This window comes from Polyodon spathula, chromosome 26 (assembly GCF_017654505.1).
Source record: "Polyodon spathula isolate WHYD16114869_AA chromosome 26, ASM1765450v1, whole genome shotgun sequence".
NCBI classification, from domain to species: Eukaryota; Metazoa; Chordata; class Actinopteri; order Acipenseriformes; family Polyodontidae; genus Polyodon; species Polyodon spathula.
In genome coordinates this window covers 89,171-221,090 of record NC_054559.1, presented here as the reverse complement: position 1 = coordinate 221,090, position 131,920 = coordinate 89,171, and the positions used below count along the sequence as shown (strand labels likewise).

The window sequence follows — 131,920 nt, the reverse complement described above, 5'->3', positions numbered from 1 at the left end:
CAGCAGCCGCAGGGGGTCCCCAGGACAGAGTTTGAGAAGCCTTGAGATAGACCCCTAGGTAAAGCAATCATGCGTTTCAGCTGGCACCTACATCACATTGCCCCCTTTTAAAATGAACTCAGTGTATGAACTTATACCGGGCTTTATGACTGAGAGAAATACTAGTAAACCCTGGGATATGATTGTGAGGGTTTGGAATACTAGAATGTGTTAAAACAAGCATTTAAAGAACCACCACATACACATCTATAATACTTTCATATGACATTAATGTATCTGAAAACACTTATCCCCTCGTGTACGGCACACACATCGTATTCGTACGATTTACAAAAATATATATACTATTTCAATAACACTTTTAAGACTTGTCTTCGTCCAATGACAAATGTATTTAAATTAAAGCAACACTGGGCATTTAATTCTCAGCAGTGTGTAGTGTAGCCTATATTCTGTTTTTATAGAAGCTGGCGCATCGAGAGCTCTCTAATAAGTAATCTTTGAAACACGAGTAGCCTACTCTAGCGTTTTTTGAACAGTGCTTTTTTGGCACTTTCTCTCCCTCGGTTGATCGCTTCAAACCTTGCTCGGCTTCAAACGACACATAATTACACTAATGAGGTCAGATGAGACAGCGACCCAGGCACGCTGGAAGCTGGGAGCGAGCCAGATAAATTGAAGCGGAAACAACTCGAAAGACAGGGAGTGGGGCGGCACAACAGACGCATGGACGAAAGGCTAAAAATGTAGCAAACGTTCTTTTTTCATTGTTGACAATTCAAAAGAAAAGCCGGGGCAACTGTATTGTAATTCTCTGTCGGTTTGTGGCAGGAGCAGCGTGTTTTTTTTAAAGAGCATTAGCTTGCCTTCAGTATCCAGAGTTAATTTGCCTTTAGAATAAAATAAAACTCTCGTGTATAGTTCGTGGAGGGGGGAGGGGAGGGGGGGGTGCTCTGTAAATTAAACGGGATCAAAAACTCCCCGCTTGAAGTCTCGCAGGACGCAGAAATTGTCTCTTCAGACTTTTAATATCCAAAACGCGTTGGAATTAAAACAAAACAAAAAACTGCTTCGCAAGCCTTTTTAGGATTCAATTGCCACTGGCTGCTCAAAGTCCCTGCTACAGCAGTAACGCAGATAAACAATAATATGCAATTTAAAAAGTATGACAGCAGTTTCGTTAGTTTTTTCATACCGGATTACAAACGGGGTAATTATTGCCAGTCTGCCTCGTACTAGTACTGTCAGATGGTAACCATCGGTGTATGACATTATTAGTTAAGATGAATATTAATAAAGGAATGTTCAATCTTTTTTGTAGTTTTTGGAGACTTCAAATAAAAGCATAACGCAGTCCTCATAATCACAATCACACAGTCCCGGAACCGTTTTAATATGTGCATATCATTAAGAACTGATTATAGCCAAATGCAATCCGAAATAGGAGGGTAGACGTGTATGATCAAAGGTTGGTGCAAAGCCAAGGCAGCTCTGGTGTTCTCCATGCAGAGAGTGTACACGCGATCGCCACTTAACGGCCGACATGTTTTGAATGAGGACCATAAAAGCAAGCAATGAACCATAAACAGGGGCCCAAACTGGGGGCCTTACAGGGGGGCAGTAGCATATACAAAAACATTGAAGCCAAATGACCCAGACAAAGCAATGTTCCCCAGCCCAAAACAATCGATTTTAAAACCTTATCAGCATACCTTGAACAGCAGGCTAGTCCTGTTTCTCAGTTGGTATGTCTCAGTTTTGGGAAGGGTGTGTGGGATTTAGAGGGACTCATGTCTACCCTTCCCTGGGTGTCTCACAGCAGTCTTCTCTGCACCAGCCCTGCCCTCTGTATACTCTCCAGTGGGTTCCTAGAATGGCCTTACTGTGGGCGTACAGTATTGCTGCCTGTATTGTAGTGTTAGTGTGCGGGTCTATACTGCTTCAATAGCCCCTTCCCCAGGCAAAACCATGAAGCCCTTAATAGCTAGAGCCCAGGGTGTAATTACCTGCCACAGAGCCTGCTCAACAGCAGATGCAATCTTCACCGCAAAGCTGGCATCTTGACCATTTTCTTTGAACTGTCACCTCGCCTGCCTTGCTGTCATGGTTAATTGTGGACAGAGAAGCCAGACAGCCTAGCAGTGTGTGGGTGGACACTGTGCTGCAGAGGCACAGCGAGAGAAGTGGACAGAGCCACGAGGAGACAGACATTTGCTGTTGTTTCAAGGTGTGCGAACGGAGGAGGGGGTGCGTCACAGTTCAGAATCTGGTACGCTTTTCCATCCCCAGGTTTAGGCTCTTTTGATTTCTGGTAATAGATGAAGCTCTGTGCTCAGAGTGATAATCTAACCCAAGCTGGCATTCGGTGCTGATGGAGGTCTCTCGAGTATAGACATCAGATCCACACACAATCACAGTGAAAACATTACAAATTCACATCCGGGCTCCACATTGAATTCTTGAGAAGGGAACTGAAGTAGATTTAAAGTTGGTTTTTGGTTTCTAGTTGCCTGCCATAAATATATGTATATAGGCTAGAGCAGCCAACATGTCTTTTATTTAAGTCAAAACCAGCGCCATCTAGTGACCTGCCTCTGTGGAACATGTTTTCTTTGGTTTATTTTGGCATTACACTACTGTGCACTAGATGGCGCTAGTGCTTACTAATTGGCTGATCCAGCCTGCTCACAGTATATTTACTGCAGGCAACTAGAAATGAAGAGCAGCTTCTGAATTCATCGCCAGAGCACCATCACACAGATTCTCAAAAGATTTAAAAAAGTAAAACTTTATATCTGAGTATTAATAAGAACAACTCTGAAAAAAGCATCATAAAAAGGAAAGGTTCCCTTGAGGAAAACAATTGTACAAACGTTCCACTTCATCCACGAGAATACATATTTTAATAAAGATTCTTTTCACTGACAAACATTCCAGGCAACCTTGCTAAAGGCTGTGCAGTGTTCAGTCTAGACACAGTGTGACACCTGACAGAGGGAAACAAGAAAGGCTAATCTTCAACACTTCCAATTCACAAGCAATGTTTCTCAATGTATCACAATGCTAGTGTTAGTACCTGAAAATTGATGTTGTGAACTCAGAGGCTTGCATATGGGGAATTCAGAGAAAGAGGGGGAGATGGGACGCACAGTAATAAATGTAGTTAACCCTTTGTATACTGTACTAGTCTTGTTGTCTTTAACAAGGCTCTGAAGGCTATACAAGATCTTCTTTTCTGACAGCACAAAAAACATTTTTTATAATCTTATGGGAATTTTAATATGATTGACAGCTTTGAGTTACTGTAAAACAGGATTTTTTTGCAACTAACCCTAACCCTAACCCTAACCCTAACTTAATTTCGCCAATGGCCTCGAGGTACATTTTTGCTGTAAGAAATGTTTGCGCTTCTTTTTCTTTTAATGTATGGCACATGTATGAATAATATTTCATGGCACATTAATTTTGTGGATTTTTAATAAATGCAAAATTAGCAAACATTTCTTGCTCACGAAATGTTCTTGCCCAAGTCAGAAACACCCGCCATGACACTGACAATAAGTTGTAGGGCTAGGAAAAACTCAGGTTAGAGCTTTGGAGTGGAAAGTTTATTTTCTAGAATGGCTTAATCCCTCCAATCTGCTGTCTTCCTGTCTTAACTTTCGTGACTGAAACTGAATTGCAAAAGGGAGATGCAACTTGTATATACTGCAGAATGTCAGTAATGAATCTGCATCATTAATAAAGACAGCCGTCAGGTTATTCTTTATTTCTAGTATTTACCGAAGTGAATTGTCTTGTCCACTCATTGAATAAGCACAGTGATAATCAGATCAGGATAAAAGCTGCTTTACATTTTCTGCTCGATTGCATCATCATTATTTTTTTTCAAAAAATTTGTACAGAGGTTATATTGACTGTGCTAAATTATCAATTCAAACCACTAAGTAACCACTTACCCTGGACAAGCCTGCTGCTGACTCCGTTCTTTCTTCTGTAACTTTACTATAGATTTGTGCGACTTTAACCTGGAGTAGTAACTCCTCTAAACAAGTACTTAAGTACTTACTTTTGTCAAGAGCTTTCCATCAAGACTTCAAACCGAAACTATTCAGTAGAGCTTTAAAACTTAGTTGCCATAATTCCAGGCTTGTGAAATGTCTTGGCATTTCAGCCTATTGAGTTGAATGTCGCTCCTAATTTTAAGCATGAGACAAAGACTTTGTGTTTGTTTGGTAACACTTTACATTGTGTCTCTAATTACTATGTAGTTACATAGTAGTTACATAGTAAATACATGTGTACTTAAACATAATTACAATGTTATTATGCATGGTTACAATGTACTTAACTAAATCTTTTTGCAAGATGTATGTAAGTACACAATTGTATCAGAAAAGGGTTAGGGTTAGTGATGTAACTAAAAATTAAGTAGATTTTAGAAAATGCACAAAGTAATTTTCTTCAATAAATGTTAGGCTTATTTTAATATAGGCAGGGAATCAAATTTCCAGGCACAGAACAAACAGATTCAATGAACAAAAGGCACATTACATTTTTATAGCAAAGCCCAGATTGGGTTTCCCCTCCCCTGTCCTGGCCATGGGCCAATCACCCAAGACTACACCCAGCTGATTATTGCCCATTTCAGGATCCGTGTGAGTAGTGTCATGTGTATAAAATCTAGTGTTGTGTGCAAGCAATCCAGCCAGTTAAAACCAGACCCTTATCTTATGGCCCATTCTGACTACATCTCTCCTTAGGGTCCTGGGCCCCCTTGTAGCTTCACAGTTCTGTTATTTATTATCTCCTAATGTGCTTGAGATCCTCCTGGTCCACCGTGCTTTGCATTCTAAAGATCCCCTTAGAGCCGCCGCACCTCCCAGCCCATAGTGCTGTTATTTATTGCCTGCTTGTCAATGCTGGGCAAGTCAGCTGTAGGCTGAGACTCTGGCCCTCATCAATTGTCAGCAGTACGTGCATTTTGGAACTAGCAGTCTGCTATCTCCAGTGTCAGTCGCTTTTCAGAAAAGCCAGTCCACATGCTTAGCAAACAGCTACGCAATTCTTGTTCCATGTTTTCCAACAGTTAGGGCTGTTAATTGCCAAAAAATGTACACATTAAGTACATTGTAACTATGCATAATATTAGAGATTATGTAGCGTTATCATTAGTTTTGTCAATAATAAAATTACACAGAAGAATTTAAACACATCTTTCTCACTGTCTAACCCTGCTGGTTGTTTCTTTACAGGAACATTCTCCCTCCGCCTTCAATTCTGCTTGTTAATATCCGTTCATAGTTGAATGGCTGCACTTGCACGAAAGGCAGCCATTGTGAGTCGACTCAGTCTAAAAGTAGAAAGCGTTCCAGGGTGTTCATGAATACTGCGCTGGATTTGTAGACACAACGCAGAACAAAATCAAAGTTGGCAACTCTGGTAATGTCGTCATTGTAAAGTCAAGGATAAGCAGTTCTGCAGCAGAGCCATTCTCATATAACATAAAAATGCAATTACAGATAAAAGAGAAATAGCACAGTTCGTGCTGAGAATAACATTTCGTTTTTTAAGGACGAGAGAGTTTTACACACATGAATAACAGTTTTCATTTTTCAGATTCAGAGGTTTTTTCCCACCACTCCTAATTTCATTTTTCAGATTCATTGTCGTTGTCGTCCCCCGCCCGCCCCCCAATATTTTGTGTTTCGTTTTGTGTTTATTTGGCAAAACTGAATCCTACTTTTAAATGCCTTTCCAGTTTTTTTTCAATAAGGAGCAAATGGAAAACTGAGTTATTCTAAGGCATTCCCTATGTTTAACTGACAATAAGCTGAGTTAAGTTTATCAGCAGTTCACCAATAACCTGGTAAACACAGTAAAGCCAGTGTTGACTCAATATGACTGTTTTTCTGTGGAATTGGAAGCCCAGTTTGATTACAAAGGCATTGATTACAATAGTGTTCATGAATGAAATGTCTCTTGAATGTACAGTGTACAGCACAAGAATGCTACACACACTCCCCCCTCTCTCTCTCTCTCTCTCTCGTACTGTATGTTATAGTGTGCTATTTTATATGTCAGAGCATGGCAATACTGTACAGTAACGCAGGGCTGTAGTTCTGCGGGGTCAGCAGGGAGCGCCTAGAGTAGTTCTTATTTTTAGACCCATATATCAGAAATCAAGTAGATAAAACAAGTAAACATTTATTTAAAAAATAAAAGTCAATCTTAAGCGGCTGCAATTGGAGGACAGTGACACGAGCTGATTCTGGACGAAACCATTCCATATACGGGGGTGGGGTGTTAATAATAGTAATAACAATACTTTCAAGATTTAATCTTTCTTTTTTATGTTTAAGTTAATAAGTTGTATGAAGGTCTTGTATAATTGATGTTATTTTGCTTCGTAGTCCCCCTCTCAATCAGTGTGCTGTTACTGTGCATTTCTTACTATAGCTAAAGTTAGAGGTGGAACCCATTATACATTCACCGTAGGGAGTGTGAATTCTGTAGAGGAATGCGGTTCTGTTGAGAGGAAACGGGGCGGGCAGGGGGGTGTAAATATAGCACTACACCCCTGCAGTAACGGTAACACTTTACATTTTTACTTAGTAAATACATGTGTACTTACAATGTTATTACACAGTTACAATGTACTTAATGTGTACAATTTTTGTCACGATATAATAACCTTAGAGTTAATTGTTAACATCCTGATAACGTTTTACACTTACAAAGTTACACCTTCGAAGCTCTTTTCAGAGTGTCCGCTCTAGTGCACTGGGGTTTGAGATCTGTCCTCTAAATCAAGCTGAATGAAGCTGTGCTCTGTCTTTTCGATTCCGTACCACATCATGTATCGTTATTGCTGTGTTACCAGTTTGACAATGTGGGCAGAGATCCTCACACTATCAGTGCACTAGAGCAGCCATTTTGAAAATAGCTTTGAAACAGACTGTAATTGTAACTATGCATAATAACATTGTGATTGTGAGTAAGCATACATGTGTTTACTATCTCAATATAATTAGCGACACTTAATGAAATGTGTCACCACAGTAACTTTCTTATATGCAAACCTACTAATCTTCTGCTTTTATTTCTCAAAGTGATATTAAGTGGGTGCAAATGAAAAAATAAAAATGATTGATATACATGGTGATAAAAAACAGAGTGATATTAACCCTGTTGACTCTGATTATATTTGTTCATTTCAGTGTGGTGATAGTAAGGGGAGGGGGGATATTAATAGGGGTGATTGTACCAGGATAATAATAACTAATAAGACGGCAGTTGTGTACTTTATAGAACCACATTTCAATGCCAGTCCCATGGAAGTCCCTTCTGGTTGCTGCAGCTCCTGTGGTGTAGCCATTCTTTTTAAATGTTGTCGCAGTATAGATCAGTGCATGACTGCATTCAATTAGGATCTGTGTATTTCCCATTACCGCAGTCATATACTGTAATGGTTTTTAAATTTCTGTTTAATAATGATAATTAAGCAAAGGTCAACCTGCAATTAAGGCTTCTTTGCCGTTAACAAGCTGCTCATTCCTACTGGGAGTACCTTTTGTAATTGTGATGAATCAGGCTGATCTCTAGCCAAGATTCTCAACACTTATAGAGACAACACCGTCTGGACACTTTATTAGGAACATGCAGGTTTGAATTGGCCCCTCCCACCGTTCGCATATTATCCACACCGGGTGTACATGACCATTGCTGCTGATCAACACCATTGTCTGGGATTCGCATCATGAGAAAGACTTCAGTCATCTTTCTTGGCCAGCGCACAATCCTTTTATTGAGTGTCTCTGGAATGAGCTTGAATGCCTACCTCATTGCCCCAGTGGCAGGTGCCAAGACACCTTTAGACATCTAGTGGAGTCTATACCAGGCGGACTCGAGACCGTCATCGTGGGGGGCAAACCAACCCTAATGTTATTACTTATGGTATTACACCTTTTATTCAAACCCTAAACCTTATTCTAACCTTAAATAAGTCATAACCAAGGACGTTACACAACCATTTTGTATAATTACTATTTAAAAAAACCTGCAGTGACTGTATCCCTGATATTTCCCTGAGAGTATTTGACAGCCTCCTAACTGGGGCTAACCTTGTTCCAACTCCAATAGGGTTGCTCTGGATCTGTTTGTCTGCTGTCAATGGAAACAAATAGGACTGAATTAAAATCACTTTCAACTTGATTTCCATTTCAACTGGGACCCTGTCAGCCCCAGTTAGGACTGTGGGTTGGAAGGACTCGATCTCTCCTCACTGATAGTGGAAGTTGCCTAATGAGGGTCCAGTGCTAAGGACACTAGAGGCAGGTTTTGAATCCCTGTCTGCAGATTTAAAAAAAAAAATGTTAGCCGAAAAGGAGTGCTGTGTATATACTGTCCTGGAAACATTGCAGATTGGTGAATTCAGTTGCAAGTAGGAATGTTACAAAAATGTGCCAGTGATCTTTGACTTTTGTGCACTGTCCGATTGCAGACTTGATTTAGGCTGCAGATGGAACTGGCTGCAGCCCCAGTTTGATACTGGGAACGAGAGTCCAGGTGGCAGATGTCAAGAGAATCATTTAGAAGCTGTGGAAACGACACAGGTCTGGGAATGAGAGGCTCCTGATTACCCCTCCCCCTTACCCACAACCCATGTCTTTGAAACAATGCCCACTGTGGTTTTCTGTCACAAACTCCAGTAAATAAGGATAGCTGCTTACTTCAAAGGACATCCTGTCATTGCTTAACTGCAGCTGCATGTGAAAGAAAATTGGGGGAATTAATGGTTATAATTTCATTGTGCTGGATAAAAGCAGAGGGCACCTTCATTCGATTATTCAAAAAGACACCGGATGACCGCATGCATGCCGTTGTTTCAGGCATACCAAAAACATGTGCAGTTTTTTTAGGGTCTTTTATATGCTAGAAGTCTACAACAAACAGATGCGGATTGAATAGTATTCCAACTTAATAAGCATCTTTACAGTGGAGTGCTTTGGATCTCTGCAGGATGCTGATAGTCACCCGGTATGTGAATTCACACACCGCTCATGATAAAATATACAGTTCTACACCTACCTGACTGCACAGTCTTCCTCACTGAATTCAATGTGTCCGATATCTCTGGTTGATTTTACTGTACTCCTTTTGCGATCACTCTGGGTTTTGTTGCTCCAATATCGAGCTATTGACATTTTCTCTAAATCTATTACGTGCCTTTGAGTGTGTCTGGAGAAGTGACAGCCCCACTTACAGCTATGGCCAAAACTTTTGCATCACCTAGGATTTTAGGAATGAGACATCATTAAAAAAAAGGCTTAATTTAGATATTTTATTTAACTTCATGTAGTTAAAGAAACTACTAAATGATATTGCAAATGTCTACCGGAAGCCATAATAGTAGTACAGTATTTCAGGTTGGATTTCAAAATGTCACATTTTTCCATTTTTGGCAGTGTTCCGGTTAAGTATATGGAAAACTACAAAGCGGTGTGTAATTCAATATGTTAACGTTTAAATGGCATGAGGAAGGCTGTTCCCTGCAGGTACTTAGGAGTCTCCAGACAAGCTCAAAACTTGATCAAGACTGATCTCGAGAAACGTGCGAATAGTTCAATACTAGAGAACCCGGAACCAGTTAGAATGATTGCAAACAGCTGACAATAGCAAGGGCAATGGAAAAAAGCGAATGACGTCTAACCTGGCTGTTTGGGTTGATTAGTGTATCTTTGGCTAGTGCTCTCATTTAGAAGCTCTACCTCATTATAAAAACATATTTGTATAGAAGGTTTTAACATAGCAGCTACTGGTGGGAGTGGAGCCGAGCAGAGTAATACAAGTTAATGCTTGGCGGGAAGCTGGTTTAAATGCTAATTCTCGCTTGTCGAAAAAACAACCCCCCACCAACAGTGCTAACTACTTAGGAAACACAAAGCCGTAGATCTTATAATACTAACCCTCATCTGAGCAGGAAAGCATGTTGATGTCCTGACTTATAAGCAATGAGCATGAAAATAAGCAATAGGCACGTGGTTTGGAATGGAAATCAAATATATTTTTTTTAAAATAAAGCATTGTGTTTTCGCTCGAAGTTTCGATTTCTGTGACAGTTCTGCTCAAAAGCTTTTTTTTGATTATGCAGGGACATTAGCCTCCTGACACAGGCTCGTGTCCGGACTCAATTTGAATCTCCTTTCCCAGTCTCTAATGCTGTTTATTTACCAGACCCCCTGCTGGTGTTTACAGATCATTAGGTTGGCATCTGATGCGTAAATAATAACCTCTCTCGCTGAACCTCCTTACCTATTAATTGGACATCTTGTGCTTCCAATTTACCATAATTGGCTCCTCTTTTGGGCAACAACAACAACAAAAAGCAGGGCATTTTTATGTAAAACATCTAGCTCGCTAACGTACCAGATACATGCCAGGGAAATTTTTGTTGAAGTCCCTTAGCAAAGAGTCACACTGCCAAGTCATCAATCATATTGTCCACATGCATGCATTGTTTCTGCATGTTAATACGTGTGGAAATGGCTGGCAATCAGGTAAGGACATGGGTATGCGCGGATTGTTTGAAAGTAGAGCTCTACTCTGCTCAAACCACGTAGCAGATGCTAAATTAGATGCTAGCAGTTCCAATTTATTTCTGAGGTGCGCACAGTTTAAAAGCCCCAAGAGTGCTAGTTTTATAAGGGACTGGCCACCAATCTCATTCCATGTGTGACCTGAGCCAGATTGAACACGGGCCTACGCTGTCCTCCAGGGAGGATGACAGCAGAAGAGGCTGGCGAGTGACCTGCTGCACTTCTGAGAGAAGGCTTGCTGCTGTCCTTGGGACTGACCTGTTTCAATCAGGTCCTCTGCCACCCCTAGTCCTTTTCATTCAAGCAGTTTCTTATAGCAGCAAGTGTCTCTGGTTCCAATGTTACTGTCTGTTAGTAATTATGTGATGTATAGTCATCTGCCAGTGCCACACTAGTGGAGAGAGATGATGTCATCCCATTGTAGGACTCTTGGGGTACATTACACAATAGCACAGAGGATTTCTGGGAACAAGCTGAATGTTTTTTTTTTTTTCCCAGTGGATAATCTTAGGTAGGCCTCTTATGTATGATCAATTCTAGACCATAATCCCTTTTTCATAGTAAATAATAAAAACTGAAAACTGTGCAATTAATGACAATTCTGCATGTTATCTTTATCACAGTTTGTTTTGTGAGTGGTCGCTTATAAACGCTTCCCATAGTAAAGTGTAATGAAGCATAGTAAAAGCACGGGTATTGTAAGAATATTAAATAAACATAGCAAGCCATAGTATATAAATGCATTGTATAACAGGGATGGAAATAAGGCTCCCTTTGCATAGTACTTTGACCCATTCCTGGTTTTACTAAGAGTTTAGCAAGACACATCTGAGCTTGCTACCTGTACACTGTAGCAAATCAAGCTTCTATTAAAACCTGGAATGGGTGAAACTGCTAAGCAATAGGAACCTTATTTCCATCCCTGTATAACCATAGGCAAAGAATAGCATGGGAAAACTGCAAACTTCTTATGCAAATTACTGTAGTAAACTTTTATGAGGGTACTACATTCTTCCGTAGTCGGTGGTTGGAAAGAGCATGGCAAACCTGCAAAATTACTGTGCAAATGTGTTGTGGTAAATGTTTATAAGTGGTGTCCCACAATTTCAGATTCATCTTATTTTGCTAACTATTATCATCAAAAACTGTGTTCTTGGTGGTGGAATGAGGACTCCTGAATGGGTGAGTAAAGCAAACATGTATTACAAGTACAAAGGCAAGCATGTTTAAACCTGAATTTAATGAATCACTTTCTGTATATCAAGCTTCGCATCTGCTTAGCAACACACTGTAATCTGGAACAGGGCTCGGCCATTCTCTCGCTGCAGTTCAACAAATACAATAAAGGGCCCGATTCAAAAATCTTTATAGTGTTTATAAGCAGTCTCAGTGGTTTGTAAAATGAGAATAAACTAATAAACCCGCTTGAAACAATTGAAAAAGGTTTCCTGAACTGCAAGCATGATTTGTTTCATTGGAATCCTGTCTGAATGCAGGGTTCATGCAGGCGCCTGTACTGTATGCCTGCAGCTATACTAACTTCAAGAAATTGGGAAAGCCACATTTTCCTGTTTTTCAAAGTGATTACAAGACTCTCTGTTTATTTTGCAATATTTTATACTTTAATAAAGGATGACTATTGGGGTCTTCGAGCAGTTCATCTGCTATGGGGTGTGCAGGGTGAGTCGCACATTCGGAGGAACGCAGGGTCCTGACTATGCAATGTTGCTTGGCACCTGTAACACGAAAGACGTTTAACTATCTGAGATTTATTTTTCATACAATTACTGGTGCTAAATATCTTATCATAAAACCGTATTTAAGTAACGGATGAAATCACTTGTCTCCCTTGAGATGGAATGACCCTGAAGGTAGCTCTTTTCTTTCAGCTCTATAAACTCTAAAAATAACTCCGGCATCTGGGTCTATTTTTTCTCTCTCTCTCTCTCTATCTCTCTCTCTCTCTCTCTCTCTCTCTCCCTCTCTCTCTCTCTCTGTGTTTCTCTCTTGTCGACAATAACATTCAACACACTTTCTAATCATCGGATCGGATTAGTGCCTTGGATCACTTCCAGGAAAATAGATCCGACCCAGATCAGTGGTGTCAGGCTCTGTCTGTGTGCCTAACTCTGACAAATGGGGGAATTAAAAAGCCAAATGGGAGAGAGTGTTGGCCCTTAGGTAAATGAGAAAGCAGGCGAGAGGGTGTGTGTGTGTGTGTGTGTGTGTGTGTGTGTGTGTGTGTGTGTGTGTGTGTGTGTGTGTGTGTGTGTGTGTGTGTGTGTGTGTGTGTGTGTGTGTGTGTGTGTGTGTGTGAGTGAGTGAGTGTGTGTGTTCTCAATGCATTGATGCCACGGGTGTGTGAGTGTTGTTTGTGTGCAACTCTTGAATAATTCCTTTTATAAAGAACTTAAAGTACAATACATAGCTTTTCTTTATGGCTATTAACAATATAGTTTACTGTTATAGTTTAACCATCTCTGTGCTACAGACCCAGTGCACACGTCCACCTGCCAGGATTGTGCATGAATGGCTTGAAGATCAAGACAGAGACTGTGGTCATTTTCCAGGCCCTCCACAATCCACTCATCTCGATCCAATCGAGCATGTTTGGGATGATCTTGAACAAGACCTGAAGGAACAGCTTCCACAGCCTACCAAGCTGTCTGTTCTGAATGTGAAACGTATTTCAACAAAGGAACAAATTCACCTGATTGAGTGATGCAGACAGTCAGCTATTCAAATTCAATATGGTAAACTTGCACACTATTACACACAGCCACACACACACACACGCACACTGTTACACACAGATGCATGCACACACATATACACTGTTACACACAGCCACATCTCTGTCAGTTTTCAGCAGATTAAATCTCAAGGCTAAACTAGAAATGCAGCAGAGGTATTGAGCCCCTCAAATTCGGTCGAGCTGACAATGATACTCATTACTTAGTTGCCTCTGGCAGTTGTTCCTCTGGTAGCTATTGAGCGTGGCCCTGCAGTCAACGCTGCTTAATCTAATGGTGTAACAATTGTGCTGAACCTGAGCCGTGGAGAGGCAGACTAATGCAATTGTTTGAGCTCCTGGAATGAATATAATTCGATTGTTCTGTCCTGGATCATACCACTCCTCAGAATTAAACTGCACCAAACTGGGTGGCTTTAACCCTTGAGTTGAACCTTTGGGGAATGTAATCAAACTGGACTGTCAACAAAAAAAAAAAAAAAAGAATGGAAAATGTTTTGACTGGAAATCTTTTTCAATGCCTTGGATGAAGTGGACTCAGTAGATAAAGTGGGAAGGATCTCTTAATGGTCTCATTAAGATGAATGTGCTGGTTTTCAATCAGACATTGGGGAATGACGCGGGGTACAGCAGATCACATAGGCAAGGAAAAAGTCAAAAATGGAAAAATAAAACTTAAAAAAGATGAGAGGACATGGAAGAGCTGTAGATATCTTAATTGGAAAATGTTTTCTGCAGTAGTGGAGTTATTTTGTTAATTTTTAATATCTGTTGTATGGTTTAGATAAAGTGGAAACCACAGACCAGACTGCTGATGGATGTAATAAACAAACACAGCCAGGATTTATATTTAGGGTAAAATTGAACCTGATTAAACACTCATTTTCTGTTACCATTTAGTGCATATATTACCTTTGAGGAATGAGCATGACTGTACTGTCAGCAAACACTGAGTCTTAACCAGGCTACCTTGTGGGTGAATGTAATAAACAAAGCCACAGGGAATTGTATTTAATGAATAACTGAACATGATTGAACAGGAATCTTCAGTTAGTAAGTACAGCTGGTTTCATAGGACTCAATTAGCACGAATCTTGAGTAACTTGCTGTGATTTTCAATCACTAGTTTATGGTGCCGTTCTGAGTGGTTCTGCTGGGTCCTGTTGCTCCCATATTGTGGCATCGTCATTTTTCTCTACATGGCTTTGACAGCCTTCGTCATTTCATTCAAATCATGTGACAGTATGACCTCTCAGCTCTGTCTCTATACATGGAATGAGGAAGCTGAGAGATCCTGGTACTTAGGATTCTCCACACAAGCTCAAAGTGGCTCAAAGTCAGATATACAGAAAACGTATCATGTATTGGAGCAACATAACCCAGCACCACTCACATAGTATGGGAAATATACTGAACATGTGACCTCCAAGAAGAAATGAATTGTAACAATGTGTATATATTATATATATATATATATATATATATATATATATATATATAGTACGTTGTGCGTGTGTGGACATGTGTGGACACATATATATATATATATATATATATATATATATATATATATATATATATATATATACAGTAATCCATCGTGTATCTGCCGGTCACATATCCCACTAACCCTTTATCCTCCATGATCAGTCTCTTCAGCAACGTTAGTTCATTGTTGAACTGAGAAGATTAGTTCAGCTATTGTAGATCCTACTAAAGTTCCCGTGCACTGTATCTTTCTAATCAAGGGATTTAGGGGAACTCCCTATTAAAAGCGGAATCTCAAAACAATAATTCTGTGAATATAGCCATTGTTACAGCTGTGTCTAATGATATAAAAAACAGTATCCGTCCATATCCGGTCCCACCGCAGTCTGATATGCGACGGATTGTATTGTATGACTGCTCTGTAAAAAGCAGATCGTCTTATATATAAATGTAATGCACCCCATGCACACTAGGGGGAAGCATGACTTTATAACCTTTATATGACAGGTATATTGCACGTGTGGTGTGTGAGTTTGACCGTGTCTTTCGAAGTGGGTTTAGTCACAGCGCATTTACAAAGCATGGAGGAAAAAAGGCAACTCTTACTCTTTATATTGTATTGTTGCATGACAGTGCAATGCAATTACATGGACTGTATATACTGCATCACAGAAAGAAACAAAACCAAACCCTAACCCAAAACGCGACTTTTGAAGAAGTGGAATCAATATAAAACACAAACAACTTTTACAATCACTTGTTAAATTATTGAATTAAATGCTTTTTATCATTTCCATCAGAACACTGCCAGGAACTGTGAAAGTAACGGCATTGAGTGGATAACCGTGTTTTTTTGGGGGGGCGGGTTGCACAAAATATGATCTTTAAAATTGCTACAGCCTAGTGTATTCGACCAAAATACATTATAATTTGATGTCTGTGTGTGTGTGTGTGTGTGTGTGTGTGTGTGTGTTTGTTTCAATTCTAGTTCAAATTTTGTAGCATGAGAAATGTTTGATACATTTTGGAGGTGATGAATGCATATGCCTTAGACTAAAATGCAGTTGCCTATTTTTGTTTCAGGGACCATCTCAACTTTACATCACTCCGCAGCCCCGACCGTTTTTTACGTGGTAAAGTTGGTTTGAAGTTTGATATTCATTCAATAATCGCAACCATATCACCCACCTTTCTCATACCAACTTTAATGTGAAGCTGGCCGTTGTGGAGTTTTCTAAAACCTTTGCTTTACCTGTAAATCATTTGTGAAAATCAACAGAATAATATGCGCGTTTATCAAAGTGGGATGAATGAGCAAGATGGATATGCACGTCCATATTTCAATTCAATTTTAATATGATCAGTTATAAATATTTTCACAACCTTTGCTTTATCTATGAATCGTTTTCTATATGTAAATAAACACCGCTGATTTTCTACAGTACGCTCAGCCGCCTGCATTGCTCATTATACAAAACCCTTGATTAAAAGTAAGCTAGAAAACTGTATTTTTCTTTTAAAACACATTTTAATTGTATTACATGTAAATACGTTCCTGTATAGCAATCTTGATCTACGCAGGCGTCAAATGTAAGGCGATACAGAAATCCACGTAACACCGACTTCACTTTAATTGTGTTGATGTTCAAAAAAGCATTCAGACTTAGAGCTTATGGGATGCCATGTGTAAAAAAAAAACGTTAATATTTTAACGTCTTTTTTTCCAGATTTAACTTAAATCTTGTATTTTTTCGACAAATTTATAAATGTTGTGAATTTTTTTTTAATGTGTACATTCAGATATAATTTATCAATCTAGTTACAAGATTTGACATTTATCTAAATATTTAACTAAATCTTAAATCTCTTAACAAGATTTAACATGTAGCTATCTATTTAACTGGCCAGTTAAATCTGGTGTTTGTATGCAAATGAGCTCCACCGGCGTTGTGCTTTCACGATTTGATTGGCTCTTGTAATACTTAAATTTGCATATTTTTAATTAGTATTATACATACGCCAATCAAATCCCGTGAAAGCCCAAAGTGGGCGGAGCTCATTTGCATATAATCTCTAGGTTTAAATTAAATCTGGTAAAAAAAAAAAAAAAAAAAAAAAAGACATGTTAAAATATTACCTTTTTTTTTACACATGGCACCCCATAATAGCCACTATTTGGTTATATGCCTTTGCGAGTGAAAGCCGGGTGAAAGCCGGGTGATGCCTTCACTCAGTATGCATCTCTGTTTATTGCAGTGCTCTTGCTAAACACAACATCCATGATCAGAACTTCACATATTGTTAATCCTGCAATTTGGAGGACTCTTTACACTTGCTCTGTAATCCTCTCATCTGTAATCCGCTCGAAATTGCTGGAGCTACTGGTCAGCCTTTCACAATTAGAATCTGCTTAAAACTGAAGGCAATGTACTAACAACTGGCCAGCTTCACATTCAAGTTGTTTTGAGAAAGGTGATGGTTTCGTATCCGATGAAAGTCGAACTTCAAACCAACTTTACCACGGTCTGATTACAGCGCTTGTGTATAATCTTTTTATAGAGCACCGTTTATCTGCTTAGCGAAGCTCGATGAATCCAGGCAACCCTTTCCTCCTGTCACTTTTTCTTGTGTTGTTTTTTAGACAGTCATAACAGAGGCAGAGGACACGGGCACCAGTTTATACACGGAACATAAGCAGACATAATAATGAGCACGGCTTCTCTGTCACCACGCATTACTGCACATGTATGTTTCACGTGTAACAACGTGAAACAAGCAACCCGGCTGAGTGCCGAGATGTGCCCTACCTGCTCTAGCTCTTCAAACACTTCGTCTGATTCAGAACAAAGCACCGCAACCCCCCTCTTAGCTGAGCACAAAGTCAAAGCTTCGTTTGATTGAAAAGCTGTGTGTTTGCTATTGTTTCAGACGCTGTAGTGTTAATGCTCCCTAACAGATGGCAGTTCATTGTATGAATTATAAAGCAATTGTGGTTCCTTCAGGCTTTCTCTTATTTTGTTAAGGTTGCCAGTCTTTTGCTGAGAGACACAGGTTCAATACTCTTAATGCAGCAGTGACTCCGCAGTGGTGTATACTGGTCAGAGCTGGTGGTCTGCTGGTTCTCAACTGGTCCGACTGGTTCAGGAGACTTGATGCGGATTGTGAAGCTGGTTAAGTTGATCTAAGACCAAATATGCCAATTTAAAATCTTTTTAAAGTTCTGGTTTGATGTATGCTCACCTGAGTTAATCTGTTTGCTGTAAACCATGTGGGGGTAATACATTGGGAGTATCAGATTACAGGGATACAGTATATGAGGATCCCTGTGTCTGTAAATTCCACAGACTGTACATTTTAATATACCATGATACAAACACCTAACTTGCTTATCTTATTAAATGTAGATACTACTCCCACAGTTTTCATTGTCACATCTTATTCTATACGTCATATTCCATAGATGTATTTCGCCCTCTTTCTCATACTGACAGATCTAGTTGTGAATTTACAGTCATGTTCCTTTTTAATTCTGTTCTAATGGTAAAAATTAAGAATTGTCATTGTGAGTTATCTCACTGAAATGTAATTAAGTTTCAATGGGTTTTTAACATATAATAAATGTTACCTTATATTTTATTATTTTATTTATATAGCCATTGAGGAAGGCACTGACCAAAAACATTTGTAACTTAGTTTAGTTTTTCATACTTTTACCTTAAGAATTCTGATTGAAGATAGGGGTGTTAATATAATACACCAGATTATTTTTTATGTTATTCGCCATTCATACCTCTGTCAACAGGGGGTGCTGCAGTTGTTGGTTTACATAACGTCTGTGGATGATTGGCAGGACAAGTGAACTGCAGGCTTATATCTGAACAAGCCTGACTGTGAATGATTTACCCTGCAGGTCCCTCCAGGAGACCTGGTGTAATTAGTCTCATAAAACCTTCAACCCCTGGGAGAGTCTGTCTGCTGAAACAGGACCTGGTGTGTAGAGAGGGCTGCCCCCCGAGGTGGTGCTGGGAACAGGCCCTCCAGCTGTCCCAGACTGGGGTCTGAGGGTTCTAAAGCAGTACTCAAAGTAAGCAGTGCTAATAAAATACTGTCAGTAAATTTCACTTACTGTGTATTGCCATCATTTTATAGTTTGCGCATTTTTCTATGTGAAAAATGCACACATTATGGTAAAGGTCTGTCTAATGGTAATTTTTTTTTAACATTGGCAACACATCACAGAAAATAAGTGATTGATAGTCCAATGTGTTTAGCTTGTGGGAGTTTGAGATCATTTAAATAAAATACATGGCAAATATTGTGAATGCTTTTTTTTCTGGAGAAATATATACTGGTTATATTGTTAAAATACACTCAGGAATAATCATTGTCCGCTTGCACAAGAGGTCAATTTTGTTGTTCATAAATACATTGAAAAAATAATTTGTGACAGTAATACATGTTAGGAGCTAAAATTAGGAGTCTCATTTTGAGTTGGACACTGTAATAATAATGTGCAGTTATTTCTATACCAATACACTGCAAAGCTTGTGTTACACAGTCTGTATTGCATGGTTTGTATTACACAGTCTGTATTACACAGTGTATTGCAAAGCTTGTATTAAACAGTCTGTGTTACACAGTCTGTATGGCACAGCTTGTATTGCACAGTCTGTATTACACAGCTTGTATTACACAGTCTGTATTGCAAAGCTTGTATTACAAAGCTTGTGTTACACAGTCTATATTACACGGCTTGTATTACCCAGTCTGTATTACAAAGCTTGTATTACACAGTCTGTATTGCAAAGCTTGTATTACACAGTCTGTATTGCATGGCTTGTTACAGAAAAGCTAATTAAGTCAAACCAATGCAAATAAGCCATTAGACTGTAACCTGTGACATAAAAATACTGTCAACCCTCCAAAAAAAAAAAAGTACAGGGGACAGTTGAGAAGCGTCAGTCTCAAATTACATAAATGAGGAACAAAGAAACGCTGACAGGCAAAAAAAGCGCAAACATAAACACTCTGACGCACTTTAAAAACGCACTGAAGGAAAAGTAATCGTACTTTCAAATTAATGTTTTGGATAGTAAATCTTGGTTGCTCCAACAGTAAACACTTTAAAGACTGCTAGGCTGCATTTAGAGCTGGCAGCTCTGTCACGACCCCCTTTTTTTCTGTCTATACTTGCACTGATTTTTTTAACTATAACATGGTATGCTAAACAATGCTTCCAAGTACCTAATCAGTTCCTGTGCTGTAGGACAGATTTACTCCAAAGGTCTGGCTGCAACTAAACTGGGTCACCTACAGCACAGGAAGTGCTGAAGTACCAGCTGGGAGCCATTTAAGCATTTATAGTGTTGTATTTACAAGATATATACAAATCTACACAAAGATGACAAGCAAAAAATGGAAAGATTTTCAGCAAAGCATAAGGGGACCCAGCGACAATGTTGCTAGTACGAAAACGAGTTAAGAAAGTTTATTTTAAAATCTCGGGAGACCAGTGATAACTGCTAATAAGAGGTAAGCAAATGCATTTTAAAACCTTGCTCAGAACTCTTTTAAACTGTAACTCTAATGCTGTTGATAATGGATGCCAAGCCTTTGTTAGCACTGTTTAACAGAAAGTTTCCTGCCTCGCCATGTTCCCTTATGGACGAGAAGGGAGTTGTATTTACTGCCCATGCACAGTGAGGGGTTTGACACAGAATCTGAACCAGACAGCACAACACTGGAGGAGACCTTGTGAGTTACACTGGGGCAGAGCTGGGTAGTGTGGGTGTGAGTGAGTGACAGCGCACACACTAGGAACGGTAGTTACTGCTGCAGGGTAGATGTCTAATTACATCTGTTATCAGTGACTCCTCTCTCCATTCATTGACTTTAGAGGTTATCATTAAAGTGACATCAGCTCAATTGCAGCCCAGCTCGAGTGTATTGCATTGTGATTAAGAAGCTGGTTTTCAAAGCTTGTCAAAGGCAAAGGCAAAGGGTCATGATATGGGTCTGTTTCCTACAAGTGATGATGGAAAATGGAACATTCATAATTTGGTCATGTGACAATTCACCTGGAGAGTGAAATTTCCCCCACCCCTTGCCTGTCATAAACTAACCAGTGGCTTCCCCTGTGGACTGACATGCTTTACAGCCAGTAGCATGCTTTAAAGGCACTGTACAGGTGACCTAGGAAGTGAAACAGTAACAGACATCCTGAAGTAAGGTAAGCAAACTGAGCACTTTCTTTAATTCAAGGTAACGTGTATTTCTTTCAAAAGGAGCACATTCGAAGCCTGCACAGTTGATTTAAATGCAAAGCAGGTAAACTTTATTTAATTATGTTGTGAGCGAGAAGCAAGTTAACAACAGAAAAGTTTTTCTGAATATGAGATATGATTTGATTCATCAAATCAGGAAAAATATCCTGAGTTAAGACTGAATAATTAAATATGTGTTAGTGGAGTGCTGCCTGTGTGTTTCCCATTAGTGCCACCTGTCACTAGATAATGAATATTATACCTTTGCCACAGCACTTCTCTGCAACAATATAGTGAATGCATTTATGCATGTACCTTATGAATGTTTAATAACTGTATACCATTAATCTGTGTGTCATTTTAAAGGTTGGATACAATTTTCATTTGTATTTTTTTCCCCAGTCAAGGTTAAATATTTATCAATATTGAATCAAGTCTCTCTCTCTCCCTCTCTCTCTCTCTCTCTCTCTCTCTGTCTATTCTGATCCAGTCTTCCATGCATACTGGCAAGAGGTTGATCTAAATATTTGCATTATGCCTCTTCAGGAATGTTCAAAAAAAAAAATAGGACTGATCTGTCGCTTCCTGCTACTACTTGCTATGGTAATAAGCAGAACAATAACAGTTTTAAGAAATTAACTGAAAACATCCGGAAAAAAGTTGTTGATGCCTGTCAGTCTGGAAAGGGTTACAAAGCCATTTCTAAGGCTCCTGGGTTCTACTAAACCACAGTCAGAGCAATATTGTCCAAATGGAGAAAGTTTGGGACAGTAGTGAATCTTCCCAGGAGTGGCTGTCCTGCCAAAATCTCTCCAAGAACAAGGTGTAAAATCACCCAGGAAGTCGCAAAGAACCCTAGAACAACATCCAGGGATCTACAGGCCCCTCTCGCCTCGGCTAAGGCCAGTGTTCATGACTCCACCATCAGAAAGACACTGGGTAAAAATGGGATTCATGGCAGATTAGCAAGGCTGAAGCACTGCTCACTAAGAAGAACATGAATGCTTATCTCAAGTTTGCAAAAAAGTCCCCTGGATGATCATCAAGAGTTCTGGAACAATGTTCTATGGACAGATGAGTCAAAAGTTGAACATTTTGGCCAACATGGGCCCCATTATGTCTGGCGAAAACCAAACACTGCATTCCACAGTAAGAACCTCATACCAAAGGTCAAGCATGGTGGTGGTAGTGTCATGATTTGGGGATGCTCTGCTGCATCAGGACCTGGATGACTTGCCATCATTGAAAGAACCATGAATTCTGCTCTGTATCAGATAATTCTACAGGAGAATTCTCGACAGGCTAATCCGTCAGTGAGCTGAAGCTGAAGCACAGCTGGGTCATGCAGCAAGACAACGATGCGAAACACACAAGCAAGTCTACAACGGAATGGTTGAAGAACAAGAAATTTAAAGTTTTGGAATAGCCTAGTCAAAGTCCAGACCTAAACCCCATTGAGATGTTGTGGCAGGACCTGAAACAAGCAGTTTATGCTTGAAAAACCCACAAATATCACTGAGTTGAAGCAGTTCTGCTTGAACGAGTGGGCCAAAATTCCTCGATGGTGCTGTGAGAGACTGATCAATAACTACAGGAAGCGTTTGGTTGCAGTTATTGTTGCTAAAGGTGGCATAACCAGTTATTGAGTCTAAGGGGGGGGCGATTACTTTTTCACACTGGGGCATTGGGTGCATAACTTTCTTTAATAAATAAATGAAATAATTACTTAAATTGTGTGTTATTTGTTCACTCAGGGTTCATTTTATCTAATATTCGATTTTGGTTGAAGATCTGATAACATTCAGTGTCAAAAATATGCAAAAATGCACAATATCAGACAGGGGGCAAATACTTTTTCACAGCACTATATAATAAATATAACATACATGGAATATCTTTCATCTCCACTCTTCACAAGAGAAAATGGCTGAACACTGATTCTGTGACTTAACAGAAAATAATTTATAAAACATACTACAAAAGAAAGGTGCTGCAAACACTAAAATGGCACTGTCACTGTTTCCTGACTATGAAATTCAAACAAATTCAATTCCACAAAAACAGAATGACAGGTGGGATATAAACTGGACTCCAGGGAATCCATTCATTCATTGATATTTCACACAACTGCTCCAGAGAGGCAAGCAGATAATCATGATGACGAGTCGCTCAAGCTCATTCCAGACATGCTCAGTTGAGATCAGGGAATTGTGGTGGCAATGAAAGATGCCAGCCATGCTTCCCAAAGTATTCAACTCTGGCACATTATTGTGCTGAAAGTAACCATCACCATCAGAGTACAACTGCACCATTTTTGGGTGATGCTTAGGTAAAAAGTACAGCATTTGTTCTGCCTTTCAGAGTAATCAAGGGGAAATCAGAAGAACCTGGCCCACACCAAGGCAATGCCAAATCCAATCTGGTTGACAAGTTCTAATGAAGTGGCCAGTGCATTGAAGCACAATAATAGAATAATACATTTCCCAACTTCAGCCTTGAGATAAGAAATGTAATTGATAACACTGAAAATGGTTTACTGAATCCACATAGTGGACGGGCACTGTGTTAGCACTGGTATTTCCACCATGGGCTTGCAGGACAGTAACCTTTTTAAATATGTAAAAATTAGTTTTAAAACCAGTTGGTACTCTATCAAGATCCCTTTACCCCAGTGAAGATCATGTTCTGGGTTATAGATTAAATGTCAGGTTTTACATATTTTTGTTTTCCTAAAACATGGTAAATGGGGGGGTGGGGGGGGGGGGGGAAGGGACTAAACTCAGATGAAGAAATAGTATCTGCCACTGGGGTGGAAAAATCAATAGTGTTTTTTTTAGTGCTGAAGCTATTCAGGGCCACTGTGCTAACTAACTGGATCTTCACATTTGTTAAAACAGCAACTGCCCTGTCTTTAATGCAAAGGCAAAATACTGCAATAATGTAATAGTATAGAGCTAGTGTAAGAATTGTTATGGGAAATGTTTGGGGTATTGGTTCAGAGATGTTTGACTTGTCATGCCTGTGTGATTGACTCAGGGACTGTTTAACTAAGACGGGAGAGACAGAGTAAAGAAAATAGGGACTGTTCTTGTTGCTGAGTTATGTGTACAGAAATGATTTAAATAAACCAGCAACGTGTTTCAAGGACCAAACAGCTTCGTCTGGTTCTTTATTAAACAACCACATACAACGCTGGCTATACTGGCAAGAAACTACTCAGAAGCCCAATCTAACCACTGCATCTAAATTCTGAAAATGTGCAGAAAATGGGGTTCTATATATCTTATACCGTACACACCATATGAGACTAAAATGATTAAATTCGAACCAGAGCTATAATCAGCAGTGTTTACATTATTGAATGTTTCCATAACTCCAGGAAGATTATAGCTGTGCTGTAATTTAAGCCAAATCATATAAAGGTGGTTGAGCTATTAGGAAGGTGCTCTCCCATTGTCCTTCATGGATCTCTTCCTTTGTCTATCTCCCTGTGCTCTACTTGGAATGCAGTCAATTTTTGAGGTTTGGACTTCTTTCATGTCAGAATCTTCTGCAGCTGTCATCTTCCCCATATCAGTCACCATTCACATACAGCTGGCTGATCAGCAGTGGTATTCTTGCCCATACTTACAGACGGTGGCACACTGGCCTTTTGATTGCAGATACAGTCAGGATATAGGTGATGAAGAGCATAAGAAATGTTATGAAGGAGAGGAGGAGCCCATGAGTGCTTGTCTGATTCCTAGCTGCTGATTAATCCCAAAATGTTGTCATGTCTTCCAGGATCCCAGTGATCCAGCATCAACAAAGTGGCTTGCTAACCCATTCCTTACACTCCCCTCAAGGCCAGCTAACTCCTCTGGGCCTTATACACTGCACGGTTCATCAAAGGACATGTGGCTCATTGTCTCAAGCTGTGCTTAGACGTCCCTAATGAAGTGGTCACACCTTGCCCATCATGGTGTTTACTGCAGTCCTCGATTACCTTTTAAAATTACCTTTTTAAAATGAGAAAAGTACCTGAGAGTTTTCCTCTCATTTTGTAACGTGTTAGTAGCCTATACATAATTACATTTGAATTGCTGTCACTTATTATAAAGTATACACAATTTTGCTAAAAGGAATGTGTTTTTATCTTATATTAGTTGATGCATTAGTGTAACATTGTTTACTCCAGGCTGATCAATTGAGATGCAACCACTCTATCCAGAGGCACTTGCATTAGTCGGCAGCAGTCATTTTTCTAAGACAGTAACACGCAGCCAGGGAGGTTAACAAATGAACAGCCAGCAGCTGTGCCACTGTGGAGAACTGTGCTGTTCACTCTCTGATGCTAAAGCAGACCTGTGTCTGGTCAGTATGTGGATGGGAGACTTCTAGGGTGATGTGTGGTTTATGGAGCCCCTTCACTGCAACTCTTATGCTGTTTCAAGTTAGGTCTATTCTACATTCCCTGACTGGCATCTGTCACAATGCAATATTTGACATACAGTAGAGATGTTGAAGGCTGTGTTTTGGGTGATGCTCTTCACAGCATTGTGAAATTATTTCATGCTCTGTGAAAGTAGGTCATGACAACCTACTTTTTCATTGTGCTGATTGGCTAAGGTGTTAAGGGCTGTTTTTGGAGATAATTTGATAATATATGTTGTAATAGGTAAAAGCGGGATCTTCCTGTAAGTTTCCGTCAAGAGGCAAAATAGTATATTTTTTAAATTCTGGAACCTCTACGGAATACAGTAGTGCCTTCTCTGTAGAATTAAAGGGGCTGCATGAATCTTAGTAATGAATGCCATTTTGAGTTGATACAATTCAAGAGTTCATGGTCTATTGTACCCCGTGCACTGTGCACAGCAACAGAAACAAGTATTTTGTGTTATATTGTTTATAACGCTCCAGCAAGTAATATAAATAAAATACACAGACCATACAAATATCTATTTACACGTGCAGTTCAAACTCAATTACTGATACAAGTTGTTTCAGTTAAAACCACATTTGTAACAAAATAAAGAGCGCTCGCCTGTCTCGCATATCCTCTTCCAGTGATAGCCGACGACTGAAGAAGACGAAGTGACATCGATTCCGAAGAGACCGAGGTAGTCTGCAAGTACCTCGCAGCCCCGCCCCGAGGAGACGCGGGGAGTGAATGAAGACAGGAGTGGAATCAGTGAGAGAGTGTCGAGGAAGAGCCATAGGGCTGTGTTGCACACATATACGCTGTGGTAAAAACAACGGAGAAGCGCGGCGTCAGGCAGGGGGCGAAACTTGCCTTTTCTTCGCAGCAACTTTGGAACTAACTAAAGCAGCTGCTCCTGGCTTTAGTACTGGCCAAGAGCATAATGCTGAGGTTTTAAAAACATCAACTTTTCAAAAAAGCAAGGGACTCCTCGCTAGACTTGTACTGCTGCCCGTCTGCGGGAAGGAGACGCCGGGGAAAGAACAGGTCTAAGGATTTCCAGAGGGGGTCGGATGTCATTTGCAGTTTGAACGTACTGTTCGTGGATTGCAGTCTGCAAAGATGCATGAAAGGCAAAGCGGCGCTTTTAAAAGGAGCTAGCAACCAGTTTTAATGTTCCTTTTGTTCGAAATGAGAAGTTGTTGTTTTCTTTAAGAAAACTTGCCGTATTTTTAAAAGACTTGAAATTTGCATGGGAATACAAAGCAGAAAAAGGTCTGGATGCATTGTTTTGTTTCAGTAGCTGTTTTCGCTTGCTTGCTTGCCTGTGAGCTGCTGCACCGACGGACCCGTGTGTTGTTACTGGATGCTTGCAATACTGTGTTTGCAAGATGAGGCGAAAGTTTTAGCAAGTTATGCGATACACGGGGATGGATTTAAAAGGGAAATGTATGAATAATATTTCGGATTTGTGACATTTTCTGGAAGATTTTTTTTAAATAACAGATAGTGTGAAAAGGTGGTTATATAGTGGTGCTTTTGAGAAGGCGTGATGGAAACATACCATGCTTGAATACCACTAGACTGATCATCGTTGTCAGAAATAATTTACAGCGCAGTACTTCTAAGAGTCGAAATAAAAGACAGATCGGAAACCCTTTGGGTATTTGGGAGAAACCTGAAAAAAGACATATTCGACAATAAACTAAAACGCTTGCTGTAAAATCACTGATCCCTGTGTTGATACATTCCAATGACACTGTCACAAGGCGCAAACGGGGTTCGATAGCCGACCTGTTCTGTTTGATACGGATTGGAAAGTGAAAATTCTTCATGTGATATTTAGATGTGGAGTTGACTTATTATTATTATTATTACTTTTCACATTTATCACATTGACGAGACTAGCCATAATGTTCCAGCTGGAGTTGACCCTGCTGGTCTTATCCCTTCTGTCTTGGGTCTCTCTCTGGGCGGACGACTCGGGAAAAGTCATCACAGACCGGTACGCAGTCTACTGGAACAGCACGAACTACAGGTAAGCGACAACAACAACAACAACAACAAATATTATCTAAACTAACAAACACCACTCCTGCATCAGACTGAAGCCCATCCAAACAAGCAGTCTTAACGTTAATTACTACAACTTTTTTTTATGGCGTTTCCAAACCTTTTAGACGCTAATGTATTATTCTTTAATCATCTATTTTATTTCTAAACTGTGTTTCTTATTACTTGTAAGTGGATACGGGCATTATGTTAATAAAACAGTCTGGCGGTTTTGGGTGAAGCTGTGGTATCCGTGGCGTTGCTGTCTAATCCACTCCAGGTATTTTGCTGCGGGGCACGCGGTAACAAATCTATCCTTCATGAACTCCTCGTCTGGAACTTTCTCGTAGCGGCGCGGACTGGAAGAACGAGACTCGAATAGCAAACCCAGTACGTCGATTTTCGTCCAGGGAGAGTTTTTTTTTTTTTTTTTTTTTTTTTTTTTTTTATAAATGCCATCTGATTTACCACCATTTGCTATCAATTAATGATCAAGCTTTGTCTCTGGAGTCAGCCGCCCCCCTCCCCACCCACATGGCGTCACTACTGCAAACCTGACTGCTTGGGAATATTCAATTTTGATTTTATTTTTTTGTCTTTCTTCTGTAGGGACAGTCGTGGTTTTGCTGAGAAAAAGACCACATTTCTTGTTACGCAAATTTTTTTTTTAACTCCATCCTTCACTAAAATACAGGTGTACTAGTTTCACAAAATAATACCAAGCAGACTAATATATATATATATATATATATATATATATATATATAGTGGCACTGGAAAGATTTTTGAAGTGGGGGTGCTGAAAGCAAAAATGTACAAGACTGTAACCCCTTGTATATGATGGAAGCCATGCAAAGCCAAGGGGTGCTGCCGCACCCCCTAGTTCCAATGCCCGTGTGTGTGTATATATATATATATATATAACAAACTAAGCGGCTCTTGCAGTGTACGCTACATACATCAGCAGGCGCCGCGCGAAAGTAAATCGATTTTGTGATTTATCTTAGTTAAACACGATAGTTTGTTTGCTGCTCAGAACTTGAATATGTGTTGTCTCACATATATACATTCTAAGTTCCAAATATAAATCTGCTGTTTGAGTTTCATCATATGCGGACACTATGTCAATGAATGGGGTGACTGTTTTGCTTTGGGGTATGTGGATACGACTGAAAAGATGTACATCAGATATATTTAGGGTGCATCTCTCTAGGTTGTGGTTCCAGTGTAACGGCGGTGGATGGTGCCCGCTCCATCAAGCGTGCTGTAAGGGTAGGGGGAGAACACGCTTTGGGGAGACGTTTTTAAAACTCCGAAGAGCAGGATGTTTTTGCAGAACCTGAAGTCTGATACGTATATATATATATATATATATATATATAGCTATATATATATATATATATCATAAGGTATTTTGGAACCATAGGGGTGGTTTTCCCCGTTATAGCAGATACACCCTTTACTGTTTAAAACATATTTATAGTTTTTAATATTTGGAAATACTCAAATGTGCTAATTCATATATTGTAGTACCTTGTACTTTATATCACCTGTGTGCAAATTATAGCCAAGACTTGAACTTTTAAACAATATTTCTTCAGAATAGCGCTTCATAGCACTTGTGAGTAGTCCTAATATTTTCTAGTGGTATTGATTAAACCCATTGTCATTCCTAGTGAGGCCCAGCGCACTGTAGCAGTTCTAGCTACCAGCATTCCTTTGGAAGTCGATGGTGGCCATCATTTCAGAGAGCAAGTTCTGCTGGATTTCTGAGATGTATGCACTTGTTTCAGTTACTCTGTATGCAAGGTAGTGGCGTGACTGGAATTGAACACCCAGATCCTTTATACTGGCCTTTCTCTGAATATGTTTGACAAATGATTGCAGGAGAAACAGAAATAAATTAAGAAAAAAGCAATGGGATGGAGCGCATTTCGTAAGAGAAAAGGAGGCTTGATCAGAGCTTTGTGTTTGGACGCTTGTGATGGATATTTAGCACTGCGATTTGAAGGTTTGGCAAAGCACAGTGTGAGTTGCATAGGGGCTGCCTACAGTGTTATGTGGGATAAGCCACAACAACTTCAGAGACACGGCTTTGAAGCGCATTGAGTTGCAGTGGTAAAAGTTAGCTTGGGTTTAAGCATACTGTACATTTATACATTTAGATTAATTTCACTAATAAACATTCAATGGTGTTGAATTTAGAAATACTAAAAGGGTTTGGCTAAAAGTCATCACAGTCATATTTTAGTAGCCGGAGAGCAATCAGGGTTGTGAACGTTTCTGTGTTTTGTAGTCATTTTAAAAACATATTTAGCAGGTGACTGAAAATACAGCAAGTGACTAAGATTATTTAGCGTTCCCTCAGCGAAAGATGGTTGGAAAAAATTGGGAACATCAGTCAAATTATGTTCTCTTCAGTCACACAGCACAAAATTAACAAATATCTTATTTCTGTACAGGCAAACTTGGTTTGGGTTTGAAAAGTTCACAATTAAAATTATAAGATGCTGATCTTTTTTTGAATTACCAAAAAAAAAAAAAAAAATCTTTGTGTTCTCAGATGATACAATTACATTATATTTCAAGGAATTCTGTGCCGTGCCAATGCTGCATAATAACACCTTGTTTAAATTGACTTTCTCATGAGAAGCTACAGTAGTCTCTTTCTGACATACAGTGGCTCCCTAAAATCCATAAGAATAGATTTTTATATATTACTGAATAGATTTTTATATATTACTGTACTTTTAAATTCAGTTATTAAAATTTAAAAAAAAAAACAAGTTTGCAAAAACTTGTGCATCAAGTCTTGTTACAAACTTGCAGTAACTTTTCTTCTAAAAAAATTAAAATACTTATAATTTCCTCTGATGTTCGATTAGGCAATGCGTGCTGTAACTGTACAGACTCTCTCTCATTTTAAACAGAAGTGGTCTGGGGTCTTGCAGGATTCTTAGAGTCCTGGAAAGGGCGAGCGATGACCGGAGCCTTATTGTGGGAGAACTTGCATTCTTTTGTAAAGTGGGGATGCTGGAAAATGAATCAAAGACGTAGAAAACAACTGTTAAACTGAATCTGGCAGTGCGGAGTGTAATTATATTAGATTAGGAAACTACATTTAAGGAGTAAAAAAAAAAATGATTAGCTTATTATCCCATGTCTTATTCTAACTGGGTTTGACTGATTGATTGATTTTACAAAATTATACAATACAGCACACCCTCGCTGTAACGAACCTGCTGGGGTCCAAGCCTTCTGTTCATTATATCACAGGGTTTACTATAGCGAAAGGACAATCAAAATGTACTATAAACTGTGGGAGTAAATTAATGAGATGAGATTGTGAATACAAGTAGAGTTACATGTACCTGTTCGTCTCATGTATGCAGTATTCTTCCTTTGCTTAACGAATTACACGCAGAAATTCCAAATTGAAGCTGAGCTTTTATTTAAAATCAATGTCATGAATTGTTTCAAAGTGCACCGAATCTTAATCCAACACCCAAGAATCCCAAACTGAGCTTTTACTTCAAATCAAACCGACATGAAAAGTTAATCAGATCCTACAGTTTTATTTTTTTATTTCTTTAATCAATTTTGGTTTGCCGCATGGTTGCTGAACAAGCCAAAATTCAGAGTGCTTTTTGACAAACGATCAATATAGTTTCCAGCTTTGTTGCAGCATGCAATGATTTTAGTTTCAGGGGCATAGTTACACAACGCACGCTTTTATTAATAGAAAAAGAGTTGACTTCACTGCAGAGGTGTCATCCTGTGCGTACAGACTGGATGTTGACAGTGTGTGTGTATATGATTTATTTTTTTTATTTGGGGCCCAGGGGCCAGGTTCATTACAGTCAAGGGCGTTATAGTGAGGGGGTGCTTTATAATTATCCTCCTTATTTTTAGATTATTTTAATACTTGTAATTTGTTATAGATAAATAGTGAAGGGTAATGTTAGTATAGTAGATTAAGATGCAGCTATAAATGCATAGATTTCCGCATGTTTCTATAACCTATACAATATATAGATTTGTGTATCATGTAAGCAGGTTTGATTGAATAATATTGTAATATCATTCCTTTTAATGTCACCTCTGCTTATTATCACCACATTCAAATGTCCCGGACAGAATCTCATGGTCCTGATAATATCACTTCATATAAAGCTCAGATTAATATGACATGTGTAGTACACCTGATTTTCAGCCTGCTTAATATCTCTTTGGGAAATTAAAAAAAATGGGTTTGATTAGAAAGATTACATTCAAGCAAGTGTTTGTACATTATTGAAATGTCAAGATCTCCAGAGTAGCACAATATAGCTTTGAGAGAACTGCAATTTGTATGTTTTAAGTTTTCTTCTTCTTATTATTTTTTTAAATTATTACAGTGTGTTTAATAGTAGATGGTACTGGTTGAAAATATATTTTATTAATGAAGACTTTTGTTATCAAAGCAATACCAAGTAGGCCTACTATATTTTGGGGTTCCACTGCAAACCTATATATCTGTTGCATGAACACTTAGGCATGTTTTGCCAGGTTAACACCTGGTCTGCTCCCATGGTTTGAACATGCTTCCGTATGATATAGTATGGGTGTATGTTGCATAGTATGGGTCATATGGTCTGATTTGACTCATGTGTGGCGAGATACAATCCAATCTCAAGTATCTAAACTAGAAAAGGCATTTAAGCCACATTTTGTGCTGTACTAGTCATGTCGTTTGGCACACACAGCCGTCTTTATAGATAAAGAGAAAAAGTATGGGGTGCAGCTGGGGGAGCAGGGGATAGCAAACAAGAAAGTGAGAGGCATGCCAAAGCGAGAACTCAGAAGAACAGCAGGTTGAAAAGCTTGTCGGAAAGGCCTTCTCAGTACAGCGGCAAAGCCAGAAAAACTGCTTCATTTTTAAAAATCTTTGTCTCTTTTTTTAAATTTATTTATTTAATTTTTTTTATTCAAAATGAGATTTTGTGATTGTGTCCAAAGATTTTGTAAATGTTTTATGTGTAAAATAAAATGCACAGCTTTTTAAATAATAGTTTTTAGTAATTTGCGTACCTTGTTTCGGAGTTCCATTTTTTTAATGTGCAGCGGTCCAGTAGCAAAGTTAGTAACGCATTCTTCACAGTATCGAAATTATATAAATGAACATGTGAACAATTTACCACAATATTTCATTTTTCATGTAGCACATTTAATAAACTGTAAAGAATTTCAACAGGAAATATATAGCTATGTCTTTCTATCTGAAAATGTTATAATAACTGCATTATATTGAATTGATTTTAATAAAGTTTTAGTTGGGTTGTCCCATTTGGAATATTACATTTAGAAAGTAAAAAACAGTAGTAAGCTGTGTACAGCAATGGTTAAAAGCTTTCCATCCCCCTCTAGAATGAACTCATGTTGATCATAAAGTCGAATGAAAACTGCTGAATAATGTTACGCTAACATATTGAATTACATACTGCTTTGTAAATGAAAAAAAAAACAACAGAGAAATTAAAAAAAGAATATTTTCAAATCTAACATGAAATACGGTGCTACTATTATGGCTTCCGACAGACTTTTTGCGATATCATTTGATTTTGCGACATGATGTTAAATAAAATATGTTCATATAGTTGTTACTTTTTTTAAAATTATGTCTCAACCCTAAAATTCTAGGTGATGCAAAACTTTTGGCCAGAGCTGTGTACCTATTTTTAGCATATATTCTGTTAGGTACTTAAAACATATTTCAGTTGGCCTTTTTGTAGCTGGCAGGTTTGAGATCTTTTAATTTGTTTTGCACAGTACCTTGGTTTGCTTGTACATGACCGCCAAACAAATTATGAAATGAGTATAGAACTTTGTCTTTTGTTTTTGCTGGTAAATATAGATGCTTTATATACTATAGAGTAACAAAACCACAATGCATGGCCTTCTCCTACCTAGTGAAATATAAACCAATTTATTTTGCACCAGCGAAATCCTTGCCTCCACACAAAGAAAGGACTGTCTAGTTCACAGCAGAACGCTCTATGCTTATTTTCTCTGTCACTCATGATAAATTAATGTTGATCAAGGCTTTAATACAATCCGTGCAACATGTCCAGACTAACACTTCATACGAATTTGCCCTGAAATGAGGCATTCGTTCACACATAATACTTTTTGAATACCAACGATTTACACTAATTCTGTTTACAGCAAGGATTAAAAACTACAATAAATATTGTACCGTTTGTGTGTAGTCTATATCATATGTCGACCTGTAATCTCTTTTTCAAAGTTCAGCAACAATGCTACCTCAATTAGTGAAACATTTGCTGTCTCAATGGAAAATGTAGACTTTAAGTGCTGCTTGATAAATGGCGTTTGTATCTAAGTGGTCACCTGGCAGGAATAACATTATAATTATAAACTGCAGTAATACGTAGAAAAAAAAAAAATAAAGAAAATATCCCCCCCCCCCCCCAAGTCTTTTTTAGTATTCATTTTTTTACATTTACTTTTCTTTGTGTGATTTGCAAACCTGAAACATTTTCTTGAGACCGGCTAGTCCCTTCTATCAAACCCGCAACTGATGTGAAAAGGATGCATGCAGTCCTTCATCAATTTTGCAATCATTGTGTTTGTTACCAGACATGTCCCCCTTCCTTAAAATTTATATTTATATGAATATTCACATTTGTTGCTAAGTTCAATTTTATTTTATTTTTTGGGGAGTGTAAGCTTTTCGCTGTGGGTTAAGTAAGCCACAGAGTCTAAGTACGATGCGGTTAGCTGCCATGTTTAATGATCGATATTTCTTCATACTTGTTTTTTGGGCCGTCTTTGTATTCCGCGCAACATTATGGAATTAATCAATTTTCCAAACTAAAATTCTGTTTTTAAATCTCTAACTTAATCTCAATTTATATTTAGTAGTAATTCAGGTTTGAATTAGATCATTAAGTATGGTTGTGTGCTCTTGTAACTTGTGTTCGGACATGCAGTGTGGAAGGTATTATAACATTGTTCTTACTTTGTGCTGCCTGGTCTTGCAGCTTGACCGCACTACAACCTGCTTCCAGGATTGCTTTATAGCAGAGCAGTGAATCCTTACGGATTTTGAACACTGAAGGCTCACTCGTTTTCACTACCTTTTGCTATTTGTTTAAAACACAAGCTTTCAAGATCCCAAGGTACACGTAGTGGAACTGGATTTCATGGTGTGGAAAAAATATTTACACTGTTATTTGCAAAAGTCTTTCACATGATAGAATTATGCAGTTTTAATATGTTTTAAACTTGGCTTAATGAATATCTAAATAATTTTACAAAATTTTGTTTTTTAAATAATTGGCATACCCCTCTCGGTCACAGTTCTTTATATATATGGACGTTTTTTAAATGTTTATGTGAACTCCTCTAAGTGAACTCCTCTATGATATTGCCCTGCCCAGTCTGTACAGGTAGATGCACCTCGATTAACCTAACATGGTACAATTACACATGCAGTGACCAACTGGGATATCAAAATTGATTTTTAATTTGAAAAATGTTTTGCGGAAGGATAATTCCCTGCAATGAAGTGAGCATGGCACAGTATTGATTGGAATTCAATTAGTACCTCATCATACCGTAGTGTGAATGCAGTCTAAGGAACATGGCTCCCCATTCACACGGTTCATTACAGGAATGTATTTTGAAAAACATTTTCCCAGGTGAAAAGTTAATTGGTGTGCAAAGACATTGTACAGTAAAAAAAAAAAAAAAAAAAAAAGAGCAGAAAATGAATTGAAAAGCCGTACGGTGAAGAGTTATTATATTTAAATCCTCCCTGAGGTTCGGTCCGCTCTGCATGGTTGGGCAACTATTTCCAAATGAGCAGGGATTTTTAAGAATGAACCGTAAATTTACACTAATGCCCCTTTCTCCAATTTGAAATGTTGCAATATCCAAATATTTTAAGCTGTCACATCCAAAGAGAATCACGGCAATGCTTGAGAGCACAAAACCTAACCCTGCGTCAGGCTGTGTTCCTGCATTCCAAAACAACCTCATTTATAACGTGTTCTATGCGTTTGGACAACCCAAGAAGTTGTTTGCTTACTGCATTTAAAAATACTAAAAGGAAATTTAGTTCAATGTCACCCTGAAGACACTGAGAAAGACTTCCCGTCGAAAAAACTGTCACCAAACTCGATACGTTTTAGTATTTCAAGATGTAACACTATTGTTAATAGTTCTGGGTGATTATTATGTGTGTGTGTGAAGGGCACCCAAAACATTTTTCTTGCTATTATACAGTACTGCACACCTGAATGCTGGTCAATAACGACAGAGCCAGCTCTTGTTTTGTAGATTTTCAACACGGGAATCTCTCCGGCTGCACGTTGTTAATTAATTTTTCAGCACTTTGGGGTTCATCGACCTCTTTGTGTACGAATAGCCCTTCTCCACACGCTAGTAATTACATTTTGGTATCATGAGACGCGACTTTAACTTTCCTGTCCCGTGTCTGAGTGACCCAGGGTGCACATACAGGTCAGCACTGTCATTCATTTCTTTCTGCCGCCTTTGGTTAAGGCCCTTGTGTAAGGTATTGTTGTGTTAATGCTCTGTTCGGTGTTTCGGTGGACTTTAAAGCCAGGTGATGCAAATTGACGCTTAATTTGTAGCAATGCATCATTTTAATGGTGTTTTTATTAATATGCAGCCTTCCCTCTTTATTTCGCTATCTGACTTATTCATCAAAAAAAATGTACAAATACTGGCCAATGAATTTGTGATGGGCCCTTATGCAGGAAAGTATACCTTTTAAAATGATCTGTTAACATAGACCATTGGCGAATTAACCAAACGAGTTAATTATTGAATGGTGAATGATCGAGGGAGCGCTGTACTATAGGTGTATTAGAAATTACAATTAAAAAATCAATTTCTCCATTTGGATTGCTCTCTTTAGGGTTGCCCTGTAAAATCAAATCAAGTGCTCTTTTTTTATTACAGACAGAGGGGGGGGGGGGGCAATTTTGTAAAACAAAAAAAAATATTTTTGTTATTAAATTGCATTTGCCTGCTGTTTTTAATTTGAAATTTATTTTGGAGAGGGTAAACAATGAATTAAACTCAAGCTTAGAATAGAGGAGAACATACAATCACGTATATACCATGTACTGTTCTGTACTGTGTGTAAAATAAAAATTGAAGGAAATGTCAGTCTTCAGTATATATGTATAAAAATCAGATTTTAGTTGCCGATACTGTTTAAAATATATATATAACATTAGAATTTTTTGTGGCAAACAGATGGCAGTTAAAGAAGCTTTGAAAATGCAATACATTTTTTTCATTTCATTCAGTGAAAATCATTGGGGGGGGGGCTTTTAAAGATGAATTTCCTCAATTAAAAGGACAGGAACACAGTAGTTTTAAACTATGTTAACATCTAATTAAACATTAAAGCTAGCTCGTTATAGCTGAAAAAGCAGCTGGTCTAAGGAGAAGAATCTGTTAATCTGGAATGTAGGTTCAAAGCTTCATTATATACAATGACCTGGAGTGTGGCAGAGCCCCTGAGCCAATTGTAGATGCCAGGGCAGCAGCACATTTCATCCTCAATGTTCACCAAGGGTAGCTAATCCACAGTCAATAAACCCGAGTTCATTCAGAGCTGAAAGTCTCTCCGTAGCCTTTTCAAAATAAAACGTGCCACATGTCACACTGTGTGTGGAGCACTGATTTAACTTGTACCTTTTTGGATTTTAATTTAAGATTTTTCTTTTTTTTTTAAGCGCTGTATTTTGATTCTTTTGATGCTTTTTAAAGAAGGCCTGAAAACTTGAAATCCAAGGCTGGTCTCCGAAGGCATGTTTTGTATTTGAGAAGTTCTGGCTGTGCTGTGGATAGACACAGAATGCATCATTTTAGTAAAAAAAGAAATAAAAGAAAATACAAAAATCCAAACTGTCATTCGTACTAGCCAGTCCATGCACATACAGAGATTCCTCATAATCATGTGATAATTGTAGAGTACATGTATTTGTATTGAGAGCTTGTCAGATTATAACAAAATGCAATCCAGAACGTCTAGACCCGTGGTTCTCAACCCTGGTCCTGGGGACCCCCTATGGCTGCTGGTTTTCATTCCAAATGAGCTCTCAGTTACTTAACTCAACCCTTAATTGAACTGATGATTTGCTTAATTATACCTTTTTAATTGTTTTTAGCTTGTAAAGAGTTGCATATTTCAAGTTAGCTGTAACATTTTAAAGGTAGCTTGAACTCTGCAACTGTTTAAGAGCTGAAAACAAAAAGGTCTAATTAAGCACATTTCAGTTCAATTAAGGATCTAGTTAAGTAGTTGAGAGCTCGGTTGGCATGAAAACGAGAAGCCACAGTGGGTCGGAAGATTGATGATGATGATGGAAGATTGGTGCAAAATCTATTCTGAGCGGGAGATTGTGGCAAACCTTTTATGGTGGTACTGTTTTGTAATAGCGCCACGTACAGACAAAAACCCGTGGTAACACCCTGCTACTCAATTGTTGGAGGGGCGGGATTTTACTTTTATAAAAAGTTCTGAAGTAGGTACAAGAATTTCAAAGTCTAACCAGGTAGGCTTCAATCTGAAAGTTTTACTGGTTCCGCAAACCCCAACAAGATGTCTTATAAAAATCCACAATTAAATGTTCTTTAGAGCTGTTGTTGTTCTTAAAAACAAAAAAGTGTTTGTTGCCAATACCCCATCTCATCTATATCTATAAATCACAACTGGATTTTGTTTCGAACATTTTACCGTCCTAGAATCCCAGAATGACCACGGCTTTCATTAGGAGGCCCTGGGAGTATATTAAGGGAGCAACGCAGCGATAGCTTCTCCTGTTCCTGAGGTGCAAAGAGGAAGCGATGCTTGGTGTTTTTAAGATTGAAAAAGAAGGGTTAGGTTTAGAGTTATATCATGCAAAGAAAAATTCCACATTAAGTACATGGAAACTATGCATGTAACTATGGTAATAACATTGTAGGGCTTGTGTTAGAAGGTTCGAAGGTTTGTTCGCTAGCCAGGAATTCGATGGTAGTTTTAAATCTTCGAATGTTCGTCAAGTTGCATTCACCCACTGTATTTTTTTTTCTGTTAACAGAAAGTGTTTGACAATGTGTGAACACTATAAAATCACACATTAAATGTCACGCGCATGCAAAATTTGATCTTTTGATTTGTGTAATGCATGTTACTTAAACAAAAGTTGTTGTATTAAAATCCACTACCATTGTACTAAAGTGTTGTATGTGCGATAGCAACTGTGCATGGAGCCACTGCCGTGTACGGAGCAGGGTATGGTATCCAAAGCACTTGGGGATATCTTTAGCTGCTGTACTGAATACCTAGTGTACAAGACAGTGTAAGAGAAGTGATATGGTAGAATATGTTTGTAACATACAAAATATACATTCATCATTTTAATTTCGAAAACTGAGCACCGTCCTCCCTCCAGCTCGTGTGATCCAGAGGCAAACCTTCAATTTCTTCGTTCTCCATCTCGACAGCAAAGCATTGTAGCGTAAGCTGTATTGAAAGAAGTGTCTCGAAACCCCTCTGCTGTTTATGATTTTTTTGTTAAATGCCCAGACGACCAAAAAAAAAGTTGAATGCAAACTATGCAAGCAACTCGTATCATGGAGGTATAACCAATCTCTGGTGTCACTTGCCAAGCATACGTTATTATTATTATTATTATTATTATTTATTATTATTATTATTATTATTATTATTATTATTTTTAGTAGTAGTAAAATATGACTGACCGATATCCCTCTTGGAACGATGACTGTTTAAATAAAGCTTTGTTTTGTCCAAGTAAGCTGCAGTTGGTGCTGGTGCATTGCAAGTTTACTGTATATATCACAAGCAGCATCAATTACATGGAAATAAAACCATGTGTATTTTTTATTTAAATTATAAAAACATGATTACTGTTCTATATAACATATTTTTACATATATGTGGATGTTTTATTCCACTTGTATTCATACCTGTAAAATAATCAGATTTTTAATCAAATATAAACTAGTAGCTATGGTGACGTCACCAGTAAATTATGCAAATGAGTGCCATCGAAGGTTCGAGCCTTCCTTCGGTAATGTGTTCCGAACCTTCGAAGGTCAAAATGTACCCTCTGTTGCAGCCCTGTAACATTGTGATTGTGCAAGTGCTGTATGAGTTTACTAAGTAGAGTAGTAATTGGCGACACTCAAATGTAAAGGGTTACCAGAGTGTTCCCTTCAGAGAGTCCTGCATGGAAAATGCCCAACACAAGCAGACTGTCAACCTCACTTACCTTTTTCTTAATTTGAAACTTTTCTACAAAGCTCTGCAACAACTCAGCCACTGAAAATTGCTTAACCAAGAAAGATGCCATTGCAAGAGCTTCCCAGCTCTGAACTCTCCACGCATGTATTTGGTATTTCCTGTGGCAGTTTCATTTTTGGTTCACTGTTTGTGGTATTGCCCACGACTTTCTTGCAGAAAATACAGTTTTGTACGTTATTAAAAATAGTTTAGATGGCTTCGATTTTGAAAGCTTGGAAATTTTAGATGGAGTTTGCATTCTGAAAAAATTAAGGAAATAGTTTTTGTGCAAACACTCTTATTCAACTGAGCAGAGCACAAGTTAAATGAAAACACACACACTCGCATTCGCCAACTACAGCCAGCTCAAACAATGAGTGCAAATGCACTTGCGGATTCTTTTAAACATGGCTGCAGTCGATGCCGTCTCCGAGATCTTTAGGCTTCAGTGAGGTGACCGCTTTATTTCTGGATGTATTCAAGTAAATGTCCAAAATAATATCTTGATTCTTGTTCTGTTGTGGTTCTCACCTCATAAAGGTACACACAATGAGCCCTCTACTGCAAAAGTGTTTTTATTGAAGCCCTTTCTGATTAATTAAATCAAGTTATAACTATTAAAGAGGATTTTTAGTTTTGTTTGAAATCTAGATTCATGAAATAAAATGACTTGGAGTGCTCTTGAGCCCTTGAAGACATTTAGGAAGACTTCTAGACAGCACATTTGCCACTCAGTTTGTTACATTTCTTTTAGTATTTCTAAATTGAGCACTGCTGAGTTTCTTATGAAGATGATCATTTTTTAAAGCCTGGATTAACCTAGGAGAAGGTGTTTGTAAACTCTCTTAAACATTCCTTTAAAACAGTCCCTACAGTCTTGTGAGTAACTTGTAATTGTATTGCTGTAAACTACATATGAAATACACACACACACACACACACACAGAGAATATGTTATCACACAATAATGTTTCAAATTGGTTTTGGGCAGGCCATTCTATGCCTCTTAAAGCATGCAAAAGCGAACAAAACATAAAGCATTTCTTTATTTATTGTTTGTTGGTTTTTCATCTGTAACAATGTTTCATTTCTTTATTCACACACTGTTGAAATATAATGTATATTGGTAAAGTATAAAAAGAAATGTTACCCCCAGCCCCCAGTGTGTGCACGGGAGATGCTGAGCAACATGAAGGATATCATTATTACATGAAGGATATCTTTTTTTCCCACATTCTGTTTATATGTCAACACTGAATAAATAAACAGAATAGAGAAAATAGATATGCAGTCTGTTTAGGGTCTGTGTTGCCAGAAATGTAACAAAATAAAATCTGTATGAGAGACAGGTATAGCATTATATAAAAGAATACAGAGTCACCTCTCAGGCAGAAGCAAGAAAAAAGTAAATGAACCAATAGTCCAACGCTTTACAAAAAATGAACTCAACACGAAGGACCTACAATTTGATAGTTTTAGAAGAAATAAAATTAGATAATGAAGAATAAAGGAAAACAAATGGATACATAGACTCAATACCGTGATGCCTGAAGGTTTAACTAGAAAGGAGTAGTAGCTCGTTAACCATGTAGTGAACGACAACACAAACACATAGGCTTAAATAGAAATAAATCAATGTGGTTACCACGGCATCAAAAGCCTTCAAGTACCTCCACTGTTTGCTTTCAAACATACTTTCCCTTGACAAAGGCACATGAAACATACCGAAATGTAAACTCCAAATAATAGAACGGAAATGTCTGCTCTCAGGAACCAGAGCAATTATTATAGTTACGAGCAAACAGAGGTGATGCTGAGTTAAAGAAGCCGACTTCAGGAGACGCTGCATTCCAACTGTATCATTACACATGATGGGCGGGGGGTGTGTGTGTAGTTGAACAGAAAATATAAAAGCATAAAATATATCTAAAATGTGCTTGGCAAACTGTAAACCGGACCATCAAGATTTATAAGTGTTTTGTTCACTTTCTATATGGTATGTCCCAAAAAGATCGCAGTGAAGCATCATTTTAATGTCAAACCCCATTCAGCAGGTCACTGCGCTTGCTCTCTATACTGTGGAGCTCAGTAAACTTTGGAGTGCAATGCGCTGGAAAGCCCTCCTGTAGTTGTGTTATGCATGCAATTGTCAAAACTTTTAAAACAGAAAACAAAAAAATATTTCTGATGAGATCCCAAGAAACCTCATCTCCCAGCTCCCAAAATGATTACAGGGTCCGCTGGCCCCCGTGACACGAAGGAGATAAAAATCATTCAACTGCAAAATGCAAGCAGGACGCATCGAATCTCAAAGGCCTGTTTTAAAGCCACGGTTTCATGACGCCAGGCTCGCCGTGAACGTGTCCCGGAGCTCCCTGAAGCAGCCTGGACTTTCCACCGATGTCTCCTTCCTAGGAGATAACCATCCTTCTCTTTCATTCGTGGAATTCACAGCTTGAGATCCAGTATTAGTCTGTTAAATGTTTAAAAATATTTTCTAGTTGTGCTGCAATTAGTCACACATTGCATTCCAAATTATTATTATTATTATTATTATTATTATTATTATTATTATTATTATAATTCTTAATAATAATAATCCTAATTGTTTTTGACCAATGCGTGTGATTTGGCATTCCAAAACCTTCATTCCTAAACAGAACTATAAAATGATTTATCTTTATACGAGTATACATTTACTATATTGCTTAAACTGATAAAATAAATACAAAAGTAACACATTCTCTTCAAGCACATTTTATGTTTTTTTTTTTTTTTTCTTTCCCCAATCCTAAAAATTATGAAACGTAACACGCCTGTCCTCAAGTAAATGGACTTTCGTGTGTTCGGTCTCCCTGCACGATTGCTGTAGCTGTTGATTCTGCATCATAGTGAATTTACCAGTCTCTGAGCACCTAAAATAAAACTCACGCTTTCATTTTACTTTTGGAAATTGACAGAACTGGAGGCTTATTCACAAAATATTACTTAAGATTTACTGTCATTTCACACATAGAAGACATTTCAAGAATTGTACACGCTTTATATATTTTCATTTATAATACGTAGATATTGATTGTAGTAATAAATAGCTTTTTTTCTCCAAGTACAAGAACGTGAAACACACACACACACACACACACACACACACACACACACACACACACATATATATATTTAATTTTGCATGTTACATATGGAAACATTTTTTTTTCCGTGGATTTCACTTAAGCTACAATCTTTGACAAGATTTGTATTTAGATTTACATGGACAGAATTTTTTTTTAAAAAATCTGCCAGTTTTCAGTAAAAGATGAGGGAAATAAAATGTTTCTGAAGACATTTTGACAATGCTTTTAAGTAATTATTATTTAAATATTATAACAGCTAATAGATAAGCAAACCAATTTAAAATGACAAGATTATTATTATTATTATTATTATTATTATTATTATTATTATTGCAAAACTTTTTTTATGTTTTAAATATTACTTTAAATGAAGTACCAGTATCTTAATAAACATACTCAACATAAATATGGAATATGAGCGCAACATTTCTATAGCAGTGTAATGGTGGTTACACACAAGCACCCCTGACTGTGTATTAACATGGAGCTGAACTTCAATAAATGTGTAATTGCATATCAATTAAATACTTATTTCCACCACACACAATAAAGTGTTCTGGTAATTTGTACTTTGTACTAGATTGCATTACTCTGGTTAGTTTACAGGGGAATACACTGTGCGGTTGTTCTGCTGGGGAACCCAATGCGCCGAAAACGGCATGAGAAGAAAAAACTGAAACGGCAACATTTTACAAGTGCAGACTCACACCATCCAGATTGTATTATCTATTCCAATAACAGCTTTCGGATGTCAAAGCCCTTCATCCGGCAAAATGCCATGTATTCTTATATTATAATATCCTGTGAACTCACGGTGGTAGATAGACTGAAAGTGCTGTTTGAAGATAGTCTCTAACTTAGGGCATAGAGAATTTTCAGAAATCTGCAAGCTTCTTTTGATGCACACAGTTCAAGGTAAGAGAGCTTTGTTGAAAGAATGAAAATAAATGAGTTTAGTACGAAAACAGCTCCTGCAGTGTCCTCTAGCACCCTTATGTAGGTTTCCAGTTGGTATTTTGGAGCACATCTCCCCAAGTCTCTTCTTCAGGACAGATCCCAGGTCTTGTTTGATGGCATTCTCCGGTTCTGCCTGTTAGCCAAGTCAGTCATCGGCTCGACAATCCTAAAGAAATGGAAATAGGTGCACGGCAGCAGTTGCTCTTTATACCGGCTCACAGTTTGCCTCTGCGTACAGAAATACATCCCTAGCGCTTAATTTAAACAGGAAGGAAAATAATGCACTCTGACCTTTTTTTTTTTTTTTTTTTTTTTTATGTTCTTTTTTAAAGAGAATAATATCAATATATCTCTGTCCACGGCTTTGAGCAAAAGTCAAGTTTTAACCAGAAAGTTGTGCTGCAAACTGTGGGGTATGTTTTAAACACAGTGCCGTCCTTTAACCCTACACTAATCACATCTGGGTCGCTTCTAGAATCCCTGTTATTAACGTCACCTAGTGCAATAAATAGACAGACAGTGCAAAGATGTTCAAAGACTGTTTATTTCCATTGCTAAATAAATCATTATAACCCTAACTGTAATGGATTCTGCTATTTATTAATAATAATGCTTTAGCTACCTAGTCTGCAAAAAGTTTAATGGAGAGACAGTAATGTATAGGCAGGCAGTATTGTATATATATCGTAACATAGCATTCTATATTCTAGTCACTATATAGTTATTTTTATATCACTGCATGATATTATATATATATATATATATATATATATATATATATATATATATATATATATATATATTTATATATAAACACAGTATTTGAAGGTCCATTAATAACATTGTCATTATATAATAGCTTTTTTATTTTTGTGTTAATCTTTGTTAGATTATTTACCTAGCTTTGAAGGGTGTAAGTGGAAATTTAAAGAAATGCTGAATATAAAGCAATACGTGATTCCATATTGATGCCTGAATTGACCACAACAGGGACATTGTTCTAGTGAACAGCTAATATGATTGTTGAATATAGCATTAACCCTTTCTTTCCCAGTGTCTTCATTAACTGCAGTAATTGAATTAACAGATGCAGACCCCATCATTGTTTTTAGATCACTGCGTTTTATATTGTGGGATTCTAAAAGTCCAGAACAAACCACTGTTAACAGTAAATCTCACCGAAAATAGATTCCAGTATACTCTGTGGGGGTAGTGTCCTGTTTTAGAAGAGATGTCATCTGGTGCATTTTGTGCAAAGTGAATTCTGTTAAAATAAGAGACCCCTCCTCACAATGTATTATAAATCATTAAATCTGATCTGGCACACACAAATACTATATAGCATAAAGACGTGTTGTATGCTGTTTGCATGGGGGATGACATCTGCACACAGGATGAGATTTACTGGTGTTTTAACAAAACCTTAACAATCATTAGTCGACTCATCATTGGTGATTTTATAATGAAAAATATATCATACTAATTATACCTCTGACCAACAAAATCCTATTTTTTTTTCTTTTTGGTAATTTGAAGTCAATGGTCTAATTAGTGATGTATTCAATGTTAATTAAAGAACAGGCAATAATGTGAGCATGTGTGGAATTACACAAAATGAAAATAAAATAGGAAAGAAAATGGACTTGATGGGGGAGGGAAAGGACTGGAAGTTGTTGACGCAACACAGATTCTCTCCATAGCGAGTCACATTCTTGCTGTTTTTCAGTTGAATTAGGGTTCCTGTGTATGTCTGGTACTGAACACAAAACAGCTCTGCACTTTGTGTATAATAAATATTATTTTGTGTTTATCGTGGAAGTTCCAGATACAGGCAAGATAGATAATCCAAACAGTGAAACTCAGATACGCAGGTACAGAGAAGCATGCAATGGGCCTGGGAGAAAAAACATTGACCCTTCATTAGCCAAAAGTTGATTCAGGAGGGTGAGGTTTCCACGGCAGATTTTGATCTATAAGAATGCGTTGGCGTACTTTGCTGTGTTAAATATACACCCTTTCAAATAAAATACATGGGGAGATCTTGTGAATAATTATGTTACATTCCCAAGGACAGAATGACCAGCCGTGAACAAGTGATTTTGCTGAACAGAGGCTTGCTCTTCAGTAATTGTCTGAATTCAGCTTTTTAGTTTAGATTTAAACACACTTTCTTTTCCACACCCTTGACTTACAAACAGAATACTCCAATGCTGGATTAATTTAACTCAGGAGGAGAGTTGTACTCACTCACTTCGGCTATATTATTATTCCTTGTATAAAAATCCAAGCACGATGGCTCCACCACCATATTGACATATTTAATTTGACCAGCTATTAGATAAATGAATAAATAAGATGCTACTGATACATTTTAATTGGAATAAAACCCAGCATGTCTACACCAAAGTGCACCATGTTCTGTGAAATTTAACTGTTCATGTAACAAAACAAACATCAAGCCTAGAAGATTAATTTAAGCACTCACGTGTGTCTGTGCTTTTTATTACTAGTTGGGTAACATTTCACAAATTTTGGAGCAAACTGTAGTTTGGCATGAAGATCTTGTTGGCCCAGTTAGTGGGGAAAAGTATGTTCTTTAAACCCTCAGTGATGCTGAATTCAGAAATACTGAAAGATGCTTCATAGAGTCAATGACAAAAGTTTAGACTGGAAGGCTTTTTCAGTGTCTTTATTTAGTATTTCTGAAATATGTCCTTTGTCTCACCTTTAACTGTCAAACAAAAAAGTGAACAAAGTTGGATAATACACCTGCATAAAAAAATTTATTCAAAAGAAATGAGAATTGCATCTTGTTTAATAAGAATATACAGCTCCTTTATATTATCCAATTATTAAAGTTCAATGTTATAGCCGCCAATAGAGAAGCAAACGTAACCATATTAAAATGACAACATTATTATTATTTCAAAACTTTTTATGCTTTAAATATTACTTTAAACTAACTACCACTATCTTAATAAATGTACTCAACATAAATATGGAATATGAGCGCAACATTTCTATAGCAGTGTAATGGTGGTTACACACAAGCACCCCTGACTGTGTATTAACATGGAGCTGAACTTCAATAAATGTGTAATTGCATATCAATTAAATACTTATTTCCACCACACACAATAAAGTGTTCTGGTAATTTGTACTTTGTACTGGATTGCATTAGTCCAGTTAGCTTTTAGGGGAATATACTGTAGGTTCGTTCTGCTGGGGAACCCAATGGGTCGAATCCACATAAGAAGAAACTGAACTGGCAACATTTTACAAGTGCAAAGACTCTCACCATCCAGATTGTATGTCTATTCCATTGGAACACTGGCTTCTGCTGTCTGCTCCCCAGGCTGCACTGTGGTTTCTGCTGTCCAGGTAGCTCTGCTCCCCAGCCTGCACTGTGGTTTCTGCTGTCCAGGGAGCTCTGCTCCCCAGCCTGCACTGTGGTTTCTGCTGTCCAGGGAACCCTGCTCCCCAGCCTGCACTGTGGTTTCTGCTGTACAGGTAGCTCTGCTCCCCAGCCTGCACTGTGGTTTCTGCTGTCCAGGTAGCTCTGCTCCCCAGCCTGCACTGTGGTTTCTGCTGTCCAGGGAACCCTGCTCCCCAGCCTGCACTGTGGTTTCTGCTGTCCAGGGAACCCTGCTCCCCAGCCTGCACTGTGGTTTCTGCTGTCCAGGGAGTTCTGCTCCCCAGCCTGCACTGTGGTTTCTGCTGTCCAAGGAACCCTGCTCCCCAGCCTGCACTGTGGTTTCTGCTGTCCAGGGAACCCTGCTACCCAGACTGCATTGTGGTTTCTGCTGTCCAGGGAACCCTGCTCCCCAGCCTGCACTGTGGTTTCTGCTGTCCAGGGAACCCTGCTGCCCAACCTGCACCCGGGTTTCTGCTGTTCCCTATCAAATAGTTTATTTTTTTCTCTTTTCTAATTTGGGCATTATGCAGTATGAGTTTTAAACGGCAATCACAAATAACAGATTTAGGCAAGGCGTGAAATTGACAGAAATTGATCCCTTTACCTTGCACAAACAAATATGTAAATAATTATTAATTATTTTAATTTATGTATTTATTCATGCAAATTGTTTGCGCTGGGAATAATGGACAAATTGCTGCAACTTAAAACTGGTGTGCAAATTTATTTATTTAAGTATGTATGTTTTTATTTTATTACATTTATTAATCCTTTAAGAGGATTTTGCACATCACAGTAAATGTGTGAACTGGGATCCTATGTATAGCATTGGTCTGCTGCTACAGTCTATAATGCCTGTGGACTATATTTACAACAACTTTAAACCGAAAACCATCAATGAAAGATTCATCATCTTATTGACAGAAATGCACACCACTGATGTTCTGTAATCATGTTGTAAAGGATGCTTTAAGAAACGTGACTGGAATGAAACTGACCAATCCTGAAGTAAGTTTAACACCCATGACACACACCTAAAAACTTTTTTTATGAGGCGCAGCAGTATCCATATGATTGCAGATTGAACGACTGCAAAGACATCCAGAAGACAATGCCTGGGTAGCTTGCAGGGGGTGCATTGAGCAGCACCAAGACCTTTTTTTCTGATTTTATGCAACTTGCGTAAAAATAGGTTTATTAATAAGCAAAAATAAACCAGGCCATACATGCAGTCTGTATATCCAGCATTTAAATGAAAAATGTGCACCTTTGCTGGTTTTTAAAAATGACATAAAAAAGGTCTTGCATTCACACAACTTGAGCATGTGAACTAATTTTAAACTATGGCTTTTTTTTTGTTTGTTTTTGTGATAAATAATGTGTTGTTCATTAAATTGTTCTGTGGCACAAATCCGTGACAAGAAGGTGGTTTTTACATACACACAACATTAGGTTTTGTGGAGATTCACCAAACAAACAAATATTAGTGAGGTCCTACTATTCTATATGTTGTAAAACAAAGCCAGCAACACGTTTGTATTCTATGTGATGCATCCCAACATTACCAAGCTGATACATAGCTTTGAAGATTATGAGCCAGATTTATAAAGCATGTGCTGTCAAGTTCACTGGACTGTTTTAAAAGGAAAAACTAAATAAAAGTAAATAACACAAGGTAAGTGGTGACCTGCACATAATAACATGGATAATAATAATAATAATAATAATAATAATAATAATAATAATAATAATAATAATAATGTTGCACTTTAAAATACTTTTAAAAAGTTAATGAACAAAAAGGATCAAGAATTTGTAAAGAAACACAACTGAGGTTGCAGGGAGTTGTATATATAAATGTATAACAATAAAATAATTTTGTTGAAAATATCAGTTCAACTATACTACTATTGTCCAATTGTCTGCTGACAGCTGCAGATGTACCGGGCTTCAAATCAAACTACAGTACTACTGGTACCACGAAAAAAAAATACTACAACTGTACAATTACTGTTAATAATAATTATAACAATAAAACTGTTGGATAGGGATGTTCAGTAACTCTGAACTATAGATTTTACAAGTACAACCTTTATTTTACAGTGGCTTTGCCGGAGGTCAGGATGGTAACCTTTTATCAAAACAAGCCCTGTTTTGTAATGGGACAGCCCATCTCTAGTATGTCCATAGGAATGCACGGGCGGGGTCGTGTATTTGTTTCCAGTCTTTTGGATTGTTCTGAAGTTGTGTCTGGTGTGGACTGACATTCTGAGACTTGGCTCGCGTTGCTCTGTCTATTGTGGATGCTGCCTAAGAGTGAATGATGAAAATTTGGTGAAGACAGGAGCAAAGTCAAGGCCAGTATTGGGTTCACAGACACATTGGCACAAGCTGTGCATAAGGGTTTCTTGTTTTGTCTGTGTGTGTGTGTGTGTGTGTGTATATATAGCATTTAAATCAACATAGATAAACATTCCAGTTCCAAATACATATGTACATCGGTAGCACACTATCAGCAGTCCTTGTACAAAATAAGACAACAGTTATGATTTTTACACAACTTTAACCCCTTTTTATGCAAGCTTAAAACCAGTATCTCTCTCTCTCTCTCTCTCTCTCTCTCTCTCTCTCTCTCTCTCTCTCTCTCTCTCTCTCTCTCTCTCTCTCTCTATATATATATATATATATATATATATAGAGAGAGAGCGCGCAGAGATGAGGAGAAAGAGAGACGAGAGGTAGAGAGGGATATATAAATAGATCAGTGATAGGAGAGAGAGAGAGAAAGAGAGAGAGAGAGATACAGCACACGAAATGTCACATCAGAGTATTTTCCAAAAGTCAGTGTGTTACTTTTTTTCACAAAGCAGTCAGCTTTGACCTCCGAACAACTTGAGACCAAAAAGAAAAAGTGAGATCTGGAGCCTCTCTCTCACAGTCAATCGGGGGCTTGCTAGCTTTCTCTCTGAGTTGCAGACATGTCAAAAATCTGTCACTCTGCAGAAAAACTATTTTATCTTTGGGGGTGGGAATAGGGAAGCTGCAGAGGTGTTCCTAATGAAGTGACCATGATCTCAGAAATGGGGTGAATTAATCCTGTGTAACTTGCAGTGTTCTGGTCTATAGAGCCTTCTCATTACCTGCATTCAGCTTATTGATGGACGACTTTTTAGATGTCAGAGTCCTCTGCGGCCGTCGTCTTACACTGATACCATCTGCTTTAGCCTGTCAATCAATATAATATTAGTATTTATTTATTTATTTATTTATTTATAATGGTGTTACAATGTGCCAACTGTAATACGGTGAAAACCTCGTCTTAAATTTGGAAATGACAGTTGTCTTGTATTATAATCGTGCTGTCTGTCTGCCGGCTTGTATTGACTTATCAGAAGCTCCTTGTGAGTGAGCCAGAACACTACTCAACAAGGCCCACTCACACGCTCTCATTAGAGGTGTCTTATATTCAGCCTGGCTCCCTCGGCTCTCTATTCTGGCGTTAGCCTGTTTGTGTATTCCGTCCTCCATTTTCACGCCACGCTCTGAGTTATTTATATTCTGTGCACTGCACCCCCAGTCCAGGGCTCTGTGCTTAAGCAAGTCCCTGATAGAAGACTGCCATGCACGTCGCCTTCATTTAGAAAGCTCTGCCCTGATTCTGTCTCCTATGCAAGGCTGGCCTCCACCCTCCCTAGGATCTAATTAGCCTTGATGTCATTCCAGAGCTCATGGAACACCTGCTAGCCACTTGCTTGTGGTGATCTTTTAATGTTGCTTTCCACCCCGTCCCGTCCACTCCACTGCACTGCGTAGCCCCTACACATTTCAAGTGTAAACCGGTGTTGTCCAGCCTTGAAGCATTATGATTTGTGCCGCTCCAGCACGTTTGTTTCGTGCTCGTTGATGGTGCCTTCTGTTGGCGGTGACCCACTATCATGCTCCTTGTGAAGTCACTGTGATCGTCTGATTTAGTCTGAATAAGTGCACGCACTTCTCACATGGTTTATACATGTACTTAATCGCGTGACGCGTCGTGTGGTCTCATAAATTGCAGATTTGGGGATATGCTGATTTTTTTATGCAAGTAAAAAAATCAGTAAACTGTCTCGCATACATTGGTCAGTGCCTGTCACGTGCCCCCACCTACAGCCAATCATATCAGAGCTGCTATGTCACTTCTAGCAAACAACACAAACAGACGGTCTTGAATCTCAACCAGTTCTATCCAGGGGTGAGATTCTCAACAAGAAAGTGCAGGTACTCATATGTGCAGCTAGGTGTAAGCATTAAAAATAACTGAGACAATCTGAGTGACAACGATTTAATACTTTTAAAATGTATACATATTGGTACACTAAACATTTATCAATACAGAATAAGCCTTAAAAAGTAACTGATACAATATAACCCATCCACCATAAACAAAGAAGCTGAAAATCCTGAAAAATCTTGCATGTATCACTCAGTCATGTACTGCAATAGAACACAAAGTTAAACCTTAAATGAAAAGTATTAAGAAATATTACACTGCAGTGACTGCTGTAGAGAGGGATTCAAGAAAATCTTAAAAATGAAATGTTCTTATAAACAAATTTATATTAAAAAAAAAAAACAGTGCTATAAAAAAATGATACAGAAAGGCCTAAGTCAAACAATGCACAACTGGGGTTAAAATACCCCTGTCGTTTTTAATGGACCAGGCACTAGTCTTAATTTAAAAAAAAAAAAGGTAAAAGAATAAAATAAATAAATATAAAATGGATGTACTTGACTTGGCTATTGTAATGTCCAGAGTACTCTCTGAAATCATCCCCATACTTTCCAGACTCATGGGTACTCTCTTACAACAGGACCTGGCCATGCTGCAATGATAGCCTTGGATTAGAACATATGTCCCTGTTATTTTCTTTTCTTTACTACTTATCCCTCAGTAATGTATTCTGTGTGCTTCTCTGTTGAGTTTGTGTGGATTAATTACCATGATCTATTCCAGAAAAAGATGAGTGCATTTCAGGCACAAACAGTATAAAAGTAGAGATGCTGTTTGTTTGTTTTTTTAATCCCTTGCATTATGGTTTCTACACAATAAGCAAAGTGACAAAAGACACATTTTCATAAAGTAATATCATTACTAAGCAAAACACTTTCATTTCTTTAGTGACAGTGCATGCAATTCGCACTCACTTTACATGCTCAATAAAATCAATACTTTGTCATTTAGAGAGGTGAGTTGGGAAACCTGAACTGTCTCAAAGTGTTTGGAAAGCGTGACGCACATCTGCTTCTGTATCACAGACTCGCCAAACCTGAAGAAGCACTTTGATAATCTTGTTTGTTTTTAATGTTAATCCTTACTGTCCTGCCATACATCACCTGCATTTTAGAAACTTTCACGGCAATTCTGGCAAGGAGAGCTGTGCAAGGCAAAACGCGTTGTGATAATTTTCTAATGTTTAATTTATGATGTGGATTTTTGCCTTCAAATTCATGTGCAACAATGTATGTTCCAAGGTCTCTGCCCTTAAGAAAATAATTACTCCATGCTGCTGTTTTCACGTTCTACTGCTAAAGTGTTCTCTCGTTGATCAGCCAAACGAAACGGGCGGAGATTTGTAACGCCTGCCAAAATGAAATCTGATCAGAATGAAAGCTCAGCCAATCAACATGCAATGATTATATCGACGCTAATGGTAGCCAATAGCAGCTAACTGAAACAGAAGCAGTATGAGGAAACAGAATGCAAGCAGCACTAACTGTGCTTCAATAAGGCGCATTTGAGAAACGTTGCGCTATGGACTGTGTGAGTGGATGAAATGCATCTGCGTTGGATGAAAAGCAGATTTTTAAATAAGTCCCAGTACCAAGTACCAGCATCAAAATAAGTCCCGGTACTGAGTACCGGCAGAACTTCACCGCTGGTTCTATCTGCTCATCAGATTGAAAAGCCAAATTAACTGATGCTTGGAAAGCTTAATCGAGAGACCAGCCATACATTGCTGCTTACAGGAAGCACAAGGTATTTTTCCTCGTTTTGATAAACATTGAGACCCCATGACTGTCTCTTGATTATGGAGTCTATTTTAATGATCTGAACAGTGCAGCTCTTAACAGTGCTGTGAACTATATATTTGTGATGTATCCTGCCCTGGGGATACATCACTTACCATTTTATGAGCACGAATAAAGAGGTCTGTTTTTAGCAGGGAACCTGGTCAGCTGTACCAGAATGGTGAAGAAAGCACGGTATAAACTCAATGTTGTACGGTCGCTGTCATAAAATGTGTTTAAACATGCTGTGACAGGCTGGTGAGTGGATAGAGGCCCAGAGACAGACTGCAGTTCAAAAAATCCTAATTTTATTATAAATAAACACCAAAAATAAAGTGCACAAGGGCAAAATAAAGATCTTTAAACACAAATAGAAAGATAACAAAACAAAACTTACAAAAATAAGGTTTCCAGGCTGGGCAATGCCTTCACTGGATTTAACAAAATTTCAACCACAAACAACCCACCAACCTGCTTCCTCAGCTCCCTCCTCCCTAATGAGACGCAGAGGCCTCCTTTTATGTCAGGTGGCTGGGCGCTGATTGATCGTTAATTAAACTAATCATCTAATCAACCCCAGCCACCTGAGCACAATGAACCCAGGCAGGTAGGGGAATTTAACCCCATCCCTGCCAATTTCTAAAGGGCAGAGCTGTGCTCTGCCACACATGCATTCTCTGATAGGCTGAAAGATGTTCTGCAGTCTAACTGTAGAGATTCACTCAAGCGTTGAAAATAAACAGCGGCGTTGGCATTGCTTATATCATCTTTCATCCTGCGTTAAGGATAATAGGTGATCTGATATCAGCATACCTGCAAGCAGAGCCCCTGCTATGTATTTGGGTCGGGTTGGTCCCCAGCCAGTTGTGTGATAGACAGTTGACTTTCACCCCGGTGCTGTGGCAAGGTGAGAAGAGCAGACAGGAGAGTGGAGATTACAGCGCTGTCTGCGAGTTAGAGCAGGATTAGAGATGAGCAGGTGTTGCTGTAATAGGATTAGGGACTTCCTTTTTCTCGCCCTTTTTAAGCAGTGTTACAGTGTTACTCGCAGGAGCTCCGTCTCTCTCTGGGGAGCTCCCAGTACAGCAGCGCACTGGTTTCGGTTTGTTCCAACAGGTTTTGAATGTGCGTGTTGTAGTAATTATTTGTATTTATTGTTAATGAAAGATACCAAGTAAAGTATACAACCATCAAGGTAGGGCAAGCACTGACCAAAACACCTGTCTACCGTAATTTAGATTTGGCTATTTTCTATTGAGTATTTTGGAGTCACTGATAAAGGGTTCACCATGAGTATTCATGAAGTACTGCCATTAATGCAATAGCGAGAAACGCCCTGGAGAATGCATTGAGGTCTTATTGTGGACTGTATGCTTATGAGAGCATCTAATATATTGATATTCATTTTCCAGAAGCCTTTTATATGATTCTGCTTCATTTTTATGAATAATGTCGTGTTCCACCATCATATAAACTGTATGCTTTTTACAATAACATGAATATTTGAATTGCATTTGCATCTGCATGAATATACTGCAGAAATCTGATGTATTGGTTAATCTAATCCAGCAGTTTAATGTACTGTTATTGCAGTCTCTCTGTCTGTACAGTAGTTTCTCTAAGCGATTTAAATAAATATAAATATTGGCTGCTAAAATCCTGCAGTATGTATTCCTTTGCGTTATTGTGAAGCAGGTTATTTAAGTACATTTTCCATGGCTTACTAGCTAGTACACACTGCTGAGGCACGTTGAGCCCCACCACAGAGTGTTTGACTTTTTTTCATTGCATGCTGTTTCTATGTGAATTTGGCTCAATCAGCAAGTGACTTAGTTTAGTTTACAGTTAGTCTTATCCCACACTAATTCCAACAAAACCATAAATCGTAGCCACAGACAAAAGGAATAGTTTTACTAACATCTCTTGATATTGGTGCTGAGCCAGGGGATTGTGTGTTTTTGTATCTTTCTGAGGTTTGAAAGACTGGGCTGAGGTGAATGCTACAGAGTTCAAAACTCTAGTGGCTGGCTTCAGGCCCGCAGTAATGTCTAGCTGTCAAGCCCAGGGCGATCCAGCCTAATCCCAGGTTTATCAGTGAAAAGCCGGCGTCCTCTGCAGAGCTTTGCACTTTCTCACAGGGCTTTTCAGTCTCCAGTCTGCCTGCACAAGTGTCGCAGCTAGTTTCATCTTATATATCTTGAAATATTGTAAGCAACAAACTGAAATGAAAGAAAGTATCCAGAAATGTTTGCCTACTTAATTCGGTTTCAGAAGTGTGGTTTTACATAATTGGCACTAATCTTGGATTAGCTAATGAAGAGTTGAAAGTCGGTGCTAACTGGGCTGTGAAAAACCCTCTGAATTGTTTTAGTTGAAACTATGGGTGGATTCTCTGTGTATAAAATAGGGATGGTAATAGATGTTAAATGTTTAAACATTTCCAAATCTTCAGTGGTGAGATTTTTTTAACAAACATTTGTCAAAGATATGCATGTCAAATACAGACTTGGTGACGTCTGTGCTAATTGATCAGCCTGGGCAATCAAATAAGAAAGAGAAAGAAATAGATAAACTAACAAAGAAGTATCTTGTTCCTGAAAGATAAAGGCTTCCAACCCCAGTTACAAAATCCCAGGTGAACCCTGGAAAATATCCCCAAAATAAAGGCATCTCCCACTTCCAAAGCATTGATCCGCAACCCAACACACATCACAGCTTATCAAGAAACAACATCTGTGCCTCCTAACCACATTCAGCATCATTATTAAAGATTTCTAATTGATAATAGAACAGTAATATTTCCTTCATATCTAACGTACTGATTGTAGTACTACCGAGCTGTTTGAATCCTAGTAGGACGAAGCTTCTTTGCACTGCGCTACTCTGAGCCAGACTCCTGGTTGCAGAACACCTGCCACTGTGCCAAGATACATTTCTTTGTTTTTTGTTTTTTCTGTGTTGCATGTTTTGTTTCTGCTTATTGAGATAATGGCGTTTGCGGTGAGCCGGCTGTGCGATGGCTCTGTCTCGCAGAGTCCAGGTCACTGCTGGAAGCTAGCTGGCACCTCCACTGTCAACCTGGAGGAACAAACTAATAAACCAGTGCAGATAGACCCCCACCAAGAACCAAACACACTCCCAGACGACCTGGAAAAGCCAGGGCCAGGCTGAACCCATTTGAAAACCCCTTACCCAAGTGTAAGACAAGCCTGCTAGTCGACTTTTGTAATCTCATTCATCAGCGTTTATTATTTTGCTGTAACTCTCGCACATGGAAAACAACCAGACCATTTTTCTGAAAACGGGTAAAAGTAATTTTCTTCTCAAATGATATTTGAGGTAGTTTGATAAGGAAATGCAGACCTCTTTGACCTCACTGCCTCTCTTTCAAAAGCATGGTGAGTTTCCTTCCAGAATGGCCTGTTGTGTGGGTGTAGTCTCTATGGTCCCTATTGTATTTACTCTTTCTTCAGAATTGATCAAAGCGTCTTTGGAAACTCATACGTTCTTACTTCTGTTGACAGTTTGGCTGCCCTGGAAATGCACGGCTGTGCACGAAAAATAAGAAAAACTAAGAAAATGTATATGCTCATTAATATTTATTTATTTTATTTTTATTTATTTTATTTTTGAGTGAATGCTAAATTGTGTGTCGTCTGTGCAAAATAATCTCAAATTGAACTGCTCTGGAAGGAAGTCCTGATGGAAGCGTTAATATAGACGGTAGGGACTGGGAGTCGAATCCGGACACTGTACACACAGAGGGGATATCCACATGCGTTTGTTTTTCTTTTTCTTTTTCTATTTTCACAGCCTGGTTTTAATCCCACTCTTTTTCTTTGACACGCACAGCGTAGGCTAGATGAAAGGTATTTTAATAAACTGCACATCCGTTGAAGTGTGTGAATATGTATATGTATAATGTGTGTGTATAATTTTAATATATAGCATATGCCAAGCGATGTGTTGCTTTTGGAATAGATCAGGTAACTATTGAATAGCGTTAAGTCTTTTCCAGCTAACAAGCCATTTTACTTTTCATTCGTCTAGATCTCTCTTAAGGGGCGCTCACACTGCTATTGTTGTCAATTAAGGCGTTCACATCGAAGGCGATGTGCAAGAAAGAAAACATTTTCAACTTTCCCTGCATTGCTTCATGACGTATCCTACCAGCAGCCAATCAGATAAAAGTAGGAGGCTCCTTTCCCCAAGAGAAGACCGCCCTGACAGATCAAACAAACAAGATGGAGGAAGAAAAGTTGAGACTGTATGTGTCCGAACACCCAGAGCTGTTCAAATTAAACTTTTATTTTAGTTTTTCAAACAAAAGGTTAATGACTAACAGAACCGTTGAATACCCCAAAAATGAACTAACCCAGTTAAAAAATATATTATTTTATTTAAATAGTAAAAAAGAAAATCAGTTTTCTAATGCATGTAATTACATAGTACATGTTACCACAGCGATTCACCATAGCATCCCTTTAGGGGTCGTTTAGTCCAGCAGTATTCCCTGAGTGAGGAGGAGTATAACCAGCAAGCCAATCTTGTCAGTCACGTGGCTTCAACGCATATTATTTAGTTAGTGTGGATAGGCAGTTAGTTAACATTGAATTATTATGAGTTTTATTCCATAACAATGGTGCCTGTTCTAGAAGTGTCAGTTAATTGTTTTTCATGCTCCACTACACCCTTATTATAATGAGCCAGATACTGTTACAACTGCATATGAAGAGATTTCATTGGCTCAGTAGGAGGTGGTGAATGAGGATAATTAAGCAGATTTTTTGCGGGGCTGAAAAATCCACTTGCCCTGCTCACTGTTCTTTAAGAGATTTCTTACTTGATTGATCCTGCGCCAGCTTCAGAGCTTCCGAACCCAGTTAAATCTGCCCAGAACCAATAACACTTTTATACGTCTCACCTGTAGATCTGGAAGTAATCATAGGCTTCCTCCCACTTTGACACCTGCTCGCACTACCATCACATGGTCTGTTATTCCCTACAGCGTTAGGAAGCTGCCATATCCAAGCCCTATCAAAGTGAGGAAGCGAAGGAGAACCGAAGAAGAGCAGGGGCTGTCTGGCCCATTTTGCTTCTTGCCGTCATTTACCCTGTCTAGTAGAATCTAACTCAGTCCAGGTTAAAACTGGGATTTAGATCTTCCTAGTGATTTTAAAATGCTCAGAGTAATCTTCCACTTTATATAGCGCCTTTCACAGTCCAAGCATGAAGTAAAGAACACCTGGAACAAAAAAGAAAGACAATTCAGTAAACCATTACAGGTGACAGAAAGGATATCTCCGCCCTACTCAATCACAACGTGCCATCGGCTCAGCTCGTCAGAAACGTACTGTAAAACAGTATTTTGTGAGCCCCTGAAAAATACACTTTGAAATGGAGCAGGCCTAATTATAAGTCTCATAATTATAAGTGTGTTTCTAGGTTGAAGAGTATTTGTTCTTCAAAGTCCTAGCTGGTGATCGGGATCAGTGGAACTTGGTTTCAGGCCACTACATGGCACACCAGGGGAGACTTGGGGTTTGATACAGCAAGGTTGTCTCAAACTAGGTTTCTTGGAACCAGATTTCAAGCCACTGTTCCTGAAAGAGGCTTTTTGTTCCCTCAGCTTTAGTCAGAAGACTGTATTCTAAATGGCTGGGAACTTGCTATATTATTTTTTTTAATCAGGAACACCACATAGCTGATATTTTCAACATGTGTTTAAAGATTTTGATCATTGGGTGCTAGTAATACGCTAGGTGTTAAAAGTCTTGCCACATTCGCAGTGTAATTGAATCCCGATGGGGAGAAGCATTTACTCACACCATGAAACAAAAGAGCTAAATGGATTCCATATGGCGCCATATTTTAAAGCTGGAAAATGTGATTACTGTCAAATCGGATTTAAAGTACTGTTGTGCTGTTGTGCTGAATTTTTTTTTTTTTTTAAAGAAAACTTTGGGGGGAAAAAAGTATTTTGTTTTATGGTTCCTTTGAAACCTGGATCTGTGATTTGTGTGTGTGTGTGTATGTGTGTGTGTGTGTGTGTATATATATATATATATATATATACACACACACTGTATTACTTCAATTTGGAGCAGCAGAGAAATTACAAACAAGGAAGTTAAAGTGAGAAAAAAAAAATAACCGAGTAGGTTATATTGTAGTTTTTACAGAAATCAAGCTGATATTCTGAGGTCATTTTTAGTGCAGAAAAACATCTATATCACACTCTTGGATTTAACTGCCACACCAGCATTGTCCCGCCCCTTAACAACCAATACACACTTCTGATTCGCTGGTACAGCACTCCCCCTGAACCTTCCAACTCCCACTTAATAGGCTCTCAGTAACTGTCACTGGTAAATGTACTGTAGTCAAAGTAGGTTAGCCACACACGCTGTTACATACAGGTAGGCTACCGTATTACAGAAAATAAGCAACCGCGATACTTCTGAAATGTCATCATTCACGTAATAAAATATTGCAGCGTTTGAAAATCCTAGTATTATTAATAAAGGTCGCCCTCGTATAAAGGTCGGCCTCTTTTAAGTGCCGCAGTCATTTTGATCAATTTAAAATAAACGCTTCGGAGCCAAATTGAAGTAATACTGTGTGTGTGTGTGTGTGTGTGTGTGTGTGTGTGTATTTTTTTATTGCAGTCCTGAAACCATTACAACACCCAGTTTTCATTATTGTTACTGAAATGTGTCATTACCGAAACTTCTCATAAAATGGAATATATGACAAAACAATTCCATCAGTGCGGGCTGATGAAGATGAATAGGGCATTGCACCAACAGAATAACCGATAAGAGAAAAAATATTGGAATATACAGATGTTTCCTATTTTTTTGTTTTGTTTTATATAGAATTTTGAATGTGCTGGAAAACAAAAGTATAAATCATAACACTTCACAGCAAAAAAAAAATAAAAAATCTCTCTAGTGCCCCATCAAATTACAACTAGAATTGAGTCAGTCAGTTTTAAGCTGTGTTATAGGAACAAATATATGCTTGGTATTTTTGGACACATTTCAAGCAGTGTTTGATATTTAATACTACAATAAATACCATGCTTTCACTATGGTTTGTGTACAGCAGTAAACTCTGTTTAATCCAATTCTAAAATCTATTTATTTTTTATGTAACAGAAATATGAAGTAGACCAAATGTGCCGCAACGCTTGAGATTAAACAAGAGGCAGAAAGAGTAGATTAGAATCGCACGACGGGGTCCCAGTCATTTGGTAACTGCTTGTAAATGGAAATCAATAACTGCTGCATCGGTGTAGTGGGAAGGATTTCAATTGTGGCAGTGCTGTGTCGTGAACCTTTTCTTCTGGGGTTATCAACACAGGGGATTAAATCAGTGAGTTGCGACTCCAATCTCACAGTCTTTTCTGCCACATTAGTTTTAAAATGTTGAGAAAAAAAAATACCCAGTCGCTATTAACTGGTAACCCGGTAGAAAGTGATCTGGAAAGGGTTGGCCGACTGTATTTTTCCTCCAGCCCACACCCAGCGCTGGTTTAATTAGCCAGGAGCCAGGAGGTCTGTTGTTTGACTTAGGAGGAAATGAAGGAATTGCCTGAGTAACGATGAAGCTTGGTTGATCACCTTGAACGGTGGAATTGCCTTTTAGAGACACTACTGTTGTCATGCAGACATCAGCAGCTGACCTAACAGACTGTGTCCAGTAGATCATTGATGCAACAGATAGTTCTAGTACTTGATAGGTCCTTTTTTTGAAACCCAGAAAATGTGATGGTTTCAGGTTGACTGGTTCTTACTCGAGGTACTATAGATATTTGTACTAAAAACTTTTGTCATGGCGCTTGTGTGATTTTTATTTATAATGCGGGCGCTGTTAAATTACTTGAGCTGTTAAGGATCTCCTGTGTGTTGATGAAAGTAAAGTCCTGTTGTATGTTTCAAATTATGAAGCACGGGGGCAGCGTGAATTGGAGCAGGTTGATCCCTAGATAGCAAGTTACATTCAACTGCACTTTACTGACGTTTAACCCACTTACTTCAAAGATGGATTTTAACACTGATACAACAGCAGAGAACAAAATACAAATACAATCCTGGAAGAACACTAGAGCTGACTCATTTGTCCAGGCTGTGTTGGTGGCACAGGCTACATGAGCACCATGCACTGTGAATTCCACCTGCGAGCTGGTGCCGCAACACAAAAGCCAGGACGTTTCAACAACTTCGGCTGTAATCTTCTTGAAAAGGTGGATTCTTTTCTTTGGCATGCCTCCCTGTATCAGTAATCTGGTTTGGGATCCTTCTTCGAAAAGCTGCAGGTAAAATGTAATATGTGAGCACGGGGAATTACACATAATTAGCTCACGTGCAGTTGTACCACGACTCCAATTGAATGATTGATTAGCAATCGAGTCTCGGTACAGCTGCATGTAAACAGCATTTTTTCACTCACTCGGGGTTGTGTGTTCGTGAGTGGAGAACGGGTGAGAGAGAGGAGTTTTTTGGTATTTTGAAATAACAATTGCTACAGCGTGCTGGAAGTGCCAGTACGGTACTTGTTTGTCTGTCCGTCCACTGTCGTTCCCTGTTTGCCGCGGGGGCCGCAGTGCAGTGTGTTGTTGTATTGGTCTCGCAAGAACCCTGTTGTTTGTTTTCTCAGTGACACAAACTGTTTGGCTTGTTAATGCTGCCCTAATCCAGAGATCTCTGGAGGAATCTAGGCCTGCTGATAATCACTCTGCAGCCCCAGCCTTCCAACGCGGGGCGCGGGAAGCAGCTGCCTGGAACCCTGGAGAGGGTAGAAGGGATATGCAGTTTGAACTCTTGAAGTGCTGTGTTTGATTGCTTGACTTCTCTTTCCTGTACTACTCCAGCACTCTGCAGTTTTTACATTGTTATTTTATCTCCACTAGGAGAGCCGTCTGTAGTTCTGACTTGAGTGATGTGTCCTAGCTCCAGATGTAGGTCAATGCAGTGGTACAATCTGTCATTCTAAAAGTAACATACAGGAAATCTGTTGTAATTGAGACCAGGGGATATTGTCAGGACAACATTTCTTTGACAGGGCCCTCAAGTGGCTCACCTGGTAAAGGTGTGGTGTGCAGGGTGAGTTCAGCAGTGAAGGGAGCACAGCTTGCCAATCTTTGCTGAGGATTAGACCGGGAATTGCATTGCATTGGCTCAGGTACTCCAGCAGATTAGGGAGGAAAAATCTGCAGGGGCTGTTACAGTTATTTTCTTTATAAAATGGAAGTACAGCTATGGCCAAACGTTTTTTGCATCTCCTAGAATTTTAGGATTGAAATATAAATTTAAAAAATGAATAAATAAATAAATAAACTATACAAACAGAATTCAAATCTTTTATTTAACATCATGTAATCGAAGAAACTAAAATAAAATAAATATTGCAAAAGTCTACCAGAAAAGCAATAATTGTAGTACAGTATTTCATGTTAGGTTTCGAAGTGTCACATTTTTTAATTTGTCCGTTTTTCATTAACTATTTGGAAAACTACAAAGCGGTATGTAATTCACTGTGTTAATGTGGCATTATTCAGCAGGTTTCATTCCACTTTATGAAGCAAAATTTGTTAATTCTATAGGGTGATGGAAAACCTTTCAGGCCCCCATGTGGTTACAGGTGCAAGGCTCGGGTAGAGTTCCATTCCACAGGCTATGGTAGATTAAATGGGCTTCACCTGAGTCAAAGGAAACCAACAGTTTTGTGACATTACATGCTTCCTAGAGAGTAGTGTCTATGGCCATATAAGTAGCATTTCTCTGCTTCGTGTCGGGTAGGTACTGTATGTAATTCTTTGTGTTTCTGTAATGCAGCACGGGTTCCCAGCCGAGACTTTATTGAGAACAGCTTTGCTCAATAAAACCTTAACAGATTGCTTATTGATCCGTGCTGCAATGCCAACAGTAAAACGTACCTCCTTCGTTGTCTGTGAGTAGCTGAAATGTGCCACAATCTACCCCCTGAACACTGTTCCTTTCCTCTGTGATCGCTCACTAGCATCGCTGCTAACCGCTCATTACCATTTTGCGTAGCAATCTAATGTCCTTTTTCTTCATGCCTCCATGGCTAGTGTTGCTTTCTTGTGTTGTGTCGCTCTGCTCATATAGAGCTTGCTTGTGGTAGTCATACCCTCCCCTGCTGTTGAGATAGTAGCAGGGGAGTGCAGTTATAACTTCCGTAAACTTAATCAGTAGTATTCAGTGCACGTTTAGCTCAAACATTTTTATTTTTTACTTTGCCCTGTCACACTAATTACACACAGGACTCTCATCTGCCCTGCCACAATACCCTATAGTAAATATTGCACTGTTTGGACGTCCCTTGTTCTAAAGTACCCTTTAGACGGTAACCCTCTAACTCAACTACATTGATCAGGTGGGGAGGGTAAAAGGCACTAAAGCAATTCAAGACAAGGAAAGGGATTGTAAGGCTGGTAACCCATTACAACAACCTCCAGTCTGCTCATTGTGAGCAGAATTACTGAACACTTAGCAAGGAAATATCATCTTTCTTTTCCTTTTTCTTCTCCAAGTTTCAGACAGACAAATATCCCACACCTAGTGATTTTTGTTTTGTTTTGTTCTTTGACTGTGGATCCGTCTCCCCCAGGATTTTATGAGTGCGGAGCAAAGGCTTGTAGGAAAAGCAAAGCAATAACTGGAGAGGTAATGGGATTATGCAAATGGTAGCACTCTTAAAGCGCCCATTTGAAGTGGTTAATGGAGATTATGGAAATCTTCAGTGAGGCTGAGCCAGGCAGAGTGGAAATGAAAGGCGGAAAAAAAATAAAATGGGTAAACTTGTCAGCAATTGAGAGAAGAGTAATGGAGGGGCTGTCAGGTGCTGGGAGAGGGGGGGTCTGATGAATCTGGTGCATTCCATCTACACTGCTCCAGACAGTTAGAGCACATTATATTAAACACATGTATACAGACACTCCCTTCCAGTGTGTTATGCATGTTACAATCATTTTTCATTCTCTATGTTGGAGCATCCTATCTCATGGAGTGCTCTGGGGCAGGCCAGATGCCAGGGCCGCATTGGTGTCTGTGTGATCACAAAACATATATTGGAGAACGGTCAATTCCCAGAGTAGACGTTAAGATATTTGCATATTACCTGTTACCAGAACCTGACTACCCACTAGGCAAGACGTGAATTTTTCGGGGCTTTTTTTTACCTTCAGCTTAAAACAACTGTCAGCAATGATTTTTAAAGCGACCTTTTGTAAGATCGTAAAGGACACTTTATAAAGTGATGCTTTTATAAGGGGAGCAGGAGTTGTAACTCAGCCCCCAGTATTGCCCTGTATGCACGAAGGATCCCGATTCCTACAGTCACATGTGTTCCTAACCTAGCAGCCTGGAGCAGTGGCATGTTTTGTATTATAAGGTATTGGCAGGTGGAATAAGGGAGATCTAGTGATGCCAAGACCTTCATTTTTACAATAAGAGTAAAATGATGAGTCTAGTCTAATGAACTCGTACAGCTGGGTTTGTGTTGCTTAGGCTTCAGGGCAAGGAGTGCTGTACTGGGAGGCTGATGAGCCGAGATGGTGTGTGCTGTTGAGAATCAAGAGTGCTGGATGATAGGCAGAGCTCCGCACAGTAAGGCTGTAATTCAATCTAAGGGATCTTATGAAGATAACTTGAGACTGCTGTGTGGGGAGACAGAAAATATTATCTGCGGAGGATGAATGCTTTCCAGATAACTGGCAAGTGGAGCTCGACATCCCGTCCTGTACCCTCCCGCTCTGATTGCCACATTCCAAACATGGGGCAAGAAAATAAACACGCTTCAATTGGACACGTGAAAGTAAACATGTTTTAATTATGTTTACATATTTTTTTAAGACTGCATTATCCTTTGTTGTAATTCTTCCTGGTTTATTTAATAGGGACGCCAGCTGTTTGCAGAATTGCTGAGTAAGCCCTTCAGTCCAGTACACGTGGCATTGCTTGTGTGGAGACGCGATGAAGTACTGTAAGCCAACTGCATGGGTTCATATTGTGATGACTCCTGTAGTAAAGGTGTGTTCCTTTTGGGTTTCAAAATCTCTTTGCCTTTATTTGCTTCTATTACCAATGTGATTTTTTGCCTCTAAAATGTGTTTTTCAAGTAAGAAGCTTCAGATTGCATTTCCCCCTAGATCAGGGGTTTCCAGTCATGGTCCTGGAGGGCCATTCCAGGGTATGTTGAGATAATGAACGACTTCAGGGTCTGGATCGGGGTTTAATTAAACAATTTAGAATAGGGTTGGAACAAAGTCCAGGAATTTAAGGGGCCAGCTTTGGACACCCCTAGGCTAGATGCTTGAGCAGAGCAAATGTCAGCAATACAAAAGGAAACTTGATCCGAAGTAACTGTTCGTTAGTCACTGGCCCTTCAATATATACACCTGGGCTGATCTAGCAGATGTTGCATACAGTATGAATACGGCAGGCAACTGGAACTGAAGAGCCGGAACAAAACTGACTTATGTCCTGAAAGTTAAACAAAGTATTTTAGTGATTTCAATAAAACCACTCAGAATGACTGCTAACATTATTCAAAAAATGTATAGGGGACATTTAAAAAAAACAAACCGATTAAAATGTAATTTGAAACGACTCAAGTTAAAGGGCTGTACAGAAGCGCTATGCACTGAAAACATGGGGGGACGTTCGCACCTGCAGAGCAGCTTGGAGTACAGGGCTGCTTTATAGTGCTGATCTCCATAGCCTGTCTTAAAGTTGAGAACGGTTCTGAAGAGCAGGGTAATGCATATTTTAACCCTGATTGCTACATCTTTTAAGGGGAGCTGTGACTGCAGGGACCCCCTCCCTCCCTGTAAGCTGGCTAGTTTGATTAATTTTGCTCCCAAGTGATTCTGCAGGTTGTTTGTTCAAACTGGGACCGCTCTGTTCATTTACTGACTTCTCCCAACGCGATAACCTTGACAAAGAAACAACAGGAGCTGGCTGCCTTGATAATTCCATCAAAGCTAAGAGTTAACCTAGCACCACGCACACACACGCTCACACACACACTGCCACACGCATACACACACACATGCACACGCACACACACACACACGCACACACACACACACACACACACACACACACACACACTCACACACACACTGCCACACGCACGCACACACACACAGGCTATACATCCATAATGAAGGTCCTGTTTCCACGTTCACACTGCTCATTTATATGATACATAACATTTCGCTATAAAGCAGATACGGCATGTGCATTTCCTTTCTGTTTTAAGGGTCAAACAATTGGGGATCCTAATGCGCTCGTCGTGTCCAATACCTTGTCATACCCGGTGAACACAAACTGCCTTAACTTTGCAACCTTCACCAAACTTTTACTATATATTGCCCCTTTTCGACATTTCGGATTGCATTTTGCTAGTATCCGATAAACCCTCTTTGATTTTGTATATTTGTAACCATTCTTCCACTGTACAGTTATTATATAATTGTGAGGACCCTCTGTATGGGCTTGCACTGGTAAAGTAATCTTTATTTTGGATGCATTGTGTTTACTCAGTCGGGTATTGTAGTTCATTTAAACAGAAGTGATTTTTTTTTTTTCTATCAGGTGCTGACGTTTCACTTATAAAGGATTCTAATAGAATTCATTTACTGGGTGAATACAGCTTTTCGCAGTTCTGGAACAATCCTCTTTAAATTCAGGTGTCCCAGTTTCTCGTACCCCAGACCTTTGCACAGCAGCAGGTTAAACAAAGCTGTCTGAATCTGACCTGACCAGCAGCAGTCTTGGCAGGTTTGTGGCAGCAGCTTCTACACTGTTCCCAAACGACAGAACCCCTTCGTTGGCTCGGCTTCGCCACACACAGGGAAGCATGTTGGTTTAGCCCGGTGCCCAGCTGTGTTCAAATGCCAGCCATCACCTTCTCAGCTTTCCACACTGACAATCTCTGTTTCTACCACTGAGATTTGAGTGTTTTAGAAAAGGTTACCCGTATTGAAAATGAAAACAGGGTTTTTTTTGACAAGCTGATTATTTTTCACCCCCGTCCCATCCCCCGCACAGAAACGCACAGAATTCGTTTCTTAACTATATCTGACACATGAGCTGTAAATATGTCAGGTCAAAGTTTTAATATTGATTGTCCATTTTTTTTTTTTTTTTTCAGTCGTTTAAACATCTCAATGTGGAACAATATTGAATGTGGTACCAGTGTTAACAGTAGCCATTGCAGAATCTCTACAGTAACATTAGCTAGAACAGTGCTTATCAGGGTAGTCATTCTGCATTGGTAGTAAATTCATTAGTACCACTGCAACAGGACGCATTGCTTATTGATATATTTTTTGCATAGATTTTCATATATTTGTTTAGGTATGCCAAGATATACCATATCCAAGATCAGTGCTAATGGGGTCTGTGAATCCAGCAGTCATTGTGGGGTTATGTTTTCTAGACTGTACTAGTTTAGAGTTTCTAAACCTCTTTAGGGAAAAGTCATTTCCCTTCACTCCTCTCTCGTCCCACCTGTTCAATTTAAAAGTTTAATACTTTATCACCCGCCCTGATAAGTACATTCATTAGCATGTGTTGGGAATTTCAGAATCTGGGCACACATGGAGGTGGTCTGTCAATATGTTGCACTTTCCATTTTCATAAATGTATATCGTGAAAAAAGACTTAGTTGAAAATTTAACTTAGTAAGTTTTTAGTATTGCTAAATGTAGTTAGTTATGGATGATGTGTGGAGAACCGATTGTCGATTTCGGTGACCCTGCTGTGAATGTAAGCCTTGGTGACCTTTATTTTTTTTATAAAACTGCCACTTGTAAAAATTTTTAATAAAATTTAAAAATCTGAATCCATTCAGAGACTAGATCCACTCAACCAAACAGACCAAAATATGATTTGCGTGACTCGGATAAAAGGTTACAAAAGTTATTTAAAGTAAACTAATTGCAAAAATGTGCAGATGTCTTTTTTTTTTTTTTTAAACAGGCTTTTAATGAAGCTCAGTGTGTGGGTTCCCTATGTCACAGCACTGGTATTTGGATCTCAAGTGTATGATTTTTTGCTCAGAGCAGCACTGCAAAGCCACAAATAATTAATAGAAAGAGTGACGGCAGCACCAGCCGTGCCCCACAAGAAGCTGGAAACACAGCCCTGCGATGAATCTTAACCCTTGTTGGCTTACGGCATGCTTGCATTGTAATAACCAGGCCTGTAACAGTCATCTCATCTCATTAACACATCATTCTTAAATTAAATTCTCCAGACTTTGTTTTAGGGTGAAACCATCATACTGCAAATTAAAATTGTGTGCAACAGGCATCAGGCTTGAGATATGAAGACTGAACTGCTCCCCCCCCCCCTCCCTCCAGTCCAGGGCAGGCCTGAGGCTCCGTGGCTGACTACCCCCCCCCCCCCACACCCCCCCCCCCCCAAGAGAAAGGGTGCTCCCTCCAGTCCAGGGCAGATTTGAGGCACGGAGACTGAACTGCTCCCTCACTCACCTCCGCCCCCCCCCCATCTCCTATCCTAAAGGTACAATCAGTGAAATGCTACAAAACAAAATGAGGATTGGTCAATAAATGGGAGTTGTTGAAACCTTCAGATTAATAATAATCTTGGATCTCCTGGCCAGCCCACTCAAGGTAACCCAGAACTGATCCCAGCCTGCAAATTGAAAATGCACGCTAGGATAACCACATTTTTTTCTTTTTGTTGTCCTGCCATCATCGACAACAAATAGTCTGCCTAGGGGCAGGCAAGCAGGCTGCTCAGGAGTCGTTGTAATGATAGAATAGTGGACTCCTTCACTGAGCGAATCTATATGTTAATCCACGCCATGCCTGAGTGGGGCCAGTTTGTGAACAGTTGCTTAGCATTACAAATAGACTCGCTGTGCTGCTGGTCATACCTGACCCTGTCTGCTTTCCTTGATTCTCTTTTCTCTGGATAGTAGTTACTTACCTCTTCCTGACACAATTCATAGATTAAACTGCAGAGAGGTTGGAAAGGCATTGATCTTTTTGCACTTTCTGCTGGGGGTGAAAAAATATATATTTCCCTGTTGGCATGCTTGTGTCCCTGTTGGCATGCTTGTATCCCTGTTGGCACGCTTGTGTCCCTGTTGGCACGCTTTTATTCTTTCATTCATTCAGTCAGTTGATCATTCTACAGTTTTTAACCTCTTGGTAACCATTTTAGGCAGTAAATTGAAACAAAATAATTGTATGAGTCTGCCCTGCATTTCCATTTGTCAGGTTGTTCTGTGTATGTGCAGCATTAAAATAAGCAGATATGGAAAATATAGGTTTATTTAATCTGGTACAATGCCTGGGTAAAGAATGTTCTGTTTGCACATCTTGTTTTCAGGTAGTCTTGAACTTCCTTGGTCATTTCACTTGGACAGTTAAGTCAGCTCCACCCAACGGTGTCTTTCCTGTCATTAACCAACCACCTGCTTCCAACAATTGCTGACCTGCTTCAACCCTGATCATTTGGTAGCTCTACTTTCCTAGTATCACAGCTGTGTGCTGATTTAAAGGCATTGAGCAAAAGTCATCTGCTTGGACTCTTCAAGTTTTGCAGAAATCTGAAGGGCAGTTTGATTCATCCCATCTTAATTTAGCTGACCTGTCTTGTTATCTGTGTACAGCGGCAGGTGGAAAAAGCTTATTGTGACTCAAATGCTCTGCAGTGTCTACTCTCCATCCCTGGTTTTACGTCACAATTCATGATTTGATTGTCTAAAGTGCTGGATGATCGTTAAGTTCTACAGTACTCCCCTCATAATCAGAAGCAATCTGCTGCTGAAAAACAAGCCAAAGCACTTACCAGAATGAAAGTGGTGTCCCATTGCATTGCAGTTCTCTCATCCCTTACAGAACAGAAAAATACCATCTATTACAGTCCCAATGCATTACACTGAAGAAACCCCAGCAGAACCATTAGCAGCATTAACAGCAGTTTGGGACACACATTGCATTGTTAGCTGTGCATTGTCAGCTACTTATTTGGTTTGGAAGTCTGTATTGGGTGATCACATTGGGGGTCAAAATATGAACATGTCTGACAGTGGTACCATTCTACCAGCGTCATAGCTTTGTAGCTGCCTTTGTGCCTCTTGGTAAAGAAACACCACAGTGCTATTGGAGTCCCTTTTCTGCATTGTCAGGTGGATAATGGCAGATATGAGCTAGCATTCTTTGCTAAGAGAAGCTGTTGAGCTTTTGCTATAGTATATTGAGGACATTTCCCTACTAATGGTCGTGCAGTATATCACAGTAAAAACATAAAGTGTAGCAAAGCATGGTGAAAACACGGGCAGGCAGAAAGAAAGCAGGCTTGATAGAAATGTTTAATTAGAAAGTGGTACTTTATTGGAGTGTTGTATTGATGCAACCAGGAAAAATAATCCATATTGTATTTAGAACTTAGAGTGGCTCTTGAACATCCACCCCACTTCCATAAACTTTTACACTTACAGACTTTATCATGAAAATGCTACATTAGACATGCCATTAATTCTAATCAACAGTCAAGCCTTTCCGATGAAACTTTCTGTTTTCACTGCCTGTTTTCAGTGAAAGGCCCTGGCTTGAGCCAATAAGTGTGCTTTGCCTTTAAACTGATGCAGTGCTGAGCTCTGTTGTTGTTGTATTATGTTGTCGTGCTGCTGCCAGCAGCGTACCCTGTGAGTGAGCTGCTTACCTCTCAGTGGACATTCTGACCACAGAAATCTTTTTATTTAATGCATACATAAGCAGGCCAGCTGTCTATATCATGCGTGTCTCCTGGAGAGCTGTGCCGGTGAGCTGGCCCTCTCTCTCCACACTCTGTGAGAGGCACTGACGGGAGGCAAGTAGACTTCACTCATGGAAATGTGTAGGTTGCTTTCATCATTTCTAAAAGGACACTCCTCACTTAGTTTCAGGCCAAAGCTGGTTGATCTTATACAAAGTAGGTGATTGGAATCCCCCCTCCCAAGTTTGGGGATATCATTTGTTTTTAAGTTAGTGTTTTGAATAAGCCTTCTCTTTTTAAGATGAATCTTGTATCTGTGTTGTATTCCAAACAAACTGAACAAGCCGATACATTTGAAGACCCCTTGAGAAAGAAACTTCTAGTCAAAACGTTTGTCATGGAAGTTTCTTTTAGCATTTCTAAGTTAAGCAGGACTGAGTGTTTATTAGTTCTGGATGATTCTATATATACAGTCCTCCGGCTAAGAGAACACCCCTCAGAAAGCAAGCAAAGTGTTCTTGTAGCCGAAGTGTTCTCCTTACGCAATATTAAATCAATAAATAAATACATATGCATTACTTGTAATGATGCACGTGCACCAACATATGAAATGAATAAGAGAAAGGCAATAGGCAAGTGTTAATAAACTGTAATAATAAAGTAACAGACAAACTAATGTTAATAAACTCATTGTCAGACTAAATTAAAATGGCACCCCTACACATGTTAAAAAATACAGCAGCAATATACAAGACATGCTTTTTCATTATTTAACAGAATGGTGAAGCAGCTCACCACAACGGGAAACGCCAAATTGCTCGGCGACTTGTGTCTGATTTCAGTTTTTTTTCAGGAACTCGAACAAGTTCCAACTTTTTGTAGCAAGAAGTGCTTTTTGTGCGCTCGTGGAAATCAGAATACAAAAGAGTTCAATGACATGACGGCGGGTCTGGAAAGAGTTAATAAACCAGTCAGTGTCCCTCAAGGCACCGTCACGATGACGAGTCGCTTTGGAAATGAACGAATAAACCATTTTAATTTAAGTTTCATGATGAGTTATCAGGTTACAAAACAATACTGTGTCCGTTGTTAACGCATCGCTGTCTGTGCCAAGAAAGTTCCTGTTCCTTTACAATGGGAAAAATGGGAAAAATCTGTTTCACCACAAGGGTGTTCCCTTAGGCGGTGTTCCTATGTGAGGAGACTACTGTGTGTCTCACTGTCCTTGATATGGACCTTTTGGATTTGGAAGTGGAGACTGGAGAGTCTCATTCGAGGCTCTTAATGGGTTTGAAATGACTACATAATGATCAGTAGTCTTTCGAAGAAGCATCAGTCAAAACTGATGATCTATTCAAACATGACATGTTTAATGAGCACAAATGTTTTGAATGCACTCTGACTATACTTTATTTTGATCTCTTTTAAATGTCTTTTCTATTATGCAGGCATCTATTTAGTTTCAGATAAACTTATCTTTTTTACTTTTAAATATGTATTGTGTGTGTGTATGCGTGCGTGTGTGTGATATATATAATTACACACACATTGTTTTGGTATGGCTCCTTTGAAACTAATATTAGGCAGCTCTGTTCTATAGTATAAGAAGTGGTGATAGACTTGGAGGAGCATGGATTCATGCATTGTGCAGTAATATTTTCAACATTTGCAGTTTTACCTTTGGGCAACAGAAAGAACAGATGCAAAAGAGAAATACTGTTTCTTTATTTACTTCAGCAAAGTCCCTCTGGTTTCTGTGGTTGTAAGGTATCCTGTTTTATTCTTACTCTGTTCCACAGTATTCTATAGATCCACTAAGATGTACTCTTTTATTATTGATGGTGTCTTTACTTTTTCTTTCCAGTATAAAATAATGGATGTGATATTGTTGAAAACTCTTTCAACACTGTGGATCCCCCCGACCGGTATACAGGTCTACGAAAATGTGCTGTAGTAGTTCGAGGAAAGAGAACTCAACTCAACACTGCAGAGGGCTTTAGTAATATCGGAAAGAGAACTCTACTCTCAACACTGCAGAGCGCTCTACTAGTGTAGGAAAGAGAACTCCACTCAACACTGCAGAGCGCTCTAGTAGTATAGGAAAGAGAACTCCACTCAACACTTTAGAGCGCTCTAGTAGTATAGGAACGATTTTGAATACAATGTATTAGCATTGTTTGGCCACGTGCTTTGTCGGTTTTTAAAAAAAAAAAAGAATTTAGAGCAAACTTTCAAAATCTCTAAGGGGTGGAATGATATGAAAGAAAAAAAAGAAGCTGAAACCTATTTGAACATTTTCTTTTTAGAATAGGAGGGGGCGGTGAGACTGGGTCAAACTAAAAATGGAAACGTTCTGGAAAAACACAGGACTTAATTTGCTGCCCATTGGAATACCCTGTCTCAGCCCCCTGCTTTTTCTTTTTTTTTTGTACAACATGGGATTTGATGCTTCCACGGTATAATTGTGAAAGACAGGCAGATATAAATTATTCATTCGCTGGGTTATTTTCTGCATACTGTACAAGCGCAAGCAGAGGAGAGCGAGGGAAGGGGTGGAATTCCAAACAGGCTACAAAGACAGACCGAGCAAGAGTCGAAAGATGCTGGTTAGGGTTATAGATATTAGACGCCTTTGGACCATAGACTGTGGGTTTGGATCTCCAGTCAAGGGGCTGAAACTCAAACTAACTGGGGATCTTAAATGGGCTGGCCTGGTTATGTCTCACGAGGCTAGTTTTGTACTCTGCAGTTGGAAAAATATACATTTGACAAGGGGCTTGAGTTGGCAGCCCAGTCCCACAGTTCTACTGCGATAGAGAGGAGACAGACGCCCCTAACAATATAAGTTTGTTTCTATGGAAACTCGGGGTTAGTAGGGTATAGCTGCTCACTACCATAGTTTAAGAGGTTGTGGTTTTGCAACGAATAGTGTAGCGGTTAAAGGATTGGACAGCAGTGTGGAAGGCCTTGAGTTTGAGTAGCTCATTGAAATAAAGAAAGCAGTGTGGAAGGTGGTGGGTTTTAGAAGTTCAGCAGTTCGATAACGAAAGCAAGCAGCAGTGTTTAATGTAGTGGTTTTGAGTAGCTCATTGGTCATAGTGTCAAGCCCTCTAGATTGACACTGAACTGTTCATTCTCCAGAGAGCTGAGGTTTCAGGCGGTTACTGTCGGTTCCCATCTCTTTGAGCCTGCTTTGCACCAGGTCCATTCTGGACAGAAATCTCTTTCACTATCCCTGTGCATCGCTCTGGGGCAGCTCGCAGTGAGTGCATTAGTAACATCCCAGGAGGAACATTAAATGCTGCAGCTTACTTGTTTCCCATTCGTTGATGAGTTTTAAAAAAAAAAAAAAAAAGAAAGAGTTCCAAGTTTGTGCAATTACCCGACTGGCGTGGAGTACCAGGTTGCATTTGAAAAAAGCCTCTTGTGTTTTTATTGTTAAAAACGAGCTGCTATAATGGCTTCAAGGGCACAGAGTCGGCTTCATCTCAGTCATTGTTTTTGTTTGGAGCACACGGAATCTGCAACGTTTTCAGATTTTCCAACCCAGTGACCGTTGAGAACACTGGAGTTCACAGCAGCAATCGGTTGATATAAAGGAGAGACCAAGCGTAAGGACTTCTACCCTTCCGTTGTGGTTTGGCATCTGTAACCAGTCTTTGCTGGTGTTTTCAATGTCTCTGCGTTCATCATGTGACCTTGTGATCTCCCAGCTCTGCCGGCTCCACCCACTCTCTCTGTCTCTATGAATGTTGAGGCGCAAAGCATCCCTCCAGTGACCTTCACATTCATTCAGTCCTCCTTCAGTGAGTTGGAGAGAGAGATTTCTGCCATTGTTGGGTGAACTTGATCTTCAACAGTGCTGCGCTTGTACCCTGAAGGCTTTCAGAAGTGTAATGTACCAACCCAGCCAAATTTCGTGCAAATGGAGACTTCAGGCATAGGAGGCTTGGTGGTCCAGTGGTTAAAGCAAAGTGCTTGATACCAAGACTCACTGTGTGTGACCCTGAACAAGTCACTTAACCTCCTTGTGCTCCGTCCGTCAGATGAAATGGTAAAATCAGTGGTCCTATTGTAATTGACTCTGACTCTGCACCAGCAGTTGTTGATGATGCACAATTCACCCCGTAGTCCCTGTCAGTCGCTTTGGCCAGTTAATTCCTTAATGTTCCATGGCCACCAGAATCTACTGCCTACCTCTCCAATTGAAATATGAATGACTAAATGGATTCACTTTCATTGAGACACTTTCCAGCATCTTGTGCAGTCAATGCCACGCTGTATCAAGACTGTGCTCAGGGTAAATAGTGACCTAACCCAAAGTTAGGTACAGGTCTAGATAAGTGGTCTCACAGTGTACTTCTGTGTACAATGTACAGAAGCCGTAATAAAATAGTACAGTATTTCATGTTAGATTCTCAAAAATGTCAAATTTTTCAATTCAGTTTTTCGTTAAGTATATGAAAAACTACAGTGGTGTGTAATTCAATATGTTCACGTCACATTATTTAGCAGGGCTCATCCTGCTAAATTGTTAGGTGTATAGGGGGGATGCAAAACCTTTGGCCATAGGTCATGGTGATCTACTCTTTCATAGTACTGATGTCTCTCATTTAGAATGTGCTGCTATAATGGGGGGCTGTGTTTGTTCCTGACATGCTTGTTAAAGCTGTATATGCAGTTAGAGCTGGAAAGCACGGACAACAGACCGTCATCAGAGGACTGCAGATGACAAACAGGATTGCAAGCAAGAGGACAGCTGATCATCCAAGACAGCATTGGAGGAATGAACCCGAATCAATGCTTTGCTTTGCTTAGCTGCTGTTCTGTTCTACTTTGAAAATGAGTTTAAGATTGAAATGGATTTTCATCCTGGTTTTAACAAGAAAGGAATTGAATGAGGAAATGCTGCAGGAAGATCATGGGGCAGTGGCTCCTATAGCCCAGCTAAAAGAGATTGTCGACGTCCTTTGCGTTTATAATATGAAGCTGCAGTTTATATTGTTGGGACCGAACATATTTAAACGTTTTAACCTTCAACATACTGGGAATGTTTATCAGAAAACCCATTACCAATCCGAAAAGCAATCCATGACTCTCTTTACGGCAAGCTGTACGTTACTGCAACCTGGATTCATCTGTATGGACACAGTATTTAACTGTATATGGAAAGGACTGTGAAGAAATATTAAATCTGAAATAAATTTTCCTACACACTTATGATTATGTAAATATGGAAGGCCTCTGCCTATATTTGTCCTGCGTTTTTTTGGTTTTTTTTACAACGGTTGACCCTTGGTTAGCGATTTCAAATCTAAACACAGTTTTTACACTATAAATTAGGAAGGGAGTGTCATTTTTTTAGTGCTTCCGATGGATCTTACTGCTGCAGGTTTTTAAAGTTATGGATGACTCTTAACCAAGATTTAGAGATGGACTTTGATGATTTGTTACTTGGTGTATCTGAAGATCACGTGTTGGTTAAGGGGAGCTCCCAGAATGCTGTGCCCCAGCCACCCCATTCCCTTTGGGATATTGTCAGGGTGACGTGTCCTTGGCCCTAGAAGGGGGCGAGGGGGCATGTTCTGCGCAAAAGGGAGGTCAACAATCCGGTGTGCCAACTGCCACTCGGGAGCAGAGCTGTTGCCCCAGCAACATTGACAAAGCCTGAAGAGATGAGGTCATAGGTAGGGAGAGTGGCTAGGACTCACAGGGTTTTTGTCAAAGAGTGAAAGGAAGGAAAAGGGGGTGAGGGGGGGCGTCTAATCTGATTAGCCTTTGAACGGCATGCAGAGAGAGGGGACAGGGGGAGCCCCCCGCCTGGTAGCTTTTGTGGCATTCCGGGCCGAAACTTCAATGTCTCACGCCAAATTAGGTTGACTTTTGGCTAAAGGAGAAGGGGAGAGAATGCCTGTGTTTTCTGTTTAGCCCCATGAACCACAAGAAAGCCTTTTTAGGCAGGGGGCTGACAGAACAAGGAGGGGAGGCCGAGAGGAGTTCTCCAGCCCTGTTTGTGTGTTTATTTGTTTTTTGTGTTTTTTTGCCAAGCTCTTTACTCCAGCTCTCAGTGCGCTGTTTCCTGTAGAATGGAACCAGTGGAACGCTTTTAGAAGCACATCCAACTCATTTACTTTTTAAAAGACCAACTACTAGGAGAATTTTATTCGCCCTCACAATTGGTCATTATATTATCAATAGGTAAAAATTAGAAGCCCATGTAGCGCTGCTATACCCTGCCCTAGCAGACCCTAGGGGCTGGGAAATTACAGAAGCCAGGGTGGGTCAAATCAGGTCTCAAAATTAATATGACCAGTAGATTTTAGTGTAAACTCGCCACTAAGCATTTACTGTACATACAAACAGGACTTTGGCTCTTCACTAATAAGGCTTCAGAACTGGCAGAATCTGCCCACCTCTTTTGATCTCGCAGAGCCAATCCTTTTGAACTTCTGGAGCCAACCCCCTTTTCTTGTTTCCATAGTAACGCGCACCGCCAGTCAAGTTAGGGTAGAACAGCAGAAATGATCATTTCAAATTCATTCTGCTTTGTCTGGAGTTTGGTAAAGATGGCTTTTGCCAACTATAATGAAACCAAAAAATTAATCAGGCTGTATTCTTTTTCGTGGTTATCACAGTTTTTATGATTTCCGTTAAACGTCATCATTGCCGTGTAATATGTTGTACCCCGTGGAAATTCCCATTTCTAAAAGAATATACATTTTGTTTTGCTTAACTGGCATTTTTGAAGTTGAAAAAAGCAAATATGACAGTAAATGAAAAATAAAGAAGTGCATTCCCTGGGATTTTTATAGGGTTATCTTCCCAGGTATTTGATTAATATAGTTCTATTTCCTGGCATTTTATGTATATAGTATATAATATAATATTTAACGTATATAGAATATAATATAGTATTGCACAGAATATAATTCCCTGGATTTTAATGGAGTTAGTTCCCTGGCACATTGACTGTATGTGGTTTCCCTCCCACAATTTAAAGTTTAGTTAAAAAAAAAAAAAAAAAAATCCATTACATGAAAACAAAGCATGCAAAATATACACGTCTCCTCATTTCCCCAAAAATGCTGGCCACCATAAAAGCTCACTTGGCCACCAGATTTTGAAAGCTACTGTCCAAGTAGCCTCCAGCACGCAAAGGTTTTTGTCCTCTGCTGGTAGTGTGTGTAGTGGTGTTGCAGATGAATTTCTGCTACAGACACATTTATAAGGTAGAAAAAGACCCATCGGAAAAGATTTTTTTTTTTTTTTTTTTTTTTTTAGAAAAAAGAGGAGAAAACAGACCCTGAACAAATAACAAGGAATTACAAGCTGACAGTATGAGAAACAGAACAGGATGCTTCGAGTGCTTGACAGTGTTGTGAAGCTCAGCCTGGGGAGCTGTTTCCTGTCATATTGATCTTGCAGGTCGATGACTCGTTACCGGGGGGCGTGGGGCTCAGAATTTCAGTAATTGCATCTCTTCAAAATGGAAAGGGAGGAGAAGATAGCAGGTAGCAGAGGGGGAAGGGAGTAAGCAAGCCAGCCTAACTATCCCAAAGCTGCTGTCCAATTGCTTTCTGCTTATTTCATTAGCTTAACGAAATGTATACAAATGATTTGATAACCCTTTTGAGTAGAAGTCTTTTCAAATGCCTTCAGTCTTGATAAGTATTAGCATTACTACATATTTTATTGATGGTTATGTTTGAACTTTTAACGATTCAAGTCTTTTGGGGTTTGAAGGAAAAACACATCATGGCAATCAGACTTTTTTTATTATTTGAAAAGATTTTGATATAGCGTGAAGACGACAAGTTGAGACTTTTGTGCAATTGTCACTATTAGTACTTCCTTCCCTGCTTGTGCTTCCTGGGGTCATTCAGCTGCATCATTCTTGTATCCTGGGTTCAAATGAGCCACTCCTAACCTCATTAATTGGTATCCTGTTTTTTTTTTCATGGAATTTTGTAGAATGGCAAGAAGGAGACAATTTTTTTTTAATAAATAATAATTTAGTATTGCTACATCTGTACTTCTTTTTTTTAATCGGATAAGGTGAGGGTTTTTTTTTTTTCAAACCATGCAATTTAGAGACCTACATTTTAAATAATTCTGAAAAGACAGAAACGTCATTGACATGTTTCAAGTAAATAAAGTTCTAGGTATTTAAGACTCAACTAGAAGTTACATCTTACAGAAGTCTTCTGCCATGATGTGACCATAAATATCTTAGTATCCCTGAATAGATAATCTCCATTTTCAGACAAAAATTTTGAATGGGATCTTTTAACTAAATGTGAAAGACTGGGGGGGGGTTGAGAAATGGCCATTCTAATTTTTTTTTTTCAAGAAAATAATGGGCTAGGTCACAGTGTTGAGATTTTGGTAGCACAGTGAATTCAGAGGTTATGATGTTGCTGGCACCGTTTTTATAGAAAAGGTTTGTTGATTTTATGTAATGTTTTGTGTGGTGGTGAGGTCCTCTGTATATTTTATAGGGGTCATAAGAAAGGGATTTGGACTGGACTTTGAAATAGTGCTGGAATTCAGGCAGGTCGCTGGGGTTAACTCCTCTACTGTTATGTGTCATGGTGCCTGTGGGTCTGAGATGTTCAGTTGACAGGACATCTCCAATAGTACCCCCTCCAGCACCAAGCTGGAATTCTGAATGCAGTTCAATGCGGGCACACCACTCCATTCCTCTGATCCGGAGCTCTCCTTGTCTTTGTTCCACCTGTACCCTAAATTACTAAACCCTTTCAACCTTCTTCAAGGGCTTAATCAGTTCATTTTCTAAGGATACCTATAAAATCTGAGGGACTGAACCTTTGCAATAGAATAGCACCTTTTACAACTAGCACAATTAACAAGGCAGATGATTTTTAAAAACTAAAATTAAATAAATAAAAATTAAGAATTGATATTAAAAACTAGTTAAGTTTTCACCCATGATTTTATTCCAAAGAAAGCAGCAATTAAAAAAAAAGATTTGTGAGTGCCAGAATCGGTTATTGATGAGCTTTCAATAAATGAACAAATTTTGTGATCCTTGTAAAATGACAGGTTTTTACCAAGGTAGTATACTCTACATATTTTTAAAGCATAGAAAAATATCAAAAGTTTTCAGTATGTACTTGCAAATTGTTATACTATACTTACAAATACAACCACTAACTCCGGTCTGCAAAAAAAACTACAGTACTTTGTCAGAATTAACAATAAAAATACCAATGTAAAATTACCATAGCTTTAAACTTTAATAAAGCTAGATTGTCCTTTATTTAATACAGTAGCTTTCTCAAGACTGCTCTACAGTATCAAGCTAATACTGCAATTAGTATTCATCTGTGTGGCCTAGCTTCTGTATAGTGGCTAATCCCTGCTTCATCATACCAGCATGGCTCTGGATACGGCACATGTATTTAGTGGGTGGGAGTGGTGGGTTTTTTAAAATAAATACACCTCATGTTGTCTTTGCTTGCTAATCCATGAGCAAAATCCGTCCCTGCGCTATCTCCCTGTCTGTCAGCTGATTTTGCCATGTGGTAATCGGAGCTCTGCTTGGGTAATGGATTGCTGCTGAGCAAACACTCAGCGGAAGAGTTTGAAGATAGAACCTGGCTCAGCCCAGAGTGCTTTAGGAAATCTGTTGATGGAGCGAGAGGAGGAGAAAGGCAGGTGTCCCTCCTTGTTTATTTAAACGGATCCAAGAGCCTTTAACCACAGATCAGCGGTTCGCCGGAATGCTTTTTTTGAGGAACAAAAAGTTTTCCTGTAAGTGGAAGGTCACTGGAATTAGAGAGGGTCATTGAGACCTCTGACACTTATTTTAAAGTGCTTCAGAGATTCCTTAAGAAAATATTTAAGAACTGTCTTAAAGGAATGATAACCGAGTCTCTATTGAGTCTTTATTGCTGCTGACTCCCTGTTTGTCTTGCTATTCTTTTACAGATTTAGAAGGTTAAAACCACTGCTTACGGGAACCTTTGTTATTTTTTACTTACTGGAACTAAAAAGCTTGGATCGGGGGAATCACTAAATTCATAAGCACCATTTTTAAAATGAAACTCAATCAATATTAAACACTAGATTCTTCTTCTTTGCATCCTCTCTTCTTGGCATACATTTGGAAACTCATTTGAATACTTTTTAAACTTCAGAGAATGTTGACTTGTGAGGTTAGTACACTGGGAAACTGAAAAGCAAGTCTTGCTCAATCAGAGACCCTTGTTTAGTAGCCAGAGCCAGTTTTGGTAGCCTTGAGTGAGCTGCAGATTCCAAGCCCTCTATGGGAATCATAATTATGTTAGCAGCAGACAGGGGATCTTAAAAGAAAACCACTTTCAAAATGTTTCAACACGACAGCCTGCTGTGATCCTTCTGTCACAGCATCCGCACAATGCAGGAACCAAGCCAGCGGCTCCACTGTCCCATTGATAACGGGTTCAACACAACATCATTGTTTCAAGGGCTTGTTTACAGCTGCAAGCTGCTTGCTTGGTTTCTTCCAGCAAAATTCTAAGACATTTTCCCCCTTGGTGCAAAGTTTTCAAGCAGTAACTTTTTTATGATAAATATCTGTCTTGTACATTAAAAATAATTAATTTGAAAATCTTGGAAAATTGTCAAAATAGGTAATTTACAGTGGTTTGGTCTCATATGCACAACAAATCAAAACAGCAAAAACAATGGGGTGTTGTAATACATGTGCACACCACTGTATGGGCATTCTGATGAACTTCATTTAATAGTCTTTAGACTTCCTCGGAAGTACTGAAGAACTTTGCACGAGGGGAAATAACAAAAGCACTTGCTGCAGATGCAGCTACCTTTAGTACATATCTGATCACTTGTAAGTATGTTTATTAAATGGTTTGCGGATTTGTACATAGAGATAATTGTTCATTGTTTAAACTGTTTTTATGAAATCCCCTCCAGTTTTTGTGATTACAGATAATCTTTTGAGAGTTTTGACACTGAAATGATCTTTACTAACAAAACAAAAATCCCACTGAACCAAATCTACCAAATAAGCAACACTGAAATGGAGCCCAAATACTACTTCTCGGTTTCTTTTTAAATCCCGCTAAAGCTTTTGCTGTTAGGCAGATGCACTGCATGGCTACTGAAAAATATTGCATTGGTAAGCAAACAGTTGTAAAATAAATAAAAAAAATATCATAATAAGATCATTATCTTGCGTAATTGGAAACAAAAAATGTCACATTTGTGAATGTATTTTTTTTTTTTCTAGCTAGAGTTTGTAGTGAATGTTTTTTAACAAAACCACAAACTAACACTGCTCAAACACTCAAGTTGTCATATTTTAGAAAAAGGTTTAAAGGAGAAGAGCAATCATATAATGATTTAAAGGAGAAGAGCAATCATACAGTGATTATAATCCACAATAAGTGGCATATGCTGTACTTAAAAATAAATATGCAAATGACCTCTTCCTTATCTTGGATTCTCAACCTGTATTGGAAATGGCATTCTGAACTTCTTTGATTCAGCATAACGAACCCTGGTTTAGACCCCATCGGGTTGTTGGGCACACATATCCACTTTCATAAAAGCAGCTACAGCAGTGTCATTCAAACCAGAGAGTATCACAGAGTAGCACAAATGCACTGAGGCGCTGGAGTGTGACTGGCGCTTCATTGTAGCGACCTGTAAGAGGATTATTCTTTGGGAAGTTCTCCAATAGGGCTCTGTAAGCCGATCAGAGTCTCGGTGACCCATGACCCTACTGACCTGCCGGAGCCCCCCATCCCGTTCAGGGTCAGCCCCCATGACAGAGATTGGGCAACACTGGACTTAACACAAGGGTCACACAGCAGCTGGAGCCGGGGGTACCCAACTGGAACTAGGATGTGCACACCATTCAGAAGATGTTGGAAACTTTCCCCTTTGACATCACAGTGTTGCTTTGGTAAAACTGCCTAACCGCTATCTTTTAGATACTGTAAAAATATTCATCGTCTCTAACTATTAAACACTAAATGGTGATGAATTTAAAGGTTTAAAAGTTCAATTACAGACGTTTCGATTAGAGTTTATACGTATATCACTGGCTCAGTGTGGACTGATGATGTCATAATGTTAAAGAGTAAGGAGCGGGGTTCCGAAAAATATAGCGCCCTACATCCCCACATGTTGCTACAACTGTTTAAATAACGTGCCTGTCATTCATCTTTTCATAAACAGCCTGACGACTTTGTACACTTATAACTTTAAAGGCTGTTTCAAAGCATTTTTTCAAAATGGCCGTTCTAGTGGTTTGAGATCTGTCCTCTAAATCACTGCAGGAAGAGTGATTTAAAAAAAATTTAAAATAAATAAATGGATTGTTTGTTGCTGTGTTTCCTGTTTGACAATGTGGGCAATAATCCTTGCGATATCAGTGCACTAGAGTGGTCATTTTGAAAAGAGTTTTGAAACAGCCTTTAAAGTTATAAATGTAAAAAGTTGTCAGGATGTTAACAATACACGGGAAAATTCCAGGTAAGTTATTTAAACAGTTGTAACCTCACTATATACTCTTTAAGGGTCCTATTTAAGGCTTTCAATTAAAAACAATATTTACAGTTTGGAGTAAAAAAAAAAAAAAAAAAAAGCTTTGAAAATCAGCTCCCAAAATGTGGCTTTCAGAAAGTCTGCCTGCTTCAAGTTTACAAATTAAACTGTTTCTAAATAGCTAGAGTTTAAAAAGCCCTCTTTTTAAAAGGGGAATTAGAAGTTAGCTCGTTGGTTAGTTATTTTGTTTTTTTGCTGCCACGGCGCTGCAGTTCCATTCACTCTGTCATGATAATACACCTTGGGAAAGCCCTCTGGCCCGCTTGCTGGGGAGTTTTTATTGTTGTCCAGCCTCTGTGATCTACCGTCCATGTCAGACACTGACAGCAAGCCGAAGAAGAACACAAGAGCTCGGCCAACCAGAACAATTCCCTAACCGCCACTGCAGAGAAACTTGCACAACTTTAGAGGGCACCAGGCATTGTTGTGTTTGAGCTGATTTATGTGATACCCGTTTGATTGGAAACAGGCACGTTTAACTGCACTGTAGCTGCACTGTCTTTAAATACATGCTTGGGGTCCAGTCCTCGCTGTCACAGCAATGTGTGCTAAGTGCGTGTAACATATATTAATAAATAGTAACAACAGTGTAATTACTGTACCTGTAGTTAATTAACCTGTATTTTGGAATAAATCCATTTTAATTGAATACCTTTTTTTTTTTACCAATTTATGAATGATAAGCAAATGATTTACAAATGGAAAATAATTAGTTAGGAAATAAAATGTTATAATAAACTGTTCCTGCAATTGATTAGCTGCTGATCTTGTCTTAAATTCATTCTGTATAGATGTCTAATAGCTGTTCCTAGTGTAAGAAACACCATAAACATTGAATCTTTGATAAAAAAACACATTTAGGGTGCAATGGTTAATTACAATAGATTTCCTTGTTGTCTGGCAGACAGTACCTTGTTCACAGTACAGTTTGTTTACATTCCCCAAGCGATCCTTTCTATTCCTTGCAGCAGTAGGACGCTCTAAATGCCACGAGAACCATTGTGTTTTACCATTGCTGTTTTATAAACTCTACAGCCTACCATCATTTTTCGAGTTGTTTATTTACTCATTCACAATGAACAAAGTTTTTTTTTTTTTTCAAAGGGAACTTTGGCAAACCTTTGAGCTGTTCAGGGCTGAGCTGTTGATTCAGTCGAAGGAATCTCTCATCCCCCTGCTGAGATGTTGAAAGGCACTTGTCCTCCAGATAAACCCGGGGACCCTCCTCTCTTTGTGGGAGTGATGGAATGGTCCGGCCAGGCATCGCTGCTGACGGCCAAATCGATTGGTCACGGCACGCAGGGGGGTTAAACAGCAGTGAAGTTTATGGAGCGCTCTGATTCGCGACCATGTCTGGGAATGGGCTTTGCCTTTGTGTAGGGGGGAGTTTTTCAGGTCTTGAAATGGAAACCTGTTGAAACTGAAAATGAATAAGTGAGGGTGTAATGGTTAGAGGTGAGAGGTCTGGGAGGGAGGCAGTGTGGCTTAGTGAGAGATAAGGGTCTGGAAGGGAAGCAATTGGTCTAGTGGTTAGAGCAGAGGGATTGGGAGGGAGGCAGTGTGGTCTAGTGGTTAGAGCAGAGGGATTGGGAGGGAGGCTGTGTGGTCTTGTGGTTAGAGCTGAGGGACTGGGAGGGAGGCAGTGTGGTCTAGTGGTTAGAGCAGAGGGATTGGGAGGGAGGCTGTGTGGTCTAGTGGTTAGAGCTGAGGGACTGGGAGGGAGGCAGTGTGGTCTAGTGGTTAGAGCAGAGGGATTGGGAGGGAGGCTGTGTGGTCTAGTGGTTAGAGCTGAGTGACTGGGAGGGAGGCAGTGTAGCTCAGTGGTTAGAGCAGAGGGATTGGGAGGGAGGCAGTGTGGTCTAGTGGTTAGAGCTGAGTGACTGGGAGGGAGGCAGTGTGGTCTAGTGGTTAGAGCTGAGTGACTGGGAGGGAGGCAGTGTGTTCTAGTGGTTCCAAATGAGGGAACAGGGAGCGAGATAAGCAGTGTGGCCTAGTGGTTAGAGCTGAGGGAGGTTGGAAAGCAGTGTGTTGTTGCGATTGTAAATCTAAGCTACTATCTAGGGAGGGAGGTCAGATGTGGCCTGGTAGCTGTAGAGCTAAGAGGTAGGAGACTGTCTGACCTAGTAGTTCTTAGATTTTGCATAAGTACAATGTCTGAACTATATTTAGGTCTTAAGTACAAGGTACAAGATATCTGGAACATTTTAGTCTTTTTTTTTTTTTTTTTGGATCGCAGTGAAGAAAGCTGCCTCTGCTATTTTTAACCTATGTAACCAGGGGGGTGTGTTTGGTTATTAAACAGAACTGATTTCCTCCTGTGAAAAGTGTTAGATTGCCAGACTCACTTACTGCCATTCATCACCACTTGGAGGCCTATAAAAGAACATGCTAAAGGCTAAAGAAAAGTGAGATGTTGTTAAATACGCTGTGCCATTTCCCTCACCACTCGCAAGCACAGACATTCTCAGGTCTGAAAGAAAAAAAACCCTGCACGCAAAAATAAAGACAGTTGAGTGGTTGCCATGACACTGGTTCATGAGTTCCCACCAAAAAGAGGCAGGTTGTTGTGAGAGCCTGAGGAGATGACCAGTGACTCATCGCTGCAGGTGAGATTTTATCATTAGCGAGAGGATAATTAATTGTCGGTGGACAAAAGGCAGCCGTTAGCCCTTAAGGACCCCCCTTGAAGGACCTCTCATCGAGGGCCCCTTGTAAATCACACAGTGCTGTCAGCCTCACTACAGAGTGCGCTGTCGTGTCCTGTCTGTTCACACTGCTACACTACAGCCAGCCTTAATGACTGAGTGTCCGATTTCCATTCCTTAGAAAATAGAGTGTTACACCACTGTTATGTCAAAACTCAGTCTTGCCTCGTAGCATAAATATTCCCATTTTCCTTAGTGTTTTTTGTTAGTTGTTAATTAAATAGGATATTTTATTGCAAATTTAAATCACTTATTCACTCTCTCACTTTTCAGTGCATCTTATTTTGCCGTAGGTGTTGTGTATAGAACCAACTGACAAACATTCTCACTGGTAATTGTAACGGTGCTTCGTGTTCTTTTTATTAATTAAAACCTGATCTGCAAAAGGTGAATGTGTGTCTCTTATAAAATGGTCTTCCTGTTTTGCACTGTACTTCATTTCACAGTCCTTTTGAGAAGACAATCTGATACCATGAAAGAGAGAGAGAGAGAGAGAGAGAGAGAGAGAGAGAGAGACACTGGTTTGACTGGACATATTCATTTCCACTGCCTTTCCTGCAAAATCATATTTTCTCTAAGCTCATTGAGTAACATTTATGGTCACAATATTCATAAAGGGTTAAGGGGGAATAAAAGTAGCATGCAAGTGAAATATAACCAGTTTCCAGAGAGAGATTTCAGGGAGTCACCAGGGCATTGCTGTTCTTTGACATGTGGTGTGGGATCCTGTCTATTCCCCACGCAGATGGGTTTTCATTGTAAGAGCACAGTGCTGTGCACATACTGGTGTAGTCATTCCATTCAACTTACAAGATCAATATTTAATACTATACATATTTATACAATTAGTGTTAAGCAACTATATATGCACATATACACACACACACACTCATATCCGTCTTGCATGCATTCAAATCCAGCTGGAGAATGGCCGAATCGCATTGTTCCGAGTTACGCTACGTTGTTAAGCAGATGCAGAGCTTGATCTAAGAAAAAAGTAATTCTCCAAATGTAGCTGTTTGATTATGGTTTATGGCTTTATTTTGCATATGTTGTACTTGTTCTATAACGGTATGCTCAGTGAGCGTTTATGGAGTGCTCTGGTTATTTCTCATGAGGGTGGATTCACTGCAGCAGTCCATGATCACTCAGGGTGTGTCCTCTGTATATACAAAAAATACACTCAACACTGGGATTTATTATTTATTGCAAAAAATTCACCAATAATACCCTTCAATTGTTTTATTGATCAGCCCTGGAAAGGGCAGTCCATTTCCAGACTGTGCTGTGTATCACAAAGACACAAAAACTACCCTGTTTGGTGTGTGTTTGTGGTTTTTAATCAGGTTTTGGAGCAGTGGAGATCCTCTGCTGGGGATCTGGGCTGAGCTGCTTCTGACGTTGTAGCAGGGGAGGGCTAGTGAGCTCTGGGAATTTGCATCGTTTTTTCAACCTCTGCTTTCATCTTGATTCTGAGAAACCCTGGAGAGTGATATATAGTATGATCATATTAAAAAAAAAAACCTTGTTTGCTTTTTATTCTGAGAGGAATGCAACTTGAATAAAATTAGCATGACACGCGATACAAAAATTACGAGAGCGTTCTGGCCAATGTATCAAGTGTGGATGCTTCTAACATGATTGATTCCAAGATAAAATGATCCTCCGTTAACCTGAAGACTATAATCAGCAGGGTAGTGTCCTCCTTTAGCCTTGCAGCCAGCAGTGCCTCAGGGGAGGGGAATAATGGCCCAACTATCAGCTGTCTGCCTGGCTGCCCGCTATCCATCTCGCTTTCATTTAGCCCAGTGCTGTCCAACAGGTGGCTCATCAGCCATATATAGGTCATTGAGCTTGACCATGCCTCTTCTGAAGTATCCTATTTAAAGTTTATAATGGGTTTGAAAAGGCAGCAAGGACACTCTATAGTTAGGCAGAAGCAAGTGCAGTTAAATGTCAATATATTGATGCTGTGTGTTAAATGAGCAGGAAACTACTTGAGCTGTGATGTGTAGTTGTTACTGTTAAGTAAACTTTTTGGTAAACTCCTCAGACAGCAGGACAGCTATGCCCTCACTGTAACTTCAAACACATCCATATATTGTAGGACAGACTAAGAATCTGAGCCGGGACACAGTTGGGTTTTTCCCAGTAATTTGTCAAGTAGAGCCCCCTCAACCCTGAGCTGAACACCCCCTGTCTGCTATTCAGTCCTGAGCCTCGCTGAAACAGACTGAATAGGGCAACATTGTGAGGTATTTGTTGAAAGTACATGAGGAGCATTAAACTCCCACAGAAGAGAAAGGCTAATGAATAAGCAAACAATGTTCAAAACACATTAAAAAAAAAACAAATGCTGTGTTTTATTTTTTTTAATTAGGCTTTGCAATGTAATACTAAAGTAAACATTTATTTTAATAAAAAAGTCAGATTTAGTATAACAATTTTTCTCTAGAGTAATATATAACATTTATAAATGCCAATGAGATAACTTAGTGAGACAGCTTAGATGGTTGATTTAATGGCTCCTGAGTTTTCTGTCTTCCACAAACCTGAAGGAAATTGTTTTAAAACAGGAGCCATTATTTTGCTTTCACTTTGCTCGGTAATAAAAAGAAACTTGTCTAATTTTTCTTTTGTGTCCCTCCTGGGAGGCTTCCTGGTGTGCGTCTCTCTGATTCGCTGCAAGTCCGAGGAAGGCGGGTGTTGGGTATGATTGACAAAATGTCTCCATCCCTGCTACAATCCGGGCAGGCTGTGATTCAGCTGGTCATAAACAGCGAATACACTGAATATTAACAAAGACAAGACCCTCCTCTTTTAAAATGAGTCCGTGGATGAAGTAGTACTCAAAGAAATGAAAGAAGTAATTTACAAACCGCTAACCAAGATCATGCAGCAGTCTCTTGACACAGGGGTGGTACCGACAGACTGGAAAATTGCAAACGTAATACCGATCCACAAAAAGGGAAACAAAACTGAACCAGGTAACTACAGACCAGTAAGCCTGACTTCCATTATATGCAAACTTATGGAAACTATAATAAGATCCAAAATGGAAAATTACCTATATGGTAACAGGGTCCTGGGAGACAGTCAACATGGTTTTAGGAAAGGGAGATCGTGCCTAACTAACTTGCTTGATTTTTTTGAGGATGCAACATCGATAATGGATAATTGCAAAGCATATGACATGGTTTATTTAGATTTCCAGAAAGCTTTTGACAAAGTCCCGCACAAAAGATTAATTCTCAAACTGAACGCAGTTGGGATTCAAGGAAACACATGTACATGGATTAGGGAGTGGTTAACATGTAGAAAACAGAAAGTACTGATTAGAGGAAAAACCTCAGAATGGAGTGTGGTAACCAGTGGTGTACCACAGGGATCAGTATTAGGCCCTCTGCTATTCCTAATCTACATTAATGATTTAGATTCTGGTATAGTAAGCAAACTTGTTAAATTTGCAGACGACACAAAAGTAGGAGGAGTGGCAAACATTGTTGCAGCAGCAAAGGTCATTCAAAATGATCTAGACAAGATTCAGAACTGGGCAGACACATGGCAAATGACATTTAATAGAGAAAAGTGTAAGGTACTGCACGCAGGAAATATTAATGTACATTATAAATATCATATGGGAGATACTGAAATTGGAGACGTAATCTATGAAAAAGACCTAGGAGTTTTTGTTGACTCAGAAATGTCTTCATCTAGACAATGTGGGGAAGCTATAAAAAAGGCTAACAAGATGCTCGGATACATTGTGAAAAGTGTTGAATTTAAATCAAGGGAAGTAATGTTAAAACTGTACAATGCACTAGTAAGACCTCATCTTGAATATTGTGTGCAGTTCTGGTCACCTCGCTATAAAAAAGATATTGCTGCTCTAGAAAGAGTGCAAAGAAGAGCGACCAGAATTATTCCGGGCTTAAAAGGCATGTCATATGCAGACAGGCTAAAAGAATTGAATCTGTTCAGTCTTAAACAAAGAAGACTACGTGGCGACCTAATTCAAGCATTCAAAATTCTAAAAGGTATTGACAGTGTCGACCCAAGGGACTTTTTCAGCCTGAAAAAAGAAACAAGGACCAGGGGTCACAAATGGAGATTAGACAAAGGGGCATTCAGAACAGAAAATAGGAGGCACTTTTTTACACAGAGAATTGTGAGGGTCTGGAATCAACTCCCCAGTAATGTTGTTGAAGCTAACACCCTGGGATCCTTCAAGAAGCTGCTTGATGAGATTTTGGGATCAATAAGCTACTAACAACCAAACGAGCAAGATGGGCCGAATGGCCTCCTCTCGTTTGTAAACTTTCTTATGTTCTTATGTTCTAACTCAAGGGACTCGACTGCAGTGGAACACAGACACAGGCTCCTTATTCTTGTTTTGTGACTTTATGTTTGAGCTGGGAAATGGAGTGCAGTAGAATAGGTGACCCCCAGACAGTTTTACTTGACAGCAATGCTGACCTGAGCACATCCTGCCATTCAGCCTTGGACCTCCCTAAAGCAGAGACTGCAAATTGTGTTGCGCCATGCCAAATTGTGTGTTGTTTTTAAGGTTACAGTAATGTCCAGTAGGAGCTAAACCGAGACTACCCAACTCGTTTAACTTGTGTAGCCGGATTTAAAACCAGTTGAAAGGCAAAAAAAAAGGGAATTGACCCTACAAAAGATTGAAAGGCTTTTTTCGTGCACAAAGCTTTTTCACGAGGCTTATATACATTGGCTTAACGTAGCAGTATTTCTACAAAAGTCTCTCCCATTTGTGTGGGCTTAACTTCCCTTTTAAAAAGGAGAAGGTCGTACATGCCACACATCATAAACTGAAAAGAAGCTCCTGTTGTGTTTGGAGGGTGCTGAACTACATGTACGTATGTATCTGGTTGGATTGAGTAACTGCAGTTTCTCTGTGTTAGAGAGGCTGTGGTTGATCAGAGTGCTGTCATGCATCTCTGTGTTGCTGCACTGGTAGATACTTGCCCTGCGGATAGACAGAAGGCCTTGTCCTCAGTGCTGTCAGTCGCTCACCTGTCAGGGTAAGTACTGATTGCTCCCCGATTCTCCATGTAAGATCTGCCCTGTGATTGTAGCAGTCTGAATGTGCAGTGCTGTCATTCACAGGCCGAATACAGAAACTTAGCTCCCTTTTCACCAGCCCTTCTGATAGCTACAGGCCTGTAATCTCCTTCGCTGTCAGTCCATTACCTTCAGAAGTCCATGTGCCTGTGTCGCTCCTGCCCTTCAGATAAACTGAAGGAGCCACAGAGCATGCTTTTAAATGTCTGCCCTGTCAGGCTTGTATTGCACCTTATTACTTCAATCAATGAAATTGCCACTTTTTTCTGCCTAATTCTAATATCTCCTCAGTTCTACGACACCCCTACTGGTCAGGAGGACTGAAGATCAATGGATGACCTGATGTCAAGCTTCTTTTCACCTACCGAACTTCTGGACCCTTGATCTGAGGCCCAGTCTGACTAGTCTCTGACTAACCAGTAGTGGGGTCACTGAGTTGAATTCCCAGCCAGTTTTCCCTCCCTAACCTGCAGGAGCTCCAAGACCAAATGAGGGCGTCTTGTGGGCTCCCAGCAAAGATCAGCAGCTCAGTGAAATTACAGCAGCACGCACCTGCTTGCATAATGTTGCCCTCCTTAGGTGTTGCATTGGGTTTCCTTCTGCATCTGTATTTGTAACACAGTCTCTCTAACTGTGTAAGAAAATTTCACAATTAAGATCCCAAGTGACCCAACACAGGCAGTGCATGTTTGTAGGATACACGTGGCTACAACCTTGACGTGACCTGCTTGCAAATCCACAGAAAAGGTTATTTGCTAATCATACTAATGGATGTGCTCACCCGATTTGCGGTGACTGGTCCAAGGCTGCCCTCCCGTCACTCTCCCTGTGACTGGCTCATTCATGCACAGTCTGCGGCTTCATTCTCCGCAGCCGCCCTGTCACACAGACACTGAGGCTGGGATTGATCGCTGCACACCTGAGTCCTCAGATAGGAAGGGAGAGCGGATCTTCATGTCCCTGTGCTGTCAGTCTGTCACGATTCACAGGCTCCCGCTCCATTGACCCAGGCACCTTCACTTGGCTCTTCCTCCCCTGCATCGTACAGAAGGGCTTCAGTCTCGGCACAATTCACAGGCACTGACTGCATTGATCAAGGATATGCTCAAGCTACTCTAAGATGCGTAGATGGCACTGGAGTCCTCTGTATGTACTGTCAGTCCTTCATTTGTGACAGATCCACCCAGCGTTTATCAACACGCCAAACTTGCTATACTGAACCTACGAGGGATACAACAATCTAATCTGATCATTCATTGTCAACCCTCATTTTGCAAGAATGAGTATCCACTCTCGTTGACACCCCCTCACACCTTTCTCTATATTCTGTCACTTGACTGACACACACTACACTTCAATTCATCTAAACCAGGGGAGGACAATCACTTCAGAAGTATGTGATGTGTAATTTCATGGGTAAATGCATTAAAAAGAAAATAATAATAATAATCTATTATGATTTACTATAATCATTGCTTGACGATTCGTTATATATTTGACTGGTGCACAACATACCGATTGCTTGGAGACAAATTGAGTTCTTCATTGAAACATCATGAAACATGATATTTTCAGTTTGCATCTTAATGTGGTAACCTTTTTTTTTAATGTGTTGTTTGTATCTGATCAGCTGTTGCTTCTGCTTAGATAATTATTTCTGGAGAAACTACCTCAAGGGGTGTGCGGCTATAATTTCTGTCCCCCTGCAGCGTTGACAGATGTGAGTCAATAAACGGGAAATCTGCATACAAAATGTAGTGCAAATTTCAGCTCTACGCCTCTTGTGGTCATTTCTGAAAGTCAGCTTCTTCCATAGTCTATAATAATCAATGCAGAAACGACAAAAGACTGTCTCTTTGCTCTCCATTAAATAAGTGAAAGCTGTCCTAGCACCTCAGAGTAGACCCTTCTGGTTCTCTGCATTTAGCTTTCAGATTATTTTGCATTCAGGTAGCAGGACTTCAGAGTTTTCCAACTGGATTGAAAAGAAACCAAAGGAAGGTCAGGCAACTTCATCAAGGTCGCTAACTCTTTGAGTGAAGCGATTGAGCTGCGATTTCAAATTCAAGAAACCGGGATTGCTCTTTTGCATTGCTAGGACAACAAACAAAGAGTTAAAATGTACAAAAAAAAGAAATCCCTTTTAAAGAAAACCTCTATCTCTCATCGTCAAGTTTAACCTATACAACACTTAACATGCCACTTTCCTTACGAGCAGTAGAGGAGGCCCTTTGAAGTGGAAATTAATGTTTTTTATTCTTTGACAGTGAGTGTTGGGTGTTTACATAACACAGAGCGCTTGGACCCAGGAGAGGAGGCTGGCAGTCTTGCCAGGAGATGTCTGATAGATCTAACACGTCTGATCCACTCCTAGCCACAGGCATGGAGAGCCGACCCAGAATACATTATCGACTCAGGCTTTGAAACCGGGGGGGGGGGGGGGGGGGGGGGGGGGGTGGAAAATTCACAACGCATGGAGCTGAAAAAGATTCCCACAGACACCCAGCTCAATGGAGGCATTGCAGGGCACGCTACAGGTCCTGATCAATAGATACAGTATGTACATACAATTAATATAAACAGGGAGGTGTCATAGGCATCCTATTTGTAATATTATCCAGCCAAGATTCGTTAATACTAGAATTATCCAGCCCATTCTACAAGTTAATGTAATAATTAACTGGATAATCGTAGTTAAGTAGAATATACTTAACTTTCCATAACACAATATATATATAATTAAGCCCATTGAGGCAGGCTCTATCGTGTGGTAGATGACCGCGACTGGAGTTATGCGTCCTGAGCCATAGACGAGGACGCTAACGAAAGTCAAGGTCATCTACCACATGTTAGAGCCCGCATCGAGAGGGCTCTGTCACTGTTAAAAAATGATTTATTTCTTTATTTTATATTGAAAAAAAACTTTAGAACCTATGTTAATCTTGAACTTCTGATATTTCGCCGGGTAAAATAGTCCCTAATATAATTAGAATAGAAAAACGACATACTCAAAACTTGTTGTTGGAGACGGGCCATTATTCAAGCTGGCAGGGAGTAGATTGGTTGATGACAGAATTGTGGACCAATCATGTCTTTCCTGTTTATTTGCTGTCCGGTAACTGTGAATGGAGCCTTCATTACGGTGTAATGTCACAGACATGATTTCTGTTGTCGCAGTTAAGCACTTCAGCATTCCAGTAGGCATCTATGCAAAATAGAAGCCTGCTAGATCTGGAAGCTGATTGGCTGTTTGCACTCGTTTTCTAATTATTATTATGAAAGCCTAAAGCTGCTTAGAAGGAAAAGTAAACAGTGCAGTAAACTTGTTATTTTTTAAGAATTCTGTGGATGGTGATTGTCAGATGATGTCATGATTGGTTATTCCATGAGGTTCCAAACTTCCTAGTTTGAAGATAAACTCGCATTCTCTTGGTTTCCGAGCAGCATTTGTTCCATAGCAATGACTGGTCCCACAGATGGTGATGTCTTCAGCAGTGTGAATGTCATGGTTGAAATGTCGGGCTAATGGAAAAGTAGTGGTGTTGATTCGAATGCTTTGTACATTTTTAAATTAAAGTAGACTGCTAAACTCCTTTTAGTTTCCCCAATGTAGAGTTGCATGTAAAAGGTTCATTTTTAAAATGTACTCCTAAAATTATGAAGCAGAAATTATATATATATATATATATATATATATATATATATATATATATATATATATATATATATATAGATCTTTGTTAAATTTGACTAGCGGCTACATTTTTTTCTTCACAATCCTCAACTTCAACTCTGAGGATACTGTGTCCCAAAATGTATCACAGGGCAGTGTACTGTATGAAATATGTGTCTGAATATTATATATAAGATGTGAAAAGTACCTATTATTCAAAAGAAAAGGAATGTCATAATTCACTCTTCTGACATCACAAAATCATAACTCACTGTTCTGACATAACAAGGTCACACCTCATTGTACTGCTGCCAGGACCAAGAATTAATGCTGGCCCTGTCTGAGCTCAAGTTACTGAAATACAAACTTGAGAGAATGGTAACGGTTCATACAAAACTCTCTAGAACTTTCCTTATGGGGGCAGAAGGACGATTTAAGAAATTAGGAAAAGTGGTAATGCAGAAGAAGATCATTAACGCATGGTGTGTTACCAGGGAACGGCATCCAATAGTATAAACTCGGAGGATAGTGGAAGTTATCCAAAAGGAAGCAGAAGGCATATTTGGTTGAACGATTTTTCTGTGCTCCTAAAATTTCAGCCAGACAGATGGGATGGGACAGAGGCACAGAGAAGTCAAAGGGCTGTTAAGTGTTACCATAAATCGTCTTCCCTTTACCAAAAACAGCACTCACTGCTCACTTAAACTCCAGGACAGTTTCCGAGGTGCAGCAGGGGGCACAGCACTGACAGTGAAGCCTGGCAGGGAGCAACACTGAACCAAGAGGATGGGTCGCTGATGTCAGAGCTCCACTTTCCTGGCAGATGGGCCTGCTTGTAAAACTGTATTGCGATAGACAAACAAAGGGAATCATGGATTTAAGGCCTGTATTCTAATTTAGAATGGTTTCACTTTGGCCCTGTCATTCTGAGTAACATGTGTCTTAATGTATTTTCCCTGGCTGAAATACTGCATAGTTTCCACAGACATTTTTGTTTTTAAATGTGGTATAAAATTGGCTGAAAATGTAAGTGGTGAAATGTTCACTTCCTCTCCAAATGTAGTGGGGATAATTGGGAGTGTTTTGCACAATATAGTAACCTTTTCAGAGCTTTTGACATGTTAGAAATTTCTTCCAATGGAATTTGTTATATATGACAGCGCTGTTTCTCATGACGTCTAAGACCTCCCCAGTATAACTGTATGATATCTGAATCTGCAGATGTTCACTGCAGTGTTTTCTCTTCAACTGTAACAGCTTAATGCTGCGTGTTTATAAAATGATTCAACAGAGATTTTAATAGAACCACGTGAAAGTGCCATTTTGTTACTCGGCGGGAACGTAGTGGTTCTGTGAGTTGAAATCTCCGGACGCCAGTCAGGCCCTGAGCAGGGGAGCGTGGTCTGGAGCACTGTGAAGAAGCGGCTGGGGATGAATCCATCACCGCGCCAAACGAGACAGTAATTGGACCTGCAGCTGCTCCCGGCACAGCCCCCATTATCTGTCGGCTGTCAAACTCCCCGGCCCGGCAGCAACAGATGCTGTATTTCAGCTGAACCCTCCACCCACATCAACCTCACTACCTCGTTAGGCCTGCCGCTGAGACCAATCAATGCTGCCATTAACGAAGTACAGCAAATTAATGTGTTTAACCTCTCAACCACTCCACCAGTGCTTTTAAACGGCCGCTATTGGCTTTGTTTTTCTTTAGCCATGGCATCAGTAAACAACTGGTTCCTTGTTATTATAATCCCTGTGCCTCTGGAGTGTTACTGTTACCTCCGGTGTGCTCCCGCTGCAACTGGTCCCTTTTAAATCACTGTTTCTAATGCACTCCGTCATTATTCTGTGTGCAGAAGGTAGATGCAGCCGGTGTTGTAGGGGGTTATTGCTTGATTCGAATGTTTATAGCAGGGATGGGCAACTCTGCAGCTTCCTGACCAGGTGTTTCTTCCAGCTGTGTTCTTAAACCTCCTTCCAGGTCCTAAAGCAGCCATCTGCTTCATTACTCCTGTTAAACCTGGCGTAGAATGGCCCTCCAGGACTAGAATTGCCCTGGTTTAGAGGCTAACTGCATAGTCCCGAAGGTTAATCTTCAGTACCATTTTCATTTTTATCACTTTTGAAAGTGCTCAGAGTAAAACCTGTAATGGATCAAGGTTCTGTGTAATAGAAGCGTTGTCCTTACCTGCTAATATTCACTGAAGGTCCCCACGCCCACATCGATTCCCAGTTAGGATTGTGTGCTGATAGATCCAATTCTCACAGATGTCGAAATTTACCTAACGAGGTAGTGGTGGCCAAAGTTTGCCTTTCCACTCCTAGTCTTTGTTCCAACCCTGTTCTAATTTGTTTAACTGAATCAAGACCGTGAAGTAGTTCATTATCTAATGTTATCTGTTAAACCTGGAGTGGAATGGCCCACCAGGACCAGGATCGGACACCCTGTAATGAGTGTTCGCGTTGAGACGGGTTTAAAATATCGGACTACAAAATCTGTACAGCAGACCAAACATGAGTACACAAGGGCTGGGAGTAAACTCCACTGCCAGAGGAGACTGGAGGCCAGCAAGTTCATTTATAAATGGCAAGTAAAGAAAAACGGGATACAGACAGGTGATTTTGTTTTGTAGAGACTGGAAAGAGATTGGTTTCACTGTGCCAATGGAAACTTGGCTGTAGTGACCAGTAACCATGCAGGGTTCATTGTATGGGGTTTATCTTTTTAACAAATACTCACAGCACTTTGCACAGCAATAAAACCTCTCCTTAAATTCTCTCTAACCTCTCTCATTGACTGACAAGAAAAGACACCCCTCTCCCACCACCACCACACACACGCACACACTGACACACACGCGTTAACCTACTGCTTCTCAAACAGCTGTCAGTGTCGAGAGCAGGACCTCATCTGAATATCTTTGATAAGGCAGGCTTCTCCCCCCCCCCCATCTTAATTAGCTAATTTCACAGTAGATGATAGTGAAGTAGAAACACACACACACACAAAACTCTACATTTTTTAAAAGCACAGAGCTTGCAAACCTCATTAACTCGCATCAAAAGGAAATATTAAAGATTAATAAGGGAGCAACAGTTTGGGCAAATTTAATAATTTCCATGGTGTGCATATCTGCAAGCCCCCTCAGATTCTATTAAAGACTCAGAGCAAGGAAGGTTGCAAACTGCCATATCTTATGCACAGGGCTTCTGCTCTTCAGTTTTTATTAATTTCATTTTTCGGTGCTTATTTTGAACTATTTTCAGGTTTATGTAGGCGTTGTTTTCGGGGCTTTCACTTTTTATATACTGTATGAAATTTATTGTTTTCAGTTACTTTCCAAAATACTTGGCCATTTTTTCTGTCAAAGTATGTATAGTAGCAACTCGACAACACTTGCTTCTTTCCTTTGCTGTCTTCCACAATGAAATTGTTATGGTCACGGGCACATTCTTCTGAGGTTTTTGTATGTAGGTATTTTTTTTTTTCGCCACAATTTCGAATTCTGTTTTAAATCCTCAGTTTTTTAACTGTAGTGCAGCTTTAAATCCTGCGAACAAGCCTCCATTCCTAATTGTAATATTGTTTTAAATCTCGCAAGCTGACCAATAGAAATGTAGCAATGTGCTGCCACTCAGTAGTTGGGGTGGGTTTAAAGTATTCAGAACGAATCAATGTCAGGAAGGACAGTGACAAGTCAGGAAGGAGGGACATTGCCTAGCTGCACTGTGAAAAGTGTGTGTGTGTGTGTGTGTGTGTGTGTGTGTGTGTGTGTGTGTGTGTGTGTGTGTGTGTGTGTGTGTGTGTGTGTGTGTGTGTGTAGTAGTTTTTTTTTTCTGTATATATATTTGTAGTAGGTTTTTTTGTTTTTTAATTAATTGAGTAACCAGTGTTTTTCCGGTGGTCTCCAGTGTTTATTGGCTATACACCAGTTTCATTTTTGTTGTATCAGAGGTGTTTTATCTGTTTTTATCTGTTACAACCAAAAATCAGAAATCAAACCCTACTTATACAGTGTAAATGCTTATATTTTACCGTATAAACTAATGAGAAAATTGATTCTGTTTAAGTGAGTCATTGTGGCAAAGTGCCCGCCCCTGTGTGTATTATATGTTGTGTGTTAATGTTGGTGTATAGTCATTGGTACACAGGATATAAACAGGTCTGTGTAACACGAGTGTTTAAAATGTATATTTGTATTTAGGCACAAGGATTGCACAGCACTTCACATGCAAGTAAAATGTAATAATATGTGAGCACGGGGAATTGCACTTTATTAATTCACGTGCAATTGTACCGCGACTCCAATTGAATGATTGATTAACAGTCGAGTCTCGGTACAGCTGCATAAAAGCAACATGTTTTAACATACTCAGTGTTGTGTGTTCGGTGAGTGGAGAACGGGATTGGAGACGGAGGTAATTGTAAAAGATAAGAAAAATAGAAACTCACCGTGTTCTGTTTATTTTGGCTACCAGTGCCGTGTCCATGTGTTTTTGTTTGTTACCACCGTTTATTTTCTGTTCTGTTTATTTATTAAATGCTGAGCGAAACCATTCGCTCAGCTCCACCAAACTCCACCTCTCTCTGTCGTTTATTTCCTGGCTCTGGTCTGACACCATCTTGTCTTTGTGACAGTCATGTATAACAATATCCCAAGCCAGATTTATTTTAGATTCAGGAAGCATTCATTCAAAATTGATGCCAAAAGGACTCTCTTAATATTCTCAGTAAGGACCAAATATAATGAATGTTTAGCTGTGGATTTTACTAAAATATAAATGCCTGCATAATCCCATAACACATGGGCCTGACCCCAATACACCCAGCCACCAGGCCAGAATTAGGCACCAGTGGTTTGGAGATTATCTTCCATGGCCACCACAATCTCCAGATCTCAACCCAATAAGCATGGTTGCCTACCTCTGTGCACCAGTAGTGTGCAATATAATGAGCAGACACCTTGTGGAGTCTATAGCACATCGTGTCAAGGCTGTGAAAAGATCCTATAAAAAGGACAGGACTGGGTAGAGACTGAGACACCTAAATTGCACGTGGTTACACTCTAGTGCTGATATCGTGGTTCTGGAGTGCTAGATTACATCATGCTTAGTCAACTGTCACTTTCACCGCTGTTTCTTTTTTATCATGAGAGCCCCCTCGCTCTTTAGTTGCTTATTTGTAAATGATTTTGACCTTTTTTTCTTTTCTCTTTTTTTTTTTGTTGTTCTGCATTTATCTTTTTATTATTCTTATTGCATGGTTTAATTTAAAAAGAAAAAGGTCCTAATTGTCTCTTTTCCAGACCTCCTGCCTCACTGCAGTCTCCTTGACTGCAGGGCCTATTGCTGCTGTCCCGGGGTTTGATGGGATATGAAGTTCTCTGAATTGAATTGAAATAATTTGCTGGGTGTGAATCAAGTGTTGAATCTGTGTTGTGTAGGGCTAGATTCACTTGCTCTTGACTTCCAATTCAGCCACCAAGCCTTATAGTTGACTCCCTAATGTTTACTGAAGTCTTTCTTTCGAATATAAAATCCATTATAATTTTTCACAGACACCCCCCCCCCCCCCCCCACACACACACACACACACACACACACACACCTGTAGGCAATTTAGGTGTATTTGTGATTTTGTGGTTAGAGCTGAGGAACTGGAAGGGCCAGTGTATTTGTATATGACAAGTCTTATGTAGCCTAAATTAAACTGGTTTTGCGAACTTGATCCTGGCTGTGTGTAAAGAATGAATTGCACAGCATTTTGCATTTGCATCCTCAGGCACATTGTCCGACTTTGCTAAAAGCCGGTGATGTCACTGTAAGGGAGCTCCCTATCTCTATTCAATCTCTAATAATCCAGCTATGGTTTTCAGTTTCTTCACGAGCAGTAGCCATGAATAGGTTAACTCATTGTCCCTGATGCAGGAATGCAGTATTGGAAGGTAGTGTTGAGCTAGGAGACTTCAGACTTTTTGATTCATTTTAATGAGAAAATTGATTCTGTGAGGCTTGGGGGTGGTAATGTGTGAACCATGAGACAATGGAAGCAAATCCCTCAGCGGCGTGCCTTTTATTAGATGCTAACTCTCATGCCAAAATGACATGTCCACAATGGTCTCTATTGGGAGCCTGGTAACCCCGGCACATGTCACCCAGGATAAGGTCTGAGCCTGGGTACGGGACTATAATGGAGCTCAGTGATGGGTTTTTGACAAACTGCAGTTCAGTCCGGAGTGACTTCCAGTAGCTTTCCACAGCCCCTCCTTGCCTCCAAAGGGCTCCTTTGTCGCGGGGCAGCTGTTGTTTCTTGAAGGGGAGGCACAGCGGTTTCAAATAGGGCTGGAGGTTGAACTAAAGCTTTGCTTTGATTCCTTAATGAGTTCTTGTGACTTTTCCTAGCACAAACAGCGAGTGCGCAGGTGTGTGTTTGTGTGTGTGTGTGTGGTACCACCTGAACTGGTCTGGAAACTGCTTCTGCTAACCTTAAGAAGACTGTTCTTATTCAGTTAGCCCTCCCAATCCGCAGGTTTTTGTATTCTAATTAGGTATAAGGTAATACTGTAACATTCTTGGTATAGTGTGTATATATTCTTTCTTTCTTTTTCTTATTTTCTTTTGCCTTGTTTTCATTCTTTTGTTCATACTTTTAATCTTCTGTTCTTTCAATATTGAATTCTTTCCTTCCATCTTGCATTTTTTTTCAGTCTTTAATCTTTCTTCTTCATTCTAAGCATGTTCAATTACGGTATAATATAGCAGAGAACAGAGAACTGTGGTAAAATAGGGAGGTCAGTGCATTGTCTCAGCATGGCAAACTGCAGTGTCGCCATGGTAAACTCATGACAGCCCCCTCAAAGAAAAAAAAAAAGCCCAACAGATTCTCTAAAATTTTTAACCCAGACTAATTGAAGAGCATTTCCCATTTCAGGATTCCTTATACTCTAAAAACAAGCCAGACTAGATCAAAGAGGTTTGTGTTTCCCTCAGGGGAGGGAGGGAGGGAGGGAGGGGGAGAGAGAGAGAGAGAGAGAGAGAGAGAGATTCTTCTCCTCTCATTTCATTTTGCTGGTTCCCCGTCATCTCTTTTGTCGCGCTGCTATGCAATGCTTCAGGGGTTAAAGGTCTCACGTCTATCAACATTGCTTGACTGGGCCTACGGCACACAAAAAAAATCTACGAGCAAAGCAGAAGCAGCTTTTGTTTGAACAGCAACCATGCTCACCCTTCCACAGCCTCTTCCTAGCTCAGCTCTTTCTTCTGTACAATTCGCCCCCAGGAACCTGCTTTTTGGTTGTATTGTTCTTCCTTTAACATCATCTGATTGACAGCTCCAGCTCATTTAGTAACCTCGCTGGCTGCCTTTCGCCTTGTGCATCAGTGGTACACTCGAGTCAATTAAAAATCAATAGAATGCTCATCTTTAATCCCCCTTCTCTGCTCCTTCCATCCGGACATCATTAGAAGTAGGTGTTCTTGACAGACATACTCCATGACTCTAACCACAAACCAAACCACTGTTCTTCCTCAGCCAACCTTCAAAAATCTCAAATTGGCCTAATGATTTAGTCTGCCCTAAGCTCTATAAGCAGAAGTTTATTGTCAGTATGTGCCTTATTAGCACCATCAGGGTGGTTGCTTTATACAGACAATATGCAGATATCTCAAATACAGCACTATAGATGAAAAGCTGCTTCATGGTGCCTTATCACCACATGTGATTCACTCCAATGTTTGAGCTGCAATTTAAACCATGTGACCTACAGCAAAGTCACCAGCGTGCAAGTTCTCTATTCTGTGGTCTGATTTAGCATTAAATAAAAATGGAAAGATTCTCAGAACAGTAGAAGGTGACCAATAAAAATGTTAATAAAGCTAACAAGAGGAAAGTCTATGGACGAACGATGCATGGTTGGTTCATTTCAGTGGTACTTGGTACATGGCAAACAATGGCTCAGCTCAATATCAGATTCAGGTCCAGGCAGTGCGTATGGTAACCAAGAAGAGCACCTGTCTCTAAGACTGTGACGTCAGATTGCAACACTCCATAGCAACCAGGCTGTCGTTTGGAGGCCCAGAGCGTGCTTGTGGAGATGCTGTGTTAGCTGCACACAGTGTAACGGGTTGAGTGTGGGGATGGGTAGAATCAGTAGCTTAATTTGGGGAACTTTTCAAGGAACACCTGGGATATAGTCAGGGAGCGCAGGTCGGAAACCTGAGCTGTACTTCAAGCTTAATTAGTCACACGAGTTTAATTAGAGGCATCCTAGAGGCCACTAGTATAAGAGTAACTAATTAGGCTCACAGTGAAACCTGACGTGGCTTAAAGAGCTTTACAATGGGACTCTTACCTGTTACCCAATAGAGTACTGTTCAGAAGGCTTCTTCAGGGTAGAGTAGGCAATAGCCCTGCACCCAGTCTTGGGTTTAAGAGCTTGTTTCGGTAAATGATTGTAATGACCAGGTGCCCAGGGGTTTGATCAATCAAGCTCCTGGTAACCCTGAACAGATCACACTGTGAATAAGTCTATAGGTTTACTAATAGGACATCTTCATGCAGTTATCAAGGAGAAACCATTAATTCAATTTAAACAGTATACTTAATTGAAGGTAGGTGAGTGTGTTTCAAGAAGTGCAACTCCTATGATGGTACATACCTTCAGAACTGGAGAGGACACCCTTGCTTCCAGTCCAGCAATGTGTTTCAGTCCATTCTATTGAGCAGGACACCCTTCCCTTCCACCTTCTTGCACAGCAGAGGCAGGTTGTACTTACAATTCAGGCTCGCAGTGTTTACTTTCAGAGGTGTCTGACACCTAATCAGCATTGGAGACTAGATATTCTCGCACTGTCTTGGATGCTTTTCAGCTTTTGCAAAACCTATAGCAGCTATTGCATGAGAAAAGAAACCTGTTTGAGTGGGAGGATTTAATAGCAAGTTTAGGTGGATTTCATGAATTCATTTTTGTGAAAAGGGGTTAAAATGGCCTCTCGTTTGTTCTAGTGTTAAGCCTCACACGTTTCAGGGCTTCTGTTCTGTCTGGTTTTTGCTGAAGCCTGGGATTGGAGCTGCAGGCAGTCAGGAGATGGGAGCAGGTGTGCGAAGAGTGAGCAGGTTATCCCCCAGCTTATTTCATGAGACAAATGACAGGGAAGAAAGAGACTGAAATGGGAGTCTGGCTGTTTTTGTACTCGTGATCAGCTCTCCCCTGAGGGAACTAGTTCCAGATCTGGATAAAGGTCAAGGTTTGGAATGAGGCAGAAAGAACAAGATGGCTCCCCTTCACACACTACTTTACTGCCCATGTCTGTTCAAACAGGTCTAGATCTTTGCTTCGGTATTCCATTGGCCAGCATGGGTGAGGGATCAATTCCCCAGGTCATGTTTAAATGCACAGGTGTTGATAGACGTACAGGTGTGCCTTTTTGTTGTATTTTTTGCTTCCTACCTTTGTCTTGATTTCCTGCCTGCCAGCCTGCTCTCCTGACTTTCTATCTATAAGTGATTGACATAAAATTAGAGACCTGCCAAAACACTGTCAATGGAGTGCAGGACTTGACATATTGCCATTCCCCTAATTATCCATCCATACATTCGTCAAGCATTTGTCCCGAGAATCAATTGTAATTAAATTTGATTCCAGCTTTATGTATGTCTCTGTCAGCCACACTTAGCCACACTTATACTTTTACTTAGTCGGAGCAGTGCCAATTGTGAACTTGGTTACTGCATTTATTAACACAGGTTACTGGGAGTTTCAGAGTCTGGGGACATGTGAGAAACTGGCCCGTGAGTTAGACTTCCATGTTTACATGCAGGTAGTGTGACTGTACTGTAGGTCATGTGATTTTACTTTTTTATGGTACTGATTTTGTATTGACATCTGTAGCTTATGTGGGGAAGTTGGGAGTGAAAATCAGTACCAATGGCCCCATTTATTCATTTTTTTCTCATTGTCTGTGATATAAAAGGGATTTCTCAAGATATGCTCTTCAGTTCTAATGCCTGCTATAGACACCTGTAACTAGTGCTAGATCTGCCAAAGAGTCTTTATGGAAGTGAGAGTCGTTGCCATCTTTGTATCAAGTTTGTTTTGTCGGCAATACACAGCTGAGCAATAGATGGTGTCTGATCTTCTACAAGACATATATCTATAGCAGGCAACTAAAACTGAAGAGCCTCCTGAACTCCAGTAAAAACAACTTCACACAGTCCAAAAGGGAAGAAAACACAACATTTGAGAAATTGTACCATTTAGAATGACTGCAAACTGTGGGCGGCTTAATCGATGAATGCTGAGTGAGAGAGCCTGCTGGGAGCCTCATCGAGCTGTAACCTGTCTTTTATTTTTAATGGAGGTGTTAGTGTTTGCTCCCCTTGTCGGTCTCAGCTCAATGTGAGAGGAGCCCGTAATGAAGTCTCCAATTAGCCCAAGACTGAAGGCTAATGGCAGTGACAAGTGGAAGGCCCACATCCCAGCTAGATTGCCAACAACAGTCTTGTACCCCCTGGGAGAGAGCAAGATGACTCCATCCATCACAGTCACTCAGAACCGGTCCCCCGCGCACTTAACCCCTTACTCTCCAGGGGTGTGTCAGACATAAACACTTCCATACAAACCAACAGTAAAATAATAATTTGAAGGAAAAAAAATATTGCTTGATTAGTCTGATCTCATTCATTGCAAAGAATGTACAATTTTTTTGGAAATGGCTCCTTTTTAGAAGTATTATAATAAAGTAAATGCAAATAAAAAGACTGTGAATGCAGTGTCATTGTGCTGATGTTGTAAGGTTATGTCGAAAGCTGCTTCACGGAGAGCCAGTTTTCAAAGTGGTTATGAAGGATCAGTTCTACTATGGTGGAGGTGTAATGATAGCTGCAGCATGTCCTATTCAAATACTGTACAACATTACAAACTGTCTGGAAAACAAAACAGAGCAATAGAAAAACCAATAAGGGTTTTACACCTTTAACATGAAAGCCAGGGACAGATAATGTTGCAGTTTGTCAGTGATAAGTGAAGAATGGTTGATATTCACAGGAGGAGTATCTCAGGATTGATTAACATGTCCCTTAGTCTCTCTTGGCGCATGGGATGATTTAACATTCCCATGTCGATTTCTTTATTGTGTCTGCTTCAAATTCATGAAATCTCTTCCGTAGTTAATAAATACTTTGGTAAGAATCTGTTAAATGTTCACAATCTTGCACTGTCCAATAAATCCTGCTAACACTGATTTCAGATGAGCAATGAGCATTCAAATTTTTATTTATTTATTTATTGTTAAGAAAGGCATATGCAAATATTTTTGTTTGTTTTAATGTACAGTAGTCTCTGGCTAAGAGAACACCCCTTGGGAAGCAAGCTGAGTGTTCTCTAAGACAGAGTTGGCCACCGGACACAGTATGTTAAGGACAATCACGATAGGAATCAACTTATGTCATGACACACGTGCATCAACATATGAAATGAACAGAATAAGAGAAAAAAACACATTTTTTTAATGTAATTAGGCTTTGCTATATATACACACACACACACACACACACACACACACACACACACACACACACACACACACACACACACACACACACACACACACACACACACACACAGTACCGGTCAAAAGTTTTAGAACACCCCCATTTTTCCAGTTTTTATTGAAATTGAAGCAGTTCAAGTCCAGTGAATAACCTGAAATGGTACAAAGGTAAGCAGCAATGGAAGTAAATTAAGCCTTGAAAGTTGATGCAAACAATTCCTACAGGTGTCCCAACTTTTGTTGATTACTTACAAACCCTCTGTCTGTATAAAAGCAGTGTTGGAACAGACTGTGTTACTACACCCTCTTAAGCATTATTTGGACAGTATTGTACTGCAGGAAGTAGTATATTGCTATCATAATGGTGAGAAAAAGGCAATTTACAAAGGAAGACAGACAGACCATTATAACCCTTAAAAGTGTAGGTCTTTCCTTTAGAGAAATTGCAAAGAAAGCCAAGGTGTCAGTGAGTTCAGTTTCCTACACCATCAAAAGGCACCTGGAAACTGGAGGAAACTCTGACAGGAAGAGGTCTGGCAGACCCAAAGCCACAACAGAATCAGAAGACAAGTTTCTGAGAGTCAACAGCTTGCGTGATAGGTGGCTCACAGGACGACAGCTTCAAGCACAGCTTAACACTGGTCGAAGTAAGCAAGTCTCAGTTTCAACTGTGAAGAGAAGACTTCGAGCTGCAGTTTTGACAGGTCGAGTGGCAGTAAGAAAGCCATTGCTAAGATGGCAGAATAAGAAAAAGAGGCTTGCTTGGGCCATGAAGCACCGCCAGTGGACTACTGAAGACTGGAAGAAGTTCTTATGGATCGATGAATCAAAATTTGAAATCTTCGGCATCAAGCCTCCCCTGGTCAACCTCCTCTTCTCTCAGGCACAACGTGCTCCATTACCCCTTGATAAAATTGAGCTATCTTGGGAACAGTTTCTGTAATTCCAGCCCGGAGCTCCTTGAAAGGTACAGAAGCCTAATAGCGACTGCCTTGCTCAACAATAAGAGGCAGTTAATTAAATTCAGTCGAGAGGGAGAGACACAGAGCAATCTCTCTCTGTTCGGAATAAAGTGCTGCTCTCCTGTACGTTACTTCAGCCATATCAAGTGTCATTTTCCTTGTCTTCATTTTTTTTTTTTTTTTAAATCTTGTCCCAAACTCATTATCCCCAAGCGGGGAATTAATCTGACCAGCCTGTATTTTTAATTTTTTTTCCTAACAAACTGAAAAGACCTGAATTTGAATTTACCTGATCGGGGAATTGCCTTTTGTGACAGACATGAGCCTAAAAACTTAAGAAACTCAGGAGTCGATACAGCCTATAAATTAGTCTGGATATTTTTAGAGCATTTTACAGCACAGGGAATCACCCTGGATTATTGCAGTGATTCTGCTGTAAAATGCTCTAATAAAATCCAGTTGTGGCTTGTGCTGGATATAGATTGATCAAATCAGCCCTTAAGTCTTTAGCTATGTTTTAAGTTCTGAATAAAACAGAAAGAGGCTTGTTCAGGTTTTCATGTAATAAATGTTAAAGCAATGTATTGAAATAAATTAAGTTAGCTTCTTAAGGGATGTGTATTACATCTGTGCTTCATTTATTTTTCTATTTCCTAATATAGAGGACATCAGATCCCTTCCAGTATTTAAGAATAAGTCTTTTGAGCTCCAGGGAAGCATTATAAGCTATCCTTATAATATGCTATTGAGTTACATAGTTCCAGAGTATGGAAATGTTAGATGGAATTCGGTAGGCATCTGAAATAATATCAACCATCTGATTCCAAATAGGGTTTATTTTATTAGGCCCAGAAAACCATGCTTCAGGTTTCTTCACGTAAGGGAGTTTTGGCTAAACTTTGATTAAATAGAAATGTAGGGAATTAATTGGTTCTTCTCACCAGCCAGAGAAAGAGAGAACAAAATAAATAGAAAAGAATGAGTGAAAGTAAGCAGAAAAAAAAAGAAGAAAAAGCCAGTGTAATTGTGAGTGTCGGAGGACAGCAGAGTCTGGCTTTCGACGGCTGGTTTGTGATTCAAGCAGCGTTCAGGACATTAAGGGTGCTTTTAGAAAAGTGGAGGTGAGTGAAACAGGACATGCAATTGACCAGAAAGAAGTGCAAAACAATGAAAACAACAAGACATGGAAACAGAGGGACTATACCCTTTACAACTGGCAGGGCCGCGGTGCCATGCTTGCAGCAGGCGTGTACACATCCTCACTATGATTATTATTATTATGCTTTGTGTCAAGTTTCATTTTACTAGGCAAGCTTCAACCATGCCATAGTTTTATCTTTCCCCTCTTAAGCTGTGTTGAAAGCGATCATTTATTTAAGTTAAATGTTGTTTTAGAGACTTTTAAGTTCTTTCTAATTTAGGAGTAGAAGACAAATATGAATTAGATGCATCTGTTTTTAACTTTATTAAATACAGTGTAAAGTAAGACCCAGTGGCTAACGTAGTTGAGAAGTGTGGAAAGCTGTGATAGGAAATGTTTGGGAATAAAGGGAGATCACGCTGTGGGCCCCAAACAGTTTGGTGGTGGCCCTCCTCATGCTTAGTGAGGACTACAAAGAAATATGTATGGTTTCTCAGTCTCCGATTAGCAGTACATGTGCACTACCCAGTGTTCTCTTAGTGGTAGTCAGGACTGTGAAACCAGCCATTGCAGTTCTAGAGTTACTGTCCTGTCAGAATTCATGCGGTGGGTTAATGCTTTCTCCAAAGGAGTGTTTGCCCCCCCTTGAGACACACTACATCTGTCCATAGCCCTGGCCAGGGGGCTAATCAATAGGGAGAAGTGGGCTGTCATCTCAACACAGTCTGAACCAGGCAGGTCAGTGACCCTGCATTGATCCACAGCAGGCAGGCAGACACACACAGCCAGGGCCAGTGATGGATACATTGCTTCTAAAATCAACAAAGACGGTCAAGTCCACTTTAAATCATACAGAACTTCAGGTCCATACATATTGGCCTGGCCTATTTTGCCCCGTAAGGGCAAATCACAGGCAAATTGTCTCCTTCATGTAACTGGATTATAGTTCGACCACAGTGGAAAATCAGGCCCACTGTGTTTTGGCTCCAGTGGACAGTCTGCACTATTTTTGCTGTGAAAATAAAATCTTAAATGAAACAGTTGCTCAGATATGTATACAGTTTTATACAGAATACAGAGCTTCTATTTTTTTGGCTTTTTTTATTTTTCCCTTTTTTAGTTGTTGGCGCTTTTTTATATCATCCAAAAAGTGAATTGATCTTTTCTTTCTGCTTTTGCCCAAAAGTGCTGTTCTGGAGATTCAGTGTACTGTGTCTTGTAAATAAGAAGAATAAGAATGTGGTAATAGACACACGTTCACTGCTGCAAATTAATTTAACACTATGGTAGTTCCGTTAAATGTGAAACTTGTAGACAGTTTTCACGCAAAGACCTTACTGATGTGCTTTAAAAGTCTATATTTTCCTGCTGAATTCCTCCCTCAATTTCCTGAATGAATTTAAAGCTGTATTCACGGTCACATCTCCCTCCCTCCCTCTTCAGAACAATTTAAACCCCCTTTCTCTTGTCAAGTCAGTGGCTGCTCTTAATGGCCCTACACTCAAGATTTATGGCACAGGTTCTTCATTTTTGTCCGCTCAAAGGAAAAATTTATATAATTGATTTTTAGAAATAGTAAAAGAAACATAATAAATTCAGCGACAAACATTTCAACATGAAGACTTCCAGGCATTGAAAAAGATGATGAAGTGATTGTCAGTAAACTTACTAAGTTTTCTTTTAGTACTTCTAAATTTTGCACTGTGCAGTCATATCCCATCTATATGAGGAACGTTTTTGGCATCAGTTTAGCAGTTTAACTCCTAAAATTAATATTCACAAATCTCACTCCCTGATTTGTTTGGTTTTTTGTACATTCTGACCTTGGCATCTCTAGTTTTGGATGACCATAACTTATTTTAAACAGCTGCATTATACCTGTAAATACCATTTCAATATGGCTGTACCTTTGGGTAAATAATGTAGGTGTTGAATAATCAGCCACTTGTTTTAAGCAGTCACTGTTATCCGTTCATTCAGCGTTCTCTGTATTTAAGCATGAATATTAGGGAGTGTTCCCTGATCTCAGAGACCTGGTTTTGTGCAGCCTTGTGACATCCCTCGCAAATTAGAGCGATCCGAGACACAGGTAAGGACAGCCGGGCGAGCCTGGGAATCGGTAATGCCAGGGGTTTGGTTTCCGCTGTGTTGTACTTCACAGCTCCAGTCCACAATAGAGCACCACTGTCTGCTTCCCTGATCAGCTATTCAGACTCACCAGCCTCCTAATAATAGGCTCTGGTTTCCTAGCCCCCCCTCCCCCCCAGCTGATACAAGCTGCAGATAACATTGTTCCTCTGCTTGTATCTTTTCTCTCACATCTAGGAGTCCTGCCTGGGAGCCGCACGGTGACAACACTGCCCCCTTTGTTCCTCCTTGTAGTGACACGGATTCGGTTTCGGGCTGACCGTGGCCTCAATGGTGGGTGCAGCCCCAGGTGCAAAGTGTATCCGTGGTTACCAGCAGCGGACATGATAGAAGGCCCACTCTTTGACACGGCCTCCCACAATGCTCTGTAGGTGGTGGTGGGGTAGTCAGTCATTGGAGCCTGTTAGCAAGGGTGCGTTAGTGATAACATAGCACTACAGCCAAGCAGCAGCACCCCCGTACTGTCCTGAACTACCTGCCCTTCCACCCTGGGCCTCTTGCAAACAGACACTGAGGTGTCTGTACGTGCTGTTAATACACAATCTTTTGTGTCATAACGATCGCTCTTATTTGAAGTTGCAGCCATGTATGTTACTAATCTCTTTTATTTCTCATTTGAAATAAGGGGTTTTCAGAGACAACAACCGTTTATCACTTCCTGTGCTGTAGGTCAGACTCACTTGTATCAGAGTGAGGCTGGGGACAGGGGAGTGAAGCTGACAGGAAGTAGTAAGCCATAGTTTTGCTCATTTTAGCTTATTGTTTGTTGTTATTTGAATGCTTTTGCAGGTAATAACATTGGCGATTATAACAGTAAGTAGTTTGTTTAGTACTAGAACTAGCCCTAATCTTATGCACAGCAATTCACAACGCATAATTAAGGGTTAAGATTAAAAACAATTCAACTGTAAATTGAATTCTTTTAATTTATGCTTAATTGGTAGACACGGTCCATGTTTAATGATTTTAAATTTTTTCCTACCTGTAGATATAATGTTAAAGTCTCGTTATCTTTTGGAATAATTATGGGCTGGAAATAAATACTGAATGAAATGAATACCTCTAATTACATCAGCAGTATAATATTTATATACAGCTGTTTTATAAATCAGGAAAGCAAGGTGAATGCATGGTAAAACTGCAGCAACAAAATAAAACATGAATAATACTGTGGTCAACTTAGGGAACTATAGAGAAGTTAATTACTGCAGATATACCCTGTGGTAGTTCCATTAAAGGTAAACAACATTCATCTTAAAAATTATAAGATGAATGTTGTTTACCTTTATATATATATATATATATATATATATATATATATATATATATATATATATATATATATATATATATATTATCCCATTGGCCAGACCCAATATTCACAGAATGACAAATTTGACAGACTATTTTGGTGCTAATATTGACTCACCTGCAACCTGCCTTATTAACAGATAGGCAGCTATTCCAGTCACACTGATTTGGTTAGAAAAACACAAGGTGTCTTTCACACAGTTTAGCTATGTCATGGATGCAGTCTAAAGACATTTGCATTCATACATTAACCATGTATTAAATATATTAACTACAATCAGCACTCATATCCGACCCTATAACATTTTTACTTCATTGCAGTTAAACGCGTGTGATGCATATCTGATTATTTCATTTTGACTCTGTTCCAACCCTCATATTTTTTTCTGTTCCCTGCAAAACGGACAATATAAAAAATGCATATCTGAAAGGGCTGTGTTTTAAAATAAGTAGGCTTCAGTTAGATGGACTGTATTGGTTTTGTTCGTACAGTACTATATTTAACAGAAGTAGTATTTTGAATTTAGGTCACACGTTTGATAGAACCATAGTAAGCAATACTCCCAGCTTAGACTTGGTAAGATTTTTAACATTGAACTCACTCCTTGTCCTTTTAGCTTCACATTGCTGGGCATTACAGAAGAAGAGGTGTTAGATCACTTGCTTAAATTAGATCCTAGTAAGTCAGCAGGCTGTGATGAAATTGATCCATTTTTAAAATCAGTGGCTTGTATCATTTGCATGCCTCTTTCTATTTTATTTAATCTTTTAATTAAAACAGATGACATTCCTGCAATATGGAAATCTTGCTGTTCTACCCCTTTTTAAGGTGATGGGTCAGACCCACATTGTTACAGACCAGTCTCAATGTGACTTTGTTTGTCCAAAGTTATGGAAGGAATGGTTAATAAGCAGGTAAACATTTTATCGGACATGCAGTCTGGTTTTCGCGCTGGGCGAGGGTGCATTACGGCCTTTCTTTTTTGATCGGGTTCAGTGTGTTGAATCTGATACATTTGTCTCTCAATGTCTTAGTTAAAGGAAGTCCCACAATGTTCTATTATGGGTCCAACTCTTTTTTCCTATTTATTTAAACAATGTGGTTCATGTCATAGCAGATGATACAGTTCTTTACTCAGTAGGCTCTTCCATGTTTTCAGTTGTGCAATTTGGTTTTGACAGTGTTCTGCAGGCTTGTTCTGATCTGCGTCTTCTGCTGAACACTGATAAAACAAAATTTATGATGTTTAATAGAAAAAATGGCGACAGAATCTGTAACCGTGACCACAAGATTTTAACTGTCAATAAGATTGAATTGGAGTAAATCTCAATTTATACTGGGTATTTGGTTGGACAGTGCATTAACTTTTAATACACATACTGATACTATACAAACTAAAGTCAGATCTAGAGTTGAACTTCTATATCGTAACAAGTCTTGTTTTACTCAGTCTACTAAGTACACCCTATTTCAAATGTCCGTCCTTTCCATTTTTGATTATGGCAACGTAATTTACAAAATAGCTTCCAAAAAGGCTGTTAGGAGGCTTGCTGTCCCATATCATTCCGCTATAAGATTTGTGATTGGTGCTCCTTATCAAACTCACCACTGAAATCTTTACTCCCTGGTTAACTGGCCTTCTTTATACACAAGACGCCTGACTCACTGGTATTTGTTAATTTACAGAATGTTGCTTGGTAAAACTCCTATTTACTTGCAGAAACTACTATATATCGCTTTCTCATTTTATAATTTACGTTCCAATGAATTGATTAAATTGGTGTTGTCTGGGGTTGCTACAGCTTTTGGTAGAAAAGTTTTAACTGCTATGTGAATTTGTATGTTTGTGTTGTGTTGTGTTGTGTTATTTTATTATTTTATTTTTTACTGCTGTAGTGTGAACCTCGTGGCCAGTTCGTTACTGTAAATGAGAATTTGTTCTTAACTGACTCACCTGGCTAAATAATGATTAAATAAATAAATAAAATAATTCAGAACGATATGATTCTAAAAATATCACTTGCCAAAGCTAAAGAGTTGACATGTTACCTGTAATACAATACATACTTTTAAATCTGGTACGTATTGTAGCAGTGTGTAAAAGTTCCCGTTAACGATCTAACAGCAAAATAAAACCTAAATGTTATCCATGCACAGAACTGTGTAAAACAGAATTAAAACAGTATGCAAATTCAGTATTCAAAATTGCAGAATAAAGTGCTCGATAAGGCCCTAGCTTGTCTCGTTCACTTTGTTTTGGCTGCATTTTCGTCAGGTGAAACTGGAGGAAGCGCTGTGTAACTGCACAATAAAAACAGATTGATTTGGCATGCAAGAGAATTAAAAAAAAAAAAAATTTGGTAAGTGCATTCGTTACATATGTAATAGAGATTGGGCAGCATGGTGGCATGGTGTTGGGTAGCACTGCTGCCTCACAGTGCCAGGGTCCTGGGTTCAATAACGGCTTAGGGGTCTGTCTGTGTGGAGTTTGCATGTTCTCCCCCTGTTTGCGTGGGTTTTCTCCTGGTACTTTGGTTTCCTCCCAAAGACATGCTATTCAGGTTTACTGGTCACTCTAAATTGCCCTGTGTGTGCGTGTGGTGCCCTGCAATGGACTGGCATCCCATCCAGTGTGTGGTCCCGCCTTGCACCCTGCATCTGCCAGGTTGGGCTCCAGCTCACCACAACCCTGCAAAGGATTAATGGGGATTAATTTTATTCTTAATACAAGGGCTGTAAAATGTGACTCACGTATATCTGGGTAAGGGACCTGTAGTGTATTTCTGTTTTTCAATATTGGTCAAAAATGTATTTTAAAGAATTAATTAGGTCCTATAATATTTAAAGCTGTGGATTGTCCAGGGACAATAATTGTTATACACCTCTAGTGCGCCCCCTGTCATCTATTTCTGGTACTACATTACACTGGTTGTCATTAATCAGTCTTTGTCAGGTTGGCTGCTGGATGCTTTGCAGATTAGCAGTGCATTGCTGACTGATTGATGTGTTAAATACTTCTGAAAGTTCAGGGGTTACATTCCCCTGCCAATGAGTTTTCAGCTCCGAGGGGGACTGTGTGCAGCTGATCTCAACAAATCGTTCGCACTGATGGTGAAAAGTTCAAAACCAAGGGAAATTGGGGGCTAGAAGAGAATGTAGGCAGAACGCTTTCATACAAAGAAATAATAAACATGGTGCATATGGAAAAGGTTACTGCAAGAGGCTGGGCCAGTGCAAGCTCCGGTTCGAAGTGAATACGCTGTGCGCAGGGTGTCTCGTACTGTTGTATCATCTAGTGCAGTGTTTTCTGTCCTTGATAAATGAAAGGAAAACAGGACTCGAGAGCTGATATTCTGAGCGTGCCGCGACGGCTTCCTTCTGAAACATACCTTGTAACCTTTACAAATCTAAGAGCCAAACCCCCACCAAAAACAAACGGCATTCAGTAGCCCCCACATTCAGTTACCAGACATCCCGGGATTGTCCCAGTTTTCAGCCTTCATTTTTTGTCCTGGTCAAAAACAGTAAAATTGTTCAATCGTCCCAGTTTTGCTATTGTTCATGTTTTATTTTACTATATCAGTGTGCTCGGCAAGTTGACAGCAAAGTAATTGTATTAGAATGTGTTGGCGCTACTCAGAACTAAAAGAAACAATGTTATGGATTATTTGTTTAATAATTCTGATTATGTGTATATCACATGTTTAGATGGTAATAGCTGATCTATTTTTTCTAATCAGTCTTATTTAACATGTTTTGATTAGCTGACAATGGAAAGAGAACATGATCTAAAATAAATACACCAGATGTTTAAACTATGATTGTGTTATTATATGCTGTTATTTTAACAGTTTAGAGTTGCTATGACTTCAGTGAATTGAAGTTAAAAAAAAGTCCCAGTTTTTCCCTCAGGAAATCTGGTAACCCTAAAAATGTGTGAAGGAATGTTTATTGTCACATCCCAGCACCAGTTGAGTGTGGCTGCGCTGGAGCTGTGCTGATTTCACAATGACAATGTCTGTGCTTTCCTATTGCTGATTAAAAAAACACAAATCATCGAACACCTTCCTAATGTTTAGTTTGAACCTCTATTCAACTCCCTGATCAGTCAGGAATTGGAACACACTCATGCATTGTTCACAGTACTTAAAAAATACGAGATCATCACATTTTGAATGACCGCGTGTGTTGATTGCACATTATTTAGGTATTGTGGATAGGGTGTTACTTACTGGATATAAGCCCAGATTCATGTACAACTTAAGGGCCTATCACTTGACATGACAATTTTCCTAACAGCAAAAAAAAATATTCTCAGGTAGTATTGTAACCAGTGCACTCACATAAAGAGAGACCTCATAATCACTTAATAACCACACAGCAACTGAAAGGTTAAAAAAAAAAGCTATATTGGATTATAAATGCAATTGGAAACATCTGTAGGAGGCTGGGAGTGTATGATAGGTGAGGGTCAAAGCAGTTCTCATGCTCACCACTGGAAAATGCTCTGAAACAATCCAGCTGTGGGTTAGCCCAGTGGGGTATAGCTTGAGCTAATCAACTCTTCAGCTGCTTATTGTTGTACCTCTTTTAAGCCGTTCGAACTAATGTAGCCATTTGAAAACCAGCACATCTAGTTACTAGACAGGAAAAACCTGTTGAACAGTGTGACAAAGTGCCCGCCCCTGTGTATATTATCTGTTATGTTGCGTGTGGTTTGTTAAATGTTGGTGTATAGTCATTGGTACACGGGATATAAACGGGTCTGTGTAACACGAGTGTTTAAAATGTATATTTGTATTTAGGCACGGGATTGTACGTCACTTCACGTACATTTAAAGTAGTTAATATGTGAGCACGAGGTTGCACGTAATTAATTCACGTGCTGAGATTCAAGTGAATAATTAATTAGTAATTGAATGTATATATACAGTATATATAGATGCACGTTTTCAAATACTCGCGGTGGGGTGTTTGGTGAGTGGAGAACGGGAGAGAGAGGAGGAGAGTTTGAATTTCAATTGCTATTGCGTGCTGGTGGGATCAGCACGATACTTGTTTATTTAACTCACCGTGTTTGTTTGTCGATCTGCTCATCGTATTTTTGTTTAGTATTAGTCCGTTTTTGTTTGTCTGTTTATTTCGTCTACCAGTGCCGTGTCCTGTTTCTGTTTGTTTGTTCAACCCTTTTATTTTGCAATAAACCGGCGCAAGCAAGCGCCATCATCATTTCATTTCATCCGTCCTGTTTTGTGTATTCATTTCCTGGTTCTGACACCGCCCACTTCGGCCGTCTCTGTGACAAACAGCCAGTTGAGATTGTAGATACTGGATCTAGGTAACAGGAGGACCTCTAAGCCATTTGTAATGCAGTTCGGTGAGGGTATTCTTCAGGGGATCTATTCTAGGGATCTATGGAGGTGCCTTTATGCATGCCACACATGCATCTGTGTGATGTTCCCCCTCGGAACCACATTAATAGTGATTCCTCAGAGCTCAGTGAGCTTTCCCCAGTAAAGTGCTTAAAAGAGATGAATAAACAGATGGGGCTCTGTCATCAAGGCTATCACTGGTGAGAGCTCCACCACGGAGAGCCATTCTGGAGGGTCAGACAGGGCAGGAAGAGGCACAGACAGAGGCCCGTTTGTAGAGAGGTATCTTGGGAAAGTGGGAGTGAGGCTGCCACTCTGTGTTCAGTCTCCCCAACTGTCCTCGGGAAGGTGAGATAATGCTGGGTGCTTTTCACTGTGGACAGGCTAGAAGGAGATGGTGAGAGATACAGTCTCAGCTTGCTGCAGTGGAGAAAGAGTGCCATACTGTTGTCTTTTATTGTTAATTCATGTCAAGAGCAGTGGCTAACGCTTTAGTTTAACACATAATATAACAAGGGGATAGGTGCAGCTCTGCTTGAAATTCAAGGGAACTGAGTTTTGTGGGCATCGCTAAGTTGGAATTAATATAAACCACATCACAAAACAAGCAGCAGAAAACTCTCTGCTGGAGAGAGATCCAGGACTGAATGGCAGGCAGGGGTTGTTACGGTCAGTAATGAGATGCGCTCTGTCTTGCTTTTTTTTTATCTCTACTATTTTTCTACTTTTCATTCATTTTTTAATGTGCCATCTTTAAATATTATCATCTTTTAATATTCATGACATCTAATAAAGCATAAGTTCTTTAAAAATGGCGCTCACATTAAAGTGAGCATTTCCAGTTGTTTTTAAAAATGTATGTTTATCTAGCAAACCACGCTGAAGCACGCTCTCTAATGGATATGTTTATTAGGTTTTTGATCAGTCAAATAAGGCTTTCCAAAGTTCCAAGTCATAAACACAAACAAACAAGAACACCATGAAACCGTATCTGTCATTCTGTGATTGAAGAGAGACAGTGTCTCCTTTCCACTGCCAGTCTGACAGCTGAGAACTCCTCCAGAGAGGAGACTGACTTCCTTCCCAGCAGTTTCTGTTTCCATTTGGAAAGCACTGGGCAGAGTTTGAGAGGGAAATTAAGATCCCCACTGCCTTGGAGGCAATATCGCTCCACAAGTTTCTATTCATTTCAGAGATATTTCAGAGGAGTGAAGTGACGCTACACGTCTAGTTTCATCGAGCGCCCCCAGTGAGACATTTTGACAAGAAATCATTCCCTGGCAGATCAATAGGCTGCATTCTTCCTTATGTTTATGGAAAAGCTAGTGAGAGGACGTAAAATAATAATTGAATGTGGCATGAGTCTGTCTATCTTCACAATGGGTCACTTTTTTAGTTTTTTTTTCATCAAGGAGAGGAGAGGGTGTTTCTAATAAAGTGGCCACTCCCTCCTTAGTTGATTAAACTCTGCGTTACTTCTTCTGCTCTGCTTGAGCAGCTTGCTGACTACCTCCTTAGTGTTTGGGTTCTTGTGCGTATTGATAGATTCACAATCCTCTGCAGCCTTCATCTTCCCCTGTCACAAAGAGCTTTACAAGATGCACTAACAACAATACTTTCAATACAGAGAAATGCATAATACATGATAGTAATACATGTTATTTAAAAAAATGTGTAGTTCCTTTATTAAACTCCATAATAATATCCAACACCAAACACAAGCAATTGAAAGTCATTAGGATCTTAACTGACAGCAATATCCACAGCCAAGTATTTTAAATGATCCATTAAGCTATCTCTATCAGTCTGCCAGAGACGCAATGAAACACAGTTAAATATTGACTTGCCTTATTCTTATTTATGACCGGGGTATTGTATAAATCTGATGGATCCCTGGCCATTAATTAAGAGGAAGGGCCAATCAATGGCAGAGACATTAACAACTGAGGGAGCAGGACCCAGGGACCGGAACCGCCACGGTTAAGAGCAGACTAATGAAGAGATATTGCTGCCCGCTGATGGACTGAGCAGGGGCAAACACAGCATCTGCAGCAACAATTCTTCAAATCTGCAAAGATTAAATACATTTTTATGCACTGCAGTACTATTTTATTAACATAATGTAATTGTTTTATTTTTTATTAATATAATGTGTCTTTTGCAATAATATTCTCACAATAGAGTTCTGTCCTCCTGCAACACTATCAGAAACACATCATCAATCAAATGTGATATTTCTTACACCCACTGGGGGCAGAGCGTTGCAGGGGGGGACAGGTTAATGGTTACACCCTGGTGTACCAGCTGCACATACAAAAATGACATAATGTTCATCTTGCCTAACCTGTTTGGTAATCGCAAAGAAAAATGTTGTTTGCAGCTAAACCAGTGGGGTACAGGCAGTTTGTACTTCAGACTGTCCATGTGAATTCAGCCTTCCCCTGCCTCTGTTTCCTGCACAGGTTCCAGCAAGGGGAGTACACGGTGGAGGTGAGCATCAATGACTACCTGGATATCTACTGCCCCCACTATGAGGAGGCCTTGCCTCAGGAACGCATGGAGCGCTACATTCTCTTCATGGTGAACTATGACGGCTACACCACCTGTGACCACCGCATGAAGGGCTTCAAACGCTGGGAGTGCAACCGGCCACAGAGCCCCAACGGGCCCCTCAAGTTCTCAGAGAAGTTCCAGCTCTTTACCCCCTTCTCGCTGGGCTTCGAGTTCCGCCCGGGCCACGAATACTACTACATCTGTGAGTATCTGGGCTGTACCAAGTGTGCTGTAGGGGCTGGGTTTGATTCACCAGTGAAAGCTAAAGAGAACTGTGTTGTCCCAACTCTGTCTGCTCAAACATTGAGAAATAATTTTTGTTACAGTAAGCAACACTATAAACACAATGTCTTCACTTATTATAAATCACAAAAACGAGGATTGTATTCACAAACTACTGTTAACCCTAACGGTTTCAACTTTTCCAGCAAGTTGAATTTTGAAATGACAGAGTTGCGTATCACACGACGGACAGGCTTGTTGGAGAACTTCAGATTTTGTATTCTTTTCCTATTTTTGTTCTCTTCAGGGAGTGAATTGTTGTTCAAGTCTCATTCTTGATAGTTTTATACTGTTTTTCTTACTCCTTTTAGTAGCAACATCTGCAGTCCTGTGTCTTCAGTCAAAATGAAAATCTAGTCTGGTAAAAGTATGAAAACTGTAGTGTTAAATTAATGAGGATTTTTTTTTTTTAAGACCTTGGTTTGTACACCATTCCATTTCTGAAATAATACAGGCGACCTGGATTTGGACTTGGGCTTAAAATAGCCGACAACTTGATTGCACGTTACTTTCTTGATGAAAATGTCAATTTGTCAAATGGGACCACTTTGTTAGCTGTAGAGTTTGCCAACACAGGAGGAGAATGGTGCAAACCCGATTACAGGCACTGTCATGCAGAACATTTGAAATTATGCTGATTGGCTAAATCATATTTAGCGGACAAGCTGATGGAGGCAATTGCCACCTCCTGGCTTCTTTAACAGACAAAATCCATTAACCTCAACGTGGTCTGCACTGGGGGGGTTCAGACATCCTCCTCCAGCTCAGTGTCTGGAATTGGGCTGCGGGTGTTCTGTGCGGTTCACAGGATTGAATTTGCTCAGCTTGTTCAGCTAATGGCCTTGAGAATGACAACCTCTGACCCGCTGAAAAGGTTTCCCGCTGGGAGGAAGCGGCTGCAGGTCTCAGCAGGGCGAACCGTCAGCTCTAATGATGCAGTTCCAACGCTTTTTCACTTTATTTCAGTTTTTTTTTTAAATAATTGTTAAAATATTTTAACACTGTTTAATGAAAGCTGGTTAATTAGACCCCTGAACTTCTAAGCGTTTCTGTGTGTTTGGCCAGGGAGCAGATAGCTGGAGTTTGGTTTGAAGCATTCTGTGCCACTGGGCTGGAGGATGTATTTCTGGTCCTGGGGTTTTTGGGTTTTTTTTTTTTTTTTTTTTTAAGGTAAGTCAGTAGTTGGAGAAAGCTGTGTTTTTTTTTTTTTTTTTTTTTTTTTTTTTTTTTTTTTTTTTTTTTTTTTTTTTGTTTTTTTTTTTTTTTTTTTTTTTTTTTTTTTTTTTTTTTTTTTTTTGTTTTTTTTTTGTTTTTTTTTTTTTTTTTTTTTTTTTTTTTTTTTTTTTTTTTTTTTTTTTTTTTTTTTTTTTTTTTTTTTTTTTTTTTTTTTTTTTTTTTTTTTTTTTTGTTTTTTTTTTTTTTTTTTTTTTTTTTTTTTTTTTTTTTTTTTTTTTTTTTTTTTTTTTTTTTTTTTTTTTTTTTTTTTTGTTTTTTTTTTTTGTTTTTTTTTTTTTTTTTTTTTTTTTTTTTTCTTTTTTTTTTTTTTTTTTTTGTTTTTTTTTTTTTTTTTTGTTTTTTTTTTTTTGTTTTTTTTTTTTTTTTTTTTTTTTTGTTTTTTTTTTTTTTTTTTTTTTTTTTTTTTTTTTTTGTTTTTTTTTTTTTTTTTTTTTTAAGGTAAGTCACGTAAGCAGTGTGACTTCAGTTATCCACCAAACTCATCGAGTGGTTAGAGACGGGGTCCAGGCTGCAGTGTGGAAGGTTGTGGGTTTGAGTAGCTAGTGGTTAGAGAACATTTTTGTTCATGTCAGAATTTAAAATTCCCACATAATTAAAAACTTCCAGTCTACGCCTAGTGCTGTTTTGAAATGGCTGTTTTTTAAATGAATCTGACATGCTTTGCTGTGAATGGCTGTAGAATCAGTAGAAAGATGACCTTGACAATGTAGACACTGAGCCGGTGACCCCACTGTGCCCTGTTGGCCTGCCAGGGCCTCAGAGTTCACATGTGAAAGTTCAAGTGTGTCGAGGAGGCTGCTGTAGAGATCACTCAGCCACACAACAATGCACTCCCAGTCCGAAACGCCCAGCCGCCTCTATTGAGTCCCCGTTGTGATGGAGCGCACAGAGAGCTGGGAAGCTGTTTGCCGGTCTTTCAATGCAGTTATTCTTCGGAGAGAAAAGAGGATTGTTTGGCTACTACCAATATTGTAGCTGTCAGGTCCTGGGGGCTGGGAAGGGGAGCACAGGGGGGAGGGGGGCAGCCTCTGTTAACTGCTCACAAAGGAGTCTGTCCATCATCATTCACAGATCACAGATAGAGAGCCCAGACCCAGGACACAGAGACACAATGCTGTTCTCAATCCGCCCAACCCCCTCCATCCCTCAGTTTCATCTCAGGGTGATTGCTGGCTGACAGCAGCCTCTCCACTGTGCAGCCTGTTGAGGTTCGGTACACTCGAGTGCCCCCAGGATCCGGTACAGGGCTCACCACCGGAATGCGAAATGAAGCAGAATGCGCACAAAGGTGTCTCCAGACCAGAGGGGCTGGATAAAGGATTTCCTCCCAGGTCAATACATTTCCTTCTAAGCAAAGAGGGTTTGATCTCCGAAGAGCTTCTAACTTAGAGTTATTCAATATGTAATGCTAAATAGTGTTTTGTTGGGTTTTTTTTTGTGAAGGTATTGTACCTCTTCAATATTTTTCAAATCAACGTCTATTTTAATGCTCTAAACAGTGACATAGCTTAATACCGCCACTATAACATATAGAACCCTGATTTAATCCAGAATTTCATTTTACTGTGTTTTTATTGGATGTAGTAATGTTAGCAATCACCACTGAGAGGAAACATTGGCTTGACTTTTGTGTTATTTAAAAAACAGTTTTGGTTTGGTCTTCCGAAATTAAGTTTGGCAAGTGTTTAGCCAGTCTTGCAGTATGTGTGTCAGTGTGCGTGAGTGTAAGATTAAAGCTGAGGGAACACAAAGCCACTTTCAGGAACAGTGGCTTGAAACCTGGTTCCACCTAGTTTGAGGTTGCTGTATCAAACCCCGTCTCCCTTGGTGTGCCGTGCAGTGGCCTCAAACCTAGCCTCCTGAAAGCAGGTTCCAAGCTACAAAGTGGCTTCGTGTTCCCTCAGTTTAAGAGAGACTAACAAGTTTCTGTTTTCTTCTCCAGCGTCCCCTCATCTGAACATTGTTGGGAAGCCCTGCCTGAGGCTGAAGGTGTACGTGAAGCCAACAAGTATGTCACTGCAGAGCGCTAGAGAGGCTGTGCTTATATTATACAGACTCATCTCTGATTCTTATCTGCTCTGACAAAAAACATTGAAAACCAAAGCTGCTAAAAATACTTGTAACATTTATTTAAAAAGTTGTAGTTCATATTAATTTATCAGTAATAGATGATTATTATAATTTTGTTGAAATCGGAAAGTAATCAGTTAATTGCCACCTTCTCATTTATGAAAACTAAAACTTCTGAGAGTCCTTATTGTTTTCCTGAGTCTGTTATAGTCCATTGTGTCTGTATATCTATACTGTGAAACTATATAAGGAATTCATGCAGACAGACTTTTCTGCTAAATGGTATGCAAGGTGTCGAATCTTTCTGTTTAGCAGAAACATTTGTCTACTTGCTAATCAAATCCACTGGGGTCTTACAGTTTCCTGTAGTTTTATTCAGGTCTGTCTGATGTCTATCCTAGCATTCTAAAGTAAAATTAAGAAACTAAGTCAAGGAGACTTGGTGTCATATATTTACCTTTGAATTGTGACTGAGCACTCAAGGGTTGCGGATGTTTGTCCTGTGCCTCTCCTGTCTGACTCTCCTCTCCATTGGTTTCAGATGACTCTGTGTATGAGTCTCCAGAGCCCTTCCTCACTGATGATAACTCGGGCTGTGTCTTCTTGCTGTGCCCCCTGGCTCTGACCGTGTCCCTGCTGCTGTCACTCCTCCTCTCCTCATAGCACTGTGAGAGTTCACACACGCTGACTGACGCACCCCTCTTCTCACCCACAACATAGACGTGGAGAAGCAATTTGAGAGGCCTGGGGAGTTTGTGCCATTTGTCAGAAAAAATGGAGAACTTGTTCAAACTAGATGGACCTCAATTGAATGGGGGGGCGGGGGGGGGGGGGGGGGGGGGGGGGAATTCTGGTTTTATTTGAAGCCCATCTACCAACACTGTTGATTTAGTTGTGACTGTTTTTCAGCATTTTGTGCTTTTCCTGGTCGGTTTATATGTGCCGGTTGCCAGGGGTCAACATCATTTCCTGTTCCCAGTTTTTTTTCTTCTTCTACTGCTTCTTCAGAAATAATTAACCCGTTCTTCTCTGTGAGACAACAGGAACAAAGACTCTCCTCTGTGTTTGGTTCAAAGGTTTCATGATGCTCCACCTGGGAGCTGGATACTACGAGACATCAAACCGTTGTTCTCACCCAACCAAGGGATGTCTGCAGTTAAAAGAGAATGAAGAAAAGACGCCTCGCAGTTGTAGAGCACTCTGCAGAAGCAGCTACTGCCCAGTGTTACCAACTTCAACAGTAAACTCTCACCCCCACACACACACCATCCTGCTGTTCTGCGTGTGTATGTGTACACGTTTTACTGTCATTCAAAAAATATGTTTTATAGACGTCTATTTTAGTTTTGTCCCCCTGGCCTCCCAGGATCTCGCTAAGTGAAATGGATTATGGGAGGCAGCCTCACATTCCAGATGCTGTTGGAGTGAGTGCATCCTCTCCTGGGCAGCTGCCCGGGTCCCAGTTCCTTTTTGCAGTGATCAGTTTAATGAACCGTTGGCACAAAGAATGCTTCACATAAAGCAGTAGTAAAAGCTGCCGGTGTTCAGCAGGGCGGGGTATAGTCACTGGAAGAATTTCTGTGCTACAGTGGGCTGTTGCAGCATTTACAAGCGTACAAAAATGGGCCAATTCATATGAGTATCACCCTTTGTATAATATTGTCTGTTTATCTTAATGCCTGATGAAAATCTCATTGACTGTCTGCGAAAGAGGTTTCAGATACCATGATGTGGTGAACGGTCTTTAATTTTAGCCCACCTTACAGATATTGGTCGTTTGATTTCATGTAAGACTGAGAATGTGTTTCAGTGGAAGCAGCAATGCACGAAAGACACAGGGAGGGGGAGGAGGTCAGCTGTCCCTTTTAGGTCCAGTAGTCAGAGTTTCTGATTTTAGACGTTAAATGATGAACTCATAGAACTGAAACTGTTGCAGCACTATTGTTCCAGTTTGAGAAGGGCTCAGGAGGCTTCAACCCATCAAAACCCCTTCATAAGATTTGTTTGGGACAACATGGAAAATAAAATGCCCCTTACTGGTCAACAAAAAAAAAAAAATAATAATAACCACTGAAAAGGGATATAAACACACAGAAGCCCTAACTTACAGGACAAAGTATTAATCACACTCTTGTACTATGGAGTAGAGCGATGGAAACAGTGGTAGCCGGGACGAAGATGCGCAATTCCTAGGATGAGTTAGGTATTGTAGGAACGTAGCTAGCTTCAGAAGATGGGGGATAAATTCTCCATAGAGGAATATAATCTCTTCTGAAAGGACAGATTGGTAAGAAACAGTGAGGAGGGGGAGTCTTTACCTCAGGGAAGGACTACAAGCCAAGGAATCAGAGTCGGTTTGGGTCAAGCTGTTAATAAAGAGGTCTGTCAATATGGACAATCCCAGGAATAGAATGATTACCTCATTATTATGAGACCCCACGAGGAGCATGACAAAGTAGGAATTGTGAATGATGGGTGAGTCCAGCTTCCCCGATATACACTTAAAAATGTATTGCAATTTCTAAAACTAGTTATCCGAGGGCCACTAAACACACACTGGCTTTATTTAAAATGGACCCATATAACTGTTAACCCATTAGTCGAATATCCATGATCTACTAAATAATCAATATTAAAGGGTAAACTTGAAGAGAATTGCAGTGGAATCATAGAAGGTAGCCAGCATGGATTTAGAAGAGGACGGCCCTACCTAAGCAAACTTATCATTTTAGGAGGTTACAGCTAAGCTTATGGAAGCACTTAAAATATAATTTACTTTAAAAGCGTTCAGAAAGTCATGTAAAATCAGATTGTGGTGAAGTACTTGGACTCTTATCGTTCTTTATTTATATAAATACATCTTATTATATTTGTAGATGATATAAAAGTCGGGGGAGCAGTGCGCACAGACAATTCACATTTCAAAGGGATTCAGACATGCTGGCAAAAGAAATAGTAATACTGCATAGCACAAATGTATTGGACAAGTACAAAATGAAAATGATTGAAAGGGATCTTGGAGTGGAGATCCAAGTCAATGGAAGTGTTGGGTTTCGTAGACCAAATTGTCTAAAACAAAGTCTAAGGGAAGGTTAAATGAGAGCCTCTTGTGTCTAGTTCAGCTCACGTTATTGCACTTGAGAAGGGCAACCAGGTTTAACCACGGTTTAAGGGTATGAGCTTTAGTCTAGATTTAAAAAGACGGGTACGTTTATGAAGGTTTATAAAACCCTAAGTGGTATAGGAAAGGTTAACCTAAGTCACTATTTCAAATTTAGCACGTAAATTAGCCCTGGAGTGAAATTCAGAATGGAACGTTAGAACGTTAGAAAAAATAGCAGCAAGGGCAAGGGACGAGCTTCTATGGGCCGCACTGCCTCTTCCCTTCACCTGCATTCCAGTCACTCACGGGACACACACACTGATTTGGTGACTTCATCGAGACAGCTGGAGGGATTCTGCTACACCCTGAAGCCGTCCGCTACGGTCATTGACGTTGAACCCGCTCTCGCTGGAGTCGTTCAAATGTTCAAACACTTAAACAGCTGTTTTTTGTTTTGTTATTTGTTCTGTAGGAAAGTTTATCTGTTTTTGTATGGTTGGTTTGTTGGTTTTACTGCTGGGAGTGTTACAACGATTTTGGGCTGTGATTATGCCGGCCTGTCTGGTTTTTGTGACGATGACAACAATGATGTTTATTATAATTCTTTTTTTTTTTTAAAGACGTGGCTATATCACTGTGGTGGCAACTTAAACTCTTCTCATAACCAAATAAAAATATCAAGCAAGGAATGGCCTCCCTTATGCATAACGATGGAAGCTGATTGTTTGGGATTAACAAGAAAAGATGAATCCTTGAAATGATCGACTGGGCTCAGTGCCAGAACAGTGGATCATTTCAACACAGGTTTAACACTTTTGATTTGCTTCTTTAATTTCTAATTTATCTGAATTAAACTCATTCAAACTTAATCAAACAAACAAACATTTCAGCATAATACTCCCCACAGATTAGCTGAAATTGTGCGTCCGCTTGAGATCCCAGCCCTGTGTTTATTAGTAGAACTGGGGAATCCCCCTGCAATTAATAAACCACTTATTTTTAGGGGTGATTCCAGCATACCCATGGATAGGTTACCCTAGTGCTGTAAAATGCTCTTATGAACTGATCCAGGTTGCTTTGTTTCTTGTAAATTTTACCTAAAACTAATAAAGTCAATCAATTAGACATAGGTTTCAGCTGATGCCTTTATCCACTTTCTTATCTCAAACTTTACGAGTTAAAAAGCTTGCAGTAAGATGGAGTTGGCTACTGTGGGTTTCTGTGGGAGTCCCATATTCTGACAATCTAAAGCAAAACTTTTCTGAGTTAGATTTTAATTTTGATGTTAATAACAGCAGCCAAAGTTTGTGTCAGCCTATGAAATATGATTCTGTTCATCTGTCATTTCTCACAATGAACATTTGTTAAAATGATCGTCCACAGCGTTCATTAAATGATTTCTGGCAGCCAGAAACAGTTCATCTAAGCTCATTTGCATGGTTCCCAGTCATGCATTTTTAAATGGCAAAATAGTCCTTTTGGAATACATTTTGAATCACAAAATGAATCCTAAATGAATTCTGTTTTTTTTTTTTTTTTTTAATCGAAATACTTTTATTTGGTGCTTTATTAAGAACCTCAAGTTAAAGACAAACTTAGGCATTTTTTGCTGTACACATATATTCTACAGAGGAAAGTAAAAAGAAAAGGGTCGATGTTTTCTAAACTTGTATAGAAATATGTGTCAATTGCCCTTATATAAATTATATAGAATAGAATCTTTATACAGAGTGTGTGCAGAATTTGTATATCAATGTACAAGGGAAAGAATATTCATTTGAACCCCACCACTGCCCCACCCAAATGGTACAGCCCAGGCCCTTCCCCTGTCTACCAGAACTGAGAGGGATCTAAATTGAAAAGAAGTGAAATGTAACTGATGTCATGGTATTGTCATGTATATGTTATTGAATGTGCATTGTATGCTTTATATAGCATTCCATGTGGTGCGCTGAAGTGCAGTGTGTTGCGTAAGGCATGCGTTAACTTTGGTCATTTTCTTTTTTCATTTTTTTATTATAATTTTATTATTAATATTATATATTTGTAACAACAACAATTATATATATATATATATATATATATTATAGATATATATATACTATTATATCTATATAAACTATCTAGATATATTTTATATCCGATAAAGTAAAAAAAAAAACAATGACATGGTTACTTGCTCATGTTTTGAAATTACTTAAAAGCTTACGTTTCTATAGTTGGGAACATGGTATCCCAGCCTAGCTTTTTCATTTTGATTTTCAAACATTGTGGCTTGTTGTTACCAATGATCTACTTTTAAATTCTGTATTTTTTTATAATAATAAAATGGGAAAATAAAAATCTGTAACCAGAGAGAGAGAGTGAGAGAGAGCAGAGCAAGCTGGTTCAGTGTGTGTTGTTGTTTCCTGTTCTGTAGTTGCAGTCTCTTCCATTAACCTTTTCATGTCGCTTTCATGCATATTGTAAAAGAACAAAAAGCTAATACAATTGAACTTGAATTTAACAATCCCCAGATATACTGAAGATTGGTGCCAACTTAAAGGTAAAAAAACAGTGTGCATATTAAATCATCTTCTGAGCCACTCATTCATCAGATTTGGTTTTCAGTTTTTCACATGCTTCAAAATAATTTGTAAAAAAAGTTTGATCTCTACCAAAGATCTCACTAAGATGCTTTGAGTTAGTTCCCCGCATGGCTTTTTTGAATCAGCTGACGATTGCATTGTGATTAGCTGGTTCAGTTAATTACTGCTGCTAATGAGCTAATAACGATTTTTTTTTTCATTTCATTTTTTCAAAGTTTAGCCTGGTGAATTTGCAATATAATTTTGCAGATTACTATACTTTTCATATGCATTCAGTTGTATGATGCATGTGTTTTATCTGAGATTTCCCATACTTACCTGACCTTAACCATGACTGCAATCGTATTACATGTTGCTGTTCTTTTACCATGGTGTAGCACGTGTTATTAGAGATGCACCCGCATCAGTGGAGCAATAAATAGCATTGGAGTCACCACTGAAGAAAGACACGGTTTCAAGAGGAAGAAACGAGGGACTGTATTACTGACCAATAAAATCAAGGCTCTGGTTGAGGTGCTAGGGCTGAAATCTGTGCTCCACTGGCAGACAGCAGCACATATCTTGGGTGGTCAGGACTGTTTTAGACATTTTCTATAATACTTCAGTTTCATCAAGGGAGCAGCAGAATGTAAGAACGAAACTTCATGGTGGAGGTCATACACGTTACATCGCAGCAACATTGGGAGCTGCAGTGGAAGGTTAATAACAGTCTGTGTGTCTCACGTGTTCTCCCCTTAGCACACACACACACACACCAACCTCTTAAACTCTTAAACTTCTGGACGCGTCCCCAGTGGTAAACAGTGACAATACATTCCGTTTGCAATGCTAATTTAACACGTTTAACACATATTTTAGTATAATTAGCAGGAGAATGACAATCTGCTGCTAATTGACTCTGCATTTGGGCCAGCTGATTTACATTCTACCCTTTTTAAAAAAAAAAAAACACCAGGGGGGGTGAAGGGCTGGCTTTCTTTATTAATCAGAACCATCTGTGTTGAGTACTGGAGAGCATGGAGAAGAAAACCAAGAGGCTCCATTGTGAAGCTGAGGACTCCTAACTAGCGCAGAAACGAGCAGCTGAAGGGAGCTCAAGTAGTTTGAAGTGTTTCGGCTCTTTTGCTCTGCTAGGAAGTAGTTTTTTTTTTTTTCTGTGAAAGAAATCCCAAATCACCAAACCTTTATCTGTCGCTGAAGAAGGCTGCTAAGTGGAAGCAGCTGCTAACTGAATAGACGAGGTTGCTGGAGGCAGGGACCCTGATCTCGCTGCACGGGAGAATGGACTGTGTTTCTTTTTGTATCCAGTGTTGGAATAAGGTTGCTTGGGGTATAGTCACATTCTGTGGCTTATCTACCCAGTGTAGAATGCTGAAACGCAAAGAGAAACCCACAGGGTGGTTAAGTAACCGCAGTGCTGAATGAAGGAGGCGTGAAACACATAGCTTCATAGTTAGAGCAAACCAGTTTGTCTGTTTGCTTGCTTTTTTTTTTTAACCATATTACTGGTCCTTGTACTGGGACCTTTGCTGTCTTTCACGGGGTCTCATTGCAGCTCGACCCTGCAGTGATTAGTTATCAGGAAGCAACAGCAGATTACAAAATGCAAGCAAAGCACCGTCTTCAACACAAAAAATGGGGGATCAGTGATAATATTGTTAATAAAAAGTAACAACATTGAACTGTGGTTAGCTTTTAATTAACCATGGTACCTCACTTCCCATGGTGTAGGTCACATGATTGCAGTTATTCCAGTGGAGGGAATATCTATTGTGCTGTATTCAAAAAGGGGAAGAACTTGTTTGTAAAACCTTGGTTCACTTTCCTTTTTCATTGACTTAATTAAAGTTTCAATGCTTTTTGGAATAAGAAGTGACCTTATTTCAAGGTGGACTTTGTAAAAGTTTAGTGCAAGAAACCGACCTACACATATAGGAATGCACGGCTCTTTTAGAATAGCACCTGTTCTACGTTGGTAAACGCATTGAAACATGATTCTGGTCTCTGATAGGTAAGCATTAACTGATAGAAGCATTCAAGGAGAGAATAACAAGGACAATAAAAATTGAAAAGAACAAATTAAAAGCCTATACAAAAAACGGATGTTGTGTATAGTACTTGAGCAGCACACATTTCAAACGATCCAGTTGAGATATTGGTAAGCTTTAATAAGTTAATTTTTTTTGGGGGGGGGGGGTGTAATGAAAATTTCAAAACGGTCACCTTGGCATTTAAAGCAATATTTTATAAAGCTTCCTGTGTTCCACAGAAAGAGATTTGTAATTAAAATTAAGTTTAAACTGATGCATGTAAAACCTTTCTAACATTGTTTACAGCTCTGCTTTTTTTCATCCTGCTGAAG

General features: G+C 39.5%; 1 protein-coding gene across 1 annotated transcript; it reads left to right on the top strand.

Annotated features, from left to right (window-relative positions):
- Nucleotides 1–26,315: 26,315 nt before the first annotated feature.
- Nucleotides 26,316–124,625, top strand: LOC121300692 (ephrin-A2-like). The gene is made up of 4 exons (XM_041229367.1): nucleotides 26,316–27,538; nucleotides 120,189–120,481; nucleotides 123,740–123,805; nucleotides 124,409–124,625. The coding sequence occupies exons 1-4, from the start codon at nucleotides 27,414–27,416 to the stop codon at nucleotides 124,528–124,530; spliced, it is 606 nt and encodes a 201-aa protein (XP_041085301.1). The 5' UTR covers nucleotides 26,316–27,413; the 3' UTR covers nucleotides 124,531–124,625.
- Nucleotides 124,626–131,920: the final 7,295 nt, after the last annotated feature.

Excerpts from the sequence above, each read along its gene's own strand:
- LOC121300692 (XM_041229367.1), top strand. The coding sequence starts at position 27,414 with ATGTTCCAGCTGGAGTTGACCCTGCTGGTCTTATCCCTTCTGTCTTGG. Across the intron at positions 27,539-120,188 it reads TGGAACAGCACGAACTACAG|GTTCCAGCAAGGGGAGTACA; the intron begins GTAAGCGACAAC and ends TTTCCTGCACAG. Across the intron at positions 120,482-123,739 it reads CCACGAATACTACTACATCT|CGTCCCCTCATCTGAACATT; the intron begins GTGAGTATCTGG and ends TTTCTTCTCCAG.